Source organism: Phascolarctos cinereus, unplaced genomic scaffold, assembly GCF_003287225.1.
Source record: "Phascolarctos cinereus isolate Bilbo 61053 unplaced genomic scaffold, phaCin_HiC Scaffold_5;HRSCAF=322, whole genome shotgun sequence".
Taxonomy (NCBI): domain Eukaryota; kingdom Metazoa; phylum Chordata; class Mammalia; order Diprotodontia; family Phascolarctidae; genus Phascolarctos; species Phascolarctos cinereus.
The window spans coordinates 264416620-264529271 of NW_027555958.1; the positions used below are offsets into that span (position 1 = coordinate 264416620).

Below are 112652 nucleotides of genomic sequence, written 5' to 3' on the forward strand. Positions count from 1 at the left end.
CAACAAAACTAGACTCATTATCTTCCATCCCTCTCCAACCCTCCCCACTTTCAAACTTCCTTATTATTGTTGAGGACACCACCATCCTTCAGGTCTCCTACACTAATGACTTGGGTGTCATACACATAATTCTGGACTCCTCACTCTCAAATTCCATATCTAATCAGCTGCCAACACCTGTCAAATTTTACTTTTGTGACATCTTTTAAATACCTACCCTTCTCTCCTTTGATGCTGCTGCTGTCCCACATAAGCCCTCATTACCTCATGCCTGAACTATTGCAGTAATCTGCCGGTTGGTCTCCCAGTCACAAGACTCTCCCTACTCTAGTCCATCTTCCTAAAGTGCAGATCTGGCCATGTCACCCCTGTGCTCAATAAACTTCAGGGATGCCCATGATCTCCAGGACCAGATAGAAAATTCTCTGCTTGGCTTTTAAACCCTTTCATAACCTAATCCTACCTTTTCAGTCTTCTTATACATTACATGCCTCCATGTATTCTTCAGTCCAGAGACACTGGCCTTCTTGCTGTTCCTTGAACACTTTCACTGGTTGTTCCCATATCTAGTATGCTCTCCTTCCTCATCTCTGCCTCCTGGCCTTCCTTCAAGGCCCAGATATATTTAACCTCACTTTCTACAGGAAGCATTCCCAATCCCTCTAAATTCTAGTGCCTTCATTCTATTGATAATTTCCTATTTATCCTTTATATAGCTTGTTTGCATATAGTTATTTGAATGTTGTCTGTTCCATTAGATTGTGGGCTTCTTGAAGGCAGGGACTGTTTTTTTGCCTTTCTCTGTATACCCTGAAATTAGCACACTGCCTAGCACATAAGTGCTTAAATATTTATTGGCTGACTACATGAACTAGATTGTTTAGACCTGGGATTTGGTCCTTCCTAAGATTCTCCATGATTTGTTTACTCCTTCAGAAGCTCTTATATTTTTTGATGGTTTTGTTACACATTTGTTTTGGTTTTGATATGTTTCTTTTTTTAATTTTGCCTGTATCAGGATTTTTAAATATCAGAGGTTAGGGCTGACAACAGCCCTAAAGTCATTTAAACAGTGGAAGAGCCTCTAGCAGAACTTACCAGCAGAGCAGAATAAGAACAGTATCCTAATTCCTCCCCTCACGCAAGCTGGGAGAGTTGGCTTTTTTTTCCCCCTTAAAAGGCATTGAAACTATCCTAAACTTTTGGTTGGCTCAGGGGACGAGACTAAAGATTCAGGCTATAGACAACACTTTCCTGGAGGGTGAGTATAAAACAGCCACCAGGCTTTCCAGGTGCTGTCTCTGCTGCTTGACTGATAGGGTCATGATATGGATGAAGATATAGCAAAGGAGATTGAAAAAGGGCGATCAGATAGGTAGGATAATCTGGAGATAGCAATGTTATGAAAACCTAGAGAGAAAAGAAGATTGAGGAGGTATGAGAGATTCAAAAGTGTCAGCTACTTTACAAAGAGGTCAAAAAGGTAGAAGATGAAGAAAAAAACCATTAGATTTGACAATTAAGAGATCATTAGTAACTTTGATTACAGTACTACCCATGTGGTTGGTAAGTGTTGCTAAATCTTTTCCGTTCATAGTGGGCTTCTCAATGTAAAAAGGTAAACAGAAGCAGAAGCAGGAATATCTGGGCTACAGGAAAGATGATGACATTTCTTGAATTATCATTGATCCTCTTCACAAGTGAGGAAGAATTGCCCTGTACCAATATCCATTAGTGTTTCCTGATGAACAGAACTAGGACCTACTCCTCCCTTGGAGCCCTGTGTAAGGGTAAGGAATACAAAATCTTTGAGTAATGAAAGAAGGCTAGGGATAGCTTCTCTTCTTCTGTGAGGTCTAGGACCATTTCCCTTGCTGCTAGAGAAAGCTCCTTCCTAATGATGCCACATGTTGGTATTCTAAGCCCTCTCTGGCAATGAGTTACAAAATGATCACTGAGTATTATACTGGCAGAAATGTGAAGGTGCAAATTGGTTTTACATTATAATGAGCAATGGGATACAGTGGACCAGCCTTTTGCCACTTTTGCCACTGTACATGCCAGTGACCACTTTTCTGCCACTGACAGCCACTCTGCTATCCTCTTCCACTAATGCCTGTATCTCTGCCCACTGCCTGCTGCTGTCTGCTACTCTTGGGGTGTAAGTTACTGTGCTTACTGCCACTGGGACCTGCACCTTTGACTGCTCTGCCAAGGTCAACTGCTACTACCTGTGCGAGGCAGGTCAACTGCCATTACAAGGGCCTGAACTCTCCCTGCCCTATGCTGGGACAGAGGGCTGCTACAATGCTAAGAGCTATTGCCCTGTCTTGCTGGGGCCTGATTCTGCTACATGGTGACAGGATGGACTTTGTTTCACTTACGCACAAGGCTGCTGAAAGCCTGCACAACCACTGTCCTCCTGTGTTTTGCAGGAGCTCTGGAAGTCCTGCTATTGCTGGGACCTAACTCTGCCTCCTTCTGTGATGGTGGAAAGATGCAAAGCGATATGAAAAGCAACAAAGCCATGTGCTCTGTTTCCCATGTGTATTAGCCATTTATCCTGGCATTGAGAGAAAATGATGCTAGGATTCTTTGAGAAGAAGTTCACAGTTTGGTGGTGAGAATAGAAACTTTACAAACCAATGCAGCATCCTTGCCAGAATTCAACTAATTTAATGGGGACCCAATCGGTACATTTTTCATATCCCCAATTCCAGAAATGTCTCTGGGCTTTGAGAATAATTAGCATTATTCTTTCAAGTGCCTCCCTCAATGGCTTGCACCAAAATCCATATGGCAAAATTTTAAATTTAAAAGCAAATAATTTCTTCAGCACATTATTAGACAATCCTAAAATTCCAAGGGTCTGCCTTAGTTTGTATTCTTTCACAGTTGGGGTTCCTCATGCCACACCTCAATAGCTATGTCCATATAAAATTACCAGACTACAGGCTCAGTCTTTGGAGAAGCCGTTCAAATATGACTTCCTAAAAACATAATAAAAAGCCATTGGTTTAGGAAGCCTCCCTGGCAGCAAGTGGGTATTAAAAAAAACATTAAAAATACAAAAGTATCCAGTCCCATAGCAAGGGAAGATCATAACTAGTTTTTCAGAATTTGACCTTTACTGAAGAGGGGAAAATCTCTATCTCCCAAAATTCAATACTCCAGACTACTTTGAATGTAAACTGAATCCTGAAAAGTTATTCTAGTAGAATTTGGTGGAGGCTTAAATTACCAGGTTGGAAGGTCCAACAGTTAAAAGGCCTAAAGCACACTTTACTACAATTATCTTTAAGGAACAGCTCTTAAGGATACAGAGATTACATCTCTTTAGCTTAATGGCCACACCTATTTTGCTCTCTATTCTCCCAGCAGCAGGGGTCATGTCACTGATGACCACCTTGAGGGGCTTCACCAAAAGCAGCCCCAGAAGGTAGAGGCCAATCCTGAATCACTTTCCTTGCCTGCCCATCCCCCACTTTAATGAACTAATTAATGTGTGGATCTTGCAAAACCATCCTCCCACAGGTTCGTTGCCTTCCTCTCTTTCTCTTTGGGTTTAAATGCAGTCTAGCGAGTATGTTCTGAAGTATATTCAAAAATTACTCCAAACTTCAAAACTCTCTCAAGCCTCCATTTTTTCCCCCATAGCCTGTTTTCTCTCTCAGTCTCAAACTCCTGGACTAATAGGATTAGATAAACCATATGGCCATTAACAATGTGTGATTTGTCTCATCTTGAGATAGCTAATAAGAATTAAAATAATGCATAACATGAAGCAATTGCTGCCAGGATTGAATTTTCATTTTTTTCTTTCCACAAGGCTGACTGTGTACATAAAGTGTTAGATCTGTCACTTTTAGCCACATGTAAGGTGATTACCAAAGACCCAGTATTTTTCCAGTTTTCATGTGTTCAAGCAAGGGCAAAGTTCACAAATAAATGTATCTATATATGCTTCTTAGGAAACACCAAAGAAAGGGTAGGATCTAGAGAAATAAAAAAGGTCTTCTGTAATCAGGAAGATAGGAAAATGAATCAGTGGTTTGGTTGTCTTCCTTGTTACCAACTTTCAGAAAGAGGAAGTTATGGGAACTTTGGATATGGGACCAAATAGATTTCAAGGATGGCCATCAAACCTAAAATAAGAGAGGCTCATTGACAAGGGCTAAGCTGGGAAAAGATGTGAAAACACTTTTAATGTTATATGCAATGAGCAGGTGTGTGATCCTCAGTCAGAGGTCAGTGTAGACTCAGAACATTATTGAGACAGACCTATGTCTATGCTTGCATGTGGAATGCACCTTAAACAAGAGAATGAACACAAAATCCTATCAGTTAAGCAAGCTTAGAGTGACAGGAAATTTTGGTATAACGGATAGCAAGCTTAAACACTAGAAGCAACACCCACATAGGACAACATTGAAGAAATTACTTAGTTATGAGTTTCAGTAGTCATTCTGGTCAGGTCATTTGTCATGTCTTTTGATATCAACAACAACAAAAAAACCAAGCTAAAAATGTAGTAGGAATTTCTTCCCCCTCTATTTAGGTTACATTCCTTTATTGGATTTAGTTAGTGCTCTTTCTTGGCCCCTACCTTCTTGGTTCTTGTTTATTTTATTTCCCCTTTTGGTCTACAGGTTGCCAAGCTTCAGTTCTCTTCAGAAGACTAGGTAAAAACCAGAACACTAATACTTCCAGCTGTGTGATTTGTAGCAATTGAATCTAGAAACTAATTATGGGACTTGTTACTCTAAATCTCCATTTGGAATGTACCATGCAGCTGCTTGTGAACAGGCACAACAGGGGACTATACTTCCTTAAGCAAATTAACAACAAATAGGATTGGTTTGATTATTTTAAATCTTTTGGTACTAAAAACTAAAAGGGCTCTTGTTATTTGTTGTCCCCCTATGTCCTGTTAAATATATATGCCCAATGTGCATCCCATGACACCCTACACCAATTCTTTGCAGTTAAACAAAATTTCCCTGGGTTACTCTGAGTAAATGTGGCACATGCAAGGGGTTGCCAAAAGAGAAAGCAATGGGTGGGTGAATCATTCTGCTAAGTAACCCTCAAATTACTAACAATGCAGTAGGGAAGAAAGCTTCACAGACTTGCAGAATTTTAAAGTTGGAAGGGACCTCTGCAATTATCAAATCCAACCCCTACCAGAAAAATAAGCTTCTCTATAACATACTTGACAAATGGTCATCCAGCCACTTGTCCAATAACAGACAAACCATCATTTTTCAAGGAAGCCTGTTCCACCTTTTTTTTCTTTTTAATGAACAGAAATCTATTTTCTCTATCTCTACCCACTGCCCCGTTAGAAAGAAAGAAAAAAAAGAAAAGAAGTTCCTTGCAACAAATATGCGTGGTCAAGCAAAACAAACTCTCTCATTGTCTGTGTTCAAAAGATGAATGTCTCATTCTTCACCCTAGCATTCATCACATCTTCAAGAGGAGACTAGTATATTTCATCTCTGGTCTTTCGGAATCATGAATGGTCATTTATATTGATCATAGTTTTTACAGCTTTCTAAGTTTTTTTTTATAGTGTTGTTATATAAATTGTTCTCCTGCATCTGTTCATTTTTTTATAACTCTTAGTTACAATAGTTAGAAAGTTTTTCCTTACATCAAGCCTCTTTGTAACTTAAACCCATGGCTAATGATTCTGACCTCTGGGAACAAACAGAAGGTCTAATTTTTCTTTCATGTAACACTCCTTGAAGATGACTTCCTGGGTCCCCCCTGAATCTTGTCCTCTCCAAGTTAAATATCCTCACAATTGATTCTCCTATGAAATGGGCTCAATACCCTTCACCATCCTTTTTATCCTCCTGTAGATACACTGCAGTTTGTCAATATCTTTAAACTGAAGCGCCTAGAACTGAACATTATTGGGTTCAGCTGGGGTCTGACGAGGACATAGTACAGTAAGTCTATTACCTCTTTCTTCATGGAAGCAATGGCTTTCTTCATGTACCCCAAGATTACCATTAGCTGCTTTGGTTGCCTCGTTACACTGCTGACTTTACTGAGCTTTCAATCTTCGAAAAAACAAAACAAAACAAAACCCAGATTTTTTTCAGACATGCCTCTCCCATTTGTGAACTTATGAAGTTGATTTTTTTGTACTAACATGTAAGATTTTACATTTATCCCTGTTGAATTTTATGTTATTTGATCCAGCCCATTGCTCCAATGAGTCAAGATAATTTGGATCCTGACTCCGTCATTCCTGCATTAGGTATCACTCCTGTACTTAAAAAATTCTAATGGCTCCCTATTGCATAGGATTTTAACTCCTCTGTTTGATTCTTAAAACCATTCACAACTTGGATTCAGCTTATCTTCTCATCCTTTTTATAAATTACACTGGCCTTTTTTATACAAAACTTCATTTCCTGATTCCATGCCTCTGTACTTCTTTTCTCCCCCATGTTCCTTTGTGCCTGGAATGTGCTTCTTCCTCATCTCTGCATCTTAGAATCCCATGTTTCTCTCAAAAATCAGCTCAAAGCCACCTCTCATATGAAGACTACTGATTTCTCCCCCAAATGGCTTTGTATTTCTTTTGTGCCTACTTTATATTTACTTACGTACCTATAGATTGCCTTCCTTCAGTAGAATGTAAACTCCTTGAGTTTCACTTTTGCCTTTGTATTGCCAGTGCCTAGCAGTGTCTAGCACATAGTACACATACTTAAATGCTTGTTGATTGATTGATAGATAGCCTGTCAAAATCCTTTTGAATTCTAATTCTGTCATCTAGTATGTCAGTTTTCTCTTCCAGCTTTATGACATCTGCAAATTTGATTAGCATGCCATCTATGCTTTTATTCAAGTCATTTATAGAAATATTAAATTGGAGAAGGCTGGGCACAGATCCCTGAGGCATACCCCTGGAGTCTTTCTGCCAAATTTGCCTTGAACCATTAACAGTTACTCTTTGAGTCCAGATACACAACCAGTTCTAAATCAATCTATTTGTATTGTCATTTAGTTTCTATCTTCTTGTTTTTCACAAAAATGGTATGAGATACTTTATTAAGAGCTTGACTAAGATCTAGGTAAACAATACCTAAAACATTCCACCAATCTCCTAATTTAGTATCCCTATCAAAAAGGAAATCAGGATAGTCTGCAACAACCTCATCTTGAAGCTTCCTTTTTCACATATTAAATACTAATCTCTTTCATAAACCATTCCAGAATTTTCCCAGGAATTGCTGTTAAGCTCAGTGGCCTATAGTTTGCAGATTTTATTCTCTTCTCTTTTTTGAAAATCAGAGTAACATTCACCCTTCTCTAATCTTGGGTTATCTCTCCATTCTCCACAATCTTTCAGATTTTACCTACCTAAGCAATCATATCTGCCAGTTCTTTCAGTACTCAAGAATGTAGTTTATCTGGGCCAGAGGACTTGAATTTGTCGATGAGTTAGGTGATTCTTCCTATCGCATTTATCTTGAATAACAATTCCTTATTAGTCATTTTTGTTCTAACATTTCCAGCACAAAGGTCATTCACTTTGGCAGAGAAAACAGAGAAGAAATAGGGTACAGTAGAAAGACTCCTAGCTCTGGAGAGGACCTAGGTTCAAATTCCACTCTAATATTTGGCCTTGGGCAAGTAACTTGGACTCTTTGGGCCTTAGTTTCTTCATCAGTTAAATGATGAACTAGCTGTCCCCTGAGGTTTCTTCTAGCTCTAAATCTATGATGCTATGAAAATAACTCAGCAGCTTTGCCTTCTCCCTGTTGCCAATGATCACTGTCTCTTCTACCCCTAAGCAGTGGTCCTTGATCAAACCATTTTTTATTCTCTTCTCTTCCCCTAATAGTTTGGGTAGGGAAAACAACTGTTTTTGCTATCCTAGGCCATGCTCGGTGTATTCTGAGTTTTATCATTCTTAACATGATCTTTACAGGAGGAGAATTATCAGACACACGTACAGACACTATCAATTTGCTGAGATAGCTTTACTCAAGTGGAAGACGCTAGAGACTTGCTTCTGGAAGACAAGAGGACTAAAACATTTGTGGATGTCTCTGTTGGCCTACCACATGGTTATGAATAGCTTTTTTTTCCATTGGCTGCATAACCTGAAGTGTCGGCATTTTAAAAATGGCTTGGCAATACCTGCCTTGGTTTTTGATGCATTCAGGTCTGGGGGTGAGGGTGACACTATCACTCACGGCATAAAGTGAGGGAGAAGAGCCAAGGGCCGCCTCTTCTGTCCTCCTCAACTTTGATTACATGGTCTTGAGAAATAACTCTGAGTCTTTGACCTTTTTGTTCATTCTTTCCTTTTCTAGGTACAAGGAGTTGAGGCTCTGATCTGGCCTGGGAATGTGATTCATGCGGATCTAGGCGTCTAGAAATACAAGCTATCCCAGCAACAACATCCCGAGGAGCTTAGGTCCTGAACTCCATCCCAGCAGAAGCTGGCACAGCTTTGTACTTGAACTTGATGGGACTAATGCTATGTAAGAATTGAGCTAATCTATGAGCCTGATCTTCTCTATCTTCCTCCCCAGACACCAGTGTGGTGTAGGGGGGAATATACACTGGAGGCATTAGGGGAAAATGTTTGTATTCTTATTTTTGCTATATTTTTGAAGTAATGTTATTAAATGGAACCAGATTGCTAATCACTGGGCCCCTAAGAATGAGGGGAAAATAGAGGGTGAGGGATTGAGCTGATATCAAAGTAAAGAGACTCCCAAGCCCTTTAGAGGTATTAGAGAAACCTGAGGGGGAGAAAGTATAATAGGATAGGACCTTGGAAAGTGAGACCAGAGTAAGCATGTTATCCTACTCTCAATTCATCTTTTGTTATCTGTCCTTGTTTTCAGTCTCCAAAGTAATGCTCATTAATCAAGACTTCTTTCCCATAAAGAATACTCACAGGTAGTTCTGCTTTCCACTGAAATTACTTCAAAGAATACAAACTTATACATGCCTTTTGTCTATATGGGCTTTCAAATTTGTAAAGTTGGGAATTATGGGGAGTTACCACCCAGCCATTAAACTAGTACCAGAGGCTAATTATTTAATTTGGCCAATAGAGTAACCAAGACAAGTTATGCTGCATTTAGGGTGAGAAGGAATCAGTTTTATTTCTGGAAACTTTATCCTTGTGGCTTAATTCTATGAGAATTTCTCTAGCATTATTTACTGAGTCCAGCCTACTAAACAGGAGGTAGTCCAAGAAATGAGAGGTAACAGGTTAATTTGAAATTGAACAGCTCATATCTCAAAATCCAGGGGTTACAGGGATACCAGAAAGCAATAAATTATTAGGGTGGCTATTTTCATGGACCAATGGTAATTTAAATTCTTTCTTGGACATTATTCTGCAAAATAATTCAAAATTCCTATAACTACTGCTCTTGTAAACAAAGCTGTCATTAGTTGCTTCTATTATCATCCTGGCATATTTCATAAGTACTGAACGTTTATTCATTATTGTCCACTCAGCCACCTTCATCTTGCCTCTCCATAGGTAAGATTCCTTTCATTATGCAACATAATCCTCTGGCATCTCAAGGCAATAAGGAAGTTTTGCAAACATGATGATACTATCTTTGAAATTTGGTGCTCATCAAATTATCCAATAATAGCTACCCATGGGATTATAAACTAGATGTTTAAGTTAAGAACAGCTAAGAATGCCAGCTATTTTCCATTTTTGAGGGAATGGTGCTCCCCTTAACTTTACAGTTATCAGAACTCACATAATTGCATTTCCCTTTTGTGTCTTACTGGAATGAGATTAATAGTAGTGCTAAGAGCAATGAAGATGATGAGACTTGGAAAACATCCTGTCTCTGTCTCAAGTTATTCCTGTTTGGGGAGACAATGAATCAAGACTCTTCCCTTCTCTCCAGCACTGGCTCATATGTTTAAATGAGCAGTCTGTTGACAGCTTCTTCCTGATGTAAGCCAGAAAAGTCAGCATTTGGGCAGTCAGCTTTAGGTGGCTGTATTTTAGCTCTGGATTCATACCTCCTATGTTGATATATTTGATAAATAAAAGGCAACCAGACTCCCTTGCTGTTGACTTGGGAATCCAGAAAACCTTTGTACCCTCTCAAATGAGTGATGACAGTAAGCAGTTAAGGCTTATGCCTCCCAGCATGCCCATCAGATTATGTGATCTCTAAATGAATTTTAGACTTCCCAATACTTTGAAACATCACTTGAGAAACAAAACATAGGGAATGCTATATAAATATGCTAATAGCAACTGACTTGGAACTTTTAGGATTGGGGCTATATATCAAAGAAGTTATTGATAGCAAGAACCTATATGTAAAAAATGCTTATAGCGGCATTATTTATGATAACTAAAAGCTGGGAACAAAACAAATGGGAAATGGCTGAACAAATCACAGTATTTAAATAATGAAATTTTGCTACACCAGAAGGAATGACAAATATGAAGAATTCCTCCATCCTTGGAGTATGGGGATTCGTTTGGAGGACATGAATTGGATTAGATAGTCACTGAGGTCCCTTCCAACTCTAAAATTCTATAATTCTATAATCCAGAGAAACAGGAAATGACTTTATTCATTTGACACTTACTTGTGTGCCAAGTATCCTTCTAGGTACTGGAGTTATATAGACAAAATGAAACAATTCCTGTCCTCCAGGAGCACATTCTACTAGGTGAAATAGCATGCACATATGTCAGCAAATATAAAATATATCCAAGTTATATCCCCAATTGTGGCAGAGAAGATACTGGCACCTAGAGTTATCACCACACCATTCTGGTACAGGCCCTCACCTCATGCATATACTATTGCAGTAGCCCCCATGCCTGCCTCAAGCCTTTCCCCACTCCAATCCATTCCCCATTAGGCCACTAAAGTGATTTTCCCAAAATATGGGTCTAATCATCCCCCTATCCCCTACTCAGTAGGCTACAATGGCTCCCTCTTGCCTCAAATACAAACTCCTCTGCTTGGAGTTCAAAGCCCTTCATAATGTAACCGTAGTTTTCTTATACCTTATTTCTTGCTACATACTTTTTGATCCAGTGACACTGGCCTTTTTGTGGTTCCCAAACAAAACACTCCATCTTTCAGCCCTGGCCATTTTCTCTGGTTGTATCTCATGCCTGGAATACTCTTCCTCCTCATCTCCACCTACTGCCTTCTCTTAATTCCTTTAAGTCCCAAATAAAATCTTATCTTCTACAGGAAACCTTTCCCACCCCTCTTAATTTTAGTGTCATCCCTCTGTTAATTATTTCGTATTTATCCTGTATATACTGTATTTGTAAATATTTGACTATTGTCTCCCCCATTAAATTGTGAGCTCCTTGAAATCAGGGACTATCTTTTGCCCTTTTTTTGTGTCCCCAGCACTTAGCACAGTGCCTAGTAGTAATAGGTGCTTAATAAATGTTTATTGATTGATTATCAGGATAGTACTTGTATATGAGGAAGTACTTGAGCAGAGCCTTTAAGAAAGGCTAAGGTTCCTAAGAGAAGTGAGGAAAGAATATGTATCAGGCATGAGGAACAGTTTAGTATGAAGTAATGCAGACTGAAGAAAGTAGCATCAAAAGAACAATATACATAGTGACTACAACAATGTAAAAAATAAATATTGAGAGGAAACAAAATTCAAGTCAAATATAATACTTATCATACTGTTAACATAAAAGGACAAATCTCTTTTTTCTGTTAACAATAAACTATTTGGAGGGAATGTACTTCACAAGAGGGGGGGTGTTTGTTGGGAAGAGTCCGTGGAATCAAAATAAACTATATCAATGAAATAAATCAATGAATCAATGCTTGGTACTTTAATAGGGCTGGGGATTAAAAAAGCAAAAACAAAAAAATGAAACAATCCTTCCTCTTAAGTAGTTTATATTCTACTGGAGATGGGGTAGGGGAATGGGGGAGACAACACATACATACACAATTATGAAGGAGTGTGTATGTGTAGTGTGCTGTGGATTTTTTCCCATGTAGGTTATGGGTGTCCATATGAGTCTGTCTAAAGGTGGCTTCTAGGGAGGCAAGAACAGATATCTAGTCTACAGTGTCCTCCTCACACTCCTCTCCAAAGGAGACTTTGATTCCTTCCAGGAGACAAAATAGGAGGTTGGGGCCAGCAGCTGGTCATTTTGTTCTCCTCAAAGAGAGGAGGGACTGAGCTAGAATTGTCTGTTCCCTTCAATATTATTAGCCTACGGGAGATAATCTTTAGGTTCAAGTTATATTCCTGATTGTTATTCCTTACATAGGGAAAGAAGACCCACGTTGTATATCTTGATTCTCTTCCCACCAAATGCCTGTTCCTCAATAAATACACATAATAAATAACAAATTAATCCATTTATCTAAATAGATAGCAAACCGGAATCAGAGAAAGTAAACATAGGAGACAATATACTGGACTACATAGAGTGAATGAGCTTTCCTTTTGGGAGTGAGATAACTCAGTTCAGCCTACAGACAGTCTCAGATCTTGAAGCCCCTCAAAGTCTTTAGTGAAGCACACCAGGGATAAGAACATGATAGAAATGGCCAGCTCCTCTACATGTGGCATCTTCCCAGAGTCTTTCTCTCCCTTCAGTGACCTGAAGAGAGGCTGTAATAGTGTGTCTTCCTCTCAAAGGTCACAGCCCAGAAGGTCAGGAATTTTCATATATGTACATATATATATTCATATATATATATATATATATATATATATATACATAAACATCGATTTATATCTATATATAATACAAAATAAATACAAGGTAATTAAATACAATGTCATTAGGGAAGCTGACACTAACAGTTGGGGAAAGAGGGACAGTAAAGGTTTTGTGTAGAAGTTGGTGCTTGAAGGAAAGAATTCTGTAAGGCAGAGGTAAGGATGAATGCATTGTTGTTTGTCCTTTGTTTTCAAAGAGGACCAATGACATCATGGGTGATATCCTGACTTGAATGTGAATTGGATTTAAGTGAGGCAGAGATGCACAAAGTCATCAGCCTCACTTGATCTTCCTGAGTCAACAAAATCAGGCGAGATAAAGTCAAAATGTCTGGCAATGGCCTAGGATACAGTGGATGACCTTGGTGTCTTTGATGCTTGACTAAGCTCTAAGCACTCCACAGCTCCTTCTTCAGCTGCTCTCGTCTTTGGAACAAATTGTTCTCATCAGCCCATTCCACTGGGGGAAGTCTTTACATGCTTGGGATAAACATCCCTCTAACTCACCAACAGGTTTGAGGCCCATTGGTAACCTTCAGCCTGGTTTAGTCTGTCTGCTGAGGCAGTGTGGCCACTGTGCATGCTACAGCTTCTTGGAACCACAGGTGAGGGTTGGGTGAATCAGGTGGACACCAAAGGTGAATGAGCAGCTCTGAAAAGGGCTTGGCAATTTCTCACACCAGAGGGGCTAGTCTTCCTTGAACACCTCATACATCCCGTTACAGGTATGAGGAACGACCAAGTGTAAAGGCATGGAGATGACAGATGAAATACTATGTATAAGTACAAAAAAAAAGTCCAAATTGGCTGAAGTACAATAAGAGGAGTAATGTTTAATGAGGCCAGAGAGACAGAATGAGACCAGATTGTAAACCACTTTATTTTATTTTTTTGGGGGGGAGTTTAAGGTCAAGTTCTTTTTTCTTCTTCTTCTTCTTTTTTTAATAAATTTATTTATTTTTAGTTTTAAATATTCACTTCCACAAGTTTTTGAGTTCCAAATTTCTCACCCCTCCCCCCACCCCAAGAAGGCATGCATTCTGAATACCCCTTCCCCTGGTCTGTCTTCTCTTCTATCTCTCCCCCCTCCTTTCTCTTATCCCCTTCCCCTTCTATTTTCCTGTAGAGCAGGATAGACTTCTGTACCCCCATTTCCTGTATTTCTTATTTCCCAGTTGCATGTGAAAACATTTTTTTTAAAACATGTTGTAAACCACTTTAAAAGCCAAATAGATGAGTTCATATTTTTACCTAGAAACAAAGAGAGACACTGGACTTGGCCAGAGTTGACTAGAGTACTAACATGGAGAGATCTGCACTTAAAATAATCATGTTGGAAGGTATGTGAAGGATGTATTGGAGTGGAGAAAGACTCAAGCAAGGAGACTAATTAGGAGAGCTTTGCAAAAATCTAGGCAATAGTGATAAGAGACTGAACTAGCATGGTGGTTGTGTGAGTACAGAGATGTTGTATCGATAGAAATGGCAAGATTTAGCAATTGGTTGGATATGTGGCATGCAGGAAAGCAACAAATCAAGGATAATGATGAGGTTATAAGACTGGGAGACTGAAAGAATGGTGGTGTCCTTGACAGAAATAGGGAAATCAGTAGAGGGGAAGGTTGGGAGGTAGGGTGGAGTGATGCAGTATAGTGAGTTCTGTTCTGGACATGTTGAGTTTGAAATGTCTCTGGGACGTCCAGTTTGAAACATATGATAGGGAATCGGTGATACAGAACTGAAGCTCTACAATCCTGGGTAATTGGACCTGGGTAATACAGATTTTCCAATCACCTTTATAGAGATAACAATTAGGCCTTTGGGAACTGATAAGGTCACCAAGTGAGAGATTTTGGAGAGAAAAAAGGGCTAAGGACAGAGCATAATCCCACAGTTAGGAGGTATGATATGGATAATAGTCCAGTAAAGAAGACTAAGAAGGAATAGTTAGAAAGATGGGCTGAGAAGCAGGAGAGAGTATCCAGGAATACAGGATGTTCAATAGTGTTAAATGCAGCAAAGAGGTGAAGACAGATGAGGACTAAGAAAAGAGCAGATTTTGCAAATAAGAAGCTGCTGGTAACTTTGGAGAGAGTAGTTTCAGTTACGGATATTGTAAGAAGTCACACTGCAAAGTGTTGAGGAGTGAATGAAATATGTGGAAGTAATGAATTTAAATAGTTTTTTCTTAGAATTTGGCTGAGAAAGGGAAGAAGGATTCTTTCTGACCTTCCTTCTATTCTCTTCTCTGCATTAAAAAAAGTGTTTTCATGAACCTCTTTTCTTTCTTCTCCTTTTCTTCTTTTTTCCCCTACCCTATCACTATGTCTCTCTTTCCACATCCTTTCCCCTTTGAGAAAAAAGAAAAGAAAAAAGAAAGAAAAACAGAGCCCTTGTAAAGAAATATTTATTAGTGAAGCAAAAGAATTCTCACTTTGGCCTTGTCCAAAAAATATGTTTAATTCTGCACCTTGGGTTTATTGTCAGCTGATGGCATAGTGGATTCAAATCTGGCTTCAGACACTTAATAGTTGTGTGACCCTGGGCTTAACCTCTATTTGCCTCAATTTCTTCAACTAGAAGATGGGGATAATAATAGCAAGAATATTATGAGGATCAAATGAGATAATATTGGTAAAGAACTCAGCATAGTGCTGACACTATGTAACTGCTTACTTCTTTTGCTTTCCTTATTATCATCTCTATGCAGATGATCCCCAAATGTATGTACCTCTCTCCAGAGCTCATGTTGCATGACTAATTGCCTCTGCCTCTTGGACATTTTGAACAGAGAGAGAGAATGATAGGAAGTCATGGTCAGATATCTGTAGCTTTCAATTCAAGTCAACAAGAATTTATTAAGAGCACGCTATATGTCACAGATTGTGCTAAGCACTAGGGATAAAAAGACAAAAAAACCCAAACAAAACAGTCCCTGTTCTGAAGGAACTCATATTTGAATTACATCATTGAATGTTATCATTTCGTGGTCACTCAGCTTCCTTATTTTGTTGCATTGTAATTTCATTTGTTGTTATGTTGGTAGATATTGTCAGTAAGTATATGGTAGTTGATAGTGGAACTTGGATGACACTTGCTTTGCTTTCTTCAATATTACATAAATTATCACAAACTAGATAAAATTAGAAAAACAAGAACAATTTTTGGCTTTCTTTTTTTCGCTCTGTCTGGGTCTTCCAATATATTTAGAATATGGCTTTCAGGAGAGCATGAACTAGGGATTTCATATAACTCTGTATAACAGGAATTATCAGGGGAACCCCCTGAGCTGCTGGACTGGTACATCTCCCAAATGTGCTTTGGCTCTGCAGGAAGGAACACATGTTCTTGCCCTCTTGGACAAATGACACATGACCAGTGGCTCCTCATATCCTGTGTTCCCCATGACTGGAGGAGAGGTTATGTTAAAGAGGATTGGCACCTGGGCCAGGAAAAGCCTGTCCTCCATCTGAGGGTCATAAGGAGTAAGGAGAGATAGTTTGAGTGTGGTCTCTTTATTGGAACATGGCCAGCAACATTCTTCCTTGGACTTTCATTGAAGGGGGAGGGGATTTCTCTTCCTCCTTCCTTCCTCTTTCCTTCTTCCTCCAGCTGTGAAGGCAACTGCAGCAAGAACATACACTTGCCTAGACAACCCTGCACATCAAATGCCTGGCTGCCTCTTGTATTTTATGTTTCTTTCCCTGAACCCAGATCACTAAATAGTAATCCTTGTGATTCTGAGAGGTCAGATGCTTGCTGCCCAGATGATGATTTTTACAACAGCTTCTCAGGGAAGAAGGAGACCACTAATACGGAGGATTTTGCTGTTGCCACCTAGCTGCCCCTATAGGGGATACTACAGCTGAAAGGACTAAGAAAGCCCAAAGACATTCTCTGGCTTGCCAGAGTATCTTGACTTGTGAGTTGCTCAGACAGTATAAACCAAAGGTGAACATGAAAAATCTGTTGAGTGGTCCCACAAAATTGTCTTTACCTCCTGGGAGAGAATGATAGGTGATGGGCTATTATTTCATGGCTTGAGTATTTTTTAATACATGCTTATGAGTCTTCCACATTTCAAGAGTTTCTTTTGCGGTAGAGGAAATAAATACACCTAGAACTGATATCTACTTTATCTTATATCTTTTATCTACTTTGTATCTAGTCCCTTTCTAGAAGGGATCCTGCAAATCTCTTTGGGGGAGACCCTAGACCTTACCTAAGCTTTGTAAGAGAGATTTTCCCCAGAACTTTTGGTAGGGGCATAATGAGTCAGAGAATATTAGGAAAAACAAATTCCCCCGATGTCAGAACCTTATTAGCTTGGACCTTTTACTGAGAAGGACCTCTTCTTCCTCTCTCCCTGCTGCCCCTCCCCATTGCAGGTGACAATCACATTATAAGACTCAGGAAAGAACATGCCAGTACAAGGTAATGAGAATGATTTTTAAAATAAACATATCAACATCAGAAGTTATACTTACAAATGAGCACTGTCCCTTTTAAAGTGGTTACCTTGAGATACTTATTTCTCTTTAAAAATGTTTATTTTATTTTAAAAATCATCAAGGCTTTTGGCTCTAGGAGCGACCAGCTTCGTGTCGAAACGGGCAAGTCCACGAAACCTGGGAAGGTGGTGCTGGTCCTGGCCGGGCGGTACTCCAGGCACAAAGCCATCATCATCAAGAACATTGGTGAAGGGACCTCTGACAGGCCCTACAGCCACGCCTTGGTGGCAGGTACTGACCGCTACCCTTGCAAAGTGACTGCAGCAGTGGGCAAAAAGAAGATTGCCAAGAGATCAAAAATCAAGTCCTTCGTGAAAGTTTGTAACTACAACCACCTCATGCCCACCAGATACTCTGTCAGCAAGGATGTGCTCTGTGACCCTGCACTGAAACATAAGGCAAGAAGGGAGGCCAAGGTCAAATTTGACCAAAAGTACAAGACAGGCAAAAACAAGTGGTTTTTCCGGGAGCTACGGTTTTAGAACTATTTTGTTGGTCAGGAAATAAAATGTTTATTAAAAGTGAAAAAAAAATTATCAAGCATTCAGTTTTTTTCTCCCTCCAATCTGTTCTTCTCACTTCCCTCTCCCCATTGGCAAAAAGAAAAAAGAAAAAACAAAACCCTTGTAACAAATATGGATAGTCAAAACAAAATAAACTCTCCCACTGGCCATCTCTAGAGTCCATTGCCCCTCTGTCAGGAGAGGGATAGCACAACTCATTATCAGTCTTCTGGCTGGTTATTGCACTGATCATAGCTATTAAGTGTTTCAAAGTTGTTTGTCTTTACAATGTCGTTATTTCATAAACTGTTCTGATTCTGCTCACTTCACTTTGTATCATTTTATACAAGTCTCTGAAATGGTCTCTTTCATCACAGCAAATAGTATATTCCATTAAATCCATGTATCATAATTCGTTTAGAAATTCTTCAATTAATAGGTGCCCCAAAAAGGACCCACATGTACAAAAATATGTGTAGCAGATTGGAAATTGAGAGGATGCCTGTAAATTGGGGAACGGTTGAACGAGACGTGGTATATGAATGTAATGGAATACTATTTTCCTTTGAGGGTAGATATGGTTTTTTATCATCAAAAGTCAAACAACAATAATTTTGGTAAATATAGTGTGAGATGAAGTTATAATGAGATAAATATAAAATCTTACATTTGGAGTTCCCAGGCATTACTCAAAGAGATCTGAAAATTTTAGTCAGGTTTCTGCCGAATGTTTAACAACTAGCTGTTTGAGGGGCAGCTAGGTGGCGCAGTGGATAGAACATCAGCCCTGAAATCAGGAGGACTTGAGTTCAAATCCGAACTCAGACCAAACACTTGACACTTACTAGCTGTGTGACCCTGGGCAAGTCACTTAACCCCAATTGCCTAAACAAAACAAAAAACCAACTAGCTGTTTGAGGGGGAAAAGTATGTGCAGGACACACTTTTAATCTGCATTATTAACATTTTCTCCATCATTTGTAAAGTCTAGATAATCAACAAAATAGTAAACCTAGCCCTAATTTATAGCCTTGTTTCATTTTTTTTTTTAATTTTTGGCTGGGCAAAAATGTATCTGAGGCTGGATTTGAGCTCAGCTCCTCTTGAATCCAGGGCCTGTGCTCTATGCACTTGGCCACCTAGCTGCCCCTATCTTGGTTGATTTCTGAGATCTAAATGCTCACACTGAAAATTTATGGAGCTGGCTGTAGCACCATACAGTTTTAGTGGAGAGTAAGCACAATGTGCAATTCTGGGCTATATTAAGTGAAGAATAGTTGGAGTAGTACATTTGGTTCTGGATGTGATAAGCTAGCAAGTACCCAGAGGAAGGCAAACAGAATAGCGAAAGGGTGTGTTAAGAATCACAGAATTTGGGGGCAGCTAGGTGGCACAGTGGATAGAGTTCTGGCCTTGAAGTCAGAAGGACATGAGTTCAAATCCAGAGAGTTAAAAGGGACCTCACTGGTCATCTTTCAACCCTACATAAAGAAATCCCTACTATTATACACCCAAGTGGTTGTTCATCCTTGAAAACCTCCAAGGAGTGGGAATCCACTACTGCTTTAGGGTAGTTTTTAAAGAAGTCTTTCCAGGGGCAGCTAGGTGGCACAGTAGATAGAGCACTGGCCCTGGAGTCAAAAGGACTGAAGTCGTATTTCAGCCTCAAACCCTTACTAGCTGTGTAACCCTGGGCAAAGCACTTAAGTCTGATAGCCTTAAAAAAAAGTTTTGCCTGACATCAAGCCTAAATTTGCCCCTTTGCAGCTTCTACCCACTGACCCTAGTTCTGCTTTTTAGGGCAAAACTGAACAAGTCTAATTCCTCCTCCTCTCAAATGTAATACTTGAATACATTGGGGCACCCTGTCTTCTTTTCTGTATGATAAACATGCACAGTACCTTCAGCTGATCCTAGTATATCATGAACTCAACACCTTCAACACCCAAGTTGCCCGCCTCTTGACCCTCTCTAGATTATCGATGTTTTTCTTAAAACATAGTACCCAGAACTGAATGCAGTACTCTGACAAGGGTAAAATATAAGAGGATAACCATCTATCTCCTGGCTATTATAAGTGGTACCTCTCCTAATATAGCCAAAGATTGCAGTAGCTTTTTTTGCTGCCCACCACACTACTGACTCATATTGAGCTTGCAGTCCACTAATGCCCCCAGATTCTTTTCTAAAATAATTACTATCTACAATTCTCTCATCTTATATTTACGTTGATTTTTTTTGTATCCAAGTGTAAGACTCTATGATTATCTCTCTTGAACTTCATCTTATAAGATTCAGCCCAGTGCTTTACTCTGCCAAAGATGCTTTTGGATCCTTTGATCTACTGTGTCCCTCTCAGCTTTGTGCCATCTGCAGATTTGATATTAATTCTATCTATGCTTTTACCCCAGTCATAAATTTGATAGCATAGGGCCAATGAAACATCCTTAGGAACACTCTACTAGAGATTTCCTGCCCTGTTGATAGGTGAGCTATTTAAGAACCACTTAAGAATCATTAAAGGACTACTCTTCAGGTCTCTGAATCCATTTGATTTTATTATTATCTAATCGATATCTCTCCATCTTGTATATAAGAATAGTATGACACACTTTATCAAAAACTTTGTGAAAATCTAGATGGACTATATCTACAGCATTTCTATGATTTACTAGAAAAAAAGAAAGGAGATTGGTGTGGCATGACATATCATGATCAGAAGTATATTTTAATAAGAATTTTTCTCAATTACATGTAAACAAAAAATTATTAACATTCACTTTTTAAAATTTTGAGTTCCAAGTTGTCTCCCTCACTCCTCTTCCCCTCCTTGAGAAGGATAGCAATTTGATATAGATTATACATGTGTAGTCATGGGAAACATGTCCATATTAACAATGTTGCAAAAGAAAACAGATCAAAAAATAATAACAAAAATTTTTTTTCATTTCTCTTTTATGTCTTTGGAGTACAGAGTCAGTAGTAGTATAGCTAGATCAAAATGTATGAACAGTTTTATAGCCCTTTGTCTAAAGTTCAACAAATAACTTTTACAAATACATAATTGATTACAAAGTATATACAGGATGAAAGCACAACAACCTTCCATGTGAGGAACACATACTCCTCTATCACCTCTATTCTTGGGAACATCAATCTCAAAGTTAAAGTGATTAAATTAACTATTTCTTTTTTTAAATATAAATTTATTTTTAGTTTTCAACATTCACTTCCACAAGTTTTTGAGTTCCAAATTTTCACCCCATCTCACCCCTCCCCTACCCCAAGATGGCATGCATTTTGAATATCCCTTCCCCTAGTCTGTCCTCTCTTCTATCTCTTCCCCCCCCCTTATCCTCTTCCCCTTCTATTTTCCTGTAGGGCAGGATAGACTTCTGTACCCCATTTCCTGTATTTCTTATTTCCCAGTAGCATGTGAAAACATTTCTTTTAAACGTATGTTTTTAAAACTTTAGGTTTCAGATTTTCTCTCTTCCTCCCTCCCCACCCACCCTCATTGAAAAGGCAAGCAACTCCATATAGGTTGTACATGTGCAGAATAACAAAATTTTTTAAAAGTATGCTTCAGTCTGCATATACCATCAATTCTTTATCTGGAACTGGATAACACTTTTCATCATAAGTCCTTTGGAATTGTTGTGGATCATGGTATTGCTGAGAAGAGCTGTTATTGTGTACAATGTTCTCCTAGTTCTGCTCATTTCACTTTGTATTAGTTCATGTAAGTCTTCCCAGGTTTTTCTGAAAGCATCCTGCTTGTCATTTCTTATAGAACAACAGTATTCCATCACAATCATATATCACAACTTGTTTAGCCATTCCCTAATTGATAGGCATCCCCTTAATTTCCAATCCTTTGCTGCCACAAAAAGAGTTACTGTAAGTATTTTTATACATTATTAGGGCATGATATTCTTCATGAAGCTATGCTAGTTCTTTGTAATAATGACTTTCCTTTCTAGATATTTACCATCTCTTTAATGAGCCTTTCAAGAATTTTTCCAGGAATCTATATCAAATGAACAGATCTGTGGTTTGTGGATTCTGTTCTTATCAGATTATCCTTTGTGGACCAGTTAAAGAAATTAAGGATGTTTAGCTTGGATTTTTTGGGGAGGGGAGGAGGCACAAAGCACCTCTTTTCAATTATTTGAAGGGCTGTTGTGTGGAAGAGGAAAATTGCCTATTTACATCTTCCACCCATTGTTCCTGCTTCTATTCTCTAGGTTAAGCAGAATGGAAGATTTAGGCTTGAAGTAAAAGAAGAAAAAGTTTCTTAAGTTGTACCAAAGTGGAATAGGTTCCTTGGGGAAGCAAAGTTTCAGAGAAGGCTAGTTGATCATTTTTAGGGGATGTTGTAGAAGGAATTCTTGGTCAGGTGTGAGTTAGACTAGATGATCTCTGTATTCCCTTCTAACTCCGAAATTCTGAGACTCTTTAGTTAGAAATACTTTGTGATTATACAGAGACTGACTTTCTTGTTTGTAACTGACCCTGAAAGGCAAATTCCAAAGGAGGAATTGCAAAAATGTTTTGAATTGCTTCCCAGTCTCCCAGAGTGACTACATTCATTTGGATGGCTAAGTTCTGGTGTGTTTAACAACAAAAATTCTTATTATTTTGTAGTCCTGCCTATTTCTTAGTAAAATAGAATAGTATGTTTGTGTTTGGGGGTGCCTCCCACACCACAAGGGCTCCCAAACGTCATTTCATTTCACAACTGCCTTTCAAATTTAGAGCTAGAGCCCCTACAGCCTACCTAAAATTCAAGGCTCAAGCTAACCTCCCCCTTACCTCCTCCTTCTCCTGTTCATTAGCCACTGTCTCTTACCCATCCTCTAAAACTCAGATCCCTGAGCTTTATCACAGAGGGTGGCACGTCACCTAACCTCAATATCCTACCCAGCTGGACGCTAAAGTAGCATTTATATAAGCCAAAAAAGAAGCAACCGGGTTTTGCTACTGAATCAGTCTGTCAACTGCATTTATTAAAGAGTTACTGTGTGCCAGGTACTGTTCTAAGGCTGGGGATAAAAGAAAGACAAAAATATGGTTCCCGCCACAAGGAGCTCACATTTTAATAACAGAGACTATGTGTACATAACTAAAACTGTACATACTGGACATATTCAGTGCAAATGGAATATACGCTCAGAGGGAAGGCACTAGCAGTGGGGGGGGAGATCCAGGAAAAGCTTCATGCAGATTGGGATTGGAGCCGTCTTCCAGCAAGCCAGGGAAGCCAGGAGGCAGAGGAGCTGAACATTTCAGGCATAATGGACAGCAAGTGAAAAAATATAGTCACGGAATCTGGAGAGGATGTCCTCTTTGAAGAATGGCAAGAATGCCAGTGTAAACTAGGTCGTGGAGTACATGGAGGGGAGTAAAGTGTAAGAAGACTGGGAGGGATCAGGTTATGAAGAACTTGAAGTGCCCCAAAGAGAATTTTCTATTTGATTTTAGAGGTAATAGGAGCTGGGGGTTACCGACTGTGGGTGGGGGGAAGGGGATAAGAAGGGGAGGTGCCGTATAGAAAGACCTGCGCTTAAGGAAAATCACTTTGGCAGCCGAGTGGAGGATAGAGTGGGGGAGGGGAGAGACTAGAGGCAGGGAAACCAAAGAGAAGGCTATCTCAAGAGTCCAGCCTTGGGGTCATCAGCCAGCCCTGGCCATTCTAGTGCTCTTCCAAATTCCAGAGCATGAAATGGCCTGGGCACGGTAAGAGGGAGGTAGAGCTGGGGTCAGCTAAGTGGCGCAGTGGATAGAGCACCGGCCCTGGAGTCAGGAGGACCTGAGTTAAAATCCGACTTCGGACCAAACACTTGACACTTAATAGCTGGGTTAAGTCACTTAACTCCAACTGCCTTAAAAATAAAAAAGAGGGAGGGCTTTCTCCAGATTGGGGGAAAAAAAATCTCACTGATTCCAGATGTAGAAGACGGGTCTTAGCATCCATTCTAGTCCAACTCTTTCATTTTAGAAAAGAGGAAAAAGGAGGCCCCACAAAGGAAGTTAGTTAACTTTCCCTAGGTCATAAGGGTAGTAAAAGGCGGAGGAGCCAAAGGAATTAAAGCCTTTTGAACATCAGACAAAAAAGTGAAGAAACAGGAAAGAGAAGCTAAGAAGCTGTGCCAGTGAGTGTGAAGGAAAAAGTCACGGAAAACAAAACTGTTATTCAGAAATCTCAGCACTCAAATCGCCCCCCATCCCCGAAGCTCTCAGGCCCCTTTTGTCCCGACCGCATCCGGGTCCTCCAATTCCCAAACCTTAGCTCCTTTCTCTAACCCCACCCCCTGGAACGCCAACAAATGGGGTGGGTGGAGCTCTGACGTTACTCGCGATGCCACGCGAGCGCGCTCTCCACCCCCTTGCACCTTTCTTCGCGCCGGCGCAGCTGAGGTTCAGACCCGGTCGTTTTCACTGGCCCTCCCCGTCTCTAACCAGTTTCCCTCCCCCTACCTCCTCCTGTCCTAGCAACTGTCGCCCCCCGCAGCTTCCGCCCACTTCTGCTCCAGCTGCGCATGTGCGCCAGTTTCGGCCGCCTGGGCCCCGCCCTCCCCGTCACCCGTAACAACCACCCGTACTTTCTCTTCTCTTCTCCCTGTTCCTCCTCCCCCTCCCCAGTCCATTCCCCGGAACCAGCGGTCGGAGCTGCCTCAGCAGTAGCGGTAGCGTTAGAAGCAGAAGCTACACTAGCAGAGAAGCAGCAGCAGCAGCAGCGACTCCAACGCCGCCGGAGCCGCCGGGATGAGCGCCTCCCGCCGCCCTCTGCTCCGAACCCGGCCTTTCTGACAGGAGGTAGGCGCGTGTCCTCGCGGGCGGGCATTGTGCGCGTTCCCGGCTCTTCCAGACCCGGCGGGATGCCGGGCCGGCCGGCCGGCAGGCAGCTTGGGGCTCTCCGGGCCTCCCGCCCCCGAGGGCCCCTTCCGCATCCCAGCCCACTTTTGGGCCGCTCCTCTCCCAGCTTCTTCCGTCTGTGCCAGCCGCCTCCTTCCCACAGAGCCAGGGTCATGCTTCCCTTAATTAAGACCCTCCAGGCTTCCAGGTCCGGCCCCACCTCCGAGTAGGCTGGTTCTGAGCCTTTGGAATGGGGGGGCTCATCTCCCAGGCCATGCCCGCCCCCGGCCCCCTCAGCAGGCCGGTCCCGGAGTCCTTGCTGCCGCCTCTCGCCATCTCGCCATCCCTTCCTTGGGTCCCCGTCCCCAGGCCCTCCCCTAGTTTCCTTCCCCTAGGCCATTTCCCCCCGGGGGTGGTGGGGTGGAGATGGTCTTCACCTACCCCCCCCCCGCCATCATGTCAGGATTCTGCCCCCACTTCTGAATCTTTTCCTTCCCAAAGAACCTCCTTCCTTCCTCCTCCCCCCTTGCTTCCCCTTCACTTTGGGTCCTGTCCCTCTTTGCTTCCAAGTTATCTCATGTTCTCTTCGATTTCTCATCACATCCCCCTTCTTCCCCCGCCCGGAGCCTTAACCCATTTAACTTTTAAGTCTTTGTTTTCTCATCACCCTCCTACTCTCCAGTCACTTAAGCTTCCCTTACTAACTTCTTTCTCGCCCACCTCCCCCCATCTCCCCTCTTCCACCTCTCAGCCTTCTCTCCAGGATCTAGCCCCTAGTTACAGCCTCACTTCTTCCCAGATGGTCGAAGTTTTCCCTGGTCTTCCAGGACCTCTGGGTCTTCAGCTCCTTTTGGTTACTTTCACAGTCTCTCCAGAGATAAACTCTTCATTTCTGCCTTTGATAGGTGCTTCCTACGTTTCTTTGGTAATTCTCCCAAACCCTTTGGGTACTCCTCCCACCTCCAAATACCTTTTCCCTTTCTCCCCTTTTTTTTTAAGAGCCAGAATTTTAGGGGTCTGGCACGTACTTTCTTGCTTGCTTCCTGGGGTTTTCTTACCTGTTATTCACTAGTTGCCTTTTTTCCAGTGGGTTAAGGTGCTGTGCCCTCCTCTTAGGCTTCCCTTTAAACTGAGTAGCCTGGTCTCCTCACATCTCTTTCTTATCTCTTTAAAAGTTGTCTGTCATTTATTTATTTTTAATTTGTAGGCAATTGGGGTTAAGGGACTTGCCCAGGGTCAAGTGTTTGGTCCGAGATCGGATTTGAACTCAGGTCCTCCTGACTTCAGGGCTGTCATTTATTTTTAAGAGAGGGTATTGCTGTAGAGGCAGCCAAACAAAGGATGTCACTTGGTCATTGTAATCAGAGATCTTTTTTGGGACAAATATTTTGGTCCCAAACATCCAATGTTCTACCAGTTTCTCAGGTAGTGTGCAGATTTTCTAAGGAATGTAATAAGTAATAGTAGCTCAACAAACAAATATTTCAGTTCACTAAAATGAATGGCTATTACAGTTTCTTAAAAAACTGAACAATGCTGTTCCAGAGATCTTTTTCCTTTTATGTATGATAATAAATCCCCTTAACAGTAGTTGGTGAATTAAAGGTTTATTTTTCCCACGATCACATGCTGGATTGTAATAGATCCAATAGAAGTATTAGAGTTAAGAGAAAATCCTGGAGTTTGGGCTGTGATAGTGACAAAAAACAATAAACAATACCAAAATCAATCAGTAAACATGAAGCTCCTATTATGTATGGGCACTGTGCCCTGGGAATGCAAAAAGACAGTCCCTACTCTTAAGGAGTTTCCAATCTAATGAGACCACGAGCAAGCAAATATATACAAAACCATCTATATACAGAATAAAAGAAATAGCACTAGGGTTAAGAGGGGTTGAGAAAGGCTCCTTGTAGAAGATGAGATTTAGTTGCTATTTAGAAACAAGAAAAAAAATGAAATTAAACAAAAGTGTCCTCTGCATTGAAATGCTAAAAGTACTGTAAGACTATAAATGATGAAAATGTTTGAATTTTTTATTAACATTACCCAGAAGTTTTTCAGTTTTCTCCCAACTAGATTTTATTTTGAGTTTCCATATCATATGCTGTATTTCTTCTGTATCTCTTACAGTATTAGGCACATACTTGTTGGTCAACTTTGATGTTATTAGTTATATAACAAAGGAAATATCAGTTTGGCAGGAGAAATACCTGGTTTCAGACAGCAACTGGTAACAGAGAAATCACTGAACTGCAATCAGAAGAACCAGGTTCTGGTCCTTTACCTTGTCATTCATGCCTTCTCTCATCACCTCAACTTGCTGTTTCACATCATTGGGGAAGTTACCTATTCTATCTCCTTGGATTTAAAGTGTTTCATGTAAAATGAAGGCGGTTTACTGGATCTCCTCAAGGTTCTTTCTGTCTTCCAGCTCTATAGTTCTGTGTTTGAGAAACACAAGTGTGTTTTCAGAAAAATTCATACTGGCATTCATCCAACAAACTAGAAGGGTGGTTATCTACATTATAAAAGGGTTCTTTAAAGTACAAACTTCCCTGGTACTTTTGTACATAACTTACAGATCATTAATTGCTTGGTTAGAAATGGGTCTGAGAAACTTTTCTTTAGCTCTTGAAGATAAACCCTAAAAATTGTAATGCAAATTGGAAAATAAAATTTAATTACCGAAATTCAGATTGTGTGCAGTATTTTACTTGAGCTTAGTGCTTAATTTGAATTTGTGGTGGTTTTTTTCATTTTTATCTCTTCATGTTATCCTCACATTTAGTATTTGGTGAATAAAGTGATTTTGACTGTGTCTTAAAATAATAGAAATTGTCTTCTCTAGATAAAGATAACTTATAATTTTGTGGAAACTCTTTTTAACAGATGAGAAAACTTAGGCCCAAAGAGCTTAGTTGACTTGCTCCTCATCAGATAGACAGACTTTGTAGTGGAATCTAGGATTCTAAACTCCAAGTAGATTGCCTTTTTTTCCCCTCTATACCATACTGTTGTTTTCATGTTAAAAAAAAGTTATCCAACTACTTTTCTTAAATTCTAAATTTCTAAAAATTCAGCTGATTTTATTTTCTTTGATTTATTGGTTTGAATTCCTTCTGTTTTCCTACTGTTGAGGGGGGCAGTGATGTACAAAGATAGATACATCTTTTCCCCCATGATGGTGTGTTTGTATGTGTTTTGCAGGTTTGAAGATTGCTAAAACATTACAATCATGGTGCAAAAATACCAATCCCCAGTGCGGGTATATAAACACCCCTTTGAGTTAATAATGGCTGTAAGTACATTACTTATTCTTCAGTTTTTTTGGATTTTAAAAAACGTGCTTTTGTTGTTGTTTTTACAAACTTGATAATTTATGAAATAACCCTTGTTTTAATATTTATCCTTAACCTCTCTTCTTCATGCTTTGTGTTTTATGCTTTTATATTCTGCTAATCTACTTTTTTATCTTGCTTTTTAAAATGTCATCTCAAAACTAAATTTTTTTTGTAAAATTGATGCAATTTTGAGAAATTGTACCTATTTTAAAAAATACTGCTGCACTGTTGCTTAACTGTTACTTAGTTTTTCCTTTAAAGAAGTGGAAACTGAACTAAATAATTCTTCATCCGGGATCACAATTATATCTTTTCTTTAAAAGAAAAAGAAAGGGAAAAAAGGGAGCATGAAAAAATTTCAAATATTTGTTTTCCTTTTTGTATTGAAACATTTTAAAATCATTTCTTTTAGGTAGACTTTGCATTTATCACTTCAGGGTTGAGTTTTGCTTTAATTATCTGAATAATTTTTGTAAAACATTTTTTTTCCTTAAAACAATAACTATTTCCAACATACAAACTGTGAAAATCAGTCAACATTTAAGTTTCTATTGAGATTTTAGAGGAGTTTCACTAAGTGCATGATAACAGATAGATATTTCACTAAATAAAAATAATATTTCAGTAGTTCTTAGTTATTATTTTTAAAGAAATCTTAAAAGACATACTTGCAGGGAAAAGAAAAGAGCTGAGGGTTGTACACTTTAGTTACTTTTTTTTACAGCCCTTTTTTTTTTTTGGCTAGGCAGTGGGGTTAAGTGACTTGCCCAGGGTCACTAAGTGTTATGTGTCTGAGGCGCATTGGAACTCAGGTTCTCCTGAATCCAGGGCTGATATGCTCTATCCACTGTGCCACCTAGCTGCCCCCTTTCTACAGCTTTTAAAAACATAATCTTTGTGTTAGGGTTATAGTCAGTCAGCAAGGAATTATTAAGTCATATTAATTATAGTTTTATTCACTGCAGTAATTTAAATGAACCATATGTCAAAGTGTGTCTCCTTAACCAACTATATAAAAAACCTTGATTCTACTTAGGTTGCTGTGAGGTATATTTAAAGTCTTTAGGCTATTAAGTTTGTGTTATTGTTATGCTGCTTATCAAACTTTTGAGTTGTCTGAAAATATTTTGGATACTGAAAATGAAAGTGCATTTACTAATTTTTGTGTTAACTAGGTCTTTCCCATTTTCTGTAGTTATGTAATAGAATTTTAGCTTTATGCTTTTAATTTGTAGAGATATTTAGTTCTTGAATGATCTTGATGCCATTTGATCTTAGAATTCTAAGACATCAGTCCTCAGTATTTTCTCTGTATCCTTGTTTTTCTTGTAATTCAGGGGAAACAGTGGAGTTGCTCTGTTAATTTGTTTTTCCATCCTTGATTCAAAATTAGAAAAAAAGCTTAAGGACAAGAAATGACAAACTTTTTATGACAAACTTACTTATCTATGAAAATTTTAAAATAAATATTTGAATTCCCAAATAAGAAGTTAAATATGATATTATTAGTAGTACCAGAAGAGACTTTAGAACTCATCTAGTCCAGCTTCATTGTGTGGATGAAGAAATAGGGGTCCAGAGAAGTATAGTGATTTGTCTAAGTTTACATAGTTAACTAGCAAAGCAAGGAGTAGGTTCTGTTTCCTGACTCCCAGAACTCATAGGATATGTCTCACCATACCCCCTGTATTATTCTTATGTAGCCGAACTTTTTATAGATTTATCCCTATGTATTGAGCTTTCGTTAACTGTTCCTGTGCTTGAAAAATATACCCAGCCTGCAGCATGTACATTGGGTGCTTAGTTACCCTCAGTGAATATTTATTGCTTACCTGCTGTGTACATGAAATTGTTCTTTCCTCTCCCATTTCCTCTGGGACCTTGCTCCCTCAATCATACCTCTCATCTCCACTCTCTCATTAGTTATTGATTGCTTCTCCACTGCCTACAAATATGTTCCTCTCCCCCATCCTTTAAGAAAGAAACCATCACTTGACCCTGTTGTCCCCTTGAGATATCATCGTTATTATTTCTCTCATAACCATACTCCTAGACAGGGTGCCCACAATTATGACAGATCATTGAACCTAGTCAGGAAGACTTGAGTTCGAATCCACTCTCTGACACTTAGTAGTTGTGTGACTCCAGTCAAATTACTTAACCTCTGACTCAGTTTCCTTTCATATAAAATGGAGTTAATAATAAGACTTGTCTCCCAGGGTTATTGTAAGGATCAAATAAAATAAATTTTCCAAAGTACTTTGTAAACCTTAAAGTGCTAGATATTATTATTATCATTATTATTTCATCTTGTACTCTTAATCTCTAGCAGTTTGGTTTATTACTTTATCCCTCAGATGAAACTTCTCTCTAAGGTAGACAAAGATCTCTTGGCTGCCAAATCCAGTGGCCTTTTCTTAGTCTTCATTCCACTTCTAGCTCTTCATCTTTCTTTCCCCCTTTATTTCTCTTCGTTTGGTTTCATTGTTCCCTTCTCTCCATTCACATAGCTTCTATCCTAGTTCAGGCCCCCATTACTTCAAGCCTGGATTATTTCAGTAGTTTATCAATTAATTGATCTTTACCTTCTTTAATCCACCTTTCACAGAGATTCCAAATTGATGTTCCTAAAACACAGATCTGATCATATCACTCCCTTAAATATTGTTTCTGGGATAAAATGCAGTATCCTCAGCCTGGCATTTGAAACCCTTCAAAGTCTGGCTCCCATGAACCATTCCAGTCTTAGATTATATTCTTCTTCATGTACTCCCCACTCTAATCCCACTAGTCAGCCGCAGTTCCTTTTATGTGACATTACATCCTCTTCTCTTTGCCTTGGTATTGTGAAATGTGTTCTTTCCTTAAATTCCCTTTTAGAGTTCCTAAGGTTTCTTCAAAACATAGTATATACATGTCACCTCCTGTTGGAGGCCTTTTGTCATCCACCCAGTTGTTAGTGCTTTTTCCCTTTTGAAATTACTTTGTATTTACTTATCTGTGTACATATATCCCCTAAAGAGAATGTAAACTCGTTGAAGGCAGGGATTTTTTTTGTATTGTGTACATACAAGTGAAGGAGTTGTGATTTAGCAAGAACTCCCTGCCAATTTATACATGGCTTAGTTTGTCCTTGAGAGTTACCAAAGACACATAAAAGTTAAATTCAGGGTCATGTAGCTAATAAATATTAGGGGTAGAATTTCGGTCCTTGTCTTCCTGATTCCAAGCCCAGCTCTCTACTGTGCCACCACAATGCCATTTATCTTGTGCACAGTAGTTCCTTAAGAAAGGAACTGAAATAGCTTTAAGGTCCAGCCTTTGGGGATCTGTCATCAAAGGGGAAGCATGTCAGAAAATGAATTGTAGAAGAATATAAGGAAAGATGAATGCATAACTAAACTTCTCGGGGAGAAGAAAACGGTTAAAACAAATCAGTATAACTGTTGGCCTATCTAACTCTTTGATGAAAGAGGATGAAACTTAAGGCTAAAAAAATGTGATTGTAGTATTATTCAAGGATTTCAGTTATCCACACCTCTCTTCTTTGTCCTTTTGTCACAGTTTGTATTTAGAATTGGAAATGAATACTAGACAACCTTTTTCAAAGTATACTGAATATGTTTAATTTGGTCTCTTTCTTACTCATCTGAATTTATGAATTTTACTTATCTGTATTTATCATGAATAATAGTTAAAATGTGAACATTCGGTTAACTCCTGTGTTGCCAGTGTAGTAAGACAAGGTAAGATTAATATTAAATCATAAGTAGTTTTTAATAATTCTGTAGCTTTCATGGCAATTAGCAAGCATTTATTAAGTGCATACTATATGCTAGGCACTATGTTAAGTGCTGGGGATACAAAGAAAGGCAAAAACAATCGATGCCCTCAAGGCGCTCATATTCAGATAGGGGAGTCAGTATGCAAACAAATATGTACTTACAAGATATACACAGGATTAAAAAAAAAAGATATACACAGGATAAATTGGAAATAATCTCAGAGGAAAGTCATTAGTATTGAAGGGGACTAGGAAGGACTTCTTTCAGTCAGTCAGCCAATAAATGTTTAGTAACCACCTATTAAGTTCCAGGCATTATGCTAAAATTACAGAAGCTAGTATTTTACCTGAGACATGAAAATGCACAGTTGGGGGTGTCTTGTTTAAGAAACAGCAACAAGGCCAGTATCATTGGATTGGTCATAGAATATGTGGAGGGAAGAGGCGAGTAAGGTGTAAGAAGACTGGAAAGGTATGAAGGGGTAAAGTTTAAGAGCTTTGAAAGCCAAGCAGAGGCTTTTATATTTCATCCTGGAAGTAATAGTGAGTCACTAAAGATTATTGAATTGGGGGTAGTGGTGGTACCCATGTTTTAGGAAGATCAGTCACTTTGGCAGCTGAGTCTTGCAGGATGGATTGGAGAAAGGCTTTGAGGCAGGGAGACCCAACCAGAAATCTCTTGCTGTAATCCACAAATGAGGTATGAGATTCTGCAACAGGGCGACCAGCACTGTCAGAAGAGATGTGTTGTGAAGGCAGAATCGATAGGATTTGTCAACAGATTGGATAATGGAGGTGGTGGGTGAGAGAATGAGGATTTGAGGATGACACCTAGGTTGTGAGCCTAGATTGGGAGGATAGTGGCACCCTCCATAATAGGAATATTGGGAAGAAAGGAGAGTTTTGGGGAAAAGATAATGAGTTCAGTTTTTGACACGTTGAATTTTAAATGTCTAAGAGAAATATAGATCAAATTGTCCAGTACATCATTGGAAACTTGAGTCTGGAGGTCAAGAGGGTAGTAAGATGGTAGAAATATTTTCTTGTGCCCTGTACTGCCATTCTAGTTTATGTCATACTTGTCAGCTGATTCTGTCAGCTGTAGATAAAACTGATCAGGTAACAATGTAGTTGTGGAATATTCTCTTCCTTTCCACAGTATTTCATAGTAAAGAGATTGCAGTTTAGGGAGTGCAGTGAATAGAGCACTGGACTTAAAGTAAGAGTTCAAATGTAGCCTCATTCTTCACAGCTATGTGAGCCTGGGCAAGTCATTTAACCTCTGTCTCAAGTTTCCTCACTTGTAAAACAGGATAATAATAGCTGCACCTACCTCCCATTGTTGTTGTGAAGATCAAATGAAATAATATTTGTAAAGTGCATGGTGCCTGGAACATAATAAACCCTTAATAAATGTTTTCTCTTCCCCTCCCCCCAATGGTAGATTTCTAGTTAAATAATTTTACATATTATAGTAGTAGTTCAGAAAAGCACACATGTATACTGTAGTATACATTCAGTACTTGAGGTGAAGTGTATTCAGAGAGGTCCATTTAAAAGTTTTAGCTTTAACGTTACAACATTGTTTAAACTATATGGCAAATAAGTAATGGTGTATTCTTTAAAAGTTGAAAATATGTGTGAGAATAGTTTATATATAACTTTGGATCGGAAATTTGTTACCTGGATTTCACAAATGGCTATTCTCATGTTTTCGTACCGAGTTATAGATGTATAGCCATTAAGTTATGATCATGTGGTTTGGGGTCATCTCGTATATAAAAATGGTTAATTTCACATTGCTTTTTCTTTTTACTAAGTTAGCAGCACTTGACTCTTCTTCCTTTCCAGAATGGTCAACCCCTTATTTTCACCCTGATAGTACATCATCATCCATCCCCTTCCCTTTTGCCCCCAACCTCCTAAATTCATATTGTTTATTTTTCAGGATATTTGATGTTAATATTATTTTCATACCTTAATCCACTTTCTGTGTCATACCTGTCATGTATCATTATCTTCCTATATTCTGTCTCTTGTAACAAAGTTTCTGGCAACTCCGGAAAGGCCCCTCCCTTCATAGAAATATTATAGTATAATGTTTGGAGGGGTTTTGGATACAAAACACATTTTGCAAATAAAATAGAATTTATGGTCAGCAAACTGAAGTTAATAAATTACTATAGTTTACTGTGAAATTATATATAATATTTTGTATAATTTGATCTGCATTATTTTTTCCTTTGTATTTTGTTATAAGTGCTATCTGCTGCTAAAAATGTAGGTAAGCATCCTTGAAACAATTATCTTCTTGATGCTAATAAAATAGAAATCAATTTTCCTGGTGAAATTAGGAAGCAAGCTTATAACTTAGAGATGCTTTTATTTATCTCTCTCTGTTTTGAGAGAAGGGAGGGAAAATCATTCATAAAATATTTCTTAGCATTAGTGCTTTTCTCAAAAAGCAGGACCAAAGTAGAATTATCTAGGAAATAACTGAGATGTTCTGGGAGGAGCTCATACTTGGGAGATAATATTAGCTGAATTGTTAAATACACTATTGATATTTCATAATTGGTATGTCTTTAGAGAATAGCTTCTTAATGTGCAGTTTTGGCTGGTGAAGATAGGTTTAAGTTTAGTACTTTAAATTTTCAACATACTAGAAAAATATAGCATTTGTTGTTGTTATTTTAGGCAGTGGGGTTAAGTGACTTGCCCAGGGTCACACAGCTAGTAAGTGTTATGTGTCTGAGGCAGGATTTGAACTCAGGTCCTCCTGAATCCAGGGCCGGTGCTCTATCCACTACACCAGCTAGCTGCCCCCAAAATATAGCATTTCTTAATTGTATCATGTAAAATGTTTTTAAAAAGCATTCTAAAGAATGTTAGAGTCTATTTGGCTACTTGGATAATAGTTCTTTCCATTTATCTGTGCTTTCTTTATGTAATGTTTATCTTACATGTTTCTTCAGCTTGCTTCCTACAGTTTAAGGAAAGCATACTTTAAAATTTTCAACACACATTAATTTTTTACTCTCAGATTTATTAATTTATTAACACTATTTAAAAATATATTTGTAAACACCATTCTAGCTGCTAATTACACACAAAGTGACATTTTTAGTGGCTCTCAAGATAATTTAAAAATATAATACTTCAGTACTTTGAAAAAAGTTATTTTATCAGTGTGAGTACTCTTGTCACTTTGGATTTCAACTTCTTCATGCCTTTTGTAGTCTTTACAAATTGCTGTTGCAAAAAAAAAATCAAGTTGGTTGCTGATATTCTGCTGATAATCCCTTATTAATTTAATTAATCTGGTCTTTGAATACAGTCCAGGATTAGTTATAACAAAAACTTAGCCCCTTTGGTAGGACCTGAAGCAGCTTATACTCCTTTATCACAGCCTTCATGAATCTGGGGCACTTCTGTGCTTTGGTGAGGCATGGGATATAGTCATTTTGAATTTGATCAGCAAAGATTATATGATGTACATAGACTAATTTTTCTATCTACTCGATATTAGATTATATGTTTCTAATATCATAAAGAAACAATTTTCCAGGGATTCAACTGTTGCTAAGAAATAGTTCTAATTAAAATATAATCTTTAATTTGCATCTCACAAATAAGTATATGCAATTGTTAGTTTCAGTCACAGAAGAAAAACAGCATGTAAAGGCAGGATAGAATATAATCTTCATTTGTTTAGAATGATGAGATAAGGATGTGGAGCTGCTGTTGTGCCACAGACAGTGTGAATTCCTGCTGGAAGAAAATGGAGGTGATAGTGAACTTCACAGAACGTGTGTCCTTTTCTAATTGGCTCATAGCATTCTAACCAAGGCCATGTGTTGTGTGTGTTGTGTGTGTGTGTGTGTGTGTGTGTGTGTGTGTGTGCGCGCGTGTGCGTGCGCGCACGCGCGCGCAAATACAATTTCAGTAGCAAATTCTCCAGCAGCACAGTGCCTGATATCTAATGTGGGGACATAATAGGAAAAAAGGTGAGTTCACTTAATCACTGAGAGAAAATATTGATTTCTTGGCCTAACGGAATTTGCATACTAGTTCATTGTTTAAATAATGTTTTCATGGCTCACAAGTTTCTCTTTTGTGGGCAGATTCTTTGACACCTTTGTAGCTGACAGCTGATTTTTCCTTGTTTATTAACTCTTTCTATTTTGTTCTTATTTATTTTTCATACTATAAAAAGTAAAAACAAAACTAGCAAATCCAGTATGGTTTGAGTTCTTTATTAAGGTCAGAATCTTTTGCTTTTGCTTTATTACAAATTTTCTATATCATTAAAGTAAGTAAAAATCATGGATATAATAGTCATTTAGGGAACAGTGATTGAAAATCATCTGACATTTCTTCCTGCTTCATCTTTCTCCTTTTCCCCTCCCCTGCCTTTCTAATTCATCTGTTATACCAGATTAATATTGCTTATGCTCAGGTTACTCCCTGCTCAGAATTACCTGTAATGACTCCTGATTGCCCATGGAATAAGATTTGAAATCCCAAACCTGGCATTTGAGGCGCTAATACTATACAATCTTAATCTCATATATTATTCCTCAGCCAACCTTGACTTCCTGTAATTTCTTACCTCTGTGCCTTTTTTTCACACTTGTCCCATATGCCCAAGATTTTCCTCCCTACTTTAATTCCTATCCATCCTTTAAAGTCCAACTCATACATCTGATTTCCCCGGAGATGATCATTCCCCTTCCCTTTATGTCTCCTCTGACTTGAAAGTCACATTTTTTACATTTCTCTCATGGGTTTCTTATGTATTGTTTTGCATTATAGTTATTTATATATGCATCATAATTCCTCTACAATCCTGTAAGGTCCATGAGGGCAAGGACTGTGTCTTATCTAAACTTTGAATCTTGTCCAACACCTAGCATGATACCCTACACATAGAAGGTGCTTAATAATTGTTTTTTAATTGAATTGATATCTTTGAAATTAATCATTCTTTTGGTGATACTTAATTTAAAAGACAAAATCAAGCATGAATCAGTAAAAAAGTACTTACTAAGCACCTGCTTAATAAATTATTTCAGTGAATGGAAAACTAGGAGTAATGAAACTTTTATCTCTATCACTAGCATTCCAGATCTTTATGTTTGTAAAGAAGTTATGTAATTGTTGCTTAAGCTTTTTATCTTTTAGGAAGTCATAAAATTTTGAATGTCCATAAAGTCTGTCCTCTTCATTTTACATGTGAGGAAACTAAAGCCCAGATTGGAAAGTGACTTACCCATATTATATAACGTGTTAGTGACAGAACTAAAACTAGAGTCCAGGTCTCTTGATTTTGTTGATGTTTCCATTATACCACACTGCCAAAGAGCAGGGCTCTCCCTTACGAAGATTAGGTTCCCCCCTTATGAAGATCTGCTTACAGGCTTGTATGCCCCTAAGTTAGGTCCTAGAGATCCTACTGTGTATAGTTAAATGAAGTTGATATTGGTCAAACCCTTAAATTAGCACCTCTTTAAAGTAGGTGTCAGAGATATTAGAATGTATGTATATGTATGTTGGTCTAATCTAACACCTTGTGACACAGTGTGTTAGTGGCAGAGTGAAACTAGAATCCAGCTCTCTTGATTTTGTTGTTGTTTCCATCATACCACACTGCCAAAGAGTAGGGCTCTTCCTTATGAGGTTAGATTTCTTTGTTCCATATGAAGATCTGCATAAAAGCTAAATTAGATCCTAAAGCTGCTACTATGTATGGTTAAATGAATTGAAATTGATTAAACCCTTAAATCAGCATCTCTTTAAAGTAGGTAGTCAGAGATCTTAGAATGTATGTATATGTATGTTGATATAATCTAACACCAAGTAACTACTGATGTGGGTAGGGGAAAGAGTACCCTCCCTGTTCTACACCGAAGTTAATGGTCATGAACTGTGTTCATTGCTAGGGGAGCCTTCCTCTAATCAGGAGGATTAGCCTCCCTTTTTGTACCCTAGCTCATTACACCACCACCTTAGGGACAGTGTTACTTTTCTGGTGCGAGTTCTAGGGCCTCCCAAAACAGGAAGTAGGAAAAGAGATATCTATAGATATAGATATAGATATAGATATATAGATATAGATATAGATATAGATATAGATATAGATATAGATATAGATATACACACATACATACACACACACACACACACACACACATATATCAGTGTGTAATATAAACCAGGTATAGTGCCGGTAATTTAGGCCTACACAGAAAGCAATTATAATTATAAAAAGAATTACGGTATATGTCAATAGTATTATTTACACAGCATTCAGTAACATATCTCTAGTACAGTTGATAAGAAGTTTTGTTGGGGCATAATACAGTTTGCAGGACTATTAGGAATTTTGACATTTCACCTCTTCCTTGCTCTTTCCAAACCCTCTACTGGTTGTCAGTGAAGTGGCTAAACTAGGCCAGTCCTTTCTTTGCAGAATCCATTCTCTCTGATGCAGACATTTTCCAACGTAGAAAAGTATTGTATGTATTGGGGGGAATCATGTCACCACTGTAATGCCAAACTTTCTTACATATCTTTTGATACTCAAGAGGCCACTTATTTAAGGATAGGGAATGCAAAAGAGAGGTGGCCTCATCATTGGCAGAGGCTTGGCTTGGGAGGATGTAATGCTCACATCTACACGGGGCTGCTTCGGAGATAGGGCGGTCACAATCACACTCCCTCTCCACCAATTCTTAGGACACAGTTTAGAACAGCCCTCACAAATTAAGGACTACAGCCAAAAACTTCAGTAAAACAAAATTCATATTCATGAGATAAGTGGGTCTATCAATATAATAGGTGGTAGATAGCATCATGATTTGTAGATTTCTTTGCTTATTGCTGAGCTGTGTTCAAGAGTGTATTTTTGTATTTATTTTACCGACTGGTTTCTTAAAACTAAATATACAGTATTGAGATCACTATTTTGTTTTCAGATATAAGGGAAGCTATTTGTAGCTTTTTATTTATTAAATTCAACAAAAATTGTCCATAGGACAATACCATAGGATGATGGTAAATAAAAATAAATATAGTAAGTATAAAAACATGCATTAACTTCAGGAAACTTACTTTCTTTTTGGGAAGATTATTAAAACTTTTTTAAAAATTCTGAACTTAAATACTGCCCACTTCCCAAATGAGCACTTCACATGCAAAATAGAACACCAAAAAAGATTGTATGTGAGACCATGAGTTTCTATCCCATGTAGCTTGCTTTAAAAAAAAATACAGTAAATTGAAAACTGTCCTGTTTGTCTGTGCTTCCTTCTATAAACCACTGCACTTTTTGTTTAAAAAGCCTTCTTTTTTTTTTGTATTACATGTACTCTCCTTCTGATTAAAAACAGGAAAAAAAAATCCATGTAATAAATAAATGTAGTTAAGCAAAATAAATCCATGGCCATGTTCAAAATTGTTTCCTTCTGCACATCACCTCTCCTGTCACAACAACAAGGGGATAATGAATGTGCTTCATTGGTTCTCTGAAGACATAGTTGATCTTTTCTTTGCTCAGAATTCTTAAGTCTTTCAAAATCATTTTTCTCTATTTTGTTATTGTTTAAATCATTCTTCTGGTTATGCTCACTTCATACCGCACCAGATCCTGTTTCCCAGTATTGTTAGGAATCATCTCATAATTTCTTATGACACAATAATATTTCATTACATGCATATAACCACAATTTATTCAACTATTTCCTAATTAGTAGACACTCCTTTAGTTTCCACTTCTTTGCTTTGGTTTTTTTCCTACTTTTAATTTCTCTTTTGTGATCAGAAAGTTTGTTTTGTTTGTAACTATTCCCTCCCCAATATTATCCTCCCTCTCAATAATTTCTCTCCTATCCCCACTTGTTTCCCTATTGAGTATGATATATTTCTGTACCAAACTCTGTATGTATGTATGTGTTCTACTCTTTGTCTGATTCAGATAAAAGTGAGGTTTATCTCATACTTGCTTGCTCTTCTCCTTTCTCTATGTTTATAGACCCTTCTTGTGTACCCCATTTATGAAAAATATTAATATCCACCCCCTTCTTTCACCTCCTTTCTCTACTAGTTTATTTCTTTTTATCTCTTATGTAAACTGTCACATCAGAACAAGATAACCCCAGGTATTCTGTTTTTAAAAAGTCTAACTCCTTCAATACTCTTTTAAAGACATTAAAGTTCTTAACAGATGCTGGTTTTCCCCCTCCATTAGAATGTTAGTGCTGTGTCATCACATAGCCCTTTCCAGTTGCTAAAATAAGTTTATCTTTTCCATTTTTTCCCCGGACTTTGGTATTTGTGATTCAGAGTTCCTACTCAGCTCTGGTCTTTTGGTCAAAAATGTTTTAACATCCTTTATTCTATTAAACATGCATATTTTTCTCCCTGTGTGAGTATACTCAGCTTTGCAGGGTAAATTCTTGGTTAGAAGCCTATGTCTTTTCCCTTTTTGGTATATTCTATTCTAAGATCTCTTCCCATTTTTATTAGAAACTGCCAGGTCTTAATGGATCTTGACATGATACTTGAGCTTCTGATTTCTGGATGCTTGCCATATTTTTTCTGTGATGTGGAAGTTCTGTATTTTGGCTATGACATTCTTGGAACTTTAACTTTTGGTGTTTCATTCAGGAGGTGACCTATCAATTCCACCTTCACTTTGTCTTCTGGTTCTAAAAAAAACTGGACAGATTTCATTTATGATATCTTGAATTATAATGTCCAGGTTTTGTTTTTGTTTTTATCAAAGAATCTGATTATTCCTAAATTATTTCTCCTTGACCAGTTTTCTAGGTCCGCTGTTTTTGATAATAGACATTTTATATTTTAATCTATTCTAATTTTTTAAATTTTGTTGTAATCCTTTCTATCTCATAGAATTATTGATTTATGTTTGGGTTATTCTGTTACTTAGGTGTGTTGATTACTTTCTTTCCTAAGTTATTTGTTCTCCTTCTAATTCTTTTCTACAGAGCTTACATTTAATTTTTATTTCTTACTTTATTCTAGGTATTCGTGGAGTCCTTGTGGAAAATCTGTTTGTTTTTTTCCTTTGAGTCTTTGCTTGCAGTTTTTATGGATTTATATTCTCCTTTTAGGTTGGATTTTCAGACATCTTTGGATATGTTTTAATTCTTTATAGTAGTCTCTATCTTCTTGGCTTGCTCATTTTTCCAGCCTTAGTTTCTGAATTGGAGCTTTGTGTTAGGATCAGGCTCTGCCCCTGCTGAATGGAGGAAATTCTTGTTCTTCTCTTATGGTTAGCCAGTTATCCAAATAAATTAGCTGCAACACTGTGATACCCTTGGCTATTTCTCCCCCCACCTGGGATCTTAAGAGGGTTGATTGAGGGAGAATATCAAGAGCAACCTTGAGGCTCTGGGGGATCCAGGTTATTGCAGTAATTGAAGGAAGCATTCAGATTTTTGCTGCTGTAGCTCCTCCTTTTGAGGCTGACTGACATGGATGGTGGTGCTGGGTTTATTCCTTTTTCTCTCAGCTAAAGTAGTGGCTCTTGAGAGATCTGTTACAGGGAGGATTTTACCATCAAACTCCTCACCTGACAGTCTCTTAAGCTTGGGTTGCCTGGGGCCAGAAGTTAGCCCCAGATTCCCCTCTCCTGACCTAAAAAGAAAAAAAAATCCAAAACAATTAGAATAGCGTTGGACCTGGGGCCTCCCACTTGTTCTACATTTTTCTTATCTCTTCACCTACAATTGAGCTCTACAGGGATGTCTTTACCTGCTTATGTTGCCGAGCTTGTTCCCTTGACTGTGGTTTCCCTAGATAGTTATGTAGGGACGGTGGGAATCTCATTGATCCATTCACACACACATCATTAATTTGATGACAAGACATTTGGCTACCTTAAGTTTCTTTCCCTCCTTTTACCTGCTTCATTGAATTTCTTCACTTTGACATTCTGAATGTCAAAGCAATTAGGGGCCCTAAATCAGGAAAACTCCCATATTTTTTTCTGGGTGTCTGTTGCTACTGCCCTTTCTCATGGGATTTCTTCATCGTTTGGTCTGCTGTGTTTTTTTTTTTTTTAAGGTTTTTGCTGGAGCAGTTGTAGGAGAGCTGAGCTGCCTGCCTCAGGCACCTATATTAAAAGAGGTTTGGGTGAAGATCACATACCTGTAATGAAATATGCAAATAGCTATACAATATACTATGTGATTAAGTGGAAAAAAGAATAAATATAATAGGAGCTCAGTACAGGAAAAGCATTGTGGTTGGTAAATATATACTATTTCTTGAGCAACATAGCTTGAAAGGCAATCACCAAACTCAAAAATATGTTAAATAGTCGGTTTTGTGGCCATGATTGTTGCTATAACATATATTTAGTAACAATCATGCAAGGTTAACAAGAGAGAATTTTTTTATGTTTAGAGCATTAGATAAATCTCCTAGCACTATGTGAATAACATTTAGATTTATTCAGGCCACAATAGGAGTTGAGTGATTAGTTTCCGGATGTGAGCATTTTTTTTTCAATTGCAGTGTATTCAGTCTGTGGAAAATGTGAATACCACTAGCAGCACTGAGCCTGATTAAGGACTACCTGTAACCAGAATACTTTCCAGAATATATTTTGTTATTCATTTTTTTTCTCCCTTTAGTGTTCAAAAGTAGTAAAAGTAATTTTCATTGTTGTTGATATAACCTGGTGGTTAAACATTTTAATGCCAAATGTTTAACTATCAGAAATTAAGTGATTGCTGCTTAGCTATTTAATGAATGAATGAAAAAGAATTTTTTAAAGTGATTATTGTGTTGTAGGCACTGTGCTAAGTGTAGAGTATGTTATTGTTGTTCAGTCATTTTAGTCATGTCCATCTCTTCATGACCCTGTTGGGATTTTCTTGGCAAAGTGACTGGAGTGGTTTGCCATTTTCTTCTCCTACAGAAGATGATTTAGTTTCTTCTTCATCTTCGGATGAAGAAACTGAGGCAAACAGTGTGAAGTAACTTTCCCAGGGTCACGCACCTAGTAAGTGTCTGATGTCAAATTTGAATTCAGGTCTTCCTGCCTCCAGATCCAACTCTGTATCCACTGTATCACCTCGCTGCTAGTGTAGGGTATATGAATATAAAAATGAGATGATTCCTATCTGTAATAACTGGAGACAGCACAAGTAGAGGAGTGGTGGCCAAGGAAAGGTATTTTGGTCTGAGAAGACATAGGGATAGTGAGTGTAACAGTGGGGCAATCAATTGACATGGTTGTATTGATTTGATTAAAGTTCCCAGAGCAGATAGTAGGTATCAGGGAGTACCATCAGTCCAGTGGCTGTTCAAAAAAGCAAGTGACAGATCATAGTCTTCTATGGGGCCAGCTGAGTGCACTGAGATCTCACTAATCAGTATAGTCCAATCCCAGGGTGTTAACTTTCAAACTGTTCTGGACCATGGTTTCTGTAGGAATAAAGCAGTAACAGCTGGACAGAATAGAAAATAGCATGAGCTAAATTGATTCAATTCCATTTGACTTTAGTACAATTAAAGTCTGCAAACTATTAGAGGTGATTTTGACTAAGATATTAATTTCTAACTTTATCCACTGCTAGTGTCTATGCTTGAAAGAGAAGCAAGGGGGAACTTATAGGTTTAATTAATCTCATGGTTCTATAATAAGGTAATTAAAATGTTTAGCTCACTAAAACACCTCATGAGATCCATGCCTTATTTTATCCCATCCTGAGGGAAAGAATAATTTCTTGTTTTAGCGAATAGATGTTTCAAATCGGCATACTTTTTCAAAGTATTAAATATAGGTACTGAATGAATTTTTAAAAAAATTATTTGGCTTATTTAAATTAAATATTTGTCTCATCATTCATGAATAGCAGAACTGGTACATGTTGACATAGTGTTAATACAACATCTACTTAGATTGTTGGAGTAGTAGAGATCTGTGCAGATTAGAAACCATCCAGATTAGTAACCATTTCTTTAATTTATAGTTTTATAGAGTTACCTGGGGCATTAAGATTAAGTGGTTTACCTAGGGTCATACAACTAGTGTGTGTCAAAGGTGAGCCAACTGTTCTGCAACTTGTAGTCTTATAGAGTTACCCGGCTCACTGAGAGATTAAGTGGCTTACCTAGGGTTACACAACCACTGTATGTCAGTGGTGGGACTTGAGCCTAGATTTTCCTAAGAATTGTTTGCAACAAATTACCTCTGCTTTTTGTAAGCATTTACAAAAAGTAACATTAGCTAAGGGACTGATGTCTTTTGCAGAGAGGCTTCTATGAACTCAATAAAACTGAAAGTTAAATCAGCTTATGTCTTAATACTTATGACTGAAATACAAAGTTGGACTTAGGGAAGTGGATGGTTTTAGGGGAAAAGATAATAAATTATGGTTTTGATATGTTGAGTTTGAGATGCCTAAAGGAAATACGAGTGGAAGCAATTGTGGATGCCAGACTAGAGTTTAGGAGTATAGAAGAATATATTAAAGCTACTATGTGTCAGGCACTGTACTAAGTTCTGGGAATACAAAGAAAGGCAAAACCAGTTTCTTCCCTCAAGGATCTCACAGTCAGACAATAAAAAACAACTATATAAGTGTAAGATATATACATCATAAATTGGGGGTACTCTCAGAGGTAAGGCATTAATTAGCATTAAGGGGAGTGAGAAAGTCTTTTTCCAGAAGGTAGGATTTTAGTTGACACTTGAAGGAAGAAAGAACCCAGGAGATAGAGGTAAGGAAGAGGGAGAATTTTCCAGGTACAGGGGACAGCTAGAGAAAATGCACATTTGGGAGAGTTGGCAGTATCTTATTTAAGCAACATCAAAGAGGCCAATGTCATTGGCTCAGTTATATAGATTTTGGAGGGAAGGGGGAGTAAGGTATAAGAAGACTGGAAAGATAGGAACAGTCCAGGTTAGGAAGGGCTTTAAAAACCGAGCAGAGGGTTTTATATTTTATTGTGGAAGTACTTGGGAGCCACTGAAGTTTATCAAATGTAGGCAGGGGCTGGTCAGACCTGCGTTTTAGAGAAAATCACGTTGCAGGTGAATGAAGTAGGATGGACTAGACTGGGGAAGAAGCTTTGAGGTAGGGAGACCCAAGCAGAAATAATTTCCATAGTGCAGGCCACATGAGGACTGAATATGTAGATTTGTGCATAGAAATGATAGTTGAATCCATGGGAATTGGTGAAATCACTGAGAGAGAAAAAGAGCAAGTTCAGGACAGAGCCCTGGGTTGTACCTGTATATAAAAGGTGGGATGTGGAGGATGAATCTGCACAGAAATTTGAGAAGGATTGGTCAAACAATGAGGAAGCAAATTAGAGAGCATTGTCACAAAAACTCAGGTAAGAGAAAATGTTTAGAAAATGTCAGGCTCAATAGGTCAAGAAAAGTGAAGACCTGTGTTTATTTGAATTTATTGTCTTTATGTGAACGTTAGTTTTAGGAATAACGAGGACATTTATAGCTTTGGAGAGAGAATTTTCATTTGAATAATGGGGGATAAAAACCAGATTTTCAAGCTGATGTGAGAGAATGGGAGGTGAGAAAATTGAGGCAATGAGTATGGGCAGCTTTTGGGAAAATATTCAGTATTAGTTGAGAGACAGAAAAGTAGATCTCTGGAGCAGTTGAAAGCAGTCATCACCTGGTGTTTGATTAAATCCAGGAAGTTAGTGGGGATAAGACTCCCTTTTTCCTTTAAGAACTACTGGGAAAACTGTAAAGAAGTTTGGTAAAAATTAGATTTAAATGCCTTGTACCACATACCACAATAAGCTCTTGTAATGCTGGCTTGGAGTCAGAAGAACCTGAATTCAGTTCCTGCCTCAGACACTTACCCCCTGGCTTAACCTGTGCAAATCACTTGACATTTCTTAGCCTCAGCTTCCTCTTCTGTAAAATGGGAAAATGATTTAGCTTCAACCAGGATTATGTGAAGCACATTGCAAACTTTAAGGCACTGTTATTGTTATTGATAATTCAAGCTTTTAGTGCTGTACCATATAACCTTAGGAGATGAGTATTCAGAGGATTTGAACAAGTAGTTTTCTTTTAAAAAAATTCAGAATACAAGTTAACATTTGAAAACATGCTTGAAATCATTAATAGGAAGAGAAAAGCAAGTTATAACAACTCCAGGGTTTTTGCCTCACACTCTACAAATTGGCAAAGATGACCAAAAATAGGAAGAATCAATATTGGAGGGGCTGTGGGAAGATAGGCACACTAATATACCATTGATGAAGCAATGGAGGAAAATAAAGTATATAAATGAGCCAGTTCCAACCTATTTTAAATGAGTTGATGATGAGAATGGGAAATGGATTAAAGAAATAACACAATTACCATTTCCTAAAGGAGTTTAACCGATGTTAATCAGTTACTGCAATAACAAAATTCAAAAAGCCTAGAAAACGCTTTTTCCAGGAATTGCTTCATGTCCTTGGCAGGGAGAAAGGGAGCAGCCAATAGCAATACCAATACCAATTTAGAATATAATCCCCAGTGATTTGGGGGGAAAGGATGGTGGAAGACAATGAGTGGCATCATTTCTTAAAATAAGGAGAGGCAATAGAAAGAATGAACAACCAAGTTTATAGAAAACCTTAGTGACAGAGTTAAACCCAAATATTCTCAAGGGCATTTAAAGGGTGAAAGTGAAAAATAAGAAATATTGAAAATATAAAAGATCTTTTAAAGATTTCTTCAATTCATCTTCAATAACAGTGGAACCACCATATTTAGATTGTTTGTATCAGAGTTGTTATCAGAGTTCCCCCAGTGTAATGCATAGGAGATAGAAATGATATTAAAGAAAATAAAAATGACAACAGTTAGGCCCAAATACAGACACATAGAATATATGTATACACAGATACAAAAATATACAGAAGGAAGTTCATGCTAGAGGCAGCAAAATTTTGAGGGCATTCAGGGATAGAGTCTCCTAGTATCTAAAAGAGGGGAGGAAACATGCATGGAAATACACACATAAGAGATTGATGACTGCTGGCACATATACCTACCTGTCTGTCTTTATAAATCTTTAAGAAAACAATCTACACATATGTGAAGGTCATTCTTGTTGAAGGTATGTTGAAGGGACTAGTAGATAAGGGAGGTTTTCACAAACTGTTATTATCTCCATGGCAGACCACATGTTTTTTTTTAAATTTATTTTTATTAATTAATTTATTTTATCAACAATCATTCCCCATAAGCTTTTTGAGTTTTAAATTTTTCTCCCCTCCCTCCCTACCTCCCTTCTCAAGGTGGCACACAATATGATATAGGCTATGTACATTTATATTAAACATATTTTCACATTAGTCATGTTGTAAGGAAGTATTAGAACCAATAGAAGGAACCACAAGAAAGATGAAACAAAACAAAACAGAAGGAAAAAAAAAGAGCAAATAGTATGCTTCGATCTGCTTTCAAACTCCATAGTTCTTTCTTTGGATGTGGATAGCATTTTCCATCATGAGATCTTTGGAGACATCTTACATGCTTGCATTGCTGAGAAGTGCTAAGTCTGTCAACATTAGTCATTGCACAATGTGGCAGTTATTGTGTACAATGTTCTCCTGGTTCTGCTCACTTCATTCAGCATCAGTCCATACAAGTCTTTCCAGGTTTTTTTGAAGTCTGCCTGCTCATCATTTCTTATAGCACAGTAGTGTTCCATTACATTCATACACCAGAACTTGTTTAGCCATTCCCCAATTGATGTGTATCCCCTCAATTTCTAATTCTTTGCCAACACAAAAAGAGCTGATATAAATATTTTTGTACATGTGGGTCCTTTTCCCTTTTTTATGACCTCTTTGGGGTACAGCCCTAGAAGTGCTATTGCTGTGTCAAAAGGTATGCACATTTTTATAGCCCTTTGGCCATAGTTCCAAATTGCTCTCCAAAATGGTTGGATCATTTCACAACTTCACTAACAGTGCATTAGTGTTCCAATTTTCCCATATCTTACCCATCATTTATTTTTTTTTCCTGTTTTGTCATGTTGGCCAATCTGATAGATGTGATGTGGTGCCTCAGAGTTGTTTTGATTTGCATTTCTCTAATCAATAGTGATTTAGAGCATTTTTTCATATGACTGCAGATGGCTTTAATTTCTTCATCTGAGAACTACCTGTTCATATCCTTTGACCATTTATCAATTGGGAATGACTTGTGTTCTTATAAATTTGACTTAATTTTCTGTGTATTTTAGAAATGAGGCCCTTATCAGAGACATTGGTTGTAAAAATTCTTTCCCAGTTTTCTACTTCCTTCCTAATATTGGTTGCATTGGCTTTGTTTGTGCAATAACTTCAATTTAATGCGATCAAAATTATCCATTTTGCATTTCATAATGTTCTCTGTCTCCTGTTTGGTCATGAATTCTTCTGTTCTCCATAAATTTGATAGGTAAACTGTTCCTTGCTCTCCCAGTTTGCTTATAGTATTGGCCTTTATATCTAAATCATGAGCCTATTTTCACTTTATTTTGGTATATTGTGTGAGATTTTGGTCTATGCTTAGTTTCTGCCATACTCTTCCAGTTTTCCCATCAGTTTTTGTCAAATAGCGAGTTCTTATCCCAGAACCTGGGGTCTTTGGGTTTATCAAATAGTAGATTGCTATAGACTACTATTGACTACTGTGTCTCGCATACCTAACCCATTCCACTGATCCACTGCCCAGACCACATCTTTACACTCAAACAAATTAAACGAAAGTTACAAAGTACAAGCCCATTGTTGTCTTACTTAAAAATGCGTTAGATTCTGTAGAGCAAAACTTTTCCTTAAAAGAGTTTTCTTGCAACAACATATCACCAATGCATATGTCAAAATCATATCAAAGTCCTCAGTGGATTTAATAACAGAACTTTGACACTTAACATCCATAAAGTAGTAAAATATAGACATATATGCTTGCCACAGGTATTTATGTACTGTCATGGAGAGTATACATTGTAGAGTCCAAATTGAAAGATTCCATTTGTGGATGACATGGTAATAATTGCGTTAGGTCTTAGAACATTGCAGAGCCTCCTAAATAAAATAAAATAAAATAAAATGCTTAATCACTCAAAAAAATTGTTGTTAACTATATCCTCAGTGGAGATGAAGAATGCTGATAGACCAGAACATATAATTTTATGGTCAGCCTATTAGTACATACATTGTACATCATTATACATATTGCACAGATGTTTCAGAAGGACAATGAACTTAACCCAGAAATGAATAGGAAGGGAAAGAGTGACAGCACTGTTTTTGGAAAATGGTGCATCCTAGCTTCCTGAATCACTGGTCCATCTTTTTAATATTACTAGTCTTCTGGTGATGTAATATGACTGTGAATAGTGGAATGGCAGTCTTTGAAGAATTAAAGTTGCATCTCATTCCATGGACAGTGGAGAGGCACATGGTGGGGATAAGTTGCAAAATACTACCAATGAAGAGTGGCACCAGAGAAGTATCACAGAAAATATCAAGAAAAGGTATGACTGAAAAAAGAGGTGGACCAGTTATGTATTGCGAGTTGATAACCAACGAACAGCTGATATTCTCAATATGTGATAAGAAGAGGTGTAGAAAGACTTCCAACACTTGGAGGAGAGCCTTTCATCAGGATTTGTAAGTCTCACAGGCTGAGAAGATGAGTGGTTTGTAGTCTTCACTGTTGGAACCAATATCCACATTGATAATGAGGTATTTTTATTCTTTTTTAACCTCACAACAACCTTGTAAGATGGGTAACCCATTGTACAGATGAGGAAACTGAGGCTGAGGGATTTAATGACTTGCCCATGGTACTACAGTTATTACATTCATTAGAAGTCCATTGTTTTCTCCATTATTTAATGCTGTCTTTCAGTAGATGAGATCTCTCTCTCTCTCTCTCTCTCTCACACACACACACACACACACACACACACACACACACACACACACACCACCCCCACCACCACCACCACCACCACCACGTTACTTGAACTGCCATCATGGCCACTAGAATTTTTGTAAGCAAGCATATTTCTATTTCTTTAAGCACTTTCCAAAAATTCCTTATTAATTGTCTTTGGCAATTATAAAAATTGTTTTTGATTTTTAAACTAAATTGGCATTAAGTTTGTAATAGAAACCTAGATGTATTAATGGATAGGCTTTAAAAGTTTTTGAGTGTTCCATATGTCACTATGTTAGGTGACATGGGGCAGTTGAAAGAAGATTGGATTTGGAAGGAACACTGATTTGGAGTCAGAGGACCCGAGTTTTAAATCCTGCCTCTGCCATTTACTCATTGCATGACCCTCCTTCACATCTTTGGGTCTCAGTTTTCTCATCTATAAAATGAAGGGGTTGGACTAGATGACTTTCTAAGGTAACTTTCAGCTCCAAACCTATGAATATCTCTGCTAACTAAGAGAATGCTTTCTAATAATAAACTTTCCTGACAGAAACTTAATTACCAGTTAGAAAATACATAGGAAATATAGGATTCATTATTAGATATCAAAAAGGGGGGAGAATGGGTTATAATACAAAAATATTATTAAATATTGACCAGACAACCTTGTGAGCTTTGGCTAGGCATGGATAAATAAAATACCCGGGGGTGTGTGTGTGTGTGTGTGGTGTTCTTAACAGGGCAGAGATTCCTTACCTAAGATCTATAAACTTCTTTTTAAAAATTATTTTTAAAACTACATTTCAACATAACTTGTTCCCTTTGTAATCCTATTTATTTTGTTTTGTGCATTGATATTCTGAGGAAGGATCCATTGGACTTCCCAGATTGTTAAAGGTTATGACCCCTTGATTTAGAGAGAGCATTGCCATTGAGTCAGCCAACATTACTTTCCATAGTATGTGAATATTATTTTAAAATGTAACAGGGCTTACTGCATATCAGAGTATTCCTTAATTAAGATGCCATACTGTACAGTTCTACTACTAATAGTTTAACAGTGGTAGATAGAACAAGAAAATGCCAAAGGGACAAGTAAATGTGTATTTATTTGTCAGATCAAAACGGATAATTGTTATATAATTTACTTTGCAACAAATTTGCTTTGTGAATCAGCCAAGACACTCTTAAACTTTAGATTGGAATATAAAATTGTAATTCTCAGTCTGTGTATTGTTCTATACCCAGCAGTTGGGTGGATTTAGTTTAAATGAATTTAATCACTAGTTGGCATGAATTAATAAAAAAATTTTCCATACATTCTTGCTATCATTTAATGTATATTTGTCACAATTTTGTTTTGAAATTCTATTTATTCAGCAAGCATGTATCAAGTACAAAGCATTGATTTGTGGGAGGCAAATTAAAGACACAGCTTTTATGCTTGAGGAGCTTATCGCATGATGATAATATATCATCACCTGCTGCCTTTTATTGTGCCTTATGAGCGATCCTAATACAATGCTATAGGCATTCAGAGGAGGGATAGATGTTTTAACAGAAAGATTGGGAGAAGACATTCCAGAGAAGAGGGGTATCTGCATAGGCAATAAATACTGTAAAAATTCTGAGGAGAGAGAGATAGAGATGTCTCTGAGTCCAAGTAATCACAGGGGAGGTTAGAGGAGTTAATATTTGAACTGGTCTTTGGCTGATGAATAGGATTTGGATCTAGTGAGGTGGTGGAGAAGGGAACAATGTCAGCAGCAATACTAAAGCTCTTGAGTAGATGAGTTTGACTGGGGTGGAAGATTAGAAAAGCAGATAGATTTCATTTGAGTTAGATCCCAGAGAGCCTTGAATGCTGGATTAAAGCGTTTGGAATGGTGTTTAGGAGAGCACCACTTTTGAAGTGCTGGTAAAAGTTATGGGAGTGGATATTACTAAAGTAAATATTATCGCAGAGCTGCAACCAGGAGTAGTGTTATCCAGTCTTTTGTCTCAGGGCATTGAAATTAAAGCATGGAAAGAACTGTGATTGTCACCTGGTTAGAAAAACTTGGATAAAATGAAAAGCTTACCAAAAAACATACTTCTAAGGCCTGTCCGTTGCCTTCTGCCCTCCCACCAATGAATCTCTTAGAACAATATATTGAAATACAGTTATTATATTAAAAATGTTTACAGACCCTAGGTTAAGAACCTCTGGTCTATACCTACAAGCCATTAGTCTGCTTTAGTATATATGTGTTGTGCATTCTGTAATTGTTTTTATTGGTACTTCTCTTTCTATCATTCTTTCTTGGATTTTATTGATAAATCAAAATGTTGATTTTTTGTGGGCTTATTTTATATACCGCTTCTTTACCAAATCTATTGTTTCAGTTTGTTTTTTTGCTTATTCTCTCAGATTTTATAAGTAAACCATCATGTTCACAAGCAGGAAAAACTTTGTCTTTCTTTGTTGATTTTTGTGCCTTTAATTTCTCTCTTATTTTAATGATGTTTCTCTCTTTTTTAGAATTGTGTTAAATAACTTCAGGGTAAGGGGCAATTAATGTTTACTATTTATTGGGAAAGATTCTAGCATTTCTCTTCTGCACATAATGCTAGCTTTTGATATAGATGTTTTTATCATTTTTTGAAAGGTCCTGTGCTTGTGCTTTGTAGGATTTTTTAAGCATAAATGAGTTGTGTTTGTCAAAGGCCTTTTACACATCTGACACATCTGTTGATACAATCTTCCCAGTTTAGATGATTTTGTTTTTAAAATAGTTGTTGTCAAGTTATTTTAGTTGTGTCTTACTCTTCCTGATTGTATTTTATGTTTTTTTTAATAAAGATACTGGAGTGGTTTGCTTTTTCCTTCTCCAGCTTATTTTACAGTTGAGGAAGTGAGGCAAACAGGGTTATGTGACTTGCCCAAGGTCACACTACTAGTGAGTGTCTAAGGCCAAATTTGAATTTGGGAAAATGAATCTTCCTGATTCCAAGCCTAGTGTCCTATTTACCGTACCACCTATCTGCCCTTTTAATATAGACAATTGTTAATTGTTTTGCTAACGTTGAACTCCTCTTGCATTTCTGGTATAAATTCAACATGATCATGGTCAGGAATTTTTTAGATAAATTACTGAGTCTTTTTGCCAGGATTTTGTTTAAAATTTTTGAAACAGTATTCATTAATGATATTGGTGTATTGTCTTTCTTTGCTTTAGTTTTCCCTAGTTCTTTCCATTTAAATAGTTAGGCAAAACAACATTGGTCATTTATGTTGATCAGATTTGTTATATTTCACAGTTGTTTTCCTTTTCAGAATTCTAGTCATTATAAAATTGTTCTTCTGGGTTTGTTCATTTTATTATTGCATCAGTTTATGTAAGTTCTCCCAGATTTTTCTGACTATCCTTTTCATGATTTCTTACAGTACAATAATATTCTGTTACATTCATAGGTTATGATTTGTTCAGCCATTCAGTTTTAGGCAACAGGTTGAACTTTATTTCCAGATCTTTATTACATCAAAAAGTACTATACATGGATCCTTGCCCTCTGTCTTTGACCTCTTTGGAGTACTGATTAAGTCAATCAAAAAACTCCCATTTTGATACTGATGCCTGAACTTGAAAGGAGCTTAATCTGTTTGACAGATGAGAACAAAGTGAGACCTAGAGAATTGTAACTGGACGCTCATTTCCAGCCCTTAACTTCATACAAGTACCCTCTGCCCCTGCCCCCTGCGGCTGCTCCCAGAATCTCCACTGAAGCCAGCCATGGCTTTATTCTTCTCACTGTTCGCTGGGACTTGATAGTGCTCTGGGCTGGAACTGCCTCCCAGCTAAACCACACTCCCTACTTCTTTTATGTCTTGTCTTCCATTGGAGTGTAAGCTCCTTCAGCTTGAAAGGTTATATATATTTCTGATTGTATTTGTGTCCCCAGCACTGTACATAGTAAGTACTTAACAAATGCTTTTTGGCTTGACTTAAGCAAGTTGCCCAACAGCACGCGTGTAACTAAAATCAGTGACAGAAGGTGAACCAAAACTAATGTCACCAGGCTTCTCATCTACCTTCTGTCATGTTTTGTTGTTAAATGATTTAAAATGATAATGTAATAGCTATTTGTAATCATGTTTCTTCTGTCTGGGAAGGGAGTGGTCTTACTCCCTTAGTTGACTCCCTGATAAATACAGGCATACCTGAGAGATGGGGCAGTTAGTGAATGTCATACTGAGGCTGAAGTTATGGAAGATTCATCTTTGTGAGTTCAAATCTGGCCTCAGACACTTACCAGCTGTGTGACTGGGCAAATCACTTAACCCTGTTTGCCTCAGTTCCTCATTTGTAAAATGAGCTGGAGAAGGCAATAGCAAACCACTCTGGTATCTCCAAATGAGGTCACAAACAACAAAAACCACCACCTTATAGATCTTGTGGATTTGTTTCCACACCACCACAATAAAGCAAGTCACATAAATTTTTTAGTTTCCTAGTGCGTATAAAAGTCATGTTTATACTATATTGCAGTCTATTAAGTGTACAATAATATAAAGCCTAAAAAATGTACATGCCTTGATTAAAAAATATTTATTGCTTAAAAAAAGTCTAATCATCATCTGACCCTTCAGCCAGCCTTAATCTTTTTGCTTGTGGGGGGGTCTTGCAGCTGACTGATTAGGGTGGTAGTTGCTGAAGGTTGGGGTGGCTATGGCAATTTCTTAAAATAAGATAACAATGAAGTGTGCTGCATTGAATTACTCTTATTTTACTTGAACACTTAGAGGTCATTGTAGGATTATTAATTGGCCTATTCTCAATATTGTGTCTCAGGGAATAGGGCAGCTTGAGAAGAGAGAGCAGTCAGAACACATCTAACATTTATTAAGTTTCCCATCTTATGTGGGCCTGGCTTGTGGTGCCCCACAACAATGACAATAGTAATATCAAAGATCACTAACCACAGATCACCATAACAAATATAATAATAACAATGAAAAAGTTTGAAATATTGCAGGAATTACCAAAATGTGACACAGAGACAACAATGTGAGCACATACTATTGGAAAAAATGAAGCTGATAGACTTACTAGGTACAGGGATGCCACAAATCTTCAATTTGTAAAAAAAAAAAAACCAGTATCTCTGAAGTGCAATAAAATGAGGTATACCTATATACTTAAAGATCTTGGTGGAACAGTGCTTTGAGATTTGAAATGGGTGAAATTATACAGCCTTGTGAGCTAGCTGGCTGCTAGCGCAGCATCTAGTGAAGTGGCAGTGGTAACAGTTGGGAGTAACAATGGTGATAGCAATGTGGGGCCGCAGCTGTTCATCTCTGGCACTGGAGCAAAAGGGACAGGTGGTTTGGAACTAGAGACTGCTGTGTCTAGGCCTTAGCCTCCTGTTTTATGACAAGGAAAGCTGACCCTGCTGGGAGGTTAGTGTCTCTGAGAACTGTGCAGAAGTTTTTCAAAGGTTTAACTCTCTTCAGTCCCTCTTCCCTTTCTACTAGCTTATTGTTTTGGAGGCATTTTTAAATAATTTGTTCTTTTGTAAATTGTTTTATTTTTCTGATTCTCTTTTCTCTTTACATAAAACATTTCAGGTCAGCTCTATACATGACTATTTCCTTACATATTTTCTGGTTATGGTCAGAGGTTCAAACTGAAAGAATTCCTGTGGTTATGGCTATGCAAAAGGAAAGTTGGAAGTTTAGGAATGAAATATCAATCTTTGGCCAATAGTGAGAGGAGAAAAATTTCTTTTCTACTCTAGGGGCAAACAAACTGGATGATTTGGCAAACAATTTAACAAGTTCACATCAAGATCTTAATAGTAGATCTCAGGTGCTTACATAGTAAATTTCTAATCTGATTTGTGCTGCTATTCCCTGTTCCTACTACTAACCCCGATCCACACCAGTCCCCTTCCCCCATTCTGTTATTCATGGTTTGCCAGGATTCCTAAGACCTAGAGAAATACAGCTATCAATCATTCCCTCCCAAACCATAGTGACTTCTTGGAAAGTTAACTTTGCAGAAGGGATTGAGACTTGATAATTTTTAAAGTCCCTTTAGGCTTGAAGATCCTCTATGTACAATGTTTATGGAAGTCTTTATTCAGAGTGTCCCAAAAATCTTAGTGCATTTCAAAGCTATTAAAACTTGAAAGTACACTAAGACTTGTATAGAATGATGCAATTTATAGAAGTAACTGGGGCATTCCTTTGAATCATATTCATAAGTTCATTGATCATATGTAGATGGGCTGCTGTGTTGTACAAACAGATTTTCCAGTGTATTTTCATGGGGATTTTTGAAGAATCCAGGTTTTAAAACTACCCATTAATTCAATTGAGCAAATTAATACAAAGACAAAAATTCTGCCCTTACGGAGCTATATACTGTTTAGGGGAAAACAACAGATAGACAAAAATTTAAATACAAAATATATTCAAAGTAGTGACAAAGTATTTTCTAGGGGTAGAAAATGATGAGAATTCTCAATTCCCAATAGGCATGGTGAAAGAGCTCATTTTTGATGGAAGCTAGTGATTGATTCTAAAAGGTAAGTTAAGGATTCAATATCTTCCATGTGCAAGACAATATATCTGATTCCTGTCCTCAAGTAGCTTTCAATATAGTAGGTAGCAGAAAATATTTGTACAACAGAATAAAACACAACCTAGAATATTAATTACATCAGTACAAAGTGCTGTGAGAGTAGATGAAAGAGAGATCATTTCAGCTGTGAAGCTACATAAAGGAGGTGCTACTTGAACTAGGGCTTGAAGGATTTTAACTGGTAGAAATGGTAGGAAGAACAATGCTTAAGCATAGAGAATTATATAGATAAAGATGAGAAGATGGGAGAAATTCAAAGCATTTGGAATAATAAGTAGGGCAGTTTGACTAACGTATTAAGATATGATTGGAAAGTTAGTTTTGAGCCATATTATGGAAGACCTTCAATTCCAGGGTAATGACTTTAGACTATTTGGAAGGCAATCAATAACTATTGAAAACAAATCTAGAAAGATCAGTCTGAAAACAATTTTGGAAGCTTAATTGGAGGAGAAAAGCTAGGGGAAGAGGAGGGGAAAAGGGAGGAAGATAGAAAAACCAGGTAGAGGTGATTGCTGCTCTTGAGCCTTCAACAACTACCTCTTGCCCTCATGAGGACTCTAGGAAGTGGTAAACTGTGATTAGACAGGAATAGCAAAAGTAACAGGTTGTGGGAATTAGCTAGCCATAGCAGTGGTAGTGGGTGGCAGATGAATTAGAATGTTCTCCAAGTTACTCATTCAGTAAATATTAATGCCAGGCACTGTGCTAAGCTCTGGGGATATAAAAAGAGGCCTTGCCTTTTAAGGAGCTCACAATCTAAGTGTGGAGACAGTAAGCAAATATATACAAACAAGCTATATACAGGATAAATAGGAAATAATGGAGGGGAAAGGTACTAGAATTAAGAGAAATTGGGAAAGATTGGGTAGGATTTTAGTTGGGACTTAAAGCCAGGAAAGCCAGTAGGTGAGATGAGGAAGGAGAGCATTCCTGGGAAGGGGGACAGACAGAGGAAATGCCAGGAATTGAGAGATGGAGTGTTTTGTTAGTAGACCAGCAGTGAGTCCAGTGTCAGGCACAGGTAAGAGATGCAAGGCCCTAAGAACCCCATCTGTTCTCTTGTGCTTTGTTTGGTATTAAAAATAATTAAGTATATTAGTATAAGGGAATAAGCATTTATTTTGATCCTGTGATAGTATTCAAGTATTTGAAATTCGGTCTATAGTGTTTTCTCTTCTTTTACTCTCTTGGGTTTAGTTTTCAAGACTATGTTTGATATAGAGAAGGATCTGTTTTTCTATTTTAGTAAATAGTTTATATCTTATTATGATATGTATATGTTATATAATTGTTTTTTTTTTGAATGTTTGATAGAATTCAGTTGCAAATCCATCTAGTCTTGAGATTTTTTTCTTTGAGAGTTGATTTATAGCTTGTTTGATCATTTTTTAAAATGGACTATTTAAATATTTACTTTCTTGTTCTGTAAGTCTAGATATTTTACATTTCTATAAATATTTAACCATGTCATTGAACTTATCAATTGGCGTGGAATCGAGGAATATAGTTTTAAGTAATTATTTCATCTTCATTTGTTGTGCATTTTTTACATGCTGACAGTTTGGTTTTCCTTTTTAATATCAGGTTAGTTAATTTGTTAATGTAGTCATTAAAAACAGCTTAGTTTTATTTATCAACTCAAATTCAAATCGGTTTACCAATTTTGCTTTCAATTTTGTTAATTCCTTCATTTTCTGAATTTCTGTTTTGGTGTTTCGATGGGGTTATTTGGTTTATTTTTCTAGAGTCATTAAATCCTGAAGTGGAAGAATTGAGTTCAAAATAGGCTTCAGACACTAACAAGTCACTTAAATCTCTGTTTGCTTCAGTTTCCTCAACTGTAAAGTGGCAGATAATAACACTTACCTTCCTGGATTGTTATGGGGATCGAGTGAAATAATATTTGTAAAGCTCTTACTTAGTACGTTGCTTGCCACTGAGTACGTGCAGAATAGTCTTGTGTTATTTGCACGTCTTTCTCCTGAGATTGCTTGCAGAACTTGTTCTTTCTGAATTGAATTATTAAAAATCTAATCACTATGTATCTTGGAGTCTGTAGCCTTGCATGTTTTTTTGTTTGTTTTTTTTGGGGGGGTTGTTTTTTACTGGAGGTGATCTGTGAATTCATTGGAATTTCACTTTCTACGTTCAGAAGTTCTGGGCAATTCTCTTCTATTATTTTTTGCATTATGATGTTAAAGTTTTTGTCCTGCTGTGTTTTATGATCCTTAGGTTGTCTCTGCCATCCTGTCTTTAAGATAAATGTTTTGTTTGCATAGTAAGCATATTTTCTTTCAACATAACTGTCTTTTGCTTCTTTTCTTCTAGGTTGTCTTTCACGTCTGTGTATTTACATTCTCAATCTATTGTTCCCTTTTGTTTCTTTGGTGAGGCTTGTCCTTATAAATTCCATTGTTCTTATTCTTCCTGTTATTTTTGTTCTATAGGTCATAAATTCCTCATTTCTCTTTAGAACTGCTCAGGAACAGCATGTTATGGTTCCATGTTCTCAAATCCTACAAGATTCTTCATCAACTCATCATGTGTTGTATTGTTTTCCTTTGTTTCGCAATATTTATTCATAGATGCCTGAAGTCTTTTTCTAGATATGGAGGCTGTATTTCTTTCTGTTGTTACTATTTTTCCTGTTGATTCATCTGTCCAAGTTATTTGAGTTTTCTTTTTACTGAAATCTTTGGTAATTTCAGCCCTTTTCCCCACCGTATTTTCCCTGTCACTCACTTCTGACTACTTTCTTCTGATTGTGGTTTCCTTAGTGGTTGGGCCTCAAACAGTCTTAGCCTCCTCCTGTGCTAAGCAGTTCATAAAGGGTTCATAAGCCTAGGTCTCTGCTCCAACTGACTTTTGGGTGGTCAGTGCTGGTAGAATGCTGTACAGTCCTCAGCCCCCAACTTCACACAAGATGTTGGTGTCCATTCCAGCTTCCTCTATTCCTTAGTTTTTTGGCCTGGAGCTTTGTTGTGCTATTGCTGTTGGGTTGTAGCTTCGGGTTGGCTTTTGCTTCTGAGGCAATTTGTTGTAGATAGAGCAGATTTTTGTAGCCTGGTGGAGTTTCCATGGCACTGGAAAGGGGAGGGGTTACCTGGGAAGAGGGAAGGGGTATGGGGCATGGTATGGGTATGGAGTGGTGGGGTTTTATCCTCGAGTTTTGTATCCTTGGTTCTTCTAGTACAGCTTGCAATGTGAGAAGTTAGGGGAGCGGTATTTAGTGAGCTCAGGATAATTGAATTCATTTTTTTTTTAACCTTCTTTTAGGTTCTGGATAGCCTAGACCATGGAGACAGCTGAAGTTGCTTTATAATTTGTTTTGGATAAGTTTGAGAAATCAGAGGGATCAGAGAAAATGTCTAGTTCTCCATCGTATTGCTCATGTGACTCAGAAATCCGTACTGAGTAGGTGCTTAATAAACTCTTGTTACTTCCTTCCTTTTGGTGGTATACCAAAATTCACTGATCTGTTTTCTCTTTTGTTGATGAAAGTGTTTAGAGAGCCAAAGGCTGCTTTGGCTGTGCCCCAGAAGTTTGGACATGTTGTTTCACATTCCTGACATTTTCTTTGATTACATTACTTATGGTTTTTTTTTATTCTTGATCCATCAGTTCTTTTAGGAGTAGGTTATTTAGTCTTATTTAAATTTTAATTCTTTCTACTACAGCTCTTTATTAGATATAATTTTTATTGTCTTGTGGTTTTCTGCATTTGCTTGTAAGGTTTTTATGTTCAAATATATAGATAGTTTTTATAATAGTATCATGCACTGCCAAGAAATATGTATTTTTTTGTTGTTGTTATTGTTCTCATTCAGTAATTGTCAGGGTTTTATCATATCTAGCTTTTCTAAAATTCCGTTTAGGGTGTCAGCTTCTATATTGTTTTCTTGTTAGATTTTGTTAGATTTGGCCTATCTATGCTTTTTTTTGTTAATAATAATCATTTTTTGTTAATAAATATATAAATTATATAAAAATTTGTGTAATTTTTATTATCTATTTTTTTCTGTAAATCAGATGACTTATCTTTGTTTATTCTGATCCATTCATTGTTAATAGTTCCTTTAAGCATGATAGAGTTTCCTGGCTGATCACCATTGCTAACCCTGCTTTTCTTAATTCACCTGAAGTTCCACCTTATCTTTACTCTGTGAATCTCTATGGTTCAAGTGCTTTTCTATGATATTGTGGGATTCTGCTATCTTATCACTTCTGATATCTTCATCCATTTTATGAGTGAGTATTCCATTCCATGGTTGTGATTGTTAATTGTGTATTTCTTTACTTTCTATCCTAAGTTTTGTCCTTCTCTTTTCAAAGGAGAGCAAGTTATTGAAAGAGGAGTGTACTCAACACTAGCATTCTATAATTGAAGCTATCTCTATTTCTATTCCATTGTCCTCTTCCCCTCAGTCAGAGGCAGATCACAGGTTCTTTTTTTTAACTTTCTTTCCTTTTAGATCCCGCTTCATAATCTGTTCTCTGAAGTTGGAATTCTTTTTCTTACCTCTGATTTCTTTCCAGGTCTGTTTTCTACTCTTAAACTCCACCATTGAGATAAGCTCATTCCCCACCCCCTCTGCTTCCATGTTTTATATCTTCTCATACACCTCAATTATAATTCTGTAAGTTCTACCTAGACTCTTTCTTCTCTAGCAGGTTCCCTTTTCCTTCGCTTTTCTTTCCTTTCTTATACCCATCAAAACAGAACAAAACCATCTCCAGACCCTCCGTCTCTCTAACCCTTGAAGACACTAAGGTTAGGATTCTGTATTTGTTTTCTTACCACTGCTTGCTCCCTTTCTCTTTTGCTGTGTTTTGTTTGTTGTTGTTGTTGTTGTTTTCATTTAGTTTGGGAAAATGTTTTGATTCATTCTTAGGATTTCATTTGGCATATGAAGCTCCTGCTAAGGAAATGCTCTCTACCAAGAGAGTTGCCTAGAATACTGAGGAATTAGTTACTTACCCAGAGTTACCGTAGCCACTTTGTATCAAAAATGGAAGTTGAGCTTATATTTCTAATTCAGAGATGAGGGCTCTCTACAATGGCTTGTTACTCTCCTGGTGGTGTTAATTTAACATTCCGCATTATAACTTTTATCAAAGCAGTTAGGTGCTCTGATGATAGTGGTTACAATAAAAATTGTAGTTTATAAACTCTAATGAATCTTGACTTTGTTGTGATTAAAAAGAATCTAATAAAATTTACCTGATAATGGAATACATGAAATACTAAGATTACTACTACATTTCAGCACAATATGTGAACTACACATGTATTGTCTATTTGCCTTCCAAAATATCTTTTAGTCACATTTTAGAGAAGTTTTAAAACACCAACTTTTTTCTTTTTATTTTATTAATTTATTTTGATTTATCAACAATCACTTCCATATGCTTTTGAGTTTAAAATGTTTCTCCCCCTTCTTTCCTACCACTCTCCCCAAGAAAGCACACAATCTGATATAGGCTATACATTTAAATCCTATTAAACATATTTGCACATTAGCGATGTTGTTAGTAAAAATTAAAACCAATAGGAGGAACCATCAGAAAGAGGAAACAAAACTCAACAAAAGAGAAAAAAAAGATAGCAATTCAACTTCCATAGTTCTTTCTTTGGATGTGGATAGCATTTTCCATCCCGAGGCCTCTGGAGATGTCTTAGATCCTTGTATTGCTGAGAAGGGTTAATTTTATCAGTATTAGTCATCGCACAACGTAAAACACAAACTCTTTAAGTTCAATTAGTTTGCTTTATTTTTTAAAATAATGCTGTTACAAATCCTTCACTTGATAGTTATAGAAGTTTTCTTTAAACAGATTGAACTGTTTTGTTTGGCTAATTATCTTTTTAGCAGATCTGAGAAAAATTCTTTGGAAAGAGTATTAAATTAGTTTTTTACTTTGAAGTGTTCTTAGTAATTTAATTTTGGATTTGGGAGAGACAGAACATAATTGTGTGTGATTTTCTTAATCTTTGGGGGATATCCTTTGGGATATCAAAATATTGACATGCGCATGTAGTTTATGATGAATATTTCTTATTCTTACAAATGAAAAGAAAGATCAAGCAGCTATTTTGTGCACTAGTTAAATAAAAGATGGGTGACTGAGTAAGTTAACTGGTTTAAATATAGCGTTTAGTTCATATGTTTGATAATTCCTTTTTTGTGATTAAATTGGAAAAGGAATTAAAACACTTGTCATAATGTTAGAATATTCACGGCCTGTTTTGCATTTGTTTGAAAACAGTTATTCTGGAGGTGCCTTTAGTACTAAAATATTTGTTTTGCATTATCATATGTTTTGCATTCTTTCTTAAACTTAAATTGCTTAGATTTTTTTTCAATGAGTTCAGGTCTTATGGTATAAATCAGGCCTGTATAACTTGCAGCCTGCGATTGCTTATGGCCTCTATTTTCCTCTACATACAAAAGATGTTTTCCTCCACATTTTTCGGGGCTGCCCAACATCTTTTGGCTGCCATAAGTACCCTATGGGCCGCAGGTTGTGCAGGCCTAGTATAAATTACAGTAAAGCCCCATTAATCTGACCTATTCAAAATAGTACATAATTTGAAGTACATAGTTTCTCAGTTGACTGAATGTATTATTGCTTTCTGAATGAGAATAATAATACTAGCTAACGTTTTTTACATACTGCTTTAGGATTTGTAAAGCACTTTGTAAGTATTATTTCATTTTATGCTCACAATAATACTGAGAGGTAGGAGCTATTATTATTTTACAGATTAGGAAACAGTGACTTGCCTAGGATCATATAGCTAGTGTCTGAGGTCATAAGTGAACTCAGATCTTCCTGACTCCAGGTCTGGAGGTTGCTGAATAATCTGAACCAAGATAATTTAGTCTTTTTTCTTCCCTCTTTCTTCCCTGCCCTTCCCCCCAGTATACCCTTGCCTCCATCAGATATTTCAAATAAACAACTTTGGATACTTGTATATGAAAGTAGACGGAGATTTGAATGTATTTTTATACTTAACCTCCAGGGGATATGAGTATTTTTACATTTAACCTCCACGGTTCACTTCTAATACTAAAATATATAATAATGTAATAATTTATGTATTTTATATAATATATGATTTATAAAATAAGAAAATTTATAATACTAAATAAATGATTGCACATAATTATTTGATTATATAGTTACCATTTACATTGAATGCCGTAGAAAAAGGCCCTTCTTCAAGTTAACTAAGACAAATGAAGACAGTTATGTTAGAGTTATAAACAATATAAAATCCAGACTCTAATAAAGCTCTTAAACTCTTTTCTTAAAGGGAGAACTGCAAACAGTCTCAACATATTTTTGCCCATTTGAGGAAGATAAAAAAAGGATCATTTTCTCTCCTTAAAAAAAAACCTGTGCTACTACTGCTAGTGATTGTGTAATGTGAACTGCCATGTGGTAAATTGTGATAGGACAAGTAAGGCAGTAAGAAGAAACTCAGGGGCAGTTAGGTGGCACAGTGGATAGAGCACCAGCCCTGGAGTCAGGAGGGCCTGATTCAAATCTGGCCTCAGACACATAACACTCACTAGCTGTGTGACTCTGGACAAGTCACTTAACCACAATTGCATCACCAAAAAAAAAAAAAAGGAAGAAACTCAGTCAATAATCTTTTACTAAGTCCTTGAAACAAAGGAATACGGTTAAGTAAAAATGCCTGCCAGTGCCGTCTTATTCAAGTTCAAACTTTACCATTTTTGCCTTTAATCAAAAACTCCATGATTTCCTATTGCTTTTAGGATCAAATACAACCCTCCCACCTACTCATCCACTCCGCCCCAACCTAGCATTTTTAGTTTTTCCCAACTCTGGTTTGTCAGCCATTACTGAGTTCTTTCTTAGAAAGACGAACAAAATTAGGCTGCACGTGTATATTTATTTCTCTCAAAGCTTGCAGGATGTACAATACAGAGATATGCATGGAAGTTCATTGTAGATAATGAACCCCAGGATGGACAGACAAACGGGATTTTATATTTTCAGAGCAATTCCCTCTCACCCTTCCCTCCCTTCCTGGCTCAGATGCCTATGTCAGCCAAAATTATAGTCTCCATATGTGTTAACCTAATATGAGAAAGGAATTTCTTAAGTGGATAGATTGTAAATACAGTAAGATAGGAGAATGTCAAGGTGTCAATTGAAATTATAGATCCAGGCTGTCTATGTTTCTTCTATCATTAACATGACATAATATAACATAACATGTATCTATAGAATACCAAGATAAGAAAAGTCTCATTATTCAAGATAGTGTTTCGGTCAAGGCACCTTGTCCTTGGTAGTCATAAACAGAAGAATGCTCCTGGTCAGCTTCATCTGGCCTTGTAGTTGCTGACACAGTTGCTCCCTCAGAGGGCAAAGCAAAGTATGTCTGTTATGCCAGGACATGTAAAGCATTATGGTTGTTTAAGCTCAGAGTGGGCCAAAATGTCTCTCCTGATTGGCCAAAAATGGTTTGGGGAAGGGTCCACAGACTTTAGTGAACTTTAATGGCCTTATTATTCCTCTTTTTGCCTCTACATTTCAGGTAAACTAGATTACTAGTTAGCTCTTCTTAACTGGCCGTTCTTTCTCCCACCTTTGAACCTTCTTACAATTTTCCCATTTCTGGATTATACCCCCCTCTTCATCCACTTTAGAAACCTTGTCTTCCTTCATGGTTCAGCTCAGATGACATCTCATCTTGAAATTAGTCACTGAAGGGCTCACTGTTATTGTCAGGGACTGTGCTAAGTGCTGGAAATGCAAAAAGAAGCAAAAGATGGTCCTTATCCTCAAGGAGCTCACAGTCTAACGGGACAGACAAGCAAATAGATGTGTACAGACTAGCTATATACAGGATAAATGGGAAGTAATTAAAAGAAGGAAGGCACTAGAATTAAGGAGGATTGAAAAGGCTTCCTGTAGAAGATGGGGTTATAGTTGGGACTTTAAAAAGCAAAACAAAACAGAATAGTGAAGCTAGTAGTTGGAGATGTAGAAGAAGAACAGTCAAGGCTTGGGGCACTGCCAGAGAAAATTCCTGGAGCTTGTTAGTGCTATGTTCTTCCTCAAATTCTTGTGCATTTATCTGAATATATATTGTATCCTTCCAGTGGAATTTAAGTTCCTTGAGGACAAGGATTCTTTCATTTTTGTCTTTCTATCTCCAGCAACTAGTACAAACAGTGTTTTCTGTTTAGTAGGCTTTTAAATGAATTTTTGTTTGCATTTAATTGAATCCTACTCTCTTATCTACCTGGAATTTCCCCATCATCACCCCAGAACAGCCACCTTCTCTAAATTTCAACTTCATATGACAGAGTATATATGATTTCATGTAATCTTTTTTCATTTCAGAGGACAATAGATTTAGAACTGAAAAGGAAGTCCAATCTTTTGTTTTCTAGATGAGAAAATGGAGTCAGTTTGTCACACAGGTTGTTTGGCAGAAGAACAAGGACTTGAAACTAGGTCCTCACACTCTAAATCTTTGTACTCTCCCATATTTTCAAAATTAATCATATTCTAGATTGTGAAAGAACTTAATCTTCTGTTATCTTGAACTTGTTAGCTCTTTTATTGCTATACAACTTTCAAAAATTTTTGTTTTGTCTTCCTTAGACTGTAAACTCTATAAGACTATCCTATACTGCTTTGTATTCCCTCACCCCAATTCCTCCCCAGCCCCTGGTGCAATGTTTTGTTTTGTTTTTTAAATTTGATAACAAATCATTAAACAAGATCTTATAGAAATAGACAATAGACTGAAAGCAATCCCAGGTCTTCTGCAGTGTTCTGCAGATATTTGGAACCTTATTTATTTTCATTTTAAAACTGTTTTTTGGAGTATATGTCACTATTTACAAGTATTAGGAACTCAATTATATTAAGGTCTGGGACCTTAATATCATTGCTATTTCTTAGCAAATGACTGGTAATCCTATCAATAAGGAGCCTAGTGTATTTAGTTGACTAATTTTGGATCTCATCACACACAGTTCAGTTTTAAGCTACGCTTACTTAAGGAGTGCTACTTTTTAAATGACTCTGCCTAGCAGAATGGAGCATTATAACCATTAAATTTTAAGCTGACAACTTTACTAAAATGTGGTTTTCTTCACTGCAAAATCTCAGCTTTTAATATGTCAAAATTACATATGCTTTAAAGTCTGGTTAAGAGCTGTTATCCAGTTCCCAAATTACAGGCTAAAAAAACCCCTTCTCTTTTGAAAGAAGAGTTGGGAGTAGGATCATAGGTAGAAATACATGTAATTATCTACATAATTACCCAAAACATGGGTTTACTTTTAGTGACAAATCTCAATTGTTGTAAGACCCAAAAGTTTTAGTTCTGCTATTGAGACATCTGATATGCTAAATGTAATGAGAATAATACAAAATAGAAGTGAAAGGTTACAACAAATTTTCCAAAATTGATTTTATGTCTAAAAGGATCATATATAGTGCATACTCTTATACTGGATACACTTCAAGTACTGAATGTGGAGATGTGGAATGGGAGGTGAGAGGGACAAGATTGAGCTGGATGGAATGAGGGAGTAGGTTTGTTCAGCAGCTGGAGCAGCATGAGAGTCAGTATTACTGGGATGGGGAGAATAAAAGAGAAGCAAGAGTGTATAATAAAACATTGAGGAATGACTCTAGGCAAAGCGTTGATGGATGGAGGAGAGGTTCATTGAGGGAGGGAGGTGATTTTAGGTGGTTCAGTTTCATTCCCTAGTGCCCAGTTTCATTGTAGGGATTATTATTGTTTGCTTCAAGTCTTCAGATGGTCTGCTTTACAGCATGGAAGTGCAGGATGGTCTAGGAAGTCTGGAAGCCAGGTCAGGAGGCAGAAGTAGGAGCTGTTGATGTCTGCTCCGTAGGAAGATTCTTTTTTTAAGAATAAATTTTTATTGTTATCTTTTTTTTTTTTGCATCATAGTCATCTCCTGTTATCCCCAGTGTCCTTCCCTATCTCTTCCCAGAGAGTCATCCCCTATAACAATTAGTATATTTTAAAGACAAAAAAAGGAGGAAAAAAATCATCATAACTGATCAATACATTGAAAAAGTCTGAAAACATAAACATGTGTAATGTGTAGCACCTGTGGACCTCCTACCTGTTTGGGGAGGGTTTGGATTATCCTCTCATCTCTTCATGTCATAGTTGATCTTTGTAATTTTGTTACATTTACTTTTGTTTTGATATTACACTTACATTTTTGGTGTCATTGTGTGTATTAGTTTTTTTGTCTCTGCTTACCTCACTGAGCATCAGTTCATGTGGATCTTTCTGTGCTCTATTCATTAAATACATCATTTCTTACAGTAATATTCCATTAACTTTCTGTACTACACTTTGTTTAGGCATTCCTTTCATGAGAGAATTCTTAACTAAAGAATAGAGGAGATATAATTTTGACTGCATAAAATTAAGTGCTTTTATGTGAGTGAAATAAATGTAAACAATTTAGAAAAAAATATAGGATACAGAATAATATTTGCATAAAACATCATTGTCATAAGATTGAAGTCATCTGAAATATTCAGGGAATCGAATGTGTGTGCCTCACCAAGAGCCGTTCCCCCCAAATTAGCAAACTATTATTTACACAAAAACATATTCCAAGTAACTAATAGTAAGACAAAGGTAAAATAAAGGGAATAGTAAGTGCTGTAGAAAAGCTATGGGAAGACAGGCACACTGATGCATTGATAGTAGAATTGTGAAGTGGTCCAAACATTCTAGATTTGTTTAACTATGCAACTAGGTCGCTCAGTAGGTAGAGTGCTAGGCCTGGACCCAAGTTCAAATATGGCTTCAGAGATTGATTAGCTGTATGACTGTGGACGAGTCACTTAAACCTCTGTTTGCCTTGGAGGCAGCTTAGTGGATAGAATACTGGGCCCTGAGTCAGGAAGACCAGAGTACGAACCTGGACTCAGACACTTTACTAGCTATGTGACCCAGGGCAAGTCACTTAATCCTGTTTGCCTCATGCCTCAGTTTTTTCATCTGTGAAATGAGTTGAAGAAGGAGATGGGAAACCACTCCAATAGTTTTGCCAAGAAAACTCCATAGAAAGTATTGGCGTGCTGTGGTCCATGGGGTCATAAAGAGCTGGACATGACTGAACAACAATTCAAAAAAATGCTGTTAACCCTCTACACTTTGACTCAGCAGCCTCATGTCTAATGGGATTATGTCCTCAAGGAAGTCAAAGTCAGAAACAGTGGTACAATATATACAAAAATGTTTAGAACAACACTTTTTTTTTTTGGCTAGGCAGTGGTGTTAAGTGACTTTCCCAGAGTCACACAGCTAGTAAGTGTCAGGTGTCTGAGGTCACATTTGAACTCAGATCCTCCTGACTCCAGGGCCGGTGCTTTATCCACTGTACCACCTAGCTGCTCCCAGAACAACACTCTTTATAATAGGAAAGAAACAAAGTAGTGCCCATTGATTGGGAAATGGCTTAAAAAAGCTATGACATGAATAATGCAGTTAGAAATGAGGAGTATGCAGAATTAAAAGGAACATTAAGATCTATATAAACTGATACAGAATAAAGTAACAGAACCAAGAAAATGATATACATGACTCCAACAATGTAAATTAATAGAGCTGTAAAAAGAAGTTTCATTTTGAGTAATGGAAAAAGCAGTGAAATTCCTGGAGAAGAGATAATGAAACCTGATCTCAAACACTGCAGCTATGCCTGATGGTTCTACTTAAATGTTTTTTTTTTTAACTCGGAAGATATATTCAATCCCAAAAGGGGTAGGTGTAAGGACAAAAGGTATGCAATAAAACATTGTGGGGTTTTTTTTAATAGTTAAAAAGTTCGAGGATGGAAATTCTTAAGTTGTGGTCCATGGATTTGTTTTTAGAACTATTTTGATAAGTATTTCAATATAATTGGTTTCCTTTGTAATCCTATCTATTTTATGCATTCAAAAGCTTATTCTGAGAAAGGGATCATTGACTTCACTAGGCTGCCAAAGGAATCCATGAATAATTATATATAGTTTTTTTTTTTAATGAAAATTTTAGTTACAAAGACTGAAAGGAATATATACATGTGTAATGCCATTGACACATTTCTGGAGTTAATTTTGATACTTACTGAGTTTCTATTATATTTTACTAAATTGCATTTTTTTATTAGTTCCTTTTATCTTTTCTCCTTTTGTAGGCCTATGAAAGAAGATTTCCTACGTGTCCTCTGATTCCAATGTTTGTACACAGCGACACTGTGAATGAATATAACAGTGATGATGGGGCGATTCATGTCATTGAACGACGTTGTAAACTGGATATAGATGCACCCAGACTATTGAAAAAGGTATTACTAAAGAATATACGTATTCATGAACACCATGTGGAACTTTTACAAAAATCGACCATGTATTTAGCACTGAGAAATTGAAAATAAATGTAAAAAAAGGCAGAAATAACCATTCTTTACAGATCAAAACACAATAAAATAGTAATAAATTCAGGGAGCATGGACAAAAGACATAGACCTAAATTGAGACTTAATGAAATAAATTCTAAGTGGAATGGATTGAAAAATGAATGATAGAAGCAGTACTCATGTGAAAGACAATGATTATAATGAGACAGTATGCCAGAGTTTCTGAGATACAGTTAAAGCAGTCTCAGAAGGAAAAATCATCTCTAAAAGCCTGTATTAACAAAGTAAAAAAGATAAGCTAAATTAACTAAATATGACTTTTAAAAAAAAAATAGAATCTTATAGAATAAGTACAAAAGAAGAAATCTTGAAAATTAGGAGAAAAATATAAATTGGAAACCATAAAGACAGTACTCAAGGAACAAAACTAAGAGCCAGTCCTTTGAAAAAAACTAACAGTCTGATTAAAGGGAGAGCAGAAAATTGTATCAACAAAATAAAAAATGAACAAGATGAAATCACAATACAACCAGAAGAAATAAAAGAATTCCGAACCTATTATGAATAAGTATATGTGAACAAAACTGAGAATATAAAGGAAATAGAAGATTATATACCCAAACTAACAAAAGACTAAATAGAGATCTTAAATAACTATAGCTCTGAGAAGGAAATAGAACTACCAGTTGGGGAGGGGAAGAAATTTCTGTTTTCTGATGGATTTACAGGAGAATCAAACTTTTAAAGAATAATCAACACCTATACTGCACAAACCATTCTCAAAAATTGAACAAGCAAGCACCCTACCAAACCCGTTGTATAAGGCAAATATAGGCGTCATACCTAAATCAAGGAAAGATAAAGCAAAAAAGGAGTATAATAGACTAATATCATTAATGAATATTGATTTAAAATTTTTTAAAAATAAAGTGTTGGCAGATAGGCTAATAATTTGTCCAAGAAATCATTCATTATGACGAGGTTGGATTTATACTAGGGATGCAAAGATGGTTCAGTAATCAATGTAATTAATATATTAAAAACAAAGCGTTGAAACCATAATTACTGGGATTCAGATGTAGAAGAATCTTTGACAAAGTACAACATTCACTAATGTTAAAAACCTTACAAAATATAGACACAGAGGACTCTTTTTAAAAAAAATTAATATAAGCACTAACTACCAAAAAGTAAAGATTATATACATTTGGGATACTTTAGAAACCTGCCCTTATTGAGAGTAAAAGCAAGGATACCTCCTCTAGTCACTGCTATTTTAAATAGTTTTTAATGATGCTAGAAGTAGTAATAAGATGAGTTTAAATGGGCAAAGTTTAAAGTTTAAATAGGCAGAGAGGTGACAGAGCTATCCCTATTTGCTGATGATGTGATGGTTTACTTAAAATGTCCTAGAGAACTGCCAAATTAACAAATTGAGAAAATAGCTTCAGCACAGTTGCGTCTGCAAAATAAGCCAATACAAATCAATAGTATTTTTATATAAAAACAAATCTGAGAGGCAAAATAAATTCTATAAGATATTTAGGAATAAAAGGCATTTAATAATTGCATAGTTTCAGTTACAAAATGCTTCTTAAAGAAATAAAGGATAACTTAAATAACTAGATGAATATTCAGTGCTCATGGCTGAGCTTTGCTTATATGATAAAAACTATAATACTGCTAAAGTTAACTTAGAGTTTTAATACTGTATCAATCATACTATGAAAGGGATACTTTATAGAGATAGATAAAATAGCAGTGGAATTCATTTGGAAGCACAGAAGTTCTTAGAATGTCCAGGGAAATAATGAAAAAAAAATCCACAATGAATTAAAAATAGATACATGATCTTAAAATTAACTGAATATGCCATTAAAAAATTCAAAGAGAAGCAGATCATATACCTTAGAGGTATGGTTAGCGGACACATTCTTAACCAAAGAATGGACAATTAACAAAAAATAAAATTGATAGTTTTCATTACATGAAATTGAAGAGCTTCTGCATAAACAAAAATAATCAGAAGGGAGGTAGTTGTCTGGGATCTTTGGATCAAATCTCTGACAAAAATTTGGTATCTACAATATATAAACAACTAATAAATATATTAAGACCAAAAGCTATTTCCCTGTAGAGAAGTGGACAAAGGAGGTAAATAGACAGCTCCCAAATGAAGAATTACAGACTATTAACAACCATATTAAAGAATACTCCAAATTGGTACTAATAAATGGAATATAAATCAAAATAATCCCCAGGTTTTACTTGATACTCAGCAGTTTGACAAATATGACAGAAAATTGGAATAGTCAGTGTTAGGTTGTGGGAATATAGGTATGCTACTGCATTGTTGATGGAGTTGTGAATAAGTACAACCATTTTGGAAAGCAAATTGGAATTATGTAAATAAAATGGCTAACCCTTTGACCCAAAGATTCTACTGCTGGGTATATGCTTCAAAGACATCGTTGACAAAATGGATACTAAAATATTTATAGAAGCACTTTTTTTTTTAGTTGCAAAGAACTGGGAACAAAATTGATAGCTGTTGATGAGGGAATGGCTAACCTAATTGTGGTACATGGATGTAATGGAATATTACAATGTTGAAAAAAATAGCAAATATGATAAATACAGAGAAGCATGGAAAGACGTGCATGAACTGATGCAAAGTGAAACAGCCAGGAAAAATGATATACAGTGACTGCAGTAATATAAAATGAAGCAACTGTAGCCATAAAACAATAAAAAATGAATTTTTCAAAACTATAAAGAACAAGCCTGCCCTCAAAGGAAAGATATGAGGAGATAGTTGATCTTCCTTCTTTGTAAAAGGGTGTCTTATGGGTGCAGAGCAAGGTATATACTATCCTTTTTTTTTTTTGATGTATTGGTTTTGTTAATTTTCTTTGCCTTTTAAAAAAAATCCTTTATTGTAATGTGTGGCTCTTTCAGTTGAGGGAGTGGGAGGAATACAGAGTAAAATCTAGGTGATATAAAAACAAATGATCAGTAAAAATCTGTTTTAAAAAATATTTTCAAAAAGAAAAACTCACTCCATCCCCATGGAGATAGCTACTACATATTAACTACCAATTAATACAAATCTTGTATCTTTTTTTAGATTGCAGGAGTTGATTATGTTTACTTTGTTCAGAAAAATTCTTTAAACCGCCGGGAACGGACCTTGCATATAGAGGCTTATAATGAAACGTTTTCCAACCGGGTCATCATTAATGAGTACTGCTGTTACACAGTGAGTAATCTGGAATGACAAAGAAGGATCCTGTTAGGTATTTGGTATTATGTGGACCCAGCAACACTGTGTTGACAGACTGGCTTCTCCTGCTATGTTTTGTTTATCACCAGAAGCAAATAAGAATATTCCACTGAATTACTAAGGATGTGAAAGCTCATCCTTGCTTTCAAACAATCCTGTTTTTCATTCTTTGGAGCAGCTCTCCTATCAAAAACTTCATTATCATCATTCGTGAGTTCCATTTAGTAGGAGGTTGAGCCTAGTCTAGCAATAATACAGTTCTTAATGTATTACTGTTATGAGAATTGTACTTTACGAGTAGTGCTCTCCAATGAAGTACCACTTTGATTCTGACCCTATTCTTGCTTTCCAAGAATACATGTAGGAGAGCCCTGGATAATTTTTAACATGTGAATTAGAACTGAAGAAGAAAGTACCAAGAACTTTTCTTTACTCGTAGTATACCCTTAATATGTTTGTTGAATTGGATTCAATTTCTGTTTCTAACTTAAATGTAAAATAATTTTTTTTATTTAGAAATTTAAAAACATTTATTTGGGCCTTTTATGATTTTGAACCAGGTTTTATAATTTTTCTACATAATTTTATGAGGAATGATAGGAATTGTAGTTAAATCTACTTCATGCTGTCATTACAGGTTACTTATAGTTTGAATAGCCTATATGATTGTCACTTGCTTTCTTGCTTGCTTGCAGGTTCACCCTGAAAATGAAGACTGGACCTGCTTTGAACAGTCTGCAAGTCTGGATATTAAATCTTTCTTTGGTTTTGAAAGCACTGTGGAAAAAATTGCAATGAAACAATATACCAGCAACATTAAAAAAGTAAGTGTTGGCATAGGATTGTACAGGGGAAAAAGTCCATCTCTGAGGTGGTCTCAGTTGGCATTCTTTCCTGAGGGTGGGGGAATGGACTAGATTAGGTGAGTGGCAAATGTTGGTGCTAAAAGTATAAGTGGTTAATGGAAATAGGAAACCTGTTTTATTTTCAGTCGCATTAAAATCCTCCAGTAGTATTGGGAAAGGAGCATGACATTCATAGCCTGCTTGGAGACTGACTGGATTCATTTGTAAGATCTCAACCAGTGCATTGGGGAGCTATTAGATGATTTTACAAGACCTACCTCAGATCACTGAGCCTTATCTTCTCTAGAAGACCCTGTCTGCTAAAATTTCACATATAAAAACATAAAAGTGAAAGAATTTTGTTTTTATGGTGTGTCTCTCAATGGGAAATAATTGAATGGTTGATAGGCTTGTTTCTATCTTGTGAATGGATTTGGTACACCAAGTCAAGGCAACAGGCAATATTGTTATTGGTTGTGTAGAAACATCTTGCTCTTGGACTAGACTTAGTCCTTAGAGGCAACATAATATAATGAAAAGTTTCTAGGATCATAAATAATAGAATTGGAGGGGACTTTGGAAGTCTTCTCTTCTAACCCCCTCATTTTACAGATGAAGAAACTAGGGCCCAGAGAGGTTAGGTGACTTGTCCAAGATGACACATGAATTAAGCAGCTGAGCTGAGAATCAAACCTAGGTACTCTGACTTTAAATCTGTATTCTTTCCATTACACTATGAGTCCCAATGTGTTAGACTTGGTTCAAGACAGTCTTGGGTTTGAATTATGCCTCTTAATATTTACTGTCTGAACAATCATGAGCAAGCCACTTAACCTTTTTGTGCCCCATTTTCCTAATCTATAAAATTTGGGCTTTGGACTAGATAATGTTCAAGGTTCCTTCCATTCCTCAACCTACATTTCTGTGATCTTTTTACTATATCATACTATCTCTAGATACCAAGTCTAACCTGAGTGGATAGCATTTTCCTGCCTAGTAGCACACCTGCCTTACAGGCCTGCCTAAATATTAAATGAAATAATAATATATGTAAAGCACATTTTCAACTTAAGGTGCTATGTAAATGTAAGTTATCATTGTTACCTGTAATACACAGGCCTTTTCCAGAAAGAGAAATTAAAAATAATAAACAGATGATTTGAGATACTGTTCCTCCATTTTGATTTGTGGCATTCATTTTTGATAACATGTTTTTAAAAACCTTTGAGAGATGGATAATTTATATATTATATATTTCCTTTTCATAAAATGAGACTTTGTTTTGAAGGGAAAAGAAATCATTGAATATTACCTGCATCAGTTAGAAGAAGAGGGCATCACATTTGTACCTCGCTGGACTCCTCCAGTCTCATGCTCCTCAAAGAAAACTTCATCTTGCAGTAAACTACCAGTATCAGCTGCTATTAGCATACCAGATACACAACCAAAGGAAGGATTGAATAATGAAATTCTTAACTCTAACAGTTCATCTGAGATTGTGGTTGGGACACCTGATGGTAAGATGTTTTATTCCTAATATAGTTCTTATTTTATTTCAAGAGTTGAAGAGTTAGAAGTCACCTAAAGGGCAATGGAGAGGAGTATTATGGGAATGAGTAGGAGTGAAACTCATTACCAAGAAAGAATATAAAGGAGCAGCATTGCAAAGGATGTCACCAGAGAGCTATGTGACCTGAAAATGAGGTAGCATAGTCATCTACAAGGGAGCTAACTGATATACAGGTGATGTGCTCCATTGGTATTCATGCACTGTCAGGAGGAAAGCTGTCCACCATAAAGACCTAAGGAACGATAGAGATAATTGTTGCGTACAGTGAGGTTTTTCACAATTGGAAGGAATATGTACATCCAGGTGTAGTTCTATGTTACATATTTGTTAGGCACAAAAAAATCCTAGTAGAAAACTGGCACTTAGAGGATAATCCCATTAGAAGTGATAAAGGGCCCTAGTTACTTTATCTTTTGCAATTTCTTTGAAATTTGACTGTTACTTGATTGCATGATGGATTTTGGAGTAGTCCATGTCCCCTAGTCTAGTGAAGCAAAATCTTGAGTGACTGATTAATTTTATCACTTTTTTTCCTAGAGTAGATAATATGATGTAGTGGAAAGGGTACTTTATTTGGAGTCAGAGGACCTGAGTTCAAATCCTGGTGCTGTCCCTTATTATCTGTGTGATCTTGGAAAGTCACTTAACCTCTTTTTCCTCGTCTCTAAGGTTTCTTTTGGATCTACATCTATGATCTTATGGTCCTGCATCCCCTTCATATCCAAATGTATCCCTCTACTCAGTGACCTATCCCTTTTTAACAAAGATTGTCAAAGAGAGGGAAAAACTTTTAAGTAAAATTAACTACCATATCAACTGACACCGTATGCAGTGCTTCACATCCATAATCTTCTCCCCCCATATCTATAAAGCAGGGAGATCTATTCCCATATTTCTTCTTTAAGGCCAAGCTTGGTCTTTAAGATTACACAGTATTTACATTTACTTTTTTGTTGTTCTTTCTATTTACTTGTTGAAGCCATTATAGATGTTCTCATGATTCTGTTTATTTCATGTTGTATTCATTTCTATAAGTGTTCCCACAGTTCTCTGTGTTCCTATTTATTGTTTCTATTTATATACCATAGGGTGTTTATCCATTCCCCAACTGATGGGCATCTGCTTTATTTCCATTTTTTTGGACTCCTTGTGGTATATGTCTAACAGTGTGTATCTCAGGGTCAAAGGGTGCAGACATCTAGACACCACAACCCATCTATCACTGACTTTTCCACATATTGTTATCTTTGCAATTTTATTAGGTAAAATGATATAGCTCTTTGAGATTTGAAAGTACTTTACATATGTTATCTCCTTTGAGCCTTAAAACAACTCTGTGAGGCAGTTATTGTAGGTATTATCCCCATTTTACAAATAAGGAAACTAGGACTTGAAAGAAATTAAGTAACTTGCCCATGATATCACATCTAGTACACATCAGAGGTGGAATTTAAACCCAGGTCTTGCTGAATTAAAATTGATTGCCCAACTTACCATGCCACATTCCTCCTTTCTAATATGAATACCATCTAGCTAAAAATTTTCTTTCCCTCAAGATTTTCTAGAACTTTTTTTATCTCTTTGGTCTCCATCATACGCTACCTTGTGGCACATGTATTTGATGTATATTATCTTCTCCCCTTGTCCGCTATCTTCAAGTAGAATGTAAGTTCCTGGAGGACAAAGACTATTAATTTTTTATCTTCCCCAGTGACTGCCACCTAATAGATATTTAACAAGTGTTGTGAAATTGTATAAGCAGGATTGAATAGCAAAGGATTAGTAAAAGTTTTGAATCTACTGCTCTATAGAGAGACCAAAATTAAATTTTTTCTTGCCCAAAAGTATTTGGGGGTTTCCATCTAAATTAATAAAGTTGTATAAATTATTTGTTTCAGACAAATTGGATGCAGACTACATCAAGAGGTATCTGGGCGATTTAACTCCACTACAGGAAAGCTGTCTGATCAGGCTCCGGCAGTGGCTCCAGGAAACCCATAAGGGCAAAGTAAGGAATGAGGAATAAAGTTGAAATTTCCAATGTCTTAAAGCAAACCTAAGAAGAAAAATATAATAATTTAATGCAAGGAACTAATAATTAATCCTACTCATAGCTCTCTATCCATTTAAGGAACACATATTGCCAACTATAATTGGTGTTTTTCTCCTTTAAATCTGAAAATGTTTAGATCGGTATTTATTTCATGTAGTGCTGCAGTGCTTTGGGACAAAGCATGCTATAATGCTTTCCTGTATATAATTTGTCATGTTTCTCATGTAAAACCTATTACAGAAAAATTTCCATAACATAAAAAAAGATCCAACCACTAAGTTAAAATAAAAGCCCTATTCAGCAGTTTATAGCTTTTTAAATAATAGTTTTGGAACCCTAGTTTAGGCTTTTTTGAGAACTTTCAGCTAGGGGCTTTTTTAGTATTAAGAATAAAGCATCTTTAATGTTTTAGAAATCATGCAGTTAAAATTTAGTAGTATATTTGACTCTGCTACTACTACTAAATCTTCTACTTAGCACTTATGTGGTCAATTTGAAAAGGCTGTGATGAATTATCCTTCCAAGTTTTCAACTGCTCCATTCCTTCTCTTTTAAAGATTTGGAACTCTGCAGTGACTCATGTATTTGTGGAGAATGGGAGGAGCTCAGCTTTGCTTATATAGGTACAACTACCAAGAGAAGATAGGCATTCCATGAAATTGGTCTACTGTTCAATCATATCACATACCAGAGATCAAATATTTGGACTGTGTTGTCATTTGTATTGTAAACTTGGTGCTGCTTACCTATCATTGATAAGTTGAGTGTTTTTGGAGGATTTTAATAATGATATGGAATTAACTTAACATGTTCATCCTATCAGCAGTGATATACATTTCAGCAAGATGATTTACTAGGAGTACAGTAAGTACAGTAAGGGGCCAGGAGAGCAAAGCAAACTAGTTTATGTGAAAATCACCCCACAGACTTTAACATGTTTTCCAGGTGTAAAAACTCTCAGCAGGATATGTTACCAAGAAATGCCAGTGAAGTTTCTGTGGGATTAGCATTATTTATCTGGCTATAAACACTTGCCATTTTAGAAGCTGTTCATAGCTATGTCTTGTGCTCTGCTAAAACCAAAATGAAGTAATAAAAAGAATCGTTCAATGATAATGATTCTTATTTTCTTAAGTGATGTAAGGGTGCTTATTTTTCCCAGTGATGGTTTTACACTAGTCCAATCCTTGGAAATTAGGTGTAGGAGGGAGGAATGATTCTAAAGTCTGATTCTCTTTACCTACATGTTTTTAACATTGACTGGAATCTTCTTTTTCTCTGTAGATCCCCAAAGATGAGCATATATTACGTTTTCTCCGTGCTCGTGACTTCAATATTGACAAAGCTAGAGAAATCATGTGTCAGTCATTAACCTGGCGAAAGCAGCACCAAGTGGACTACATTCTTGATACATGGAACCCTCCCCAAGTACTTCAAGATTACTATGCAGGAGGCTGGCATCACCATGACAAAGGTATGAGCTATATGGTATTCTTATTATAGAGTTTACATCTTAAGTGAATCATAAGTACGTCCACAGTACATCCATTGTCATATCCCTTCATAAATCCAATGAAGAATTGGCCTTCGATAGTTCTAACTTTGAATATTCAACATTTTGATCCAATTTGCAAAACACGTTTCTTTCCTGTTTCCTCAAAACTAGTACAAACCAACCTATGTTACTCTTTTCCCAAGAGTATAGTTTAAAGAAATGAAATTAATAATTAGGACATAAAACTATATCTACACTGATCTATTCCACTGATTTAATTTGTTTTCAGGTAAATGATTTTGTTTCTATTGTCAGTTTGCTTCTCAGTTAAATGGGGGTTATTTTGTACAATTTAATAAAACTGCATCATTGCAGTTCTCAACCCATCTGTTTTCATCCAGCATAATTCTTGTTGATTTCTTTCCATAATTCTTCCAAGTGTTCTGGAGACCCTCAAGCTCTAGTTCTTTAAGTATTTCTTTCTTTTTTTCTTTCTTTCTTTTTTTTTTAACTCAATGATATCTCCAGTGAAATTGGTAGAACAACAATAAATGAAGTGGGGAAAAAAGGAAAAAGATAGGAAAAGACTCAGCTTTTTACTCATACTTCACAATTCTTGCACCCTATCCTAGAAGAAAAATTACATGTCAAAGAGTTAATGCTAAAATGTAATTGTTCATTTAGGAAGGTTATAACCTAGTATCATAGTGCTTTAAGAACTTACAGTCTACAAAGATAAATTCTCAAAGAGGGCAAGTCATGGGAAAGTTAGCTCTATTGCTTCTGTAAGGCCTTCACTCCTGCTACAAAAACAATAAAACTGACCTTCCCTAGAGATATTTTAGTCTTTTTCTCATTTTAACAGATTAGGAAGAGGAAACCCAGGAAGATCTAAGATCACTGAGTGAGTTAATGTTAAGAGCCAGAAGTAGAATGCAAGTCATCTTATTCCTAGTCCAGGCCTCTTACCACTCATTCAAGTAGTGCTGAAATGATTTGGGACAAAACATTCTATGATGTTCTCCTGTATATAATTTGCCATGTTTCTCATGTAAAACCTATTATAGAAAATTTCCATAGCATAAAAAAGATCCAGCTACTAAGTTGTGATAATAGCCCTTTTCAGCAGTTCATAGCTTATGTAATAAGTAATAATTTTTGAATCCTAATTTAGGTCTCTTTGAGAACTTTCATCAAGGGCCTTTTTCAGTGTTAAAAATAAAGCAGCTTTAATGATCTAGAAATAATGCAGTTAAAATTTAGTAGTATCTATGACTTTACTATTACTACTAAATCCTAAACTTAGAACTTCATAGAATTATGTGGTCAGTTCAGAAATATCTTGTTATAACAAATACTCTGTAGAAAATGATTGTTGCTCTAGTAGTGGGAAATAATTTACAACTTAACTAGGATATGGGAGACAAAGTTCTTTGACTCATTTCCCAGTCTCTCTTTTTTTCAGATGGTCGTCCACTCTATGTGCTTAGGCTGGGACAGATGGATACCAAAGGTTTAGTTAGAGCACTTGGAGAAGAGGCTTTGCTGAGATATGTAAGTGTGTGTGTATGTGTGTAATTTAGCATTTTATCACCATATTAATGTTACCAGAATGTTGTAAATCATACCCTTTCACTAAAATGGCCTGTTTTTACAACTTGAATATACTTGTGGATTAAACTTTTTAGAGAGTATTGGTCAACTGGTCAGTCAACAAGCATTTAATAAGTGTCTGCTATGTGCTAGGCACTGTGTTAGGCGCTAGAAATGCAGACAAAAGGAGCTTACATTCTTTTGGGGCTGACAACATGTACATATATAGGTAAATAAAAGATAAATACAAAATAGAAGGTGATTTGGGGGAGAGGTAGAGGAGGACTAGCAGCTGGAAGAGCAAGAAAGGCTTGAGTACCTTGAGTGCTTAAGGTACTTGGGTTCTAACAGGTGGAAGTGAGGAGAAGAAATACATTCCTGGAATGGAAAACAGCCAGTGCAAAGGTGTAGAAATGGGAGATGGAATGTCATGTATGAAAAAAAGTAAGACCACTAGTTTGAATCATAAGGAATATGAAGGGGAGTAAGGTATAATAAGGCTAGAAATTTAAATATCAAACACTACATATTTAATCCAAGAGCTAATAAGGGAATGATATGGTCAGACCTGAGCTTTAGGAATATCACACTAATGACTATGTGGAAAAAAGATTGAATGAGGAGAAGCTTGAGTTAGGGTGTTCAGTAAATATAACTGTTGCATTAATTCAAGGGACAAGTACTGACAGCCCAAACGAGGGTGATGGCTGTGTGGGTAGAGAGAAGGGGGCAGATAGGAGAGATTTTTAGATGTAGAAATGACAAAATTTGGCACCCAGTTAGATATTAAGGATAAGTAGTTGAGAAGTCCACCAAGGTTGCAAACCTCCCTGACTAAGTAAGAGTAGTTTTATGGGGAAAATAGTAAGTTGTGTTTTGGACATATTGAATTGAGATGCCTGCAGAACATTCAGTCTGATAGGCAGCTGGTGATGTGGTGTTACAGCTAAGGAGAGATATTAGGGCTAGATATATAGATCTGGTAATCATCTGAATAGAGATTAATTAAAACTATGGGAACTAATAAAACTCCCAGACAGTATAGACAGAGGAGAGGCAGGCCTCAGACAGAACCTTGGTATACCCACAGTTAGGAGTTGTGATATGGGTGGTATTCTAGTAAAAGAGAAGGAAGGGTCAACTCTTTCACCAGGAGAAAACAGTATCACAATTCCAAATATAAGTTATCAGGGATGGTAGAAATATCCAGATTGTATGCTTGAAAAAGGTAAAGTGCTTAGTCTTATGTCTAGGCTAAGACATTTCCTGGTGCCAAAATGCCCACACATTTAGGAGTATAAAAGATACGTTACCTAGAGGATTCTAAACTCATATATTCTAAAGATATATGAGGAGTTTCAAACTCCCTCCTTTGGACATTTGTTGATTAGTATAAATACTCTTTCATTTTGGATGGCTAATAATTGAAAAATGTAGCATGTGTCTAAATTTCCATGTAAACAAAATATCCTAGTTTTTGTATCCAGAGATCCTATTTTTGACATTCTTGCCCTGTGTATATCAATGGCAAAAAGTACTATATCTGGAGGCAAAGGACCTGAGTTGGAATCCCGTCTCTGCCACTTTTTTCTGCTTTTGTGACGTTGGGTGAATTTCTTAGGACTCAGTTTCCTCATCTGTGAAATGAGAGGTTGTATCAGAAAACCTCCAAAGGATGCTTTTAATTTCTAAATGTATTCTCTAATGACTATAAAAGTATCTAAATCTATGAATTCAAGTGCAGGTGTCCCTGTACCTTATTTTTATAGCAAATAGCATCATTCTTAGACAACATTAATTTCTGTTGTCCTTTCAACATAATTCTATAGTAATTCCTCATCATGCCTAAGAAAGATAAATGTTTTTGTGGGTGTTCTATATTCTTGCACAGGTTCTCTCAATAAATGAAGAAGGATTAAGAAGATGTGAAGAAAATACAAAAGTATTTGGCCGACCTATCAGGTAAACATGGGATTTTGTAATTGTATCCAGCCCAGTAAGACTGTCTATTAAATAGTTTAAGGCAAGTTGTTCAGGGCAGTGCCTGATGTTTCTAGAAAAGAATAGCCTTGAGTTCTAAAAGTTAAAGAAGTAGATGAAAATAAGAATTTCCAAACTCGTGGGCATTATCATAGGGTAGGAGTAGAGGAATATAAATCTCTATTTTAAGTAAGGGAGTACAAAGCAGAGGTGGAAATTATTGCATATATTTTAGTATAATTCATGCATAATATATCTATTTTAATTAAAATAAAGTTCACAAAGTAAGCTAGGATGACAAATTCCTTCCAACTCAAAATTAATGCAATGCTGTGATATGTGCAAAGTCAAATATAAGTCATTGTGTGTTGAATTTTACTTTAGCATGATCTACCAGCATTTCTGTCAAGTAGTATAGGTTCATAATACAGATGAATTATGTCATTGCACTGCTTGATATATACTTTGAATGTGAAGTATATAAATTCACTTAAGTACATAATATCTGTATATTTTTCATTGTCATTAGTTTTAGTTAATACAATAAAGCAAACTGGATAAATACATAATTGGTTTAAATAAGTAGCAGAAGTGCAGAACCACAAAACAAAAAGTCCAAATGATGATCTCTTACTATAGTTAAAATTGAAATTCACAAGTACTGTTGCTGACAAAGAGGAAAGACCTCTGTGTTTGCTTTCTACAAAAGTCTTAGCTGAAGGTAGCATGAAACCTGCAGAATATATTGGCAATGTAAGATGTTTTTCAGAAAAAAATAGTTGCTTTTAATGATTGTACGCAAAAACAAACTTTTGGCATCAAAACTTTATTAGCATCAAAAGTACTTGTGCTTGTACTTGTGTAAAGTGTAAAGTGTAAAGCTTGTGCTGTGTAAAGATGTTTATAGAATTTATAGAATTGCCTAGATATAAAAAGCTTTGATTGAAGAAACAGTGTGGTGTGTAATTGTTAATATGGTTTAAATGGTGCTTATTGAATCGTGTACAAAATAGCTTTGAATAGTTCTACTTGTAGATAATATAGTGGAAAGGAATGAATAAATGAAAAAAGCATTTATTAAGGGTTTACTATGTGGAAAATACTGTGCTAAGCACTGGGGATGCACATAGACAAGCAGGACATCCCTTCTTTTGTGGATCACAGTCTAAAATGGGAAAACAACGTAAAATGTAGGAGGTTTCAGCTGCAAATCAAATGGAAATGCCTGGTGGTTCTTAGGGTGCAATGGCAAAGTAGGTAGTGTAGTGCCTCTTCCTTAATATCTTTTCTATTGATTACATATGTAATCCATTTCTGATGTTCAGCTTTTTGACAGTGCCAAGGACTTTGGTGTCCAGATGTGCTATTCCAGGTCTTAAGTAGCTCTGGCTGTGGCTATGTCACCTGTAAGGCAGTTGTTAGGTCACATCTCCACAGGTATTGCTTCCCTGGACAGAAACTTTGGGGGCTAGGCTGGAAGAGTGGATCAGTAGTCTAGAGATGCTTTTTTCCCCCCGGAATTCTTGGGCTCAGAGTTGTGGACTGTCTTTCCCAGGTTCTGAGGGAAAGTGGTGGTAGAGATGATGACAGTGGTTTGATCTACCTGGCACTTGCCACCTCCTATCTATCCCTTAGAAAGGAAAATTGCCTGTGTGTCAATTTTTGAAGAAACTAAAATCTTCCTATTTTGTATTACTAATAGATGAAACAACAAATGGATGCTCAGGATGCTCATTTTATACCATATGTACAATATGATGTTGAAACGTGTTAGGGAGGAGTTGTTGTTTTGGCTGCCCTAACTAGCTTTACAAAGCAGTCATGAAAAAAAATGAATTTATATATGTGAAAGTGCTGTAAAACTTCAAAGTCTTTCATTAGAGACCTGTTGATATTTTTCATATTAGAAATAAAAAGTGATAAAATATGAAATACTTATTAATTTTAAAATAATAAACCAATTATATGTTAATATGAATAACATTTTAAATGGAAAAATAACTATTTTCCAAAACAAAAAATATTTAATGGCATTATTTTTACATATGTTTCTGAATCTCCTTAATGTCTGGCTTAATTAATAGAAGACCACTGGATTCTCATACCTGCTTTTGCATTCAGTTCATTTTATGATTTTGGTTGAAGAAAATCTAGTCTCATACAAATATGTAATTGGAAATTTTCAGGGGTGTATTTTAATAGGCAAATAACATCTTAAATATTATTGTGAATAGTATTATTATAAAAGTAGTTTTGACCTCATGGTCCCCCTGAAAAGGGTCTCTGACCACCCTTGGAGAGCTGCTGCTCGAAATAAATCCAGGCAAAGTCTTTGAGTTAATACTGTGTTCTACATGTGAATATAGAATGATAAAATAAATATATTTGTGAAAAAGTTTAGAGATAACAGATAATTCACCAAATTAGGTTTTTATGTTTCTTAGTTTTAAATTTTAAAAATTCTGCCCACCAGTGAAATAGAAAGTAAAGCTCTACTTCCTAATGACTTGTCTACAAAAGCAGTTTTTGTTTTATTTTAAATTTTAGATATTTCTAAATACTAATCATTGTATAAGCTATGAACTAATTATATATTTCACACAATATTAGAGTGGGAAGGGACCTCTACATCCACCGTCAAATCCATGCTCAAAATGAGAAGCCCTGTTATGCCATATCTCTGTTTCATGAAGTGATACAGCTCATCATCATCATATAGTCTCTACTTGAAGACCTCCAAGGGGAGGAAGTCTTTCACCTTCTGAGACGGTCCTTTCTGCATTTGGACAGCTCTAATTGTTAGGAAGCTTTTCCTGATGTGAAACCTGACATCACCTTCCACCTCTTGCTCTTGGTTGTGCCCTCTGGGACCAAGGGGAAGTCTAATCTTTCCCTTACACAATAATCTTTTGTATACTTAAAATTGCAGTCACATCTAATCATGCGTGTTCTCTTCAACTGTCCTTGTACAGCTTGAACTCGAAGCCTTTCACCATCCTGGTTGCTCTCTTCTTGATGCTCTCCAGCTTTTCAAACTGGGGTTTTCAGACCTGAACACTTCCAGATGTGGTTTGATCAGGTTGTCGGCAGCAACAGCAGCAGGCAGCAGCATACCTAACATTTATACAGTACTTTAATGTTTGCTGCACTTTTTAAAAAAAAGTTTATTCTCACAACCATGTGAGGCAGGTGCTATTATTTTCCCCCCTTTGTAGATAAGGAAATTGGGACTCAGAGGTTAATTGACTTGCTAAGGTCAGACAACTAATGTCTGAAGCAGCATTTGAACTCTGATCTTTCTGAGTCCACTATGAATACAGAAAATTATCATCTCTTTTCCCCCAGTTCTCCTTTCTTCGTAACTTTCCTGTTACTATTGAGGATATTACCATCTTGTCCACAAAATAAGGGGTATCAAATGCTTTACTAAAATTTAGGTAAACTGTATCTACAGCCTTCCTGATCTACAAATTTAGTGAACTTGTCAAGAAAGGACATGACATGAGCTGTCTTTCATGTGATATTGTATGGGCCCATTGTAATAACCACTTCCTTTGTTAGATGTTCCTAGTTATCTCTTTAATGATTCATTCTAGTATTTTCCTAGGAATCAAAGTTCACTGGCTTATGCTGTTATTGCTGTATCTGAACAAGAAAAGTTAATAAACTTGTGATGTAGTACATTGAAAGAAGCATTTGACTCCCAAAATAATTTTGTCATAGGTGAATAAATAGTACTCTGGTTTATCAAATAAGTGATATATATTTTATTAGTATTCATAACATTGTAATACCTAAATGGCTTTGTGCTCTCATCCATCTGAATTGGAAGGAATTTCAACAATGCAGTTCACAACCCATTGCAACAACCCAACGTATGCAACTCTTGTCCACGTCCTCCTGTTATGTTGCTATACCCAACATGCTATGGTGGTCTTTTTGGTTTTGTCCTGATGTTTAAAGGATACCAGTGGACCAGTCTGTCTGTCCACTTCTCAATATTTAGTGGCTTCATTACAAAGGTGGAAATGAAAGAGGGTACAGACTTGTAGAGTCCACAGAAGTTGCATGTCTTTTTATATGATTAGTACTTTCTTTGAGGTAATCATAGTAAGTGCTAGATAAGATACAACGAACAGTGAATCACATCACCAAAAAAAAATCTTAAGAGATGGGAAAAGACATTATTGATGCGGAGTCATTCATCAATCAACTTTCTTGTGTGTGTTCAGAACACCAGTTTGTTAGACTAAAGTTCAGAATCAGTTTAAAAAACAACTGGAAGAAATTGAGAAAAAATGTAGCCTATCAATCTAAACAGCTGTTCTGAGCTAATTAAACAAATAATAAAGAAAATAAAGGACAAAAGAACATTAACACCAAGTATTATAACTTCATACATAATCTTAACTGATGTAAATCAGTTGTTATAACAAGGAGACCAAAAGAACCTAAAAAGTGACTTGATCAGCAAACACTTGATTGACTTGACTGCCAAGTGAATAGAAATGAAGGGCAAAGCCACACTGGTTGAGAATACAAACTCATTTGTAAACTCTTATGAAGAAGTTTGATAGATGATTATGAGCAGTATCACTTCATAAAGCAGAGAAAAGCAGTAGATGGTAAAATCAGTCGTAAAGAAAGCTTGGTGAAAGAGCCAACTAAGCAAAGTTAACCTAAATAAGTAATATTTTGTTTGTGTAAAACTGTTTTCTATTATAGCTACTATGAAAACAAAATGTCCATCTTGATTGATTGGTGGTTGAAAAAAATCACAGTACAAAATTACAAAAATTACAACACGGACACCATATTTTAATAAACTTTGCCTAAGAAGTCTACTTATCATATCATATCATAATAACAGAAGTAATAAGGTTACTTTTTAGCAGTTAAAGATATTAAGCTTATAAAAGATTTCCCAATAAATGTATTAAAAATTGTAATAAATGTTATTTAGATAAAGTAAGAACTCAGAAAATTATTCACATGGATTATTTCCTGAAAAGTGTGAGGCAAGACAATTATAAAATAAACCAAAAGAAGAGGATTTCACATCAGCTGCAAAAAAATTAGAAACTACTCTGTAATGGGGTTCTATAATATGTATATGTATGTTCATATGTGTATTTGTCTGTAAGGGATTACTGATCACGCCAGTCTGGTTGAGTTCATTTGGCTAACTCATGGTATGTAGGGTACCATAATTGTAGGTCTGAACCTTGACCAGTTAATTCTCTTGAGTATAAAAATTATGATAACATTTTATTCTTATTAAGGTAGTTGTCTTAAAGGTGCATGCCAAGTTATTCACAAGAGATTGTATAAGGATTATGGATAGCTCTGGACAACTAATCCTTAGTAAGGACTCAATACCTGCTCTATAGACGGGGGATTACTTAAATCATAGAAAAGAAAGTACATTCTTGTTTTACTTCTTGAGTTCCCAAATACCTCATTTAATAAAAACAAAAAACAATGGCTTAATTACATTATAATCTAATTATTTGCTTGACCCTACCTACTGGTCTAACGAAGAAGGGAGGAGAAAAATGTGCGAACACGCACATTTTTAAACTTTGATTTTGAAAGCTTCCCAGTGAAGAAACCTCCTCTACCTAGACTAATGGCAGCTGCTCTGCAACTTGCATACTTAGTGTTTAAGGTACTGAATTTGAATGACTTATGCATAATTATATAGCTGTTATTTGACAGAAGCAGGCCTTGAGCCCCTTACTCCAAGGACCACTTTGATAAGATTGAGTGTGTTGTCAAATACAAGTTTGCCTGGTAAAATTGTAGGACATGTACATAGATATTAAGAGCTTTGAGAAAACAAATACCACACCTCCTAAATTGCAAAGTCGATTTTAGCAATTGAGTGACTTGCCCAGGTTCACACAGCTAATAATTGTCTGAGGTTGGCTTTGAACTCAGGTCCTCCTGACTTTAGGACCAGTGCTTTATCCACTGTGCCACCTAGCTGCCCCAATAATAGATTTATAATTAAAAGAGTCCTTAGATATCAACTGCTATTACATTTGTAGATTAAAATTTTTTCTTCTTAAAATTGTTAGTTCGTGGACCTGTCTGGTAGATTTGGAAGGACTGAATATGAGGCATTTATGGAGACCGGGGGTGAAAGCACTACTCAGAATCATTGAAGTTGTTGAAGCCAATTACCCTGAAACATTGGGCCGCCTTCTTATACTCCGTGCTCCAAGGGTATTCCCTGTCCTGTGGACACTGGTGAGTTTGAAAACTAAGCTAGTTGCTTTATCATTTGAAAAACACACATATATTTATGATTATGTGGTAGTGAAACTTAGCAAAAGAAGCAAAGAAAGATTTTTTTTTGAACAGAGACAGAGCCCTTTATTTATTTGTGGAACCCCAAGGCCGAGGCCCCAGTATGTTAAATATTGGGCATAGCACTGAGCCCCAGCCCTCCCCATTGCCAGGTGGGGAGCAAGGCCGACCTTTGGGGCAGGTCTTGCCCAATAGCCAAGCCAGCAGTATACATGACCCCCCAGCTTGCTGGACACTACTCCTGCCGGGGCAGCAGGGAATCAGTTATGGAGCTGTTTCCTTGCCATGCCCAGCTAGCTTCCCTTTTGAATGTGGAGCCAGGCTGACTGTTGGTGGCAGGAGAGGCTCTAGTGATCTGACCGAGGTGCCAAGGACGAAGCTCCTTCAGATGCTTCTTCCCTTGCCCAAGTGAGTGGCCTCAAGAGAACTGAGCTTGCCTGGGAGCCCTTGAAGGGCAGCAGGGAAGAAGAGGGCATCAGGGTGGATGGGGTGAGTCCACTGACAGCTGGGCCTGGAAGTGGGTGGGAAAATAACATGGAGCCTGGATGTCTAGCAAGTCAATATATCTCCTGTGAGAGAAGTGACTGAAAGAGAAAGTAGGGAAACCAGCTGCTCCTACCTTTGGGCCCCAGCCCATTCCTGGTAACTAGCACAGTGAGAGATCAGAGGGCTCAGGGAGGGTGAGACTGTGTGTGTGTGTGCGCGCGCACACATGCGCCCCCCACCCCAGTGTGTGTACCTGCTTGCACTATGTCTGGGGAGGCAGAATGGGCTAGGCCCTGGCCAGCTGCTTCAAGCCCAGCCTCAATGGGCCTCCACAGGTAGGAGCCGTCCAGGTGCAGGGACGACATGTCCTGGCAGAGGCTCATGTCTTGGCACAGGTGCAGGTAGTCTTGGATGGACTCGTGTAGAGAGCACAGCTGGCACAGCAGAGACATGTCAAGCTGGCGGAGGCCTACCATCTCCTTCCGCAACACTGCCAGAGCCAAGTCCAGGTTGGCGGGGTGGTGGGGGCTGTGAGGGTCCCTCGGGGGCGTGGCCAGCCTAGCCCAGCTCATCCTGGGTGCAGTTCTGCTGGCTATACTTCAGGTCCCTCCACAAGCTTGAGTTGAGGAGGCCACTGAGCTCCCAGGGCAGCAGCAGGAGCCCCTCCAGTGAGCACCCAAGGGTGCAGGTGTGGACTCAGAGGCCCCCCTTACCCCTGCAACCTGTTCATGGGTGTGACGGGGGGGGGGGCTGGCAAGAAAATGGGCCCCAGCACCCAGCCTCATTTCTTCCTCCTTCTCCTCTGGCCTTGGCCCGGCCCGGCCCCGGTGCTGCTGCCCCCAGCAAAGAAAGATTTTTTAAGATTTTCTTAAGTCATAGACTGTTATTAACAAAAATAATGACAAGAATTTTGACAATGTATTTGGAGAGAATATGGTAGAGGGAAGGATGGGAGACCAATTTCTTAGACTCCTTAGACAGACTTGCTTGGTTCGTGGAGCTGTTTCCTGGAATTGAACAATAGCAAATAATGCTGTCTGTGGGCTGAGAGGTTACTCTTGCCCCCGAAATTACCTCTGGGAAGAGAACAAATGATTTGCAGAGGGCACCAAGGAAAGTAGCTGTATACAACAAAATGGAGATCAATTTAGTTCTGTCAGACCAGTAAATAGATTTCATTCTGACAGTAAAACAAAAGGGTAGAGTACTCTGCCCTGTTGAAAGCTGCATAATCTACTTCTTAGTTCTTGAATATAATTCTGCTCTCTCTGGTATTGCCCTGATATTATGGCTGGGATTTGATTCAGTCACTTTGCAGAAGTCATTACTAGCTGATTTTTCCCCCCTTGTCTGGTTTCATTGCTTGTAGCAGTGCTGTTTGAAAATAAAATGGATGTATGTTTTTGATAGTCAGGCAAGCCTTCAAGGCCAGGCCACATGAGGTTTCTGCTTCAAAGTGTTTTCGTTTCTTCCTTTAGTTTTATAGTCTCCTTTCTTCTTTTCTGTCTCTCTTCATATGGCTTATCTTTTTTCTGATTTGAGGAGGCCTAGAGTCTTCTGATCTCTCCCTCATGTTGATTTCTATGGGGAAAGATGAAGAGAGGCATGTCAGACCCAGCCTCCCCTTTGAGCAGAACCAGTAGTCTCAAACACCATTTCACCTTCTGACAACTATCACCTTACCTCCTGGGATAAAAAAGCATCTAGAATAAAATTAGTTGACTTTCTACATAATTTGGTACCATGCTAAAGTACCTTACAGAAAAACTATGTAAGAGTCTATTCTTAACCTTTAAATGTAATTTTAAAAGTCTTTTCTGTTGTTTATAGGTTAGCCCATTCATTGATGACAACACAAGAAAGAAGTTCCTTATTTATGCAGGCAATGACTACCAGGCTCCAGGGGGCTTGTTGGATTATATTGATAAGGAAATCATCCCGGATTTCTTGAGTGGAGAGTGTATGGTAAATATTTAAGCATATAGAATATTAGACTTTTTTCCAAGAAAAAATAAGGCAGCTGTTAATTTTTTGCATGAGCAGTTATTGTAATTTACTGGGTTTTGTTGAAGTATCTCCTATGTAACTTTATTTTTGCCAAATATTGAAGGTTTACCAAATGCTAATTTCTGTATTAGCAAATATGAAAGTTCATGTGATACAGAATCTTATACTGATGTAGTTTTATGCATATAGAGCTGCTACATAAAGCCAAATTGTAAGTTAAATCATATTTTAAATGTATCAAAGAATTTTACATTTAAAAGACCCTTAATGAAAATCCCTTTACAATATAAGAATCTTTGGAAAACCAAATAATGAAATGCCAAATAAATCTTATATGTAAATCTGTTTTTTCTGCCATTTCATTTAAGCTCTTTGAGAGTTTGGATCATTTCATTTTTTGTCTTTGGATCCCCAGCACTTAGTATAGTGACTGGCACATAGTAGATTAGGTGCTTAATAAATGCTTGTTTATTGACTGATTCATATGTTGGATTTTACTGTTCTATCATTGAAAATTGTTTAGTTATTTTCAGTCATATCTAACTTTTTGTGACCCTATTTGGGGTTTTCTTGGCAAAGCTACTTGGAATGGTTTGCCATTTCCTTCTCCCCCTCATTATACAGATGAGGAAACTGAGGCAGATATGTAAATGACTTGCCCAGGATCACACAACTAGTAGTTGGCTGAGACCAGATTTGAACTAGGGAAGATTACTCTTCCTGACTTCAGGCCCTGCACTCTATCCACTATGCCATCTAGCTGCCCCATTGAAAATTGAGAAAGCAATAAAAAAGTGGTAGACTATGGATATGGCATGATAGATGTATTGCATGTCTGTCTTTTGGTTTGGCTTAACTGGTTTTGGGTTTTAGGGGAGTTTGGTTATAAAGAAGGGTCATTTGGAAGAGATGCTATTGGGAAGTGACTTGTTTTTAGGCAGCATCAGTACTTTTTTAAGTCTTACAAAATAAAGAAGAAGAATTATTACAAAACCTACAGATATTTCCAGATAAATATCTATGTAGATAGAAATAACACTTGTTGATTTTTTCGAGATAGCACTTACTCTTTTAATTTGAGGTTTTTTGTTTCGCTTTATGGTGAAAATTCTTGCTTTACAATTCAATTTCCCTTTTACCTGTCAGATTTTGAAATTTATCCTGTCTCTTCTCCACAGACAATTTTATATTCTTTTGAGACTTTTTTAAAACTTAAACCTTACTTCCTGCTCATATCATCATATTTGATCTTAAACATATGTGGCTTACATGTTCTTTTAGTTGGCTGTGATGCATTTCTTAAGTTTTGTGTGTGTGTTTTGGAGGTAGAGTTATTCAGTTAGGCTATATTTTGGCTATTCTGAATAATTCAAGCAAAACTACTTTTTTGGCTGTATAGATATATATCCCATAATATTAGAACACAATCTTAGAATGTTACAGTTGGAGGAAACTTTTGTGATACAAACCCCATCATTTTATAATTATTAGAACCTGGGGCACACAAAAGGTAAGTGATTTTATCCAAGGTCACACAGCTAGAAGGGATGGTATCACACAGTAGCAACTGAAGCCAACCTCAAATGAAAATTTTCTGTGATTTGGTATGTAATTATCACTATAGAAAGAAGTTCATGGCCCTGAATATTAGGTATCTATTAAGTAAATACCTAATCTTTTGAAATATGTGTACTTTGAATTTGCCTCATTTGTTTAGTTAAATTGGGATCCCAGAAAATTATTTGCCCAGATGAATAGGTGGCTAAAAAAGACATTTGAATCAACTTATTGATTTATCATTCTTGCTTAGAGGAAAATACAGTCATCTGAAACACAGAAACAAGAAGCAATTAAATTAGAAGTCGATAATTCATCAGATGATTACCATGTGACATTATTAGAGCACATCTATAGAAAAGGATAACTTGTTTTATTTATATAAGAAATAGTTCCTGTCTTGTTGCTTACATATATATACTGGGTGTGTTGAAAAAGAATACTAGCTGTGAACAAATTTTGGCCGTATTTATTTCCTCTATGGCAATGCCTTTGGTATTCACAAAGATCACTTGATAGCTAGTAGGGATAGTCATATTTAGGTATTATGTTACCTCTTTGTATTTGAGCTGTATTATTCACTCTAGTATTTCAGAGTAGATCACTTATTTTAAATGGACTAGTCAGTATACTGTATAGCTAGCTAGGTGGTACAATGGATAGAGTACTAGACCTGTAGTCAGGAAGACCTGAGTTCAAATCCATCCTTGTACATTTACTAGCTGTGTGACCCAGGATAAGTCACTTAGCTAATGTCTGCCTCAGTTTTTTCTCGTCTATAATATGGAGATATAAATAGCACCTATCTTGCATGGTTGTTGTGAAAATAAATTGCAATAATATTTGTAAAGTACTCCGCAAAGCTTAAAGTGCTATATAAATGCTAGTTATTTTTATTAGCTGTTGTAGTTTAAATACATAAAGTTATCCTTCCACACTTGTGCTCTTATAACTCTTATGTAATTTTGTCAGTCAGTTAAAGCTGTACCATGGCCCCCCAGTGTGACTAACTACACGCTTAAGCTCTAGTATTTATTTCTATAGTTGTTCAAAATACCAGTGGCAGTGATTTTTGTTAGTGCAGGGAGTCCATGAATTTTATGAACTTTGGAATCAAGCAAGTCACTGGGGAAATTTATAAAATGTGAAGTTTCTGACTTCAGTTTCCTTTACTAAACAAAATTAAAGGAACAAGTATCTTGTTTCCTCCTCTCAGTAGTTATAGTGTAGCCTTTTGACTTATGGTTAGGCTAAAGTTTTGGTTTTTTTCCCAATACAGTATAATTTTTTAAAGTAGTTACACATCATTATTATTGTGCCATTGAGAATCCATTGAGAATGTTTCCTTCCCATAATTATTATACTTCTTTTACGATTGAATAAAAAGTACTATAGTAATTGAGTGAGGAACCTTCTACATTCAAGTTTGGCAATGATTTTTTGGTTTTAACTTGTTCTCATTTAATCAAAGGAAGGTTTATATATTTAAGCAGCTTGCAGAATACTTTCCTTCATTCTAGAGAATATTTTGCTTCAAAGATATTATTTTCCTTTTTCTAACCATTTCATAGGAGTAAAGCATATCAGGGTGGATGTTTGCCAGTATGTTTGGTTTTCAGAATATTAGTATGTGTTTCTAGAACTTTACTTGGTTTATTTATATTTCTAGTGTGAAGTGCCAGAGGGTGGGCTAGTTCCCAAATCTCTGTACAGGACTGCAGAGGAACTGGAAAATGAAGACCTAAAACTCTGGACTGAAACCATCTACCAATCTGCAAGTGTTTTTAAAGGAGCACCACATGAGGTACTGACTGAACCCCCTTTCTTTGTACATGCCACCTAAAAATAAGTCTTAATTAACTACTGTTTCAGCTGAAGGAGGAAAAGGGAAAACTTTTTCATTAGTATATTGTCCTAATGAGAGCAGTTAGTTTGGAAGATTTAACTGAGTAGCTTCTTCATAGCAATTGAGAAATTAATGCTATTACCAAGGTACAGTTATTACTTGAAGTATAGGATAGATATATTCTGCAATATTGACCACAAAGCCATCTGAGAAAATATTAAACTCCATTTCCTCACTGAGATATTATTAATACAGTAAAGGAATATATTCAGGGGAATAAAGTGTGGGGGAAGAAGAGAAACACACTTCTCCTTGCTGTTAGAATAGAAAATTTGTGCTTCCCCTAGTGTAGCTCGTAAGATTTATGAAGCTAGAAGCTGGAGATGCCTATTCCCTGACATGGGGCCTAGGTACCTTCTTTGAATTTGGCAATGATACCTTCCACATTGTATGTGTAAATATATGCTGTATAAGACAAACTCATGTCCCATATTGCTAGCGTCTCTCCTAATACAGTCTGCACATTATATTTTTGCAGCATGTCAGTAGCATAATTATGTTGTCATGTAATTGAACAGCAGGTAGAAAATAGGTACGTGAAGTCGGAGCAATATTCTAACCCTCTCCCTATGCAAGTTAGGCTATTTTTTCCTTAAAAGGTATTGAAACCATCTGTGAGACTTAATTGGCACAGGGGAATAAAGGCTCAAGCTGGTAACATTACTTTTTTGTCTCCTGAGTACGAATCATCGACAGAAGCTCCATGCTATCTGACTCTTAGCTGGCAGACCACTATGGGCAACTTATAGACAAGGGAGCTTTGCTTATCTGAATAAACTTGTAGTCTCTTCAATGCATATCATATCCTCATTGAATATCATTCCCCTATTATGGTTAAGTAAATCTCCTTTTTGTTAGCTAGTGGATGACCTATACAAGTGTCTATTTTGTTTCAATGTCATACTTCAACTATCAGAGGACTGGCTTGAGTCAGACCCAGCCCATAACAGTATGCCTTATTTAAAATATCTATAAGGTAACATCAGAATTCTGTTCAGTAAGTCTTGAGGGTAAGGTAATCTGTGTCCACTTCATTCTCTACTTTATACCACTGAAATGGAATTTTGCATATGATCTTACACACTTTGCAGTATACTTACATCCTTTTATTATTAGGGAATTGGCCTTGTGGGGAGGGAGGGAAAATGTGATATTTTTTTTTGTATGTGTCTTTTATAAAGTAATTGCCATACTATGAGATCTAAGTGACTTCCAAATGTTTTATGAGTCAGGAGTCACTGGATGACTGAACAAATTACTCAGTCTTAAGTTATCCTATGATCTTTAAAAAGTGATAGTCATTCTTAACCACATGATGACTCTACATAGCTCACTTAGATAAAAAGGAGAGATTCTTGTCTGCATAGTGAGTCTTAAGGGTCCCACTGTAGACCAAGAGTCTGCTATAGGAAGTAAGTTTTCCTGAAGGAAAATTGTTCTTTATTATTCAGTTAACACATCACCAGAAGGATGTTATTTATTATGATTTATTGAACCTACTACTTAAGGAAATTCCAAGGTGATAACTAAGCCAAGATAAATATCAATGATACAAGGTCATCTTTTTGTCTGCCCAAAAGATAGCCTCTCTTTAAAACAAAGTGACACAATAGCAGATCAGGTGGCATAAAGAAGACTTATTTAATGTGTATGTGTGAAAGAACAGTTAATTCTTGTTAAATTGCAAGTTCTTTAGTGAGTAAATCATTATATAGATTCTTTTCATTATCATACCACTACCATATTAATATTTCTGTGCCCTTTTTTGATCGTCACTAGCCTGTAGTGGCTCCTCATTGCCCACAGGATGAAATCTGAATTACTTAGCCTCACACTTAGGGCTCGCCAGTTTATGGCCTAACTTATTTCCACTATCAATAGATAAATAATATAAACAGATAGATAGATAATGTAAATAAATAAATGAATAAATAAAATAAGGTGACTTGCATGCAAATGTCAAAATCATAAAACTGAGATTCCTTGAAAGATGTAACAGCAGAAAGAATGTATTTGATTTGATCCTCTTATTAATAATCAAGTAAAGTATAAAATAGTGAGATGTATACTTCCCAAAAGGTGTTTGTCATGGATGGTATCCAGTTCAAGTCCACATATAACTGAGATTCCTTATAGATCTGGTAGGGTCCTCCAGCTATTCATGAATGACATTGTACTGATTGAGTCAAATCCTAGAGCATTGCAAAGTGTTATAAATCACCCTAAAAAGTCCCCAGATGTCATCACAGGAAAACCAAATATAGAAAAATTTCTCTTGTCTCAAGTCTTGTATGTAGTTGAATGTAAAACTCAAAGTATCTTATCAGTATCTTAAACAAAAATATTCTTCTAGTGCAGGAGTTCTTTTTTTTAATTAATTTTATTTTTTTCCTTTTTTTTATTAATTTATTTTGATTTATCAATAATCACTTCCATAAGCTTTTGAGTTTTAAATTTTTCTTCCTCTCCCACAAGACAGCGCACAATCTGATATAGACTTTACATATATATATTCCTATTAAACATATTTTCACATTAGTCATGTTGTAAGGAAGAATTAGAAACAATAGGATGAACCACCAGAAAGAGGAAACAAAACAAAACAGAAGGAAAAAAAAGAGCAAATAGTATACTTCTATCTGCATTCAAATTCCATAGTTCTTTCTTTGGATGTGGATAGCATTTTCCATCATGAGACCTTTGGAAATGTCTTAGATCCTTGCATTGCGGAGAAGGGCAACATCCATCAACATGGCTGTTACTGTGTATAATGTTCTCCTGGTTCTGCTCACTTCACTCAGCATCAGTCCATACAAGTCTTTCCAGGTTTTTCTGAAGTCTGCCTGCTCATCATTTCTTATAGCACAGTAGTATTACATTACATTCGTATACCATAACTTGTTCAGCCATTCTCCAATTGATGGGCATCCCCTCAATTTCAAGTTTTTGCCACCACAAAAAGAGCTGCTATAAATTTTTTTTGTACATGTGGGTCCTTTTCCCATTTTTATAATCTCTTTGGTATACAGCCCTAGAAGTGCTATTGTTGGGTCAAAGGGAATGCACATTTTTATATCCCTTTGGTAGTGCAAGAGTTCTTAATCTAGAGTCTGTGAGCTTAGTTTTTAAAAATATTCTGATAACTATTTCAATGAAATGATATCCTTTGTAATCTTATGTAATTTATTTTATGCATTTAAAAACATCCTGAAAAGCAGTCCATTAGTTGCACAACACATTCCTTCTCCCCTTACCTCCAACCAAAAAAAAAAAGGTTAAAAATCTGAGTTGCAGTAATACCTAGTGGCTACGTGTCATAGAAAATACCAGTTTGCAAAGAATTAAAGGCCACTCTTAATGGAAAGGTTCATGTCAGGTGTGAGGAGGCTGTAATGCATTGTCAGCCAAGAGAAGTGCTGTAATGGATGTTATTAGAAAGATATGATACCAGAAAAACAGCTGATGTCTCAGGTGGTCTTTTCCATTAGCCAGTGCCGTATTTTGACTTCTGCGACCCTCTGCATAGTTTAATGTGCTACTTTTGCATGAATTGCTGTATATAGAATTGAGGCTAAGTGATAGATCCACCCATCGTACATCATCATTATTATCGTTATTGTTTATTGTATACTGAAACTACAACTGTTGACCTCTAAGGGGAGGTTGGACACTACATTTCTAAGATGAAACAAACTTGTATTAAGTATAATTCATTTTAACTCTTTTGCTTCCCTGTTAAAAGTTTTATAAGCTCATAAGTTGTTTTTTTTTTTCTACTTTGCTTTGTGATGTTTTCAGAAGACTTTATAGCTACTGTCCCCACCCCTTCTTCTAAGGTTACAATAGCTTCTTCCAAAATAATTTTCAGGATTATTATTAGTACCTGAACTGGGCAGGTACTGCTGAACCTGAGAGAGCTGTCATTTCCCAAGGTCTTCAGCCACATATCATCTTTGAGCTAATTACACAGTTATTTATTTAGTAGAATAAAGCAAAGGATGAATTGTATAAGTTACCTTCAAGATTCCCAACAGAATTTTGAGGTTGCTTCATAAAAGTTTTGAGTGAGGCATAACAAATCAGAAGCTTCTCCTTCACCTCCTAAAGCAAAAACAAACAAAAAACTTAGCATTGATATCTGAGGGTATTGAAGGATTCGAATATGTGCAGTGGCGAAGTTGCCACAAGAGACCAATCATGAATTTGGAAGAGACTGTTCCACAAACTCATACAAGGATGTTGTGGCCTGTTAGCACTGTTAAACCTCCCAGTGTTCTCAAGATGTAGACTTGCTGTTGAGAAGTAGACATTGGAAGCAAATATTATTCTCTGTATGAGCTGGTGCAGGTGTGGCTCTAACACCAACACACTCTTAATTTAGGTTCAGTTTTGGGATGAAATAAGGCACTTGAGAGTCAGTGAGCATTTAACATGTCACAGCAAGAATATTCAGCAAGGAAACAGTGGTACTTAGCTTCTCTGGATGCAGCCCCCTTCATTTCCACCAGGAAATATGCAAGGTCAATAAATTAATCAGGGTTTCGCAACTTATGTGCCAAGTCTGAGAGGCCCAGACTACATGCAGCTGGGACTTTTTAATGCCTCATCCAGGAAGCTTCAGGGAAGCTGAGGCTGAAGGAAGTTGCATCAGGAAAACTCTGGTCCTATCACATGAGCAAAAACATCCTGCTTCAAATCATATTGCTGCTGAAGAATTGTCTTGTAACCCTCACATGGATGCTAGTGTTTACATTAGTATGGGTAAGGACTGGCAGAGGGCCAGGAACTCCACAGGCATCTGGAAGCATCTGAGAGGACTTTGGCAGCATGCTCATTCCTTGCATTTGTCCAAGGTCTAGTCAATTCTAACATGTCTTTTGCTGAAGGTCATTCAACCATGAGCTGTGAACTAGGTTTTACTTCACTCTCTTTGTGGCCTATTGATAACATTTATTATGTAACTGTCAATTTAGAGAACATTTGCTGCTAAATGTTGAGGAATGGGTAGGAAAGCCTGACCACCTCTCCCACTTTTAGAATTAGTTCCACAAGTGTAGGACAGTTAGTCACATGCTGAGACTGAAGACTAATAAAAATTTTTCGTTTTGTCTTTTCTCAAAGAATTAACTCAGTACTCTGCTTAGCTGTGGCATGTTTTTTTTATTACTTGTGTATGCAAAGAAAGAATCAGACCATGGATGGAGAAGTAGATCTCACAGCCATTTTCTCCAAACAAGTGGAATATGACGGACCAGTTTTTATAGGTTTTACGACTGGGTTGAGAAGACGAGAATAAATTGGGTGGGGAGGCGAGTACCTCATTAAAAGAAAGCGGAGGTTGGAAAAGTACAGTTTGGGGAGAGGGAAGTACATAGTTGATTGATGAAGGTATGTTTAGTGAGACAGCGTGACCAAATTGTTATAGTAACATTCTAGGAACAAATACTGCAAGTTTAGCAAGTGCTTTCCATCAAAGTCCTGCCTAAGGGAAGCATTCTTTCTCATGATAGCACATTTCCCCATAGTTTCTTCATGTTAGCAATACCTGATCTAACCACAGGCCTTTGTAATGATGTCAAACTTTCTAGAAGCACTACAAAATAAGAGGGATCCAGGGTCTTAATTCCACACTTTGTATCTCTAGCACCTGGCAGAGTGCATTAATAAATGCTTGTTGGTTTGGGTTGAGTTATAGAGCTTTCCTCCCCTACTGATATTCATACAGTGCCAGTGTTTGAAGGCTCCCCTGCATAATTAATGGTGCTTCTTGTGATAGATTTACTGGAGGACATGGACAAGGTCACAAAGGATAGGAGGACATGGATAAGATGTAGTCTTCGTTATTCGAAGGAATATACATATTGATGAACTGTCAGAGCTATTGGACTATCTTAGAAATCAACCCTACTGATCTATTCACTGTTCCTAGAATACACTTTTATTTATGCTATTCCCCAAGATTGGAATGTCTTCTTAATTCTTGGAATGTTTTCTGTTTGTACTCCTATTACGAAGCCTTTCTTAAATCCTACTTCTTCCATGAGCTTTTCTCTAATCTTCCCATACTGAAGTGATCTTTCTCTTCTCTCAAATCCCATGACAGTTATTATCTTTAATACTCAATCATTTAAATGTCTTATAGCATATTTTCTATCTGCACAGAAAACCCTTGAGGAAATGCATCCTTGTGGTCCTGGAAAAAAAAGGAAAATTCTTTGCTGCCGCAATTTATAAATAATAAAAAGAAGAGAGAGGTTTTTTTTTGGTGGGGGGGTTCTTTTATCTTTTTCTCCTAGACCTTCTCTCTTGCTCCTATCTAAGGAAAAGTTGTAGTTGGATAGGAAAATACCAGGATGTAAAGAGCTAAATCTGGGGAAATTGAGATATGCAACCTTCCAAGCTAGTAATAATATCTTAGCCTTAAACTGGGAGTGGCCCTTTGCAGAATCACAAAATTTCTGAAGTTTGTTTTGGCCAGCCTATTTTCCTCCTTAGGCTTTGGCTTTTAGGAATCCCTCCTCTTAGTTTTCAAAACTCCCCTCCTTCTTCCCTACCCCAATAAAAACTTCTGTTTTCTGATTGGAGAACTCTAAGCTAGGTCACCTGATTTAAATAATCATACTAAAGTGTGATCAGATTTAATGCTCCCAAAGGTCATTTTCTTCAATTAGTTAAAAGGCCTAGAATGATATTAGATATGTTGTTATTGGTTTATATTTTGTGTTTAATTTTGGTAATCGGAGGTCTTGGAGGGGCGGTTTGGTGGGAAAAGAGAAGGAGTTTTCTTCCCATTTAGTCCCCTACCCCTACCCCTTAGCTAATGAATTACACTAAATCCCCTCCTCTAAAACATACACTTTGTGCCAGAAGAGAGATTGGGTAAAATAGTCATCTCTAAGGAGAGAGTTTAAGTTGAGATAGGGAACCCCAATATTTAAATTACAACCCCAAGATCAAAGAAGCCCTTACTACCATCTATATTGTAAGCTTCTTCAGGGCAGGAACAGTTCTTTGCAATAGTACTTAATTTACACTACGTGCTTAATGCCTGTTGATTTGATTTTTGTTCTTCACAGATTCTTATTCAAATTGTGGATGCCTCTTCTGTGATCACTTGGGATTTTGATGTGTGCAAAGGTGACATTGTTTTTAACATCTATCACTCCAAGCGATCACCACAACCTCCTAAAAAGGACTCTGTGGGAGCTCACAGCATTACTTCTCCAGTAGGAAATAATGTGCAATTAATAGACAAAATGTGGCAGCTGGGACGAGACTATAGTATGGTGGAGTCCCCACTCACTTGCAAAGAAGGAGAAAGTGTTCAGGTAAAAACCGTCTGTGTTGCCTTTTCCGGTGCAGGCATGTGGTTCTGAAAATAAGTCTCAAGCTGCCTTTCCATATGCTAGTTGAAGCTGGGAATTTCCTATGTTAATCTTCAAAGAAAGAAATTATAAAAGGAAGTCGACTTTTAGAGAGTTAAACTGGAACCCGCGATCAAACTAACAGATCCAGTGATTTTCATATTTAGAAGAAATGGAATTTATAAAGGTCTATTATATGCATTCATATCCCTAAGAATTTGAGTGTTTTTTCAGAAAACAAAACTGCACCAGTATTTGCCCATTTCCCAGGAAATATTTTCACACTATGTATCAGTCATCATCTTTAGTTTCATTGCCTCCCATTCAAAGAAAATAGCTCACAATATTTATAAAAAATTGCTATGTACATTTATACCTGGAAATTAAATGATTCCCTCTAAAATATTTTTGGCCAAAGTAGCCTTTGTTTTCTTAAGGAAATAATGCCAAAACAAAATTGAATAACTATTATTAAGCATGGCAATACATTTAAAATGCATTATTGATTCAGTTTTTTATTTGTCAGTTTATTGACTGGAATCATAGTTCTTCCAGTACTTTCTTTTGTAATAAGTCCATAATTTTGCTGCCTTCAGGTTTTCCCCACCAAGGATGAACATATTTTCTCTTTTCTAAACACAAAAGCTAAACTTTTTTTTTTAAAGGCTACACTTTACCAGTAGGTAGTTGGTGGAGTTCCTTCTATGCCATACCATAGTCGATCTGCCTCCAATTTCAATTTTACAGGAAAAGTGATTTCAGCAGTTTGTTTTATAAATTGTTAGTGCAAACAACAGTTAAATTATTACATATTCCTTAATCCTGTAGTGCCCTAGTGACATAATTGGGCAAGTATGTCAAGGGGAATACTTACTTAAATGTGTGAGTGAAATCGAAGTGGTGTATCTTGAGCATAGGGTCAGTGGAATGAGACTCAAAAGACAAAGCAGCTCTGCTTCTGTCAGACCCCAGAAAGAAAACTGATATGGAAGATAAGATTCTCTGCAGAAATCATTTTCATGTTCATTGGTTTCTAGGGCTCACATGTGACCAGATGGCCAGGTTTCTATATTCTACAGTGGAAATTTCACAGCATGCCAGCTTGTGCCACAACCAGCTTACCACGAGTAGATGATGTGCTAGCATCACTACAGGTTTCATCCCACAAATGTAAAGTGATGTACTACACAGAAGTGATTGGTTCTGAGGATTTCAGGTATAGGCTCTTCTTGTGTCCACAAACAGTTGCTGTATTGCACTGAAAAAAATGAACATATAGGGATTCCTCAAATGTTAATTCAGTCTGCTTGACCCTAAATTGTTTCTTAAGGGCTCTGTAAGTGGTAGCCATGTATTTATTTATTGTGTAAGGAGTTTTAGTATCTACACAGAAAGCTGTAGTAGGCACTGTGTGTTTGTGTGTGCGCGCGCACGTGCACACACATGTACATGTGTGCAGTGACAAAAGGACGGATGGGAAGCTAGAGGTAGAATTTAAACAAAAATTAGGAACCGTGACCTCTTGGAGTTTATAAATTTAGTACATGAGAAGATAATAAACAGTATAAAAGTAATTTTAGAAAAAGTGCTTCAGTATTATGTGGGATTACTCAGCAAAGGCTTTGTAGAGATAAGTTTTTAATTAGATTTTTGAAAGAGATGATAGTGGGAAAAGGGAGTATTTGGGGTTAATGTACAGTTCTTTGTTACTGAACCACAAAAAGATCTTAAAATTTCTTCCTTTCCATATGTTCAATTTCAGGGGCTCTATGACCAGCCTGGAATCCAGTCACAGTGGTTTCTCCCAGCTAAGTGCTGCCACAACCTCTTCCAACCAGTCCCACTCCAGTTCCCTGATTTCCAGGTAGTGCAGCAGTACAAGTGAAAAATGCACAGATGAAATGAGATGGCAGGACCTCCTCGGTGACAGCCAGCTGCACTACAGCATACTCAGCAGTGACATTTGTGCAAATCCCTCTCAGATCCTCTTAGATAGAAAAATAGTGGTTCAGATTTTAAATGCAGTGATTCTTGAACCTGAAGCTAACTCAAATAGGTAGTTTTAATTCCAAACCTAACTTTAAACTCAGTAGCCATAAATTTTGTATACAGTGTGCACAAAATCAAACTAAAGCACAAGGGCTCTTCTTGAAAAGAATAGTTTGTATACACTGATTAAGAAGTAGACCATTTAAAGTGTTGATGCAAAAAATTTTTTTTTCCAACAAACTCTACCATGGTGCATTAGTGAATGAATTCCTATGAGAACCTTCATAGATTAGACAGTTCCTTCTTCCTATGTAGGACAGAAACCTTCCAACTTGTCTCCCATAAATCCCATCTTTGTCGTTGTATTCTTTCTGCTATTCTTTTGAAATGTTCTACATATAACATGACAACTCACTGGACATCTTCCCCTCCACGAAGCCCTTTGTTAAATCTGGAATAATTCACAAACAGCTCCATTGGGAGCTTCCAGCCCTGCTGTGGCTGACTTCAAGTGTTACTTAATGAAAGGGATTTAAAGGAGGCTGCCCTAACTCGAAGGAAACTCTTGCATTTGTAAAACTGCACTTTCTTTGCCCTTCGCTACAATTTCCCAGCTCTCCAAATTGGCAGTTGGATTTTTCTGCTAGGAAAAATACATTTGTTTTCAGTTTGAGTTTTCTCCCTCCTCTTGGGAATTGTTCTTCGTATCTGAGATTCATCTAAGTCTGGACATTAAGTGCCCAAACTGTCTCCTGAACTTACTGTAGCTTCTCTCCTTGTATCCCTGATACCACAATGCATTCTTGAAACTTAATGTACTAAAACCATGGTCATCAGAACCTAAATATTTATTAACTAAAGGATATTTCATTTGGAAAATAGCATGTCACCAGCAGCCATTCTTTCTTGTAGTATTTTGTGGCATTCCCAACTCACCAGCCTAAATTTTGTTACCACCATCAGCATTTGCTGTTAATTCAGCAGAGTAGCTTTTGTAGAAGTCCTGCTTTGTACACAAGAACTTCCTTTTCTTTATAACAGAAGCTTAGTTTACATTACAACAGAATCCTCCATAGAAGGAAATCAAAACATGCAATTAGTTTACCTTTTACATTTTTCCCTTAAATTCCCAAAGACAAAAAAACAACAACCACCACCATGGCTTTTCTTTAATGTAATCCTGTTGTGGGAAAAGCAGGTAATTTAAAAATGTGTCCTAAAGTGAAACTGGAGAAGCCTCATTAATGATGATGTTGAAAGCATGCTTTTGTGTTGTTTTTAGAAATTGTGCCAAAACCTAAAAAGGCCATTATGTGTGTACCTAATGTTCATATCAATTTTGAACTGAATTGTTTTAAAAACAAAGAAATTTCTTAAGGCATCAGTTGGGCTATCTCTGTGGCCAGAGAGCTTTGGGGGGTGTGTGTGTCAGTGTGTCTGTGTACGCGCGCGTATGCGCCTGGGCCAAGGGGTGAGGAAGGGAGGAGCAAATAACAGATGGCTGAGAAAATCCAGCCTCCTGACACCAGTTAATTAAGTCCTTCCAAGGCTAGTTTATTTCCTGAAAGAATTCTTTAGCTTTTATGTTAATTTCCTGCCTTTCTAGACCTTAGCTGTTTTGCCTTTCATAGGATGAGCTTAACATTGGCACCAGAGTGTTGTTTTCAGAAAGCATGATAAAGGTTATTTAATTCGGTGGCATTTGTGCTGCTTCCAGATAGTGCTTCCTGTTTTCCAAGTTATAAGGACCTGAAGATGGTCCTCTCTTCTCTTCTTTCTCTCCTTATGTTTGTCTCAGATGGCGATTTTGCTGACAGCTGCAAAGAAAGTGCTTCACTCAACAATCTACATCTGCCCAGAGATGTTTGTAGAGCTATTTGAATTGTAGCCATTTTAAGTTGGCTCAAAAGTGACATATCTTTTTTTCCATGAGAATTTAATATGTCTTTAAGAGCCCAAAACCCATTACTACACAAATGTTTACAGGGTTTATTCATGAGGAAAGTAAGAATTAATTCTCCCTTTAAGAAAATTGATGTGACAAACATAATCTGATTATGCAGTTTGCAATTTGCCTGTATGATTTTGCTATTTCATCTCTTTTTTTTTTTCCTGAAGTGTGATACTATTACTGCTCTCATTCCACTTTCTTCTGGCACTGATGATTCTTTTGGCTTCTCCCTAGTATTACTAGAGTCTTAGCCTGCCCTTCTTCCTGAATTCATTATTCACATATCAAATTCTGTAAATGATTATAAACATATTACCTCACTCTTGGTAATAAGATACTGATAGTCTTTAAAAGATTTTTTTATTGTTGCCAATAATAAATGTGAACTGTTTAAAGAAAAAAAAGCATTTCTTTCTTCCCTGGATTCAGCCTGCCTAAATTGGAGTTTGGAAACGAGTGAAGAAGCTGAGTGTTGTTTTAAAAATTGGTCCTCACTTCTAGATGTTGCTAAAAGAAAAATACTTGGGTTCCACTTCATTTTAGTAGTTTCAAGAAGAAACTTAAGAGTATCTTAGATTAATAGTCCTAGTTCATTGATATTTAACAAAACTGTTCATGATTTCTTTTCTTCTCAGAATGTATGAAGTCTTGACCTATTGTGACCACAGTCCTGTTTCTTCAGTTGTTAAAGAAGCACTGTCTGAGAGGCAGCTCCTTAGGTGCTCTCAGAAGGAACAGATAGCAGCTTCTAAAACAAATGGGGTGTCAAGAAGGTTCATTTTTAATTTAGTTGAGGATCTGGAAGAGCTGTGTGATGGAGTTACAGGGCCCGATGTTATGATTCGATGAGCTTGGCACCCCCATTTCACCTTACACATATTGCATGTTCACTGGTTTGTGTAACTGTGCACACACAGTCTTATCCCTCCACCCCCCACCCCCATGACAAGTGCCAGACTTGTCTTAACATCAGCACTTGTAAAATATACTTTCAGTTCCTTCCTGGTGGATTTCTGAAAATTCAATCCCTAAGCTGCACTAACCTCTAACTGATACTATGTGAGGGAGAGGTTAGTGGAGTGAGAGAAAATGAAAGGTGGATGTGATTTTTTTTTCTTACAACATGGCTATGTTTGCAGTTGGAAAGAAGTTGCAGATGAACAAGCTAGTAGCCATTACATCCTATATTAGGAAGCCAATGCCACACTCCCATCTTGAGTGGTGAGTTCATTTGTTTTTCCCAAAAGCAGCACACAGCAAAATTTTTGACCTAGGAAAGAGTAAGAGAAATTTTACTGAGTAAATCTAGATAGGACAGTAAGGTGGAGAGGAGGCAGTACATTAAAGTTGGTCTCATGTGACTACATTTAAGGGTTTGTCCATAATAACATCCTGGGTCTTCTCTATTCTGAACATAATCTGGCTCACTTAAATTACTTAATTGATCTCTTCAGTTAACAAAGATGGAAAAAGCCTTTTTCCATTAATTTTTTTCCATTAATTTTTAAAGTGGTATATTTAATGTTAAAAATTGCTTTACCAAGCCTCTCATTTAGTGAAAGGAGGAAGAACATTGTTTTCCTAACGGTGTGAGACAAAATGAAAAGGCTGCTACACAGAATTTCTCCAGTAGTTTGCATTTTGCTTTATATCTTTTCTTCATTTGAATATCAGATATAAAAAGAACCTTAGAGTTCGTCTAATCTAGTATAACTACCCATCCCTTCCCACCTCCTTTCATTTTATAAAGGAGGATACAAGCTCAGAGAGAAATTGACTTGTACAGTTTTTTAACATTATGTTAGGAGTGCCTGCCCTTAATCAACTACATCATTCTCTGTGATGTATTTTCTATCTTCTCTCCCTCCCAAGGTGTTTAGTAAGCACACAAATGGAATGATAACAAAGAGTACACTTAACAAAGAAATTGTGTTTTTCTGGGGAACCATAGGAGGATGTTCAGTGCGGGTCTGCTTAAATTCAGCTTGTTTCTCTTAATGTCAGATTCCTAAAACCTTTCACAAAGCCCAAACCACACAAAAATTCCCAGACCTTTCAAGTTGCTTGTAACCAGATCTTACTGAAGCTGCAGGAAATATTGGCACAAAATAAAGTTTACCAATTAAGGATTTGGGGATACAGAAGCAGTGCTTGCTGGTTTGAAGGAAAATTAAGAAATTGATGCCTTTAAAAGGTAGGTTTCATCCTTTTGGATGAACCATCTCCATTGCTCTGGGGAATTTTGCTGCTTATAATCGTCAGTTTTAGTTTTGAAAGTGTGTGGCTTAACATTCAGCCACTCTAATGACAGATGAAGAGAGGCTGTGTGACTTAGTGGATAGAAAGCAGTTTTGGGGTCAAGAAAACTTAGGTTCAAATCTTATCTCTGATGCATACCAGCTGTATTACAGTGTCACTTAACCTCCCAGCAACTCGAACAATTTTCTGTTAAGTTATTGGTCTTAGCACATAGTAGGTGCTAGTTGCAGATCTGTAACTGGGGAGGGAGTTTCCACAATGGGAGTTCCATGCTTCTGTGAAATCAAGTGTCCAGACCCCTACCACATATCAAAAAAAAAAATTACCCAAGCATTGCAAAGAGGACTCACCAGTCTGCTGCAGGCAATAAAATAATTACCATGCTTTAAACACGTTGCAGAATGGAAAATAATTCCCAGCTTAGTATAGTCAGGGACACAAATAAATAGAGGTGTTACTACCATGTTAATTAAATAGATGTTTGGGAGGGGAGGAACTCCTACATAACAGATATAACCCTGGTCTCAAGCCTCAGGTGTTTTGTCAGTTGCTCTTAGGCATGATGACTAATTTGGTGGAGAGGATGACTGGGAGAGCTTTATAGAGAAGGGATTCTTCATTCCTGCTTTATTTAGGGACAGTCCAGTGCAGGGAGAGAAAACACTTTGGAAGGCGGACACATAAAGGAAAACTGGATCCTCAATACATCCCTGATTTTTAGCTTGCCTCCCTAGGGATTTCAGAGGAGTTCACTCAAGAGTGACATCAGAGCCTTTCTTGGTTTTACTGTCTTCCAGTAAGCAAGTTCATTCACACTCTTGTTTTCTTGTATGTTCTTATCTATATAATTTCTCCAATTTCTCTTCACTATTTGCTTTGATGAATGGGTTTACACACTATTTACTATTTGCAATTGTCTTTTATGTGACTAGCATTTGGTGAAGATTCAAGCCTGTTGGATGTCAACCAATGATAGCAGCTTTGTTGCTTTTGAACTAAAATAAACTTGTGCCCCTACATCAGCAGTATTTGGTGAGGGGAGTGGGCAGGAAGGAAGGTTGAATAGATACAATTCTAGCTTATTACCTCCTCTCATGGGAGAAGAGTGGCCAGCCTCATGGACCCTTCTCCTATGGTCAGGGATCAGATTCCCTTTAGAGGGGAGGGCAAGGCTTCTATTTGCCTACCCCACCCATTTAGACAATCTATGTGGAGATATATATATATGTATGTATATTTAACCTATATGGGCAGTACATAACTTCACAAAAGATTTATAGTTTCTTACAGAATACTTTTGCATACTAAAATGTTGGATATTCCCAATGTATCCTGTCCTGGTCAGACCACATACCATGTTCAGTTCTGGGCAATACATTTTAGGAAAGACATTGATAAGCTGAAGAGTTTCAAGAGGGGAGAGCAAGATAAGATTGTGGGGCACTGAGTTCAGGCCTTAAGAAGATTGGTTGAAGGAAATGGAAATGTTTATGCTGGAGAAGAGTTAAACAAGTGAAGATAGAGAATTTTAACTACATAAAATTTAAAAGCGGTTTCATATGAACAAATTAAATAATGCTGGGCTAAGAAGTGAAATTGTTAATTGAAGGAAAAAAATCTTTATCAAATGATAACACAGAAACAGGCTCATGAACCTTTCCCTAGGAGATAAGTGGTCAGAAGGTGAGTTTGGCTCACCTGGTCTCTGGAAGCAGCCCTTCTTCTGAGCTGGCCCTAGGATGTCATCACATTATACATGAAATCAATATTCACCTTACCTAAAGAAAAGGTACAATGTCCAAATAGCAGTACCCAAAGGAAATTGCACCAAATGAGACACGGAGAGTTTGTATCCAAAATTTGGTAAAGTGATCTGCAAGAGTCCCAACTATATAAACATGCATACCGTTGTAGTATTTTTAAGCTGTTTGCTTGGAAGATGGATCACCACTGCCCATGGGTGAACAATTATATTGGAGGGGTTTTCGTGCTCCTTGCTGGGCACATAGCTTCACCTTTAGCTCATGCTTTTACCCAGTTTGTTGTCTTAAGACAGTAGGCAGAATACAATATTTTTTTTTACTTGTCACTTTAATACTGTTGAGCTTCTTGTGCCTTGTGGGTCTTCTGTTGTTCACTTTCACTGAAGTTGTGCTTGGCACCTAGATTCATTCAGATGCAATGACTAAATATAGACTGAAGACTGAAAAGTGGAAGTCAACTTTAGAATGGAGTTTCCAATGGTAAGTGAGGGAACTTCAGTCTTATGGACAACTCCTTTCACAAAGATTTCAAGTTAGGTGATACCTACTGAAGTCAAAGAGAGGTGGTCCAAAGTTTTTCTGTGAAAGGGAGGCCCATCTTCCCAAAATGGAGCTCACCTGTACTCTATAATATGTATTTGGAGCCTGAAAGCCTATCAACTTAAACGATGTGACCAATGGCAACTGAACCATTGCAAGCTAGTTGCTTGAGCAAGCAAAATTTTATACATTTATAGTCATGGAGATCACAAATTTTCCAAAATGTTAACTGAATGTTGTAATGACATTTCAACTGGACTACTAATAAAAGACATGTGGCCATGCTAAAGAAGCTAAATGTCATTATTCTTCTGTGAGAGTATGATTAAAAAAAAAGTTCCATTTGATCAAATGTTATTTAAGTGAGGGAAGTGTTATTTGAAGTGAGGGAAAAGACACTGAAGTCCTGCAGTTCCAAAGGTGTGAGTTACTTTGGCCACATGTTCCCTACACAAGAATACCCTATGGAAGAAAAGGGAGGAAGGGGGTAGAACTTGCTTTTTCTCATATATGTGGTATGCACCAGACTACAAAAAATGGATGAGTGGGTGGAACTGGTATCACATGTTAGGGGACAGAGAACTTGTCACCAGCACCATGGTCAAGTTCAATTTCAGGACAAAAGGAGGCACTCAAGTCATTTAACAGTTAAAGAAAGGAGGTTTGGTTAGTCCCAACCCATAAAGGATATGAAACAAGGATATAGTGGCATTTAGCTTCTATAGATTTAGCCACTCTTGTTTTCATATGGAAATGTGTCTAGTCAGCAGTATGATTATTATGTGATTATTATGTGGTCTTTAGGCCTACATCAAGGTGGAGGGGACTTGACTCCATATGGGTGGGCCTTTTTATGTCCTTTAGTGACCAGGAAGCTGCCTCAAGTGGGACAGTGGTCAATTAGGTCCTGGGGACAGCTCTGTAGCCTTTTAGGAAAAATATCCGTTTTGGGTTCTATCACCTAGACTACCAACCTTCACAGCCATCATCCAGAGAAACAGCTACTGTGGAGGAGGAGACTGACCATCCTCCCCAGCTACTAACCAACTGCTACTTATGGGGCAGGCAAGCCAGCCAAGCTGAAGCAGCAAGACAATCTGGATGAAGGAGGCAGCATGTGTCGTGCTCATCACCATCACCTTGACTATCATCTCTTTTCAGATCCCAATGGAAATAGTCCAGGACCCTGTGTCCAAGAGTCTTGGTAATAGCAATCCAAGGTATTTCTCAGCCCTCATCCTGGAAAGTGATCTTTTTTGGAGATGCAGCCTGGTAACTGCAGGCACTAGAGCCACATATGTTGAAGGATCAGAAAAGAAAGTTCTTGCCATTACTGTCAAATGTCCACACACACACACACACACCAACTAATCTGTAGAAGACATTAAAGAACAGGCGTTACCGTCTAACTTTGCCACTATATCCCAAGGACCATGGAAAAGTTCCATCTGGCTTGCAGATGAATCTGCTATGGATTGTCTCCCCAGTTAGAATGTGAGCTCCTTGAGAACAAGGGATGTTTTGCTTTCCTATTTGTATCCCTCATGCTTAGCACATAGTGCTTAGTGAATGTTTTATTCATTCATTCATTCATTCATTCATTTCATTGAGGGAGACTTGAGCTACCTCCGGCATGTTCTCAGCTCTCTGAGAGGAAATGAGAGAACCCTGAGGCTCGGTTAGCTCTGTTCTACGTATGAGGAAGGGCCAGAAAGGGTAAACTAGAACTGTGTTCAAAACAGTCCATTCTTAGTCCATTCCTGGAGACTGGATCCCCAGGACCACTGTGGCAGAGAACCATTCCCCTTCTTAGGGTGGTGTTAATTTGTCACAGACATGGTTACTTAGAGTTTGGACACCTGACCTGGGCAGTCAGGTGTATGATTATGTAGCTATTGATTAGCAAGGGCAAACCTCACCCTGAG

At 37.1% G+C, this 112652-nt stretch overlaps 1 protein-coding gene and 1 pseudogene across 2 annotated transcripts; both read left to right on the top strand.

Annotated features, from left to right (window-relative positions):
* Positions 1 to 17239: 17239 nt before the first annotated feature.
* Positions 17240 to 17743, top strand: LOC110193913 (large ribosomal subunit protein eL27 pseudogene; annotated as a pseudogene).
* Positions 17744 to 24494: 6751 nt separating this feature from the next.
* On the top strand, positions 24495 to 105595 carry SEC14L1 (SEC14 like lipid binding 1). 2 transcript variants are annotated; one of them, XM_020965921.2, is made up of 16 exons: positions 24495 to 24583; positions 27833 to 27923; positions 69553 to 69702; positions 72902 to 73033; positions 73753 to 73881; positions 75191 to 75419; positions 77371 to 77480; positions 78810 to 78999; positions 80486 to 80574; positions 82505 to 82575; positions 88674 to 88845; positions 91222 to 91356; positions 94625 to 94759; positions 101938 to 102189; positions 103263 to 103441; positions 103988 to 105595. In XM_020965921.2, exons 2-16 carry the CDS (start codon positions 27861 to 27863, stop codon positions 104091 to 104093), a joined length of 2142 nt encoding a protein of 713 aa, XP_020821580.2. In that variant the 5' UTR covers positions 24495 to 24583; positions 27833 to 27860; the 3' UTR covers positions 104094 to 105595. The 2 variants fall into 2 exon arrangements, with proteins under 2 accessions (XP_020821580.2, XP_020821581.2); XM_020965922.2 differs by lacking the exons at positions 24495 to 24583; positions 27833 to 27923 and adding an exon at positions 56246 to 56264.
* Positions 105596 to 112652: the final 7057 nt, after the last annotated feature.

Bases quoted from the DNA above. Each gene is read 5' to 3' on its own strand.
- SEC14L1 (XM_020965921.2), top strand. From the start codon at position 27,861: ATGGTGCAAAAATACCAATCCCCAGTGCGGGTATATAAACACCCCTTT. The intron at 73,034-73,752 runs GTGAGTAATCTG...GCTTGCTTGCAG, and splicing joins ATGAGTACTGCTGTTACACA to GTTCACCCTGAAAATGAAGA. The intron at 73,882-75,190 runs GTAAGTGTTGGC...TTTGTTTTGAAG, and splicing joins ATACCAGCAACATTAAAAAA to GGAAAAGAAATCATTGAATA.